The sequence below is a fragment of the Spermophilus citellus genome (genome assembly GCF_964194105.1).
Source record: "Spermophilus citellus genome assembly, chromosome: 9".
In the NCBI taxonomy this organism is placed as follows: domain Eukaryota; kingdom Metazoa; phylum Chordata; class Mammalia; order Rodentia; family Sciuridae; genus Spermophilus; species Spermophilus citellus.
In genome coordinates this window covers 119,843,598-119,985,359 of record NC_138191.1, presented here as the reverse complement: position 1 = coordinate 119,985,359, position 141,762 = coordinate 119,843,598, and the positions used below count along the sequence as shown (strand labels likewise).

Genomic DNA, 141,762 nt, shown 5'->3' with positions numbered 1-141,762 from the left:
AATTTAAAAAAGGGTCTGGGGATGTGGCTCAGTGGTAACCCCTGGGTTTGATCCCCAGTACCAAAAACAAAAGAACAAGAAAAAATTTTAAGGCCTGCTCCATTCAGCCCAGCAAAAACTAGAATTTGCCTTGGGGCGACAGGATGTAAACGGGAGCCATAAAAATCATCACGGGCACTGCTGGAGGCATAGCTCAATGATAGAGTGCCTGCCTGGCACGCGTGAGGCCTGGGGTTCCATCCCAGCACCACACATGAACACACACACACAAACCAGTTAATGAGAGCTTACTACATACTAGGCCTTGAAATGAAGTACTGTGTTATTTATCCTCACAGCAGCCCTATAGGATGGGTGCTGTCATCACCATTTTACAGATGAAAAAAACAAGCACAGAAAAGTAAAGGGACATGGTCAAGGTTTTGGAGGTAGAAAGAGGAACCATGGTTCAAACCCAGCAGCCTGGCTCTAGAGCTTCCCCACCCCGCAAACCACCCCGAAGGTACATTAGCTAGAGCCCACGGAGTGAAAGTGGGGAGAGGCTGTTTCTCTGGAGGGCGAGTGCTGTGACCAAAAAGAGGGAAGAGTAGGAGCTGGAATTGGAAGCACTCCTCACAACAGTCCTGTAAGATGGCTGATCTTGTCCTCTACAATGAAAACAAGGCTGGCGGTAGAGCCCAGATCTGCTGGCCTCTAGGACACTGCCTCTTCCTTGGGGCATTGCCTGGAGACCAGCCAGAGGGCAGAGATAGTCATGGGGGGTCAGGGATGGCTGCCAAGACTTTATCAGCTAGGCAGGGAACACAAAAGGACCAGAGGTGTTGGAAGAACAGGAAGAAGAATCTAAGGTTCTAAGGGTATGTGTGACAAAGAACAGAGCCAGATTTACCATGGTAATCCTGAGGGTCACGCTGAGAGGGGTTGGACAGCCCACAATGGAGGGCAGTCTATCTTGGAAGGCAGGGAGACTTCGGTCAGCAAAAGTGCCAAAGGAGGCTGGACTGGTGATGGCTACTGGCACCTTCCAAACCTAAGGAATGACAAAAGTATGTTCAGAAAGGACCTCTGACATTGGGCTGGGGATGTGGCTCAAGCGGTAGTGCGCTCGCCTGGCATGCGTGCGGCCCGGGTTCGATCCTCAGCACCACATACCAACAAAGATGTTGTGTCCATCGAGAACTAAAAAAATAAATATTAAAAATTCTCTCTCTCTCTCCTCTCTCACTCTCTCTTTAAAAAAAAAAAAAAGAAGAAAGGACCTCTGACAGTTGGGCAATAAAGGGGTGGAAGGCCAGGTGGGGCTGCATGGAGACCAGAGGAGGAGGCTCCCAGAAAAGGCTGAGGAGGGGGGTGGGGTTGTGGCTCAGTGGTGGAGTGTTTGCCTAGCACATGTGAGGCACTGGGTTTGATCTTCAGTATCACATAAAAATAAAGATATTGTGTCCATCTACAATTAAATGTGTGTGTGTGTTTGTGCGTGTGTGTATGTGTGTGTGTGTGTATATATATATATATATATATTTTTTTTTTTTTTTTTTAAGAAAAAGAAAAGACTGAGCAGGGGCTGAGGCCAGGACAGCAGGAAGAAAGACAGAGACTAGCCAGGAGGGGACAGTGCCTGGAATGACAGGGGCAGCCTCTGGTGATGTAGGAAACCTGGGGGCCAGGGTGATCCTGAGGGTGGTGGGAGCCACTTACAGGAATGGGAACTTGGAAGGGGGGCTTCAGATGAGGAGGTCAAGCTAGGCATGGTGGCGAATACCTGTAATCCCAGCGGCTCAGGAGGCTGAAACAGGAGGATCATGAGTTCAAAGCCAGCCTCAGCAACTTAGTGAGGCCCTAAGCAACTTAGAGAGACCCTGTCTCTAAATAAAATATGAAAAAAGGGGGCTGGGGATGTGGCTCAAGCGGTAGCGCGCTCGCCTGGCATGCGTGCAGCCCGGGTTCGATCCTCAGCACCACATACAAACAAAGATGTTGTGTCCCCCGAGAACTAAAAAATAAATATTAAAATTCTCTCTCTCTCTCTCTCTCTCTCTCTCTCTCTCTCTCTCTCTCTCTCCCTCACTCTCTCTAAAAAAATAAATAAATAAATAAAATAAAGAGTGGTCAGGGAAGGCCACTCTGTCATCAGAGAAGATGGAATTTAAAAAAAAAAAATATGAAAAAGGGCTGGGGATGTAGCTCAGTGGTTAAGTGCCCCTAGGTTCAAACCCTGCTACCAAAACAACAAAAAACACAAGAGAGGTCATAGGCATCGGACTGTGTTGATGCCTGGCACCTACTACATGCCTGTTTATACCAGACCCTTTAATTTCTCTTATAGTAGGCTCCTTGCATGCTGCTATCTAATTTGCATAGGAGGAAATTGCAGCTCAGAGAGGTTAAGAGACCTGCTGAAGATCACACAGTGGCAGAGCAGGGACTCTGCTAAAGATTGTCTAACTTCAAAGTCTGCAATCCTTCCATTACCTCTGATTCTTAGAAAAGTGGCTAACATTGCTTTCAAAGTAATTTCCAATCAGCTCCTCCGTGGGCAAGATAGGTTGCTACCCATTAGTAAGACAGGTGAGTCAACTCTGCTGGGGCCAGGGCCTCCTTGAGTTACCAAGCGAGTCTACCATGGAGCTGGGGCTAAGTCCCAGGCTTGGCAGGCCCACCAAACCAGCTCTGGGTTCTCAAACTCAAGGCAGGCACACCCGGGAGCCGGTAGTCCAGGCCCGGTTTTGCACCAGGCCCTGCTGAGGTGTCTCCTCCTCCTCCCCCCACCCCTCTGGCTGGGGCAGCTGCTTGGCTGGGCAAGTCAGCCTTAGTCCCGTACTGCTCTTCTGATCCCTGAAACTCTGCTGCCAGAGGAGCCAGAGTCACCCAGGAAGGTGTCCTCCTGTGTTGGACCCCGACAGGTAACACCTCGGTGCCGGAGCCCTGCCAGTATCCTGAGGGGCAGGCACTGCCACCTGGTATCCTGGGCACCCTCTGGCACCTTGGGACCTTGAGGGTGGGGGAGGCAAGAGCAAGTCTGGGACTGGCCTGGCCAGGCAGATGGACCAATGGGTCTGTCCCATAGGTTGAAACAGCAGGGAGGACCATGTATTTGATTTGACTCTGGAAGGAGAGGGGACTTCAGGAAAGAGGACAAAATGGGCTTGGATGCCCATGGCCCAGCCCAGCAAACCTGTGGGACAAGGGCAGACTCAGTTATGCTAAATATCTCCCTCCTTCACACTCAGACACACACCTGGTGGCTCTGGGCCACCCGAGTACACATAACACAGCTGGGTCTTGAAGACAGCACAGGAGGAAATGCAGAGTGCACACACCCACACAGCACTGTCACCCAGAAAGTCACTGAACACACCAGACAATCTAGTCAGCCATGTAGTATCACGCAGCAACGTGACACACAGACACACACATAGACCCCACAGCACACAGACTTGGCCACCACGCCAGACCACACAGCTCCACAGTGAGACACAGAGATGGAAAGGCTCATGAGCAGCAGCCAACAGCTTGGGTACAGTAGAAGTTCAGGAAAACTGTCACTACTGAGGACACAGATATGCAGAAACCCCAGGCTCCCCAGGTGGGCATCAAGCGGAGAGCATTGCTCCACTTGGACACTGACTCACTTGGGAGGGGACAGGGTGCAGGAGGTGTCAGGCACAAGCCAGGACCTGCCTCTGAGCCGCCCTCTTCACATCTCAGCCCCACCTGGAGCCCTGGCATGGAATGGGTGGGGAGGAGAGGAGAAACCACCCTGTGGGTTCAGGCCATGACCGTGACTGAGTCTTGGGCCCCTTGCCATGTCCACATGCCCCTCAGCTAGGCAAATGTTTTCCTTCCGGAGTCACAGTGGTGCCTGGGCATGAGCTGCTTTGCCAGCCTAGGCCTCTGGCCAGATCCTGGGGTGGGAGCTGCGGGAGCCATGAGGCCCAAACAGAGGGGCCCAGGGACTCTGGACAAAAGGGCAGGGCTAGCAGCAGGGGCATCCCTGGGATGATGGCCTCAGTGGGAGTGGGTGCTGCGGTTACCTCGCGGGGAGGAAGTTAGGGGTGTAGGCTGGGGAGGAGGTTGCCTCAGACAGGAAGGCCAAATGGGCCAGGGCAGGGTGGAGGTGAAGGGTGGGGGAGCAGACCCAGGTTGGGAGGTTCCCCACGCAGGGGGATAAGCAGGTGTGTATACCTGCATGTGTGTGTGTGTGTGTGTGTGTGTGTGTGTGTGTAAGCGCACACATGCATTCCTAAGTGGGCAGGTGTATTTTTACATTTAATTAGCAAACACTTATCAGTTGCCTGTTGTATGCAAAGTACTGGCTTTGAGGGGCATGGTCTATCCCTAGCTTCAAGGAACTCACAGCCTAGTTGGATGGGTGATGTGTGTGGGATGTCCATGGGATTTTGTGGATATCCAAGGTCATGTGTTCCTTTCCCGACTCATTCTTGTATAGATGAACCCGTCTGGGTGGGCCTCAGTCTCCATCTGTGTGCACATGCTGTGTGCAGGGTTAGGAATGTGTGTTGCACAGTCCTCAGGCACAGGTCTGTGTCTGTGTCTACACAAGTCCCTTCATGGGGGAATAGGTGTGTGTGTGCCTGTCATTATCAGCTGTCAATGTGCATGTGTGACTAGATATCTGTGCCCACATGGATCAGTGTGTGTGTGACCTCTGTGGTTCTCTACCTCTAGAGGTGTGTACATGTGTCTCCACACACTCCTTTGAGTGTGTCTGTTTTCATGGCCATGAACACCCTCAAGTCACCTTGACCCCACCCTTCCTGGGATTGTACATGCTGCCTGGGCATATATTTGGAGAGAAAAGGGCAATTAGTTCCAGGATGCGCTATGGATTTGGAAAGAGGTTGATCTTAACCTTGGTCTGCCCCTAGGAAGCCACGTGAGCCCAGCTGGGGTGCAGCCCCAGCCGATGCCCCAGTGGGCCACCCTCTCTCCCATGGCACATGGACCAGAGCCTGAAGCCGAGGGACTTTTGGACCTCAGCTTCCTGACAGAGGAGGAACAGAAGACTATTGCTGAAGTCCTCAAACGAGATGCCCACCTGCGCCAGCTGGAGGAGGGGCGGGTCAGGTGAGGCAGGGGCAGCCACCAGCCAGGAGGAAGGGGCCTCAGGCACTTAGAGGCTCTCATAGCCCCAACTCTGCTCCCTACCTGCATGCTGCCATCAGATGTCTAAGCCACTCTTTGTGTTGCCCTTTGGTTCCCTCTGCCCTTGGCCAGCTCAGGGACCATCACCTCTCCCAGAGTAGCTGAACCAGCCCCCTCACCAGCCTTCCTGCCTCCAGAAGTGCCTCTTCCAGCCACCCACCTTGAGCTGAAGCTCCTATCCTTAATAACCTCTTGCAAACGCCCCTGGCCCCCAGCACCTCGGGTCAAATACAATCTCCTAAGCATAGACCATGAGGCCTCTCCAATTGACCCTTGCCAGCCTCCCTCATCCCATCTTTTCCCATAAGTCCCACCCGACACAAATACACAGTATCCTCTGCAGAAGTGCAGGTGTTCCCCAGATCCTGACAACACCCTGCTTCTCCAAGTCTAAGCTATGTGGCTTCTTCAGAAGAGCACAGTGGCAGAGGAGCATGGGAGTGACAAGTGTTTGAGGAGAGATACTTCCTAGATATGTAACCGTGGGTAACTTACCTGACCCTGAGCACCAGTCTCCTCATCTGTAAAATGGGGCTATGGAGTCTTCTCTTAGAAAAAATATGCAAGTATGGTCCTCAGTAACCACTTAATGAATAACAGTTACTACCCTTCTCTACCCAGAGAACTCCAATTTGTCCTTTAAGAAGGAATTCAAGGGCTGGGGCTGGGGCTCAGTGGTAGCGCACTTGCCTGGCATGTGTGAGGCACTGGGTTTGATTTTCATCTCCACATATTAATAAACAAAATAAAGGTCTATCAACATCTAAAAAATATATATTAAAAAAAAGAAGGAATTCAAATGTCACCTCTGCTGGGAACCCCTCTGAGAGAGCTGGTCACAGAGAGGAGACTCTTCTTACATTTATCACTGCATCTACCTCACCATATTGTACTTGTCTAGTCTGGATTTGGTTTCCCCAGAGGCCTGAGCTCCTCCAGAGCAGGGGTCAAGTCTGATTTGCTATTGAGTCCCTGGTCCCTGGTAAAGAGCTGCTACAGAGTGGAAGGCAGAAAGGTTGGCTGGGTGAGGAGTGACATCCATGCCCTCTCCTATCCTCCAGCAAACTCCGGGCCTCACTGGCAGACCCTGGGCAGCTGAAGATCCTGACAGGTGACTGGTTCCAGGAAGCACGCTCCCAGCGGCACCACCATGCCCACTTCGGCTCTGACCTTGTCCGAGCCTCTATTCGCAGGAAGAAGTGCTCCAGGGGTGAGAGAGGGTCCTGCCTTCTGCAGTCCAGGCTGTATGTGGACAGAGAGGCCCCTTGGGCTCCAGTCCAGATTTCCTCTAATACTGTGTGTCTTGGGTGGGCACTGCCCCTCCATGGCCTGTGGGAGGTGGGTGGGCATTTCAGGGGGCCTCTCTGTGGGTCACAGACTTTATGAGAATGGAGCTCACAGAACTTCTCACCTGGGCCCAGGAGAACAGGTTCTGGGCAGTGATGGGGAGGCTGAGGCTGCCGGGAAAGAGACTGAAGAGGAGCCAGAACTCAGGTGAGGAGGTGTCACAGAGAGGAGAAGTGACTGGTAGTTGCTCAATCCCTTCTGAAAACCACCTCTCCTTCCTCCTAGGCTCCCCATAGAACAGGTCCCTCCAGAGAGGCTCAGTGAGACACAGGTGAGCATGGAATGACTGAGCATTATAATAGTGCACAGTGCCTGAGAGGGGAGGCAAGTGTGCTGGGGAAGAAGCCCCCAAGTCAGGAGACCTTGGACACATCCTTCCCTGCTCTGGGTCTCAGCATCTTCCTTGGTAAAATGGTATGGACCGGCTATTAACAATGGGTGGCACAGCCAGGTCCAGTGGCACACACCTGTAATCTCAGAGACAGGAGGCTGAGGCAGGAAGATTGCAAGTTTGAGGCCAGTCTTAGCAACTTATCAAGGCTCTAAGCAATTTAGTGAGACACTGTCTCAAAATTTAAAAAGGGCTGGGGACTTAGGTCAGTGGTCAAGCTTCAATGAGTTCAATCCTCAGTACCAAAAAGAAGGAAGGTAGAAGGGACAGGACTGGGTGAGTCCACAGACTCAGGTACTACTGCCCCCAACACCAGAACCTGGGAGCAGGCAGAGCCATCCGGAGGGGCAGGCCCCAGGATGTGAGGGTGGGAAGTACCGGCCTGACTGGTCCTGCAGGGAGTTGCCAACCTGAGGGCTGCCCTAAATCTGAAGCTGGGGTAGCCAGGCTGGAGTCTCTGATATTTGACCCCTGTATGACTTTTGGCTCCTTCTTATTTAGTCCCCACTGTGACCTCTGCTGCTTGCTTTCTTCAGGGACCTGAAGTCCCTTCACCGTATGCCCCCTCAAAGGCGTCAGATCATCAGGAGGCCCAGGCCCAGGGAGGTAAGTGGGAGCCTGTGTTGAGGAGAACAGAGCTTATGGGGTTCAGAGGCAGCTCGTAGTCACCCCAATTACCAGGTTCACCTTCCACCCCGGCAGTCCCCCTCTGCGCTGGGACCCCTGTGGCCTCCTGGGCGACCCCTGGGTAGCACTGGGAACAGAGTCTGCAGGTCACCGGGGCTGTGAACCAGCCCCTTCAGACCGTTTGCTCAGGGCGGGCAAGACAGGGGCTCACTCAGCAGCTGGTGCCTCACCCAGCCCCTGGCCGAGGGGGCGTGCAGGTGGACGCGGAGGAAACTGGCCTGGCGTGGAAGCCCTCGCCGCAGGCGGAGAAGGAGCCGCCGCCCCCGCCAGCTCAGGTAGGCGGGAGCGGCTCGCGGTTGTTCTCAAGACCCGGAGCGGACTCCGGGCTGGCAGTGCTCCTGCCCCGGGCAGCGAGCCGTCGGAGACCCCGCCCTGGCGAGGGAGGCGCGGGGAAGAAGGGGGCGCCCGGGTCACTTCACCCCTCTCCAGACCGAGATGGCATCCGAGATCCTGCAGAACGGGGAGGAGGATCCGGGGCGCGGCCCCTCACTCGACCGCATGCTCAGCAGCAGCTCCTCTGTGTCCAGCCTCAGCTCCTCCACGGTGAGGGGGAGGGCCTGGGGTGCCTCTCCCCCACTCATATCCCGAGCTAGCCCCTGCCTGACCCTCCCTCACCCCGGGACCTGACACGCCAGCCCGCAGGCAAGCCACCCCGAGGTGACTTTCCCCTCTTCCCTCGCTTCCCGCTCCATGCCCCCTGGGAACCCCCTGCGCTGCCCCAGCCCCGACGCGGCCCGGTCCCTGACACTCACCCCTTCCACAGCTGAGCAGCAGCCAGATGAGCCTGTCGGGGGAGGTGGAGGCGGGCGCCGTGCAGGTGCAGGTGCGCGGCTCTGTGCACTTCGCGCTGCACTTCGAACCCGGTGCCTCCGAGCTGCGCGTGCACGTGATCCAATGTCAGGGCCTGGCTGCCGCCCGGCGCGGCCGCTCGGACCCGTGAGTGACGGGCCGCCCCAGGTGGGGAATGGGGCGGCGGGGGGTACCCCGGGCAGGGCCGGCGCTCCAAGGGGCCGCTCTCACAGCTCAGCCCACCATCAACTGTCCTTGGCCTCGGTTTACTCAAATTCAAAACGGGAACGACAGTTAGGGGGAGGCATAAGGACTGAGATCATTTCTATAAATCAGCAAGAGGCCAGGCACACAAATGCTGTGTCCCAGGTGGTGGCTGGGGAAGCCGCCAAAGAAGGGTAGAGGCCCTGGAGGGCCCTTGCTTACCTCTGGCTCTCGCCTCCCTCGCCCCAGCTACGTCAAAAGCTACCTCCTCCCAGATAAACAGAGCAAGCGCAAGACGGCGGTGAAGAAGAGGAATCTGAATCCGGTCTTCAACGAGACTCTCCGGGTGAGGCTGCGACGAGGGTGCCACTAATTAACAGGGTGCCCCTTCCTGCGGGCAGGATGGCAGGGCCTGCCAGTTTCGACCTTGCGGGTCTTTCCACTCCTCCATTCTGCGAGAGGAACGGCAGGGAAACCGCCTTCCCCAGAGTGTCAGTTTGTGCTGGGCCTAGGGCTAGTCCAGACTCCCACAGTGCCCTCGGGGCTCCCCAGAGCTCCACCCTGTGTAAAGCACGGTAGATCCAGCTTAGTCAACACTCCAGCAACCCGGTGCCGATGCCGGTGCCGATGCCGGTGCCGATGCCGGGCCGCCCGCGGGGCTCCACTAAAGCGCACTCCTGTCCCCAGTACTCCATCCCGCAGGCCGAGCTCTCGGGCCGCGTCTTGAGCCTGTCGGTGTGGCACCGGGAAAGCCTGGGTCGCAACATCTTCCTGGGCGAAGTCGAAGTGCCCTTGGACACGTGGAACTGGGACTCGGAGCCTACCTGGCTCCCCCTGCAACCCCGAGTAAGCCAGGCCTGCGCGGGGAGACCCACGGCACAGAGCTCACGTTACCCCACGGTCTACCCCCCTCCTGCCCCGTCCCCTCAGCCCTGGCCTCATACAGAGCCTCCCTTCCGACAGACACCCTAACCGCCCCGGGCAGGGCAGGCGGGCCACGCCCCTTCGCAAGGGGGAGTCGGGTGTTTGCAACCCTCCAGCCCCTCGTAGAAGCCCCGCCCCTATCACCTGGCCCCGGCTAACCCCACTCTCTCAGTGTCTGGAGACGTCACTCCTTCATCTCTTTCCCCTGGCCCCACTCCCCCACACCCCCTCTGACTCTTGCAGGTGCCCCCCTCTCCCGATGACCTTCCCAGCCGCGGGCTGCTCTCCCTATCCCTCAAGTACGTCCCTGCCGGCTCTGAGGGTGAGTGACCGCCCCAGGAGAGGCCAAGCTGGACCCGCCTGGGAGGCGGGAGATCCCTGAGCCATGAGGAGGTGGCCTGAGCCGAGCCCTTCCGCAGGCGCGGGACTGCCTGAGAGCGGGGAGCTGCACTTCTGGGTGAAGGAAGCTCAGGACCTCATCCCGCTGCGCTCAGGATCCCTGGATACGTACATTCAATGGTGAGCGGCACTGCGACTTGGACTTCGCTGCTTCACTTTGGCTCCAACCTCGGATCAGCCTCTACCTTCGACCCCTGATCAGTCAGCCTCGGTTGTGATCACCGAGCAGGGGTGAAGGGGACGGCTGGAGCAAAGGCCAGGAAAGTTGAAGATGCCTGAGGAGCTGCATTTCAGGGTGACTGTTGCCTTCAGAGCTGACTGGGGAGCTAAGCCGAGGCTACTGGGGCACCTCCATGGAGAACTTGGAAGGCCTCTCTGTGGGGCTTGGTCCTGAATTGTAGTTCAGTGGTTCTCAAAATATTCTGGGGGATCTCTAGGGGCCTTCTAGGTGCTCTCCCACCTTCAGAGAGTGAAATGGAGGTAGGTTCATCAGATTCTGTATTTTTTTTCAATTGTTACAAGCAATATTTTATTTTGCAGAAAGGGCTCCAAGGCTTTGAAAATTTTCAAACTAATTTGGTGAGGGTGGTGGAGGGATCAACAGGGAGCCAGAGAAGGTCACTGAGCCAAGGAGTAGCAGAATTGCATTTCAGAGACCACTCTGGGATCCTGTGAACAGAAGTTATAAACTTAAAGGCAGGAGACCTGGTGCAAAGACGGCCCCAGGGCAGCACAGGCTTGGAGGGCAGGTCTCAAGCAGGAGCCAGGGGACATGGACATATGTGAAGGAGAATAGGTACAACTCCATGATTGGTTATCTCTAAAGAGTGTGAGGGGTTGGTGACCTGATGCCAGCCTACTTCCCCCACAGCTCAGTGCTGCCTGATGACAGCCGGGCCAGCCGACAGCGTACAAGGGTGGTTCGACGCAGCCTCAGTCCAGTATTCAACCACACCATGGTTTACGATGGCTTTGGGCCTGCTGACCTGCGCCAAGCCTGTGCTGAGCTTTCCCTCTGGGACCACGGGGCCCTGACTAATCGCCAGCTGGGGGGGACACGCCTCAGCCTAGGTACTGGTAAGTAGAGCAGGGCCCTAAGGGGAGCCAAATTGGGAAGCAGGAGCTCAATGCTTGGCCTTGGGCACTTCTCTGCTCTTTCCTGGTGACTAGGTACTTTGCATAATTTGGGACCAGGCAAGTGTTTCCTGGGACATGAGATGTCTAAGGTGACCATGCCTTTCACTCTTGCCCGGGAACATTTAGGTAGCAGCTATGGGCTCCAGGTACCCTGGATGGATTCCACACCTGAGGAGAAGCAGCTGTGGCAGACACTCCTGGAGCGGCCATGTGAATGGGTGGATGGCCTTCTACCCCTCAGAACCAACCTGGTCCCCAGGGCATAGCCCCATCAAATCTCTCTCTCTCTGGACTCCCCTCTCAGAGCCCACCCTTGGTTAGAGTCTATTAACAAAAGCCTGTTCTAAGGACAATTGGGGCTGATGTCTGCTGGTGAGTGGTGGTTACAGTAATAAGGTGTTAGCAGAAAAGATCCAGATAGATGAAAGGGGTGAGATTAAGGAATCTCAGATTCAAACACAAAGACCTCGAGGGGCTGCTCCCAGGACACCCACCATGCACCTCCAAAGTTGCCGAGACAGGAGTATGAAAGTGTTCTGTTTAATAGTCTTTGGTTGTGCTTGTGCTTGGATGCCTCCGTAGTTTGCTCCCCCCACCAGTGCTAGGTCTGGGCACTACCCTGCCCCATTTGCCTGGTCTTCTGCTCTTGCCCCTGGTCCTGCGCAGGTATGTCAGAGGCTGCTCAAGTCTTCTCTGTCCATCTGTCCATGGGTCTTTTCTGCCTCTGATGCCTTCATTCAGCCTCCCAGGGTCCAGGGGTAACTGGTGCAGATCCTGCTCGCTGTGCCAAAATGCCTCTCCAGATGCGGCATACCATCCCTCCCCTGGGGATAGCAGGCTCAATGTGGCTCAGTCAGAAGAAGGCCCCAGCTCTCTCTGGTACCCACTATCTGCCCAATGCTCCATCTGTCCCCAGGGACCCCTGGAACCCCTGTGATTCCCAGGGAGGAACTTAGGGAGGACTACAGGTAGGGATCAGGATCTGGCCAGCATAAGGCCATGTGTGTTGTTTACCCCTGGAGGCCCAGGATGTACCTGATGCCGGTATAGAGGAGGTCATCTCGAGTGGCACAGGTGAGCAGGGCACGGAGGGTGAAACTGTGGTTCAGCAGCTGTTTGTGGACAAAGACCCAAAGAAATATGGAGAGATAAAACTACAGGAAGTTATGTCCAGAGACCTAGGTACTAGATTGTTCTATCAAAATGCTAAAGTGGATCATACCCCTTTCTGGCCCTCATTTTCCCCATCATATATACAATGGAAGGAAAACACTTCCAGCCTTAAGAACAGGGAAAAGTGAGAAGAGATGGACTACTGGTTGTGGGGTCAGGGATAATCAGCATGTTCCCCTCACCATTTGGATGGTGCCTGAATCCACCTTTAGCCCCTGTAACCACTGCACCAAGCCCTGGTCCTTTGGGAGGGCATCTGTCAAGAAGTCAGGTGAGATGATGAGCCTCCTGCTAAAGACTTCCTCACACCCACCAGTAGTGTCCTCCAGCCAGGTCCACTCACCTGGGGGCTCTGAGATGAGGGCATAGGTCCTGGCCTCTGCATTCACCCGATGTAGAGTCTGGTATATCAGGGCCTGGCACTCCCGTTCCTTCTCTGCCAGGACCTCCCGAAGTCTGTGGAGGGCAGGAGAGCAGAATGGAATGGTAAGTGGGTTGAAGCTGACACAGATTCTATGTGCCCTTCCAAGGGGACTTACCTGTCAGTCTCTGCCCGCAAGAGGCCCAGCTGTACTATCAGAGGAGGCGTGCCTTGCTCTCCTTCTGTGAGTCCACTACTCCGCAAGACAGGAGATTCTTGTTGCTTCTGCTGAGACTCCCCTTCTTTACTCAATTCCCCTGAGACTTCCTTCTTCTCTACCTCTGCCAATCCAAGTGGGGTGAGCTCAAGCAGTAGAAAGTCACCCCTTTAGGACCCCCAGATCCCACGGCAGGGGAATTAAGGGAGAGCACCCAGCTCTGGATAGTGACCAAGTGAGGCCAGTCTGGGAGATGTCCATTATGCACTCCTAGACGGGTTCCTTCCCACCTCCCTGAGCCTGGTCCCTGCCAGCCTCATTATGTATTTGCCACGCCTCCAAGGGACACACCCTCGCCCGCAGGCTGGCAGGCTCCAGCCCACTCCTACCGGGGTCCAGCACCGCCAAGGCTGCCCGCACAGCGCGGCTGAGCAGTGAGTCCAGCGCGAACATCCAGTGTGGGCGGATCTGGCGCCTGCGGAGGATCTGCTTCACCTGAAGAGGGAGGGAGGGCGCAACTGAGAAGCTGAGCCTCAACTGGAGCTGAAGCTTGAGTTGGAAAGGCCTAGAAACTCTAGGCAAGGGACGTGGGAGGACTTGATGTCAAGGGATGGGCTGGGAAGCAGGGCTGGGAAGCAGGGCTGGGCAGACAGCCGCCTCCACGGAAGAGACTTATAATCCTGGAACATCAAGTCCTTTCAATTACCTAACACAGGGAGCTCACTACCTATTATTGGGCAGCCCTAACTGCAAGGAAGCCCCCTCACCGCATCTGGGAAGGCGAAGAGCGGTCCATTCAGAAGTGTAGACCCAAGGCCCTGCGCCCGCAGAAGCGCTTGCAGCGCCCGCAGCTCCTGGGCCAGCTGCCGACGATTGGGAGTATGGATGTGTGCCCCCAGGCAGCGGAGCAGATGTTCCACATGATTCCTGCTCAGTCGGGAACCCTGAGAGGGAGCAAGGGGTCGGTCCGCGGGTCCCACTCCAGCTAAAGAGTTTCTGGGGGTGAGGGAGAGGCCAGCAACAGTCCTGTCCATTCACCACCACCAGGGGTCGCTGGGGCGGGCCGCCCACCTGTTCCTGCTCCAGGCACAGATTCTCGGCGAGCGTTGGCAGCTCCTGTTCCAGCACCTCGGCCAGCATGGCTCGGCGCTTGCTCTCCTGATGTAGCAGGCTCAGCCCTGAACTCTCTTCCGGGGAAGTAGGCTCCTCGACCCCAGGCTCCTCCGGTACCCTGGGCGCAATGGAGAGCAGCTGATGGAGGGTGGACAACACCATCCAGCCTCCAGGTTTGAATCCTGGCTCTTTCACTTTTATGCCTACCTCTCAGGGACAGATAACAAGAGAAAAGCCCGGAGCTGGGGCAGGAGTAGGGGAATCACAACTTAGAACATCGGACAGGGCACAGATGGGCACCAGATACCATGCAAGTGGTCAAGGTGTCCAGGCCAAAAGCCCAAGGAGGGCATTTTCTGGAGGGAGTAGAATGACAAACCCAGGTGAAGGAAACCGGAACCCACTCTAGGATGGGGATGGTAGATTCTTACCGGAGCTGGCTGGTGTCCCCATAACTGAGACAGCGTTTTGGGGGGCTGGGTGGGTGCTGAGAGGGTGCCTGAGGCTGCGGGAATGTCTGGGACTGAGTGGTGGGGTCAGCCGAAGGAATGGGACTGGCTGCAGGGGCATCTGAAGGAGGGACAAGCTGTCAACCCTCTCACCTTCACAGCTCCCTCCAGTATGCTCACTCCCTCAACAACCACAATACCTGAGGGCCGAGGAGCATGATGGGGGGAGGCAGGGCTGCGGCTCCTCTTCCCAGGCTGCAGGAAGGGATCCCCCAGCAGTGCTTGAGCACTGGCTCGGAGATGGGGGTCTGGCTCAAATGTTCTGAGGAGGAAGGCTTGGGCCTCAGCTGACAGAGAACTGGGCATTGGCGGGTGTACCTTGTACATGCCCACCTAGCAGGAGTTAGGGAGAACAAATAAGAGTTAAGATTAAAGGTGTTCAAGGACCAGTTCCACCCAAACTCCATGGCCAGGCCCCAAGGGGGGCTCACCTGAAACATGGCAGCCTGTGGGCTCCCTAGCTCATGGAAGGGTGGGCGACCTGTGGCCATCTCAATTACAGTGCAGCCCAACGACCAGATGTCAGCTGCCTTCCCATATCCTCGTGGGCCCTGGTCAATGATTTCTGGGGCCATATACTGCAGGGTTCCTAGGATAGGAGCATGAGCACCAATGCTCATCCAAGCATTATCACAGGGATGGGGAGACTCCAGCACCCTCTGGCCACCTGCACCTACGCTGAACCTATCCTCAAAATAGTTCCCATCACCTACCTCGATCATCAAACATCTATCCTGAGTTCCATCAGCCAATCTGTTACCTACCAAAGCTTCCAGTGTTCACACAAGGCTTCATCATCTTGGACTTCATCACCCACAGGAGAGTTCCATCATGCATTCCATCCCCCCTGAACTCTACCACCTACTCTGACCCCCAACATCCACCTTGGCCTGAACTGATACCCCAGAACTCCATTTTAAGTGGCTAAACTCAATGGAATCAGTTTTCCAAACTCCAGTTCGAGATTCTATCACCTCACCACTGGCCCAATGCCTGTCCTAAATTCCATCCTCCATTAGAACTCTAACTCCAAGTCCAAGAGAAACCATGTTCCCTAGAAGGCTCCAAGAGTTCTTCTTCATCCTGACTCATCACCCCACACCCTTGTTACCTGTGAAGGTCTCAGTACAGGGTGTGATGCCCGCCAGTCGTTTGGAGGTACCAAAGTCCGAAATTTTGAGCAGACCACTGAAGGTGTTGATGAGCACATTGTCCCCCTGATTGATGTAGACATTGTGCTTAGTGCCTACCTGAACTGGGCCCTGACACAACTGGACCTTCATCCTAGGATCCCCATTTCCTGGAGATCCCAGCCTGGCCTAGGATCTATCAACCTCTTCCCACTGCCCACACCATTTATAGGCCCCCCCCCCCGGGAGATATGAACTTTTCCTCTCAGATCAAGAGATCTGAGGCTCTTCTTTCTTTAAGGAACCTCCATAACTAATTCCACCCTTTGCAAATGTTCAAACCACTTTATATCCAAACCTTCAGCCTCTGGGACCATGTTTCCCCAAACCCAATAGAACAAGTGAGCAGCCACAAGGCTGACCTTGATGTCTCGGTGCACAATCCGATTGTCATGTAGATAGCTGAGTCCCTGCAAGATCTGGCGGGTGTAGAAACTGATAGTACTCTCGTTGTCCTTCAGGGGTCCCCACACTGACCTCAGCAAGGAGGAGAGGCTGCCTGGGCAAATAAGTGGGTAACAACAATGGTTACCACCCACATCTCTCTGCTCGAGGCCCAGACTCCATCACCCAACACTACTCCATCAGTGAATTATTGGCGACACTACCCACACACACTAGGGTTCATTTCCTCCTAGGGTTCTCCACCCCTGCCTTGCTCCATTCCATAACCCACACTTCAAGTTTCACTTTCATCCCACGCAGGGTAGGTACCTCCAGGCACTTCCTCCATGAAGATTTTGAGGTAGCCGCCCTGGCTGGCTGAACCCAGATAACGCACGATGTTCTTGTGGCGCAGGCGTTTGTGAAGAGCGATTTCTTCATGCAGAGGCTGAGAGAACCTGGGGGAGGTAGAGAAGAGAGGGATGGGATAGATTTGGGCAGAGACGCTCACCCTAGAGTGCACCACCAGACCACGCCCCCAGAACCAGCCCCTCCCACAACCCCCCTCCAACATTCCCCACCCACCTGGCCCTGCCCATAGACGCGCCCCCCAAACTTAGCCCCTCTGGTACCTACTCAGCCCGGCCCCAGGCTGCAGCCCGCCCTTTCAGGGCTCATGGAGCATTCAGCGTGGACCACTAGGTAGGTGTCTGCTCGGCCTGCCCACGCCTGCCCTTGCCATTCCTTAGCTGGTCCCCACCGCCGCACACACAAGTACCTGCTGTCCCGCTCCGGGATCTCCTTGATAGCGATGCGTACCCTCGTGTGCCGATCGCGGCCTGCGTACACTACACCATAAGTGCCTTTGCCCAGCACTAACCGTTCGCCAGTCTCCGTGTATTCATAATCAAACTGCAGAGTGTGGGGTGACCGGGGTTCACTAGGGCCTGCAGCCCTTCGCCCTCCTCAAGTCCCCAGTCCCACGTCCTCACCTCCAGCACCTCCCCTACACCCGCCGCCTCCTCCGCGGGCGCCGCAGAATCTGGATTCGTTGCCAAAGACTGGATCAAGCCGCAGAACCTGAAGACAGGTAGGAATTGTCCCCTCCTCTACCGGGAGCCCCTGGGGGACATCGTCTCTTCCTTTCCCTCACTCCCTCGGGCATTCCGGTTCTACAATATCCCGACCCGACCCGAGAGGCTGAGCGCACCACTGGCAGTGCCCTACGCTGGGGAAGCACAACTGGACGTCCTGAGCCGGTGGAAGAGCACAGAGGAAGCAGCAGCGCTCGTCCCGCTTGGAGGCGCTGAGAAAGGACGGAGAGGCCTGTGAGCGCCCGCTGCCCCGGAACGCCAGAGCCAGCCCGTCGCACCAGCTCCTCACCTGACTCCGCAGATGGAGGCCACTGGGAAGGTCCAGCTAGAGGGGTTGTCCTGCAAGAAAAAAGGGAGCGTAATGGGAGATGCTGGGTCAGGAGAGGAGTCCAGAGACCGGAGAAGAGCTCCAGGAAAAGGGTACATAGCGATTAGAAAAGGGACTCAAACCCGGGTTCACCTGGGTCTCAGGCTCCAGCAGCCTTAGGGTCACTGCCCTGACAGGGTCCATAGCCTGAAACTCAAGTCTTGCCGGCAGCAGGACTTTGTTCATCTCCAGGACCAGCACCTGCAGGCAGTGGAATTGAGGAGTCCCATCAGAATGGGTTTGATTCTCTCCCAGTTCCCTCATTCCCAAAGGCCTCACCAAACACTGGTCCCCCTTGGGAAAGGCTGTCGTGAATGGCTGGCAGGACTGTAGCAAGAAGTGGAGCCAGAAGTGTGCTCGACGCAGGGGTCCTCCAGAGGGCTCTGGTGTGGGTCTGAAGTGCTGATAGAGCAGGAAAGTTTCCATCACTGACACCAGGTACCTGCAGGTACAGCCTTGTCCTCAGTTCAGGCCAGCCATCACACCAGCACCACCAGGAACAGTAAAGTGACTTGAATGTAGCCAGAACATGGACACTAGGTGCCAATGCCACTGGCCTGAAAGTGGTTGGGGTCATATTCTGGAACTCAGGCTACAGTGCCAATGGACATGGGTACAGGAGATGACAGCTCAGGAATGTAGAAGGGGTCACCTACCATATGGGGGCATTGAGCTTATACAGCTGCTCTGCAGCCAGCACCACCTGGATGGGGTCATTTGTAAGGATCTGGGCTCCCAGGTAGAAACCTACGTCCCAGTAATACTGCATCTTCTCCACACAGCCTTTGCGGGCCAGCAGGCAGCCCAGCTTCATGCCTGGGGGGAAAGGGCACAGGCTTCATTAAATGTGGGTGTAGGTGTGGGTACGGCCCAAATGTGTGCCACACCATTCACATGGGCATGTGTGCAGCTAATAACATAGGTATGGGAAAAATAGTAGGCGTGGCAAGATCTCAGGTGGGATCTCAGGTGCAGGTAAGGGGTTGGACATAAGTAAATGTGGAATTCAGTGTGTAAACACAAATATGAACATGGGAACAGTTGTGGGCTCAAGGGACTCAAGGACTCCTGAGGGTCCAGGGCAGGTTTGAGGATGCAGTTATGGGTAATGGTACCAAAAAGGTATTAACTCAGCCCTAGCTTCTGCCCTGGACTCTCTCCTGCCCTGTCCTCAGGTCTCTCTGGGCACTGCTGTGTGGATGGTGGACTTCACCTATCAGCTGCAGTTCCTCAGAGTCCTCAAAGTGCTTCCCGGCCGCAATGAGGAGCACAGCAGCATTGATGCCAGAGTGCAAGCTGGGTTCCACATCAAAGGCTTTGCGATACCTGAGGCAGGGTGGGGGGCCACAGGGCTAGTCAGATGCCCACAGCACTGTCCCTCACCCTGCAAGCTCAGTTCTCTGTCCACTCTCTTGTACCCCTTACCAGTGATAGGCCTGCTCCCGGTACCCAGCATCCTGGAAGCCAGAGCTGAAGAACATGTCCTTGTAGACACGGCCACACATGCAGTACAGATCGGGTGCCATAGAGCCCTCACACTGAACCAGTGGCAGCAGCACATTCAGAGCTTTCTCCCTGTCCCCAGGCCTGTTCCTCCTAAGGGTGGGGAAAGATGGTCTGAGATCCTGTCTGATGACCCTGATGCACTCTGTCCAGGGATCCTAAATCCTAACAGCAGGGACCCTTTCAGGAGCCTGACAACCAAGACCACCAAATGGCACTGACCCTGGTCAGCACTGACCTCTCAAGAAGTAGTGACCCCGGGTGGAAGTGATTCCTAGATATAATGGCTCTAAGGAGCAGTGACCTTGGATAGCTGTAACCAGGTTGCAGTAACTAGAACAACAAGGACCTCTTGGCTGGTCAGCAAATTCCCTGAAGACCAGTGTCCCAGCCAGCAATGATCTTTACAAGCAGAGATCCAGGCCACAGAAACCGTCATGTGGCTCTGACCCAAGCCCTGATCCACCACTCACCGGTTGAGGGCAAATGTGTAGTGGAAGCAGACATTGTGTTGCTCAGCCACATCGCAGGTGGGCAAGGCCTGTAGGGTCTCCACCAGCTCGATGATGGCTGAGTAGTCCTGTGTAAGAGAACAGTAAGCACCAGCATGAGGAGCCTCCAGCCCTTCAGGAAAACTCTGAGCAAGGATCCTGTCCCACAGCTGACATCCCACTCCGACCCTCTGAACACTGCCCTCAAGCCCAGCAGGTATGCAGATTGGACCTCAAGTGGAAAGTCCACTGTGTGCTCCATGCTTTGTGTCCCCAAACTTAACAACTGCCCTGAGAGTCAGTGATATCATTTCACAAACAAGAAAACTGAGGCTCAGAGAGGTTAGAGAGTTTGCTTAAAGCCACCAGTGAACAAGAAGCACAGACAGGAACTAAACTTGGGTTTGTCTGACAACAAATGCCCCTCAGCTGACTGACTGCCCCTCAGAACATCTCACACCTGCACATCACGGTAGGAAAGCAGCAGGTTCATGATGATGTCAGGGCTCAGCAACTCCACACTGTCCAGTCTCCGCTGCAGACGAGCCAGCTCTTGCCGCAGCTGCTGCCCACTGAACCTCTCCCGAGCCTGCCGGATATTCTGCCGAATGGTCTCCCGGAAATAGCCACTGATGTCCAGGCCAGGGGAGGGAGGGAGAAAGAATGGTGGGCCTGTCCCTCAGCCACAGCCCACTGTACCCTCACCAGCCGCTTCCTGGTGTACCCTCTGAGAAGGCCCCATTACCAGGAGTCTGTAGGAGTGGCCTCCAGCAGGCGAGCAAGCCGGCATACCAGGGGAGTGAGCAGGGCCTCGGTGCCCACCCCAACCTGAACCAACCCATCAGCCAGGCCCCTCAGAAGGCCCACATCACCACATAGCACCCGACCAGTGGCTGTCACCACGTAGGGGATCAGTGTGTAGCTACCAGCACAATCCTGGTGGGAAGGAGACAGAAATCAGTGGAGGTCAGAGGTCAGCACAGTGTTATAGAGAGAGACAGGAAGGGGTCAGAGGTCAGTACCAAGTGAGGAACGGAATAGGAGGAAAGGGGCACATTTCATGAAAGGAGGCCATAGGGAACACAGGGTCACATGGATGTCAAGGGACTTTAGGGAGGTCAGAGGTAACTGAGGAGGCCAGGAAGACCAGTGGGGGTCAGAGGTCAAAGGGTACATCAGAATGAAGAATGGTTCTTCTCACCGAATTCTTCTGGAAAACATCCTCCTGCAGGAGGCAGACAAATATTAGTATTCTAGGAAGGCCTCACCCCAACCCTGCACCTGCCCCACCAGCCATGGGCCACCTACTCTGAGGGCCTGCAGGTCAGGGAGCTCGGCCTGGGAGCAGAGGAGCACGTTGTTGGTCATGCTGAAGCTCTCACGCACACCAAGGTGGTAGAATAGGGAGGGCTGTGCCAGGGAGTTGCTCACCTCCAGGACCACCACGTCTGCGGGCACAGAGGTGCAGGCTCTAAGTCTTGAAGCCCAGCTTGGTGGGGAAGTAGCCTGGGATGCACTGCAGCTGGGCTTGCCTTGCTGAGGGACCCCAGTCAGGTCCAGTTCTGCTCTGGGCCTGTTTCCCCTTTTATGGCCTCCCTACTGCATACACAGTACTGATACCTGTGGTGCTTCTGAGGGCTCACTAGGTACGACACTCACCCCACTGCTCAGAGCCTGCAATCACTGCCCAGAGAAGGGGGCCAGGCTGTGCTCCACCTCACAGCCTGTTCCAGGCTGTGTGGGAAGCAGGAGCTGTACACAGAAGTCCCATCCCTGATCCTCAACCTAGCCTCTTGAAAGCAGTCTGCACCATTGGCCTAAGTAGACAAAGCTGTGCCTGTATGTGTATATGTGTAGCTTACTGTGTCTTTGAATGACAAGTTTGTAGGGGCCCTTCTGAGTCAACATGGATGCGATTTGTGAGTCTATCCATGACTGTGTGTCTTTGTGTCTTCAAGGTCAGGTCAGTATTTGTTTTTAGGCTGCAATTTCTCTTAATCTTTTTGGTTATTTGGGCTGCAATTTCATGGACGTCCAGGAAGCACGGTTCCCGGACTCTTGGATGAACAAATAAGGACAGGAGACCTGGCATCCGGGTAGGCGGTAGAATTGCAGCCTCTGGCCCCGCTCCAGACTGTCCCTGTCCCTCCCATTCTCTCTTCGTTGTGTTGTCTTGAAACTAAGGCCCCTCGCCCAGAATCCAATCCTGATGGGTCCCTTCGCTTTCCTTTTCTCCTCTTTACCCCGATCCTTGGAAGTAGTATTGCTACGACCTCTAAATTCCGGCCCCGCACGAGGAGCCCTAGTCGAAGCTCCCCTCCCAGGATTCGCCCTCGAGAGCTTGGCACTTAGACCTCCGGAAGCAAGTCTCCAGCCGCCCACGCGCCACAGAACCGCCACCAAGCCCCCAGCCACGCCCCAGCCTCTCAGCCCCGCCCTAGCCCCGCCCCGCTCGCTAGGCCCGGCCCCTACTAAAGGGTTCTTAAGCGCCAACCCCAACCCTGGAACAGGGGCTGGATCCCTAAATCCAATTTAGGGTCTCCAGAGCCCCTAAATTCCACAACTTCCATAGCACCGCCTCAAATCCTTTAGGTTTAGTTCACCTTATGTCCCTAGACCCCGCCCCCAACTCGGCCACGCCCTGGACTCGCCGGCTCCGCCCCTTTCCCCGCCCAATATCCTAAGCCTCGCCCGCGTCGCGCTCACCCGCGTTGTAGAAGGAGTCCATCGCTGCCGTGTCTCCCAGGGCCAAGGTCTCAAAGGGCAGGCTGCGCAGCTGTGGCGGTGGCCGTGGCCCTGGGAGCTGCGCGCAAGCCTCGCGCAGGCAACGGAGAGGCAGCGGCTCCGCCTGGGTTCCCGCCCCAAGCTCCACCCCGGGCCGCGGCTCCCGGGTCAGCACGTAGACCACGCTGAGAGGCCGGATCCGAGCGCAGCTCCGGCCTGGTGGGGTAGCTAGCGGCCGGCTCCGGCTCAGCGCTTCGGCCAGCGGGTCCTGCCAGCAACTGCCCGCTCGCTCCAAGGTCCCGGACCCGGTGCACTGCCCCGCCATGCGAGGGCGCTCAGGCGCGGCGTGCCGGGTCCTGGGAAACTGGGGCAGGACACGAGGCTGGGGCGGTGGATCCAGGGATCTCGGGATTGGGAATCCAGTCGAGATTCGAGAATCTCCTACGGGATCCGGGGATCCGGAGATCAGTCGGACGTCCTGTTCCGGAAATCTGGAGTCCAGGGAGAAATTTGAGCTCAGACTTGCAAGGTCCTGAGGATCTGAAATCCGGGATTGAGTTCCGAGAATCTGGGGTACTCGGTGATCCGCAGCTCAGAGTTGCAGGGGAAACCCGGGAATCAGGCCGGCAGTGTTTGTCACCCAGACTTCTCAGGGGACCGCCGGCCGTCACTCTGTCCTGCCCTCACATGTAGGCCGGGCCCAGCCCTTTCCCTACCAGGAAAGCTCCACCCTCGGCCCTGGGGCAGCACCGCTCCCCAGCGGCTGGGGACGCGGCCTCTCCCTTCCCTTCTCTCCCGCCAGAACCTCTGATACTGGCCGCTTCCGGAACAGCTTGAGTCCTAGTGCACGCCAACCTCTATGGACTACTCACTGCAGGCACTCATGTGTGCCCAGGCCCAGGCTAGAGAACAAGCAAGATTTGCAGGCCCTGCTGTACAGATGTCTGTTGAATTAATGGTTCTCAAGTCATGGGGGTATGCAAAACACGATGAATAGTGGGTGTCCAGAATCCAGCCCTGGAATGGGGCTTGATGTCTGAGCTCTTGTCTGAGTGCTACTTTTCCCAGGACTTCATCAGCTATGGAGGCCTATTGATCTTTGACTTCTATCCAGAAGATGACAGTGAGGCCTGAGAAGCACCTTCTACTCTAAACATTTCTCTACTCATCCTTTGAAGAGAACCCTAGAAACCTCAGCCCTTTTTCTAACAGTGTCCCACCCTCACATCCCTAAGAATCTCTTTCTAATGTGAATTAGTGACTGAGACAACAAGCTGTGTAACCTCAGTGAACCTTGAAATCAGCAACTGAGGACTTGGAGGGGAAAAATAACTTGTGTAAGATCAGTTGGCTATATAACAGAATAGGGTGCAAACCTAGGACTGTCCAACTCTTAACTATTTGCTTCTGCCACTACTTGAAATGCTGTGGCATTGGGCGAATATACTGCTCAAAAAATGCTAGCTCAGTGGCTACTGTTTCATTGGGCTGTTTCATCATGGGAAGAAAAAAATGTACCTTCTTCTTGGATTCAAAGGAGCTCTCAATGGGTGAGGCAAGGAGCAGCAGAGGGCGAGGACTTGACCCATTACAGACTGGGGTGGGAAACACAATTTACAAGGGACAAGCATGAGCAACAGAGAGGGTGAGAAAGCTATGCAGTTTCTACCACAATACCATCATTTGCAGGCCCAGAGAGCCCAGACTTGTTCAGTGGCTTCTTAAATCTCTTCCAGTCCCTCTGCTAGATGCCCCACTGTTCTTGTTTGCACACCTCCAGAGAAACCTCTTTACCTTGGGAGTTTCCCTTCCATCTTCCTGATAGGAAGGAAATCCATCATGGAGCTGAGACTTATGTTCCTGCTCTGACCTCTTTACCCAGTAACTGAAAGAATCCTGAAAGCCTGAAAAGGGTTAAAATGATTTATTTTTAAATGTGGACAGGGAAACAGAGGCGGTTGCAGTGGGGAGGTGGTTGAGGGTCCGGAAGCTGTTCGGGAGAGATAAGGGCACTGCAGGGCACCCAAGTGGAGCATCATTGGAACCCTGTGGTAGGGGTGACCCACAACTCAGCTAGAGGCCCAATTGATGCCATGCTTGTGGGCAGTGGCCTCAGACACTGTATAGTGACTGTTGAGATTGGATTGATAACAGGATTCATACCACCAGGCACCAGGGACAACCTCTGAGCAGCTGTTCCCATTTGAGTCATGGTCGGTGTCAGATGGTAAAAGGCTTCCTGCTGTGGAAGCTCAAGGAGTCCCTTCCTGCAGTCCCTTCCTGGAGGGCACTGTAGGGATCCACCCCATGCCTGGCACCCTTAGGGATATTATCCTGGGAAAGTCTCAAGCAACTGCAAGGTGGATGTTACCAACCCCATAAGACATTAGCGGAATAAGGGGCCAGGTGTTTGCCACTGTAACTCAGCTAGTCACAACGGCAGTGGGACTTGCATTTATGATTGATTCCAGAGTCACCAACTCTTCCCCCTGCCTTGTCCTCTCCAGAATCCATAGTTTCCCTCCATCCTTTGTCTCCTCTCACTCCCATTTACAGCCCAAGCATCTATACCAAGGAGAGCTGGGAGGAACTTCATGTGCCTGGGTAAGAAAGGGGGCTCCCCTGAGGCACCTCCCCATCACCACTTCCCCCTTTCAGATCTCTCCCCAACAGTCTGTTTCTCTGACAGAGAACTGCCCTAGTTCCTTTCCCAAAGCAGAGCATGTTAACACTCCAGGAGCCTCAGATGGTGCCCACAGCCCCACCCTGCCTCCTGGCCCATTCGCAGCCACCACCCCACCCACCCTCACCCCACCCCTGTTCTGGAGATTGAACTCAGGGCCTTGCACATGCTAGGCAAGGGCTCTGCCCAGAGCTATGGCCCCAGCTCCTCCCCACCCATTTTATAGGAAGCCAAGGCTCTGACACAGAAGGGACTTGCTCAAGATCACAGAGTAAGTGGTGAATTTGAAATCGCCCTCAGGTCTGTTTGCCTCCAGAGCCCTAATTCTTTCTTTCCCGTACCACCCTGTCTTAGGGTTGTCTTTTCTTGGATAAAAAAAAACTGAGATGGCGGGGTGGGGGGGGGTGGGGGGGGTGGGGGGGGGATAGCCCTAGAGACCTAGGCAATGCTCTGAAAGAAACCAGCCCCCTGCCTCCCCTTCTTCAGGGCCCCACCTTAGACTCACTCACCTGCAATGCCTTTGAGAACTTGTTCAGTGCCTGCTGGGAGTAGTCTGCCTCCCCCATAAGACAGAAAGTCACAGTGGGGAGATGGAGCCATTAAAGTCTTCCAGCTCTACCCAGGTACCTGGGAGAAAGGGGGAAGCTGGAATGAAGGAAGCTCAGATTCTCAGGTGTGGACTTGGGAGGGATGGAAGACCATACCCTTAGAGCCCTTTGACCTTGCTGGGAACTCCCCCTGAAGGGTGAGCTAGTGTAAGTTCTCATTCCCCAGCCAGAACTCAGGCTCCTAGCTCCCAAAACCTGCTTTGTAGGATGACCACAAATGAAATAAATCCACAGAACCATCCTGTCACCTTGGAAACACCTGCGGAGGCAGAGAAGACTGGCATACCAGGTACTACTCCAGCCTGGGCAAGGGGTGCTGGGGAGCAAGGGTACGTGTCTGCTGAGGTTGGGTGAATAGGAGAGGTGAGCTGATGTTTCTCTTCTCTTTGGATTGGGGCCTAGTGGATAAAAAATTTCTTCAAGGAAGCTTTTCTTGTAAATACATTGATAAACTTGATTTCCTTATTAACTTTTTCTTTTCTTTTTTTTTTTTAGTACTGGGGATTGAACCCAGAGGTGCCTAACAACTGAGCCACATCCCCAGCTCTTTTTTAAAATATATTTTATTAGAGACAAGGTCTTGCTGAGTTGCTTAAGGCCTTGCTAAATTGCTGAGGCTGGTTTTGAACTTGCGATCCTCCTGTCTTAGCCTCCTGAGCCGCTGAGATTACAGGTGTGCCCACCATGCCAGGCTTCTTTATTAACTTTTACTGACACTCAAATGCATACCAAAACCTTGCATTCCTAGGGGAGACTGAAATGATAGAAACACTGTCCCTTCCCTCAGGAGACCCTTAGTCTATTAGGAGTCAGACTCACGATAATGTGCTTTCATTGACTATGATAAAAACCAAGATATTCAAGGCAGAGATATTGACCCCAGTCCAAACTGGACTTCTGGCCTTACCCTGATATCCACCCCTCCAATCTTCCTCCTCCAGGTCAAGCACTCCTTCGCCCTGGGAGTTTCCCTCCTAAATATTTTGTCATTGTTGTTACAGAAGTCGGGGTTGAACCCAGGGATGCTAGTGCTTTACCACAGGGCTATATCCCAAGCACTTTTTTTTCCTTTTTCTTTTTGGTACCAGGGATAGAACTCAGGAGCACTTAACCATTGAGCCACATCCCCTGCACCCCTGCATTTTTTTTAAGAGAGAGAATTTTTAATATTTATTTTTAGTTTTCGGTAGACACAACATCTTTTTTTGTATGTGGTGTTGAGGATCGAACCCAGGCCGCACGCATGCCACGCAAGCGCGCTACCGCTTGAGCCACATCCCCAGCCCATCCCCTGCTTTTTTTTTTAAAAACATATTTTAGTTGTAGATGGACACAATACCTTTATTATTGTTTGTTTGTTTATTTATTTATTTTTAAATATTTTGGTTTTTTAGTTGTAGTTGGACACAAAACCTTTCTTTTATTTTATTATGCTGAGGATCGAACCCAGCGCCCCGCACATGCTAGGCGATCGCTCTACTGCTGAGCCACAACCCCAGCCTCTTGTTTATTTTTATGTGATTCTGAGAATTGAACCCAGTGCCTCACACATGCTAGGCAAGTGCTCTACCACTGAGCCACAACCCCAGCGCACCCCCCCACCAGTCCCATTTTATATTTTATTTAGACACGGGTTCTCACCGAGTTGCTTAAGGCCTTGTTAAGTTGCTGAAGCTGACTTTGAACTCAAGATCTTCCTGCCTCAGCCTCCCAAGCTTCTGGAATTACAGGCATGCACGATCCAGCCCAGATAAAGCACTTTTAAAAATTACTATTATTTTCCATTTTGAGACAGTGTCTCACTAAGTTGTCCAGGCTGGCCTTGAGCAATCCTCCTGCCTCAGCCACCCGAGTAACTGGGATTATAGGTGTGCACCAATACACCTGACTCCTTCTCCAACTTGTTCCCTACTTCAACTCATCTTCCACGATGTAGCCCAAGACTTCTTTTTTTTCTTTTTCTTTTTTTATGGCACTGGGTATTTTTTTTTTAAAGAGAGAGTGAGAGAGGGAGAGAGAGAAAGAGAGAGAGAGAATTTTAATATTTATTTTTTAGTTATTGACGGACACAACATCTTTGTTTGTATGTGGTGCTGAGAATCGAACCCGGGCCCCACGCATGCCAGGCGAGCACGCTACCGCTTGAGCCACATCCCCAGCCGGCACTGGGTATTGAACCCAGCGGCGCTTAACCACTGAGCCATATCCCCAGCCCTTTCTATTTTTTATTTTGAGACAGGGTCTTGCTAAGAGCCTCACAAACATGAGGAAGCTGGCTTGAACTTGCAATCCTTCTGCCTTAGTCTCCCTAGTTGCTGGAATTACAGGTGTGTGCCACCATACCTGGCCAAGTCATCTTTCTAAAATACAAGTCTGACCTGGTTCTTCGGCTTAAATCTCTTACAGGGCTCCCCATTCCCCCCCCACAACTCTTCAGTCAATAATTTAATGCCTTCCCAGAGCTGGCCTTTGCAGAGGTCCTCTGTGCATGTCTGGTCACACCAAAAGACCATAGCTGACCACCCACATCTACTCTTAGCTCCCTCCCTTGGTGCCCCTAAACCCTCTGGTACTCTCCTGCTTTCATAAATTTATCTTTACCTCTACCTGGAAAGCCCTTCTGCATCTTATCTGTCTAGAAAACTTCTACACAGCCTTCAAGGTCCTTTCAAATGTCACCTCCTCTATGAAGCCCTCTCAGACTTCTTCAGGCACTGTGGGGAGCTCAACCACCACCTGTCTGTGACTTCCTCTAAGGGTATCTTGCTCCAATGGGCTTTGGCTCCCCCTAGGGGTCATGGGGGAGAAGTGCTCATTGGATCAGGTCTTCCAGCCCCTTTTCTCATTCACCAATCAGCCGCCCCCAGCAGTGTTGTGTCACAAAAGGCTGGATGGACCCTGCCCTTCCTGCCCTTCCTGCCCTTCCTGCCCTCCCTGCCTTCTGTAGGCACAGATGGTACCAGCCACTCAAGGTGGTGCCCTGGCTCAGCAGCTCTTGGTGGATACTGGGACCTGAGAAAGGGGAGATGGAGTGTGGGGGTGGGCAGGTTATTCCCCAAACTCCTCCACCCACTCCCTGGAACAAGTGGGGACTTCAGAAGCCCTCTTGCTCCTTTGGGCCTCTGAAGGGACTATAAGGAGGACTAAGGAGGGCTTGGCCACGCCTGGGGCCCACCAACACCCACACTGCCTGATTCCAAGTTCCCAGCTCCCACGAAGGCAGCCCCACCCTCCTGGCACCAGAATAGTTTCACTGGATCTCCTGCCCCAGAGAGGGACCGTGTGTTGGCTCTGAGGTCTGAGCACCCCTGAGGGAGTGGCCATAACCACTAATGGGGAGAGCCCAGGTCCTTCTCCTAATTCTCCCCACCCTCCCAGCCTCCCATCCCCATGGGCGGGCAGTCATAACTGATAGCTGCAGAGGCAACAGAAACATCCACCCTTGAGTGTGGGGATAGAGCAAAGGAAACGGGGAGGCCCTGACCCCACATACTCACCAGGTTCACCCTTGGGGTCCATCTTGCTGAGGTCCAGGCTGCCCTGAAATCCCAGAGGCAGAGTCCTGTTCATGCCCCCAAAGAAACAAGATTTGGAGCTAGAAGTTCCAATCCCCTTTTCACCTTTTACTGGTTCTGTGATGGGAGACTTAACAACTTACCCTGTCTTGAGTCTCACTTTCCTTCTCAGTAAATTGAGGACAATATCACCTACCTGGCAGATCTTAGGATGCTGCGTACCTGTCCCTTTGTTATGGCTCCTCAGCACAAACTGCAACTGCTACATCCTCACACCTGTACCCTGGCTGCCAGGTTAACCAAAGGGCCCTGCCAGCTCCCCAACACATCTCACCTTGGGGACCTGGAGCTCCTTTCTCCCCAGTACTTCCTGGGGTTCCAGGACAAAAACTTTGCTGGCTTTCAGTTCCCTGGGTTCTGCAGGGAGACACAGGGTCCGTGGGCACAGTTTGGACATGTTTCTCCCAGATCTCTCTGCAGTTCTTTTTCCACCTCCCAGATTCTAGCTGTCAGGGCACTTGCTTCTTTAGCGGGTAAGGTTTTGCACTATTTCTATATTATTTGCATAAATTAGCATGCAGAGCCCCAATGGTCAAACTCTAACCTGTCTCCTTGGGGAAGGCAGGAAATAAGAGGAGGGTTGATGGAGAAAGCACACTAAACCCCTACCTGGGAAGCTGGGGTGGTCATGGGTACTCAGGCAGGACCCTAAATAGGAGGAGAATAAGGAAAGAGAGGTCCACTGTAGGCCCATCTTGCTGAGGCCACCAGAGAAAGAATGTCAGCTTATAAGAAACCAGACTGGTGGGAAGGTATAAAGTAAGACTTCCTCCCATTGTCCCCCAGGGACACCCCACACAGGCTGATGCTACCAGAGGGCATTTCCTTTCCCAGCCCTAGAGAGAATGGGTATCATCCTTGTCTTGTCCAGCCAGAATGGAGTCCAACTTCTGATCCTGACTTCCAGGGCTCCCCAGTCATCTCTCCAGATCTCTATATTCATATGAATTTTCTCAGCTTTAAACTCTAGTTCACAGGTATGGTAGCACATGCCTGTTATCCCAGTGGCTCAGGAGGCTGAGGCAGGAGGATTTCAAGCTCAAAGCCAGCCTCAGGAACTTAGCAAGGCCTTAAGCAACTCAGTGAGATCCTGACTCTAAATAAAATACAAAAAGGGCTGAGGTGTTGCTCAGTGGTTAAGCACCCCTGGGTTAAATCCTCTGTACCAAAAAATAGTAACAATAATAAATAAATAATAAAATGAAATAAACCTCAGCTCATTCTGTGCCTTCCATCTGGAACGCTCCTTCTTCATCTTCACCTGTGAAACTCCACCTGTCTGTGAAAGTCCAGCTCTAAGGCCATCTCCACTTTCCTGGTCCTTTCTGATCCTTGTTAACACTATCAATAGAGACCACTGCTACCATCTATTGGGTACCTACTGTACTCTGATGTTACACTGAGTATGGTTTGTACATCCCTTCCAATCCTCATGTTGGAAGGCCTCAGTCCTTATTATTGGCCGTGGGTAATAAACCTGGTACAAAACAAATACTCAATAAACGTTGGTAAAATAGCTAGGGGTGCGGCTTGGTGGCAGAACATGTCCTCAGCATGCTTAAAGCCCTGGGTTCAACCCCAGCATGTATATATGTATTTATATATGTACAGATTCAAAATATTCATATGAATGAATAAAGGAGGAGGAAAACTGAGGCCCAGAGATGGAATATGACTTTTGTTTTCCCTGGCACTTATATGCCTAAAGCCACAGAGCTTTTCTCCCAGAGCTTTCTCCGCCACCAGGGAGGAGAAACCTTAGGAAAGTGACTGTAGCTTGAGTCCCTGGGCCTAAAAAAACAACTGTCAACATAGGCCAATTGAGTGCAGCCTGTGCAGGGGCCTAGAAGTGGCAGCCATGCTTTATCTGTGAGAGGTGAGGCCTGAGCTAGACGAGTACTTCAGGTGGCAGGGGAGCAGAGAGAAGGCGTGGTCACTCATTCATGCAGTAAATTTTCTGAGGGCTGGCCCTGTGCCAGGCCTAATTCTGGGGGCAGGTGGGGTCTGAGGTATAAGGAGGTATGAGGTGAAATGGAGGCCAAGTTTGCCTGACAGGATGGAAGCATGAGAGGGAGGCCCGAGACTGCAACTCCAGTCTAGGAGTCTGCCCTCCCCAAACCCTCCTTCAGATGTGTTGAGGTCTGCAGACAAGCCTATTCAGCATGGCTGTCTGTGAGTTCACCTGAGGGCTGGAGGTGTAGCTCAGTAGCAGAACACTTGTCTATGATGCTTGAGACTCTGGGTTGGATGAAACACCAAAAAAAACAAAACCAACATGGAAATGACCCAGCCAGCACTGAAGGGATCCAGGCAAATAAATTTTGACCATTTGAGGGTTGGGGTTGTAGCTCAGTGGCAGGCCACTTGCCTAACACCTGTAAGGCCCTGGGTTCAATCCTTAGCACTATAGAAAAAGAAGCAAATAAGGGCTGGGATTGTGGCTCAGTGATAGAGTGCTCGCCTAGCATGCACGAGGCACTGGATTCCATCCTTAGCACCACATAAATGTAAATTAAGGATATTGTGTCCACCTAAAACTAAAAAATAAATATTTAAACAAATAAAATAAAGGCATTCTGATCATCTACAACTACAAAAATTTTTTTAAATATGACCATTTGGACAAGTCATAGGGTGAATCTAATGTCAAGGGAAAGTCACAGAACAGCATGTGCAGCACGATCACACTGTGTTGTAAAAATGCTAAACGTGTATATACATAATGAATTCACAGAGAAAGGTCTGGAACAACTGTTAACCATAGTCATTTCTGGGGAAGGAGGGAGAGAGAGGAGTGATTCTCACTCTTTAAACTTCTATATAGTCCTTTTTTCCCTTCATAGGCATTTAGTGTTCTTGAAAGAAAAACATTCGATAAAGGAGGGCAAGGCAAAGAAATAGTCCTGTGGGGAGAAGCCAGGGTGGTCCCAACAGGAAGAACTGTATGTGCAAAGGCTTGGAGAAAAGAGGAAGCAAGGCAGGCTGGGAACAGAAGTAGATCCACATAGTTGGAGAAGGACCAAAGGCAGGGCAGGTGTCTGCAAGGATGGGGGCTTTGACGGAAGTGAAGATGGGAGGGAGAAGCCTCAGGAGGTGATGCCATGTGTGGGCAGGTGAGGCCAAAGAGCAGCTGAACTATTTATGGAACTGAGGGTCCTTTCAATCATCCAGCTGCAGCCAGAGATCCCTGGGGAGATCAAGATGGAGGGAGGGTAAGCCCACAGGCTGTGCAGCTTAAGAGGGTCAAGTGCTCTGGAGTGAAGCAAACTGAATACATGCACCTGCCCTGAGCCTTCTCCACATCCCACTGAGATGGAGACAGTTACTTGCACTTCACAGATGAGGAAACTGAGGCCCAGAGCTATGAAATGCTTGAGTTCAGCTCTCAATCCTTATTCTTCCTTTCAACTTTCTTTGGCATTGTGCATGTGAAGAAGTGAGACCCTGCTGCAAGCCTGGTTCCCATTGAGCACCCAAGACCTGGGGGGCTATGAGTCAGAGAAGACTTCTGTGCCCAAGGATGTAGGCAGGGCTTTCCAAGGAAGCCTGGGTGAGGAAGGCCACAAATGGCCACCTGAGAGTCCTGGGGGCTCTCCTCCTTGGCCCTGGGGCACAGACATAAGTTTAGGGGACAGAGACTGAAGGCACCTTCAGAAGGGAATCCTGCTCACTCTGAAGTCAGAAGAGCCTGGATTCCAACCCCAGCTCTGCCATTATCTGAGCAAACATTTATCTTTCTGAGTCTCCATACCCTTGCTGGAGAGGGGTAGGGGTAGGGGGTCAAAAGGTATAAGAGACAAAAATATCTTAAAGAAAACAGTCCTAGTCCTAGGCAGAATTCCTGTGAAGGAGAGGATGACGGCCATATCCTTCCCCATCCACACAACCCCGGACACAGGACAGGAAGCACGGCACCGGAAACAGTTCCTTTATTTGGGGGGAGAGCTCAGGCTAAGTTGGTAGGAAGAGGCGACACAGACCCCGGTACCAGGCTGAGGGGCCCAGCAGGGTCCACAGATGAGACACGAGGTGGTTGAGGGATGTTCTCAGCTGTAGGTGGCAGGCCCGGGACAGGAGGGGAGGTCAGGGATTGGGTGCTGAGCCTGCTCAGTGTCCACAGGGGCCAGAAACAGATGGCCAAAGATTTTCCCACCCCCAGTGCCCACAGAGTGGCCAAGAGGGCAGCCTCTGAGTCCTCCTTCCCCTCAGTGTGAAGACCAGGCCCAAGGGGGTCAGATTCTGAGGAGGCCACATAGAGAGACAATTAGGGGAGGTGACCCTACCTCAGTTGGGCAAAGACTCTCACCCCCCAGAGAGCAGGTGAAGCTGGAAGAGCAAACACTTTAACGCAAGCTGCAGCGACCCACCCCACAGCACACAGCACACGGAGCCATGCACGGCTCCCTTCTTAGAGGACACCACACTTTCACACAGTCTGGCTCCTGCCCACGGCCCCAGACTGGCTGAAGACTTGCCTGAGCCATCACCTACTGGTTCTCCTCCCTGCTGGCAGCATGTGGGGACAAAGACACAGTGGGGCTCAGCTGAACTGCCAAGCTTGGGGCCCAGGCTGAATCCTGGTCCCAGCTAACATTTAGCAGGGAGCCCCTATTGGAGGAGAGAAGGGGGGTGTCTCACATAGGGGACATGGGGAAGGAGTCATTATCTTTTGGGTTACCCCGTGGAGAAGACAATTCCCTGGGCAGGGAGGAGTAAGGGAAGTGCGCTGGGACTCCCCTGCTGCCAGGTACTCACAGTGTCTGGTAAGTGCTATCCTTGGCCTTGAGGAAGCGCAACACGAAGAAGGCCACGGCCTGCAAGCTCAGCACCAGCACAACACCCCCGATGAAGCTGGCACCATCAAAGCCAGAGCTGTGGGCTTCAGGGATCACAGGGCTCCCTGTGGAGTGAGACAGGGTGGAGGTCATAGCTGGCCACCATGGACGCAGGATCCCTGCTCCACCTCACAACTGGCCCAGGACACCTCAGGGCCTCAGTCCTCACTATGGAGCCTGGAACACAGGCACAGAAGTCTAGCTCAGAACCTACGGGCAGAGGGGAAGTACCTGGTATAAGGGACAGTGCTTGTTAGGACTTGGCCCTATTCCTAAGTTGCTCTGTGGCTTTCTGCCATGCACACCCTCTCTGGGCCTACTAATCCCATAGACCCACTAGGTGAGAGAGGGTGTTTAGGGCTTAGATCCCAGATGCAGATGATCCCTTTTCAGAACCACTAAGCCTCGAGCCCCTACTCAGAGAAGAAGGAGCAGGAGAAGTAGAGGTCTAGACCAACACCCTACTAGAAGATGGGCCCCCTTCTCTTCTCCTCAGATAGTAGAGCCTCAGGGCCACAGTTACCAGGCTAGATCTGGGTGACTCCCAGCTGTGCCACAAGGGATTCCATTTCAGGCCCTGGGCCAGGTGCCCAGGACAGGGTAGGGCCAGGTAGGGCAGTGTAGGGCAGGGCTGGTGGGCAAAACATACCAGGACAATGAACAGGGGCTCAGCTGGGAGCAGGGTCCACTTCCCAGAGGGTGTGTGTGGTATAAGGGGGTCCAAGAATACCAAGGGCAAAAGATGGTCCCAGCCGAAGCTCAGGGATCCCTAGAGAAGGATGCCAAGGGAAGAAGAGCAAAAAGGGAAGAGACGAGCCACACACAGTAGATCTGGGGCTTCAGTTGAGGGAACTGAGCCATCAATAATTCAGCCTCTGAGATCAGTTTCTGGCTTTAATTAACCAAGAGCCTCTTCAGCCATCCTGGCCAAGTCTGGTGACCTCCAGTCTCTGAGGGGCAGTGGAAGTCAAGGGGGGTGGTCCTTGCCTCTGCTCTGCCAGAAATCTGCTCTGGGACCCTCTGGTCCGGCAGGTTGCAGTAGGTGGTCACTTATTAGTGACTGAAGCCACATACTCTTAGTAACTGGAGCCACATACTCTCAGGTCCAAGGGTTAGGAACGAGTAGGAGCTGCCTTTTCTTTTTTAGTTGTAGATGAACATAATACCTATAACTTATTTATTTTTTTATGTGGTGCTGAGAATCAAACCCAGTGCCTCACGTGTGCTAGGCAAGTGCTCCACTGAACCACAACCCCAGCCTCGAGAGCCGCCATTTCTTGATCACCTTCAGTGCGTCAGACACTGAAGTGGGCCCTATCTATGCAGACCCATTAAATCCTAACAGCTTTGTGAGGTAGGTCTTACCCAACCCATTTTACAGATGTGGAAACTATAGATGGAGGGAAAACTGAGAGAAGGATACTACAGAGCATGTCAGCACCTGAGCCCAGCTGTCTTTCTATGCACCTCTGGTCCTCCCACTACCCCATCCCACAGGGAATACTTGCCTGTTGTGATTGTCTTCGGTTCATAGGTGGGATGGTGGTGGGCAGCTGAGGAGACAGGAAATCCATAATAAAACCACCTTCCTGTCCCCTGGCTCCCATCGAGACCCCAGTCGCTGCCAGCTGCTGGACTCCAACTCAGACTAGGCCCTTCTCCCAGGTTCAGACACCCAGTGTTCTATAAAGCCTTCGTCGCACAGTTCCCTCCACCAGATGTGCCACCTCTGCAGTTCTACCTACCAAGCTCATCTCTGATCCCACTTCCTCCAGGAAGCCTCCCACCATTCCCTTCTGAACTTCCAAAACCATGGTGTCTTATATTACAGGAAGACCTAATGCCCCCATCCCCTCGCACATCTGGACCAATTTACAGTGATAAAACAGGTCATAGAGGGGAAGAGACCTCTGGGAGCTAAAGACAGAATTGAAACTGGACCCAGGTGTTTGTGGGCATAGTTCACTCCCTGAGAGGCTGGGTTCTCCTGGGAGCAGGTTCTGGATGGGGAGACCAGCCCCCTCCCTCCAACTTTGCTAGACCAGTGGGAACTCCTTTACCTGGACAGGACTCTGAGCGGTTGTAGACAGAGCAACCCTCCTTGACCACCTCATCTTGGGCCACACAGTGTCCTTATGGGAGAAGGTGCAGGGAAGAGGTTTGAGGAGAGTGTCCAAAGCTTTGGGCTTCAGAGCTGGGGCCAATGAGCTTGGAAAGGGCCCAACTCCATACCTGGTTCCTGTAGTCGACATTGCTGCCACACGCAGCCTGAGAAATTGTGTGCTCTGTCCCCCTCCACACAACGCTCACAGAGCTCCAGTTGTTTGCAGCCCCCTTGGACAGCAGGCCAGGTATTCAGGCGGATCAAGGCTCCCCGCCCAAAGCCTTGAGCTCCTTTACCTGGGAATGGGATGGGAGTGGGAAGGGAGCAACTCTGGGAAGCCAAGTTGCAGCACTACCCCATCACCTCTAGAGCTCTCACCCCTCTGCTCACGCCTGGAGCTTCTGCAAGCACAAGGTTACACTCACCTAGCCTTCACCACATTCCCCCAGGACCCCCTCCCTTTACGTACATCTGGGGTTCCCAGGCACATTTGGAGCTATCACCTCCACATAGACCCGAAGTTCCCTAATCTACATCTGGAGTCTATATATATGCACGTGGGTCTCCACACAAAACGGGAGCCCCTTTCCTCTCCCACCTCTGGAGCCCTGAACTGGCTTTGGAAGTCCCCTCCTATCCCCAGCCAAGACTGGAAGGCAGATGGATGAGGGGAATGCGTCAAGTGCCCCAGCCTGGTTCTAGCCAGGCCCAGTCCTGCGTTACCAGCCACAGCGAGTTGAGCACACAGGAGGAGGCAGCAGTAGCCGCCGCAAAGCGCAGCCCGAAAGACACGGGGTCCCGGCGCTGCCATGGACGCGGGTGGGAAACGGGAGTCCGCGGACAGCTGGTGTGGCGCGTCCCTTCTGGACTCCGCTCGCTCGCAGGAGCTTGTGGGGAGAGAGACCCGGGCAACCGGGGCGTGGCCAGTAGGGGCGTGACCAATAGGAGTGGCCGGGTGGGGAGGGGCTCTTTGGTAGGGCGGGGCCAGATAGGGACGTGGCTGGGCTAGTCGGGTTGGGGCGGGGCTTAGACAAAAGGGGCGGAGTCCAGGACTTGGTGTAGCCGGGCGCAGAGCGCCCCCACTGGTAGTTGGGTGGAAACGGTTAAGTAGGGATTATTTTTATCCCTGCTTCATAGGTGAGGAAACCGAGGCTGAGAAAAGGTGACTTGTTTGAGGCCACAGTGGCAAAATATGGATTTGAAAGTGAAGTCACTTTGGCTCAAACCAGGCCTTTAGGGTGCAGCCTCCCAGCAGGCCCTATGGAGGCTAGGACAGGTCTCAGCTATCCCTCACCTCTGGCTGCTTGTGCCCAGCTTTGTTTTCTCTCGGCCCTCACACCATCCCCCAGGACCCTCTTCTGCCTTTCAGCCCTCCATCTTGTCTGCCTCACACCCATCACACCCTCTGGCCAAGCCACGGGTCATGCCCTTACCAGGTCTCCTGGCCCAGTACCATTCTCTTGCAGCCACTTCTCAGGTTCCTTAGGGGCACCTCTTTTTTCTCTTCTCCTCGCTCCTCCTCCTTCTCCCTCTAACCCCTTTTAAATTGATGGTGGCTCAGTTTAGTTCTGAGCCCAAATTCACACTCTTTTGGGGTCATCTTGGCCATTCCTCTGTCACCAGTCCCCATTTAAAAGCCAACAAGTCACTGGGCACTATGACTCAGCTTAAGCAAAAGTGAGGTGCTAAGTAACTCAGTGAGACCCTGTCTCCAAATAAAATATAAAACAGGGCTGGGGATGTGGCTCAGTGGTCGAGTGCCCTGAGTTTATTCCCTGGTACCAAAAAAAAAAAGAAAAGAAAAGAAAAGAAAAAGAAAAAAAAAAAAAGAAAGAAAGAAAAAAGAAAAGAAAAAGAAAAAAAAAGCCAACAAGAAGTCTCCAATTTTCACCTCCCAGGCTACTTCTGGCTCCACAGCCGCCACACCCGTAACTAATAACACATAGCCTACGATCACTGAACCCTTACTACCAGCAGAATGTACATTCTACTAAGAGCTTTCATTTGCAGCCTCCCATCTAATGTCCACAATTAACCTGTAGGCATGGGTTGTGTCACCCCCAATTTGCAAGGTGCTTAGGGACACAGACTCAGCAGACTAGTCTGTGAATCCAGCCTCCAATGAAGCTAGAAGCCACCCTCCCTCTGCCATGCCTCCTAAGGGTCCCCTGCTTCTTGGGTCCTGAATGTCTTCAGGTGTCTAATATTGTCTTGTCCCTTTTCCCCACTTAGGGAGGCCCCATCATACCTCTTCAGTCACCTGGGCTGGGAACCATGATTTGACCTTCACCTCCTCTCTCCATCCCAGCCCCCGAAATTAAAATCCTTCGTACTCCATATCTAGGTGTCCCCTGGGTCCGGTTTCCTCATCCTCCTTCTGCTGGCCTCACTGTCTTTCACCCTTCAGGCCAGTCTCCAAGCTGGCCTTCACAGTACAGGACTGTCCTGAAACCATGCATGGATCTGGCTACACCTCTTCCAATTAACAACTTTTCATCAATGCCTTGGCCTGGCCAATCCTTTGATTTCTTGCTCTAGAAGTCTCTGGCCTGTCTGCAGCACCTTTCTATGCCTCAAGGATATACCTTTATCCTAGTTCCTCTCCTGCAGTATGTGCGTGTAGAGGGTCCTTCTCCATTCCCCACCACATCTGCCTGGCAAACTAATGCTTCAAGTCACCTCTAAAAGAGTGATTCTTGGAAAAAATAAAAGTCAGGTCATACCATTCCCTTGCTTAACCCATTCTAGCGCTTCTCCCCATCTACAGGCTTTCCCCTGCTCACCTCTCTGGGCTCAAACCCTCCCTTTCCCCTGTGCTCATTCAGTGTCTGTTCATTTGGCCTCCTCAAATTCTTCTCCTCACAGACTGTGTACTTGCCATGCCCACTTCTTGAAATTTTTTCTTTCCTTCCTTCCTTCCTTCCTTCCTTCCTTCCTTCCTTCCTTCCTTCCTTGCCAGGGACACTTAACCACTGAGCTATATCCCCAGTCCTTTTTATTTATTTATTTTTTTAATTTTGAGACAAGGTCTTGCTAAGTTGCTTAGAGCCTCACTAAATTGCTGAGGCTGGCTTTGAACTTGCAATCCTCCTGCCTCAGCCTCCTGAGATACTGGGATTACAGGTGTGTGTCACCATTTCTGGCTTCCACTCTCTTCAAGTGACTCTAAACTCCCTACCTAAAAAACATCTCCTAGTTATTCTACATTACATCATCTGTTTTTTCCTTTGAAGCATGTATCAAATGCATAATTAACTACACATTTGTTTCCTGGGCAGAAACCATGTTTGTCTTTTTCCCTAGGGAACACCCTGCACGCAGAACAAGCTAAATAGATGTTTATTAGTAGCCCTACAATACCATGTTGTGACTATTTGAGTACATGTTTGTCTGAGCCATTGGCCTTTGAGACCATCAAGGGTTTTCTATTTGACATATTAAGTGTCTCTTTTTTTAAGTTTATTTATTTGGACACAATACCTTTGTTTATTTATTTATTTATTTTTATGTGGTGCTGAGGATCGAACCCAGGACCTTGCACATTCGAGATGAACGCTCTACTGCTGAGCCACAACCCCAGTCCCAAATGTCTCTTTGTAAATTGCTTATCTCTCCCCTTCTTTAAGGATCTCCTTAAAGAAGGCAGCAGGTTTTGTTTACAGCTATAACCTCTGTGTCTGGCAAATAGTAGATGTTCAGTAAATATACATTAAACATTGAAAATGCAGAAATGTGGCCAGATCATCTCTGTTTCTAGCACCCATCAAAACTCAAGCCAGGGTGATATCAGTGAATGCTGGCTGAATGAGGTCCATGCTAAGAATACATATACTGACAATGACTGGACCCCCCCCCCCATTTGGGACAAGGTCCTCAAGTGTAGAGATTATCTGTGTCTCACAAGTATATGCAAATGGGGGGGGATGGAGATATAGCTCAGTTGGTAGAGTGCTTGCCTCATATGCATAAGGCCCTGGGTTCAATCCTCAGCAACACACACACACACACACACACACACACACAAAACAAATATATGCAAACACACACACACTCTCCTCGCTTTAGACTAGCTTTAGACTCCAGACTGGTGAAGAATGAAGAGGTAAAGAAGCCTCACCTGGAAGTGAGAATTCACAGCCATCTGGTGGCCACCTGGCAAACTGCAGTATTGTCACCTTGTCTAACTTCACCCTAATCTCTCCTGGGAATGAGGGTGCCGTCTAAGCTAGCATGGGAGACACCCTGGGCTTGGTTACAGGTGAACCTGGCCTCATATACAGTTCTGTTATTTTTCTGTGTGATCAGGGGCAAGTTCCTTGGCTTCTCTGGAGATACAGTCCCTTACCTTTGCAGGGTTGTTGTAAGAAAAAATTGGGCTCTGGTCTGGCACCTGGTAGGTGGGAAGAAAATAAGGAGGAAAGATTTGCTAGGCAGTGATGGCCTCAATTGTCCTGTTAGCAAGAGCAATTCTGGTGCATGAGAGAGCGTACATTTGATAATACACAGCCTCACTTCAGTCTCTAGGGTGTCTGGGGTTTCTCAGGGTTAGAAATACCACCCATCTTGGGGCTGGGATTGTGGCTCAGTGGCAGAGTGCTTGCCTCGCATGTGTGAGGCACTGGGTTCGATCCTCAGCACTACATAAAAATAAATAAATAAAAGTATTGTGTCCATCTACAACTAAAAAACTATTTTAAAAAAAATTACCGGGGCTGGGAATGTGGCTCAGGCGGTAGCGCACTCCTCTGGCATGCCTGCGGCCCAGGTTCGATCCTAAGCACTACATACCAACAAAGATGTTGTGTCCGCCGAGAACTAAGAAATAAATATTTAAAAAAATTCTCTCTCTCTCTCTCTCTCCTCTCTCACTCTCTCTTTAAAAAAAAAAAATTACCACCCATCTTTTGTCCCTAGCTGCCATGTGAAGGACATAGTAACTATCCATATCAGGAAGTTCACGACCAACCAACTACTGCATTGGAAACAAATGTCCTCTACCTTAGGATGCTAACTCTAAGACAGAAACACCAAAACCTATAAGGCCACATCATATGTGAGCTTTGTCTTTGATGGTGGCAACACAACTGTCTGGGCACTATCTATGATCCTTTGGATTCTACAAAGAAAAATTAATCTGGGGCTGGGGATGTGGCTCAAGCGGTAGCGTGCTGGCCTGGCATGCGTGCGGCCCGGGTTCGATCCTCAGCACCACATACAAACGAAGATGTTGTGTCCGCCGAGAACTAAAAAATAAATATTAAAAAAAATTCTCTCTCTCTCTCTCTCTCTCTCTCTCTCTCTCTCTCTCTCTCTCCTCTCTCACTCTCTCTTAAAAAAAAAAAAGAAAAGAAAAATTAATCCAGTTGCTGGGGCTGTAGCTCAGTGGCAGAGCGCTTGCCTAGCCCATGTGAGGCCCTGGGTTTGATCCTTAGCACCACATAAAAATAAACAAATAAAATAAAGGCACTGTGTCCAACTACAAACATTTTTTAAGAGAAAAATTAATCCAAACGTAGATGTGGCCAGTATGGGAAGAAAAAAGATCTCAAGAAAACAGGTAGAGGAACATGAGAGCAGAATGAGGATGGCAGTGGGATCCTAAAGGCCAAGCAACGTCGGAGCTGGCAAGAGGGAGGAGAGGATCTGTGGTGACTTTGTCTGCAGTGATGGTACACATTTCACCAGAGGATCAATGAATTATGAAAACTGCCACTCAAAAGTCTCTCATATGCCCACTACTTTCTTATCAACCTCCCAGCACCCTTCACCTTTCTCTGAGACCAGAACTTTGTTGGGACCCAGCTCAGATGAGGGAGAAGATGGACATCTGAGTCTTGGGTGGCTGATGCCCTGTCCCCTCTCTCAGTCAACTCAAGCATGAATCCTGCTACTCTCACTGTTTCCCTTCACAGCAGCTCCTGTTTAGTTTAATTATCTATTCAACAAATATTTATTGAACACCTACTGTATGTTAGGCACCACTTTACAGCAGAAAAGAGGACAGAGTCACTGCTCTCTCATGGAGCTTACAGTGGAACAGGACTGAGACATAGTTACCAAGAAAGGAAGATGAATAAGTATATATTTCCTGGGTTTAGGGTTTAATAGCAGGTAGGATTAGGAAAGGGGGAGCTCTTTCTCCATGCCCTACCCCACCAGGGTGCCTAAGAAGGGAGGCTGAGAGGGACTTGCCAGGAGAACAGAGCTGCTAGGTTTTCTGCTTCCAAGTTCTTCCCGGCTCCCCATCTCCTGCTGCTTTGGGGAAGTGCTCCCCCTCCTGCTGGCTTTCCAGATCCTTCAATAAATAATTCAGGTTTTAAAATCTTGCCAGGCCTACTCTCCCCTGCTGTGAGGGCGCTATTGGACTGACATGAGTGATGTCACGCAGTTCCTTATTCCAGCCCCAACATCATGGGACCTGTCCTGGCAGCAACTTACTTGCCCAATCACTGTCAGCTCCTCTGCCCTGTTCCCCTAACCCTAGGGCCCACTTACCACAGTCACCTGGCATCTTTATTCCAGGACCCTATGACCCTCATCGGTTCACTTTGTCCCCTCAGTACCTCAGCCCTTGACAAGGTGATGGTGACCTGAAATCCCTTCACCTGGATACCCTATTTTCTCTTGCCACCACCTCTGCCACCCTGGAATCCTTAAACTCCGTCACGCTGCAAAGTCACCCAGACATTGCTATGATTGCCCTGGGGATTCTACCATCCTCTACCGTCAGCATCCCCAGGCCACCATCCCCCAAGATCCTGTCACCAGCTCATATCGTCACTTCCACCCTCCTCCCTGCTTCCTCGCGCTCCTGTCACCGTCACCTCAGGGCCCCGTCATTCTCACAGGAGGACGCCCTTTCAGCCACATCACTTGGTCTCCGTCACCTGGATTCTGTCATCTTGTTCCTGTCACCTGAGGGTCCCCCATCACCCCACAGCCTATCTAGGTCTCCTTTCTGCTCCCCACCATATTCCCTGCAGGCTCCCTGAGACTTCTCCAAGGATCTCGACCAGAGCCTCAGAAACCCCTGGCCCGCAGAGGGCGCCGCGTCAAGGACAGAGCGGGCCGATGGGGAGGGGGCGGGGCCGCGGCCACGGTCGCTTTTTATGAATGGGGGAGCGGGCGGTGCGAGGTCTTATTACTATGCCGCGCAACGCGCGCTGCGCCCCAGCGCACCGCGCCTATTGGCCTACTGGGCCGCTGACGTCACTGAACCGGTGGCCGGGGGCGGGGCGGGGCGGGGTGACTCACGCCGCTTCTCCCGCGGCCGCGGGGGCTTCTCGGGGTCCGCGCACACCTTGAGCTGCCAGGACCCAAGAGGACCCTCCCCGCGGCCCGGCCGCGCCCTGTCCTGAACGGTAAGTAGGGGGCCCTGCCACGGGCACCAGGCATCCTGGAGGGCACACCGGATGCTGGGGCACTGGGCCCGGCCGAAGGCTCCCTGCCTCTGGCTGAAAGGGTCGGAGGTCAAGGCTGGGATTCTGGGTTAGCAAATTCTGGGTCAGCAGACGGGGGCCCAAGTGCTCGAGTGCTGGAGCAGTCAGTTGGGTGACCCGGTGAAAGGTGAGCATCCCTGCAGGGACCCAAGGTTCTGGAGGTTCAGACAGTCGTCCGAGATTGGGCGGGCAGGAGACGGCTAGGGCAGAGACACAGGCGTCCGAGCTGCGGGAGGTGTCTGATTTAGGGATCCTAATATTGGGGCAGGAGGCGGAGTCAGGCCCATGATCTAGGTGTCCGGGCAGAAGGAGGAGTCTGACTCAGGGATCCAGACTTCCAGCGGGGAAGGGCTCACAGAGATCCAGGGGTTCAAGACAGAAAGAGGGGTCAGTCCCGGGATAGAAGTCTGGGAGAGCGTGCGGGGTGGGGGGCTGCGTTCCCAGGTGTTTTTACCCTAGGAATGTCGGATGGGGGCTGACCGAGCTTCACGCGCTTTCCCTGGGGGCGGAGCCTGGGTTGGCTGTGCTGAGAATCGTGAGGGGTCTGAGAGCCTCAGAAACCGAGTCATCCTCTGATGGGAGGAAGCAGAGCTTCCCTTAGACTCGAGATGATTCTCTCCCCCACCCCCGCCCGATCTTGAGCCTTTTGGTGCATCGCCTGGATTCTGTGGTTCCCCCATTCACTTATGGTAGCCTTTCATCTAGTTCTCTGATTACACACGTGGGAAAGAGGCCTGCAGGACCCAGAGGATTGGAAGGGAGGGTAAACAGATATAGGACAGGGATCCTCAGGGAATAAATAAATAAATAAATAAATACCCTTGTTTAAAGGTCTGGAGGCATTAGAGAGGAAAAAGTTATCCTTGGAAGAGCCCTAGGGCATGAATAGGGGGACAAGGCATCTGGGCTGCACCACTTATCCTGAAGGGCACCTCACTCCCTCCAGACCCCTCCTATCAGCACCAGCCCTGCCAGCATCTCACAGGGCCTTTCTCCTGCAGGTACCATGATGTGGGGTGCAGGCGGCCCGCTAGCCTGGCTCTCTGCTGGCCCAGGCAACGTCAACGTGAGCAGCGTGGGCCCTGCAGAAGGGCCCACAGGCCCAGCTGCACCACTGCCCTCACCCAAGGCCTGGGATGTGGTGCTATGCATCTCAGGCACCCTGGTGTCCTGTGAGAATGCGCTGGTGGTGGCCATCATCGTGGGCACTCCTGCCTTTCGTGCCCCCATGTTCCTGCTGGTGGGCAGCCTGGCTGTGGCAGACCTTCTGGCAGGCCTGGGCCTGGTCCTGCACTTCGCTGCTGTCTTCTGCATAGGCTCCGCAGAGATGAGTCTGGTGCTTGTTGGCGTGCTGGCAATGGCCTTTACCGCCAGCATTGGCAGCCTACTGGCCATCACTGTCGACCGCTACCTTTCCCTGTACAATGCCCTCACCTACTACTCGGAGACAACAGTGACTCGGACCTACGTGATGCTGGCCCTAGTATGGGGGGGTGCCCTGGGCCTGGGGCTGCTGCCTGTGCTGGCCTGGAACTGCCTGGATGGGCTGACCACGTGTGGCGTGGTATATCCACTCTCCAAGAACCATCTGGTAGTCCTGGCCATTGCCTTCTTCATGGTGTTTGGCATCATGCTGCAGCTCTATGCCCAGATCTGCCGCATCGTCTGCCGCCATGCCCAGCAGATCGCCCTTCAGCGGCACCTGCTGCCTGCCTCCCACTATGTGGCTACCCGCAAGGGCATCGCCACACTGGCCGTGGTGCTCGGCGCCTTTGCTGCCTGCTGGTTGCCCTTCACTGTCTACTGCCTGCTGGGTGATGCCCGCTCTCCACCCCTCTACACCTATCTCACCCTGCTCCCTGCCACCTACAACTCCATGATCAACCCCATCATCTATGCCTTCCGCAATCAGGATGTGCAGAAGGTGCTGTGGGCCATTTGCTGCTGTTGTTCCTCTTCCAAGATTCCCTTTCGATCTCGCTCCCCCAGTGATGTGTAGTTACATCCTGGTGACCCCTGCAGCCCTGATCACTACAAAATTCCAGAATGTTAGGTCCTCCAGGGCTTTGTTCCAAATCCCCAGCTCTACACCCCCAGACCCAGCTGGTTCTGGAGTTCTAGGACATTGGGTGTTTTAGGATTCTGTTCAAGATGACTGCAGGGGCCCAGCTGGCTCCATGGTTCTAGAATGTTCCAGGTGGTCAGGATTCCACTTAGAAATGTCCCACAGCCCAGCTGATTTGCAGTTACAGAATGCTGGGTGTTTTACAGTGCCATTCAAGCCCTTGATCTTTCCACTCCCCTGAACTTGTCCTTAGCCATGTCCTTTACTTTTGGATTTCTGAGCTCAAGAGTCAGAGAGGTTAGTCACTTAGTTGCCTAGATAGGAGAATATCTATCTATTTATCTATATCTATATATATATATATATATATTGAACATACAAAGAAAGTATATTATTTATTTATTTATTTATTTATAAGTTTATTTATGGGTGATAAGGGGAAAAAAGAGACCCATACCTTGAAATCTAGGCCATACCAGGGTATTCCAAATCCCCACACCCCCATTTCTGACCTCAGTTCCTGGAGGAGGGAAATGGAGAAAGAAACCACGTATTTTGTTATTATTTTTGCTTATTTTTTATCGAAGAGATCATAGAAACCAGAGCCTTCTCCCCAGGCCCGCCCCCCTCGGGTTTGCAGGAGGAACACACCAGCCTCTGGTTTTTTATTTTTTTAAAAAGCCATCACCTGAGCAACCGAGAATTCCTCTGCGCTGGGGGCCGGCTGCCCTCTGGTGGCCATTGGGGGGACTGCAGCCTGACCAGGTAGCCGGTATCAACTCCAACGCTGCTTGAGCCTGGCATCCAGCGCCCCAGTCCTGGCCTGGGGGCCAGGCCTCACCCTGAGGTGCCCTAGAGGAGGAGGGGCAAGAGCCAACACCCCCCCCTCTGCCAATCGGGGTATGGTCCCCAGTGCATTCCCTGTTCCTGTCCCCCTGACCCAACTCATTAAAAAATGATTTTGTGATAAATATGTTTGTGTGTGTGTGTGTGTGTGTGTGTAGAGTTGAGCCTAATGAGGGATAGACCAGAATGAGAGGGTCAGGTCAGGCTAGAGGGGCCTAATGGTGGGATGAAGTGTGGTTGATCCCTCCAGGATATCAGTGCCTCTCTGGTCAGCCCTGGGCATTGCCTGGCAAGGATCTTGCATACTCCTGGGGACCAGGGTGCTTAGCTCTGAAGATGCCCACATCCTACCCATATGAGCCAGTTTGAGGCTCTGATGTGAAGAATATGCACATAGCATATCTGTTTCCTTCATAATAATCACCCTTTTCTGGGTTGGGAATGTAGCTCAATGGTAGAGCTCTTGCCTAACATGCCCTAGACCAAGGGTTCAATCACCAGTACTGTCCCCCACCCCCAAAATACCCTTTCTTCTAATAGTTTGTGCTTATTGTGTGGGATAGGCACTCTGCAAAGAGTAGGTATTGCATGTTGCCTCCTATATGCTTAACAAGCATCCCCTGACATATATAGTATTGTCTTCTTACAGATGAAGAAATTGAGGTTGAGAGAGGGTTGGTGATTGACCTGAAGTCATATAGCTGGGAAATGGTTAAATCAGGATTCAAATAGGGAACATCTGTTTCCAGAATCTGTGTTCTTGTCTCCTAGGCAATGTCCTCTCACTTCCTTCTTTCCCAAGTCTAGGGTTTAGGACATTCTGGAACCTGATTTATATTCTCAGGGCCAGTGGCCTACATTTGGGAGATGTTTGGACAGGGTCTGGTCATAATGGAGCTAGAAGAAAAACTTCTTTCCTAAGTAAAGGTGAGTGGCTATACAAGTGCATTTGGGGACCCAAGTTTGGGTGTTTGGGAGAGAAGGAGGACCCCAGAAAATTGTGTTCATCAGGGAGGTAGGAGCAGATTTGGGGTGTGGCTCAAGAGGGATCTCTGGCTGTGCGTGGAGACATACATCTGTAATCCCAGAGGCTTGGGAGGCTAAGGCAGGAGAATTGTGAGTTCAAAGCCAGCCTCATCAAAAGTGAAGCACTAAGCAACTCAGTGAGAGCCTGTCTCTAAATAAAATACAAAATAGGGCTGGGGATGTGGCTCAGTGGTTGAGTACCCCTGAGTTCAATCCCTGGTACCTCCCCCAGCAAAAAAAAGAGGGATCTCTGACTACTCTAACCTGCCAGCCTCCCACCTTCTCAGGCCTTATAGCTGGACAAACCCTAGTGGTGGGGCCTGAGGAGCATTTCTGGCCTACTCCACCATCAGGGAGGCTGAGACACACAAAAAAAGAGCAGCTATTTGCTCAAACTCATCCAGCTGTGCCAGGCTAGGATACAAGTCTTTCTCCATTTCCTTGCCCATAGCTCTTTTGCCTGGTATTCAAAACTTTTCCCCAGCAGTGGCTGCAGGAGTCTAGGTGATAGACATGCCAACAGGCCCAGGCACAAAATGCAGAAGCCTGACCAGGGCCCTGGGTAGAGACCCCACACAGATATTCCACAAGCGCCTCCCCAAGTTCAAGCTTTGAGCCAAACATTTCACACACTACCACCCTGCCCTCATCAGATGAGTGCTATCACTCTCCCCACTTTTCACAAGACAGAGTTGAGAATGTAATAGCAACGGGCCTCCATTCATTGACAGACAGAGCCTAACGATTAGGAGAAGGGCACCACAGATAGCATTAAATAGAAGAGGGTTGGTTTTTTTTTTTAAGATTTTTTTTTAGTTGTAGATAGACACGATATCTTTATTTTTATTTATTTATGTATGTATGTATGTATGTGGTGCTGAGGATTGAACCCACCGCCTCACACGTGGGAGGCAAGTGCTCTGCAACTGAGCAACAACCCCTAAATAGAAGAGATTTTTTAAAAATTGTAATATTGGGAGCTGGGCATGGTGGCACATGCCTATAATCTCAGCAACTTAGAAGACTGAGGCAGGGAGGATCACAAATTTAGAAACTTGGCAACACACGCTATCTCAAAATAAAAAATAAAAAGGACTGGGGATGTAGCTCAGTGGTAAAGCATCCTGGGTCCAATCTCCATTATTAAAAAAAGAAAAAAAGGAAGGTTGATAAGTCTTAAGAGACAAGAAAAGTAGGAAGAAAGAGAATATATGAGTACTTTTTAAATGAAGGTGCCCAAAAGAAAGGCCTCTCTGAAAGGTGACAATCAATCTGTCCAAAGTCACAGTCAGTTGAGTTAGGATTTGAACCCAGTTCATTCATCTCCAAATCAATTTCTTTCATGGTTAAAAGAGTAGGTTTCAGGGGCTGGGGATGTGGCTCAAGCGGTAGCGCGCTTGCCTGGGATGCGTGCGGCCCGGGTTCGATCCTCAGCACCACATACCAACAAAGATGTTGTGTCTGCCGAGAACTAAAAAAATAAATATTAAAAAATTCTCTCTCTCTCTCTCTCTCTCTCTCTCTCTCTCTCTCCTCTCACTCTTTCTTTAAAAAAAAAAATAATAAAAAAAAAAAAATAAAAAAAAGAGTAGGTTTCAGAAACAGTGGGCCAGGAACTGGAAAGGTGGTCTGAGCCCAGGCTGGGGGAAGCTGGGGGTCTCCAGGTTATGTCCAGACCTTTAAGGGGAAATGTAGAAAAGAATCTCCTTGCTGCCTCCCGATGCTCCTGAGAAGCCCTCACCAAGGTCCACAAGGAAGGGTCAGGTGCCTATTCTAGCTGGGTGTGGCTTGGCCCTTGGTGTCCTCATTCCAGCTTCTGGCTCTAGGGCCCAAACAAATACCTACTGCTTTCTATCCTCTGTCTGGGAGGGTCTGTTCTCGGGATCCACGCCAAGGGTTTTTGTCTTGTCTGTGTCTGGGTGGTTATGTGGTGGATCTGAGGCATTTGGGGGAGACTAAGTGTGTGGTGGGCTGGCTGGGTTTCTCATCTCCCAGGATTCTGTGGACACAGTTCCAGTCTTCTCTGTACCCCCACTGCATGCCTCCTCCTAGAGGCCCCCTTGGCTGAGCCCTGCTGTGGCTGTGGAGATGATTCATACAACACACCTTCCCACAGCTCCCTCCACCCCCCAGTAATCGAGTAATCATGTGTAGGGAAGTCTTGCTTCCTCCTCAGAATGGGGCCCCTGAGGGTGAGGCTGTCGCTCAATTTCGACTGAGGGTCCCTAAGAGAAGAGGCATGTCTGTTCCCTCAAACCGAAGGCTCCTGAAAGCAACTCTCTTTGTCTCTCCTCAGATCAAGGGGCTCCAGAATTCAAGGTCATGTCTCTCCTTTAGAGCAGGCATTCCTGAGAGCTGGGCCCTGTCACAGCCGTAGGATCTCTGAGGCTCTCGGAGAGCAGGGTCACATCTTTTGCCTTGGACTAGATCCCCTGAGGCAGGACAGTGTCTTCCCCTCAGACTGAGCCTTGTCTCCTTCAGCCTCAGATTCCTGTTGTGCTCAGCTCTGAGCGGCTCAGCATAGCATGTGTGTGTGTGTGTATATGGGGGCCTTTCTGCCTCTGCCAGCTTTCTAACCCATGCCTGATCCTAACCAGATACAGAGGCCCAAGCTGCTCCTTGTATTGGGAAAAGCATGGGCTCTCTTCCTGCCAGGCTGGGCCTAGGATGGGGCCCACACATGCTCTGCTTCTCCCCTGGTCCTGTGTGTGTTGGAGGTGGGTGGGAAGTACTGAGGGCCAAACCCTCGCTGGGGCCATGACCGCCTCTCCCTGCAATAAGTGCAGAGACAGCAGCTATTAATATAAGATGAGTTCACGGGCTCACAGCTTCTGCAGGCTGGAAAACAGGCTCCCGGGGCCCGGGGGCTGTGGCAAGGCTTGTCTGTCAGATTCCCTCCTGGAGCCTGGAGACTGTGAACCCTGTATCCCCCAGCTCCTTCCATGCGGAGAACTGAGCACGTTGACACATGCACAGGAGCACAAGTAGGAGCCAGGTGTCCAGATATTCCAAGAAAACACACACACACACAAACATACAGATATTCATATGCATCTGTGCAGCAGTGCATGCATCCTTGTGCACACAGATATACCATTGCACATGTGTAGGCAGATCACAGCCACTTTATATGCACACGAGTGCATGTTGGAACACATACTTAAATGTGTGTGCATGCCTTGCACATGTGTATACAGACTTACGCTTCTACACAACTATGTGCAAACAGATTCAGACATGCTTGGGTAAGCAAACCCACTTGCATGCCTTTGTACATCCATGTATACACAGATAGAAACCTGCACGAATGTATGCAGGTGGTATGCATAGGCATGTATACATTAATGCATGCAAGACCACTTTCAAGGACTAGAATGCATGTACACACACCGTTTCACAGTGTACACACACACATGCTCCCTGCTACTGTCAGTGCTCAGCAATCATGAATCCACCTGGTTTCCAGTACCAACAGGCTGTCTTGGCCTCCCCTCCCCCAGTATTAGGACAGGCAGCTCAAGCTGCTGCCAACCCCATGCCTGCTTTCAGCTTCCTACCCACTGGGGATCCCCAGATCTCTGATTAACCCCTTTGCTAATTGGCCACCAGCCCCTTGACTTTGCTGCAGGCCTTCCCAGGAGCTGGGAAGGCTGCAAATTGGCCAAACAGGATGGGTCTGGGGACTAGGGAGTACATGGAGGGTAAGGGTGGGGGTGCTGTGAACCCAGTCCCTGACTGGAGCCAGGCAGGGCACCCTGCATTCCAAGGTTGGGGACAACACTTACATCATCCTGTGTTGAGAAGGCATTCTTGTGATTCATATGTATCGTCACATGTGAAGCCATTCTTGCATGCACATTGACACACTTGCCACTCATGTTTAGGTATGTTCCACCCCCCTCTGCACAAAAATACATGTGAACTTTTGCTCATGTACAAGCAATTCAATGATCATCTGAATCTGAGTCTGTATGTAAGTAGACAGGCAAGATTTATTTTTCTTTTTTTTTTTCAGCACTTTGGATTGAACCCAGGGCCTCACATGGTATGCAAGTGCTCTATCATGGAACTATTTCCCTTGTCCTATAAGTATGGTTTTATGTGTGCATTTAGTCACCTGTCCAATATGCAGGTTACATTTATATACGTATATCCAAACATACACAGGGGCTGGAGGTGTGTATGCTAGGGTTCAATTCCCAACACACACACACAAAAAAAGAATATTCTGCACACATACATACACAACTAGCCACACAAACACAGTCATATACAAGTTTGCAAACATACTTACATGCTACACACACATGAATATTCTCCCATATATTTGTATACATGCACAAACATTCAGCCACAGGTATAATTATATACATGGAGTCCAGACACACATGTACACATCACTCATGTGTACACACTTTGATAAGTGAGCTACCAAGTGGCCACAGGCTATGCAGAAGCCCCTTTAGTCAGAAGTCCCCTCAGTCTGCTAATGGGGGGTCCTACTTGCTAAGTGGCAGAACCCACTGGGGTTCCAAATTACTTTTTCCCAGCCTCTGTGCTAAATGTCTAAGCCTCAGACCTTCTCTGGGCTCTCTCCAAGATTTCGGGCAGCCATAGGGATCCTATCAGGACTCATAGACCAAAGAGCAGAGCCTATGGTTTTAGCTCTTGGAACTCAAGACTCCTTGGCTCTGGGCCCAAGCCCACAAGGTGCTCTGCTTTCTGGTGTATTGGAAAAAAGTTTTCTATTTCTTCATCTGCTTTCAGCTTGCTGTGTGACTTAGGGTAAATTATTGTGCCTCTCTGTGCTTCATTTACTTATCTTTAAAATAAGGCATAAAAGATTGTGTTGGTAATCCTTCCAAAACTGTCCTAAGCAATACACTGAGTCACACTTACGGATGTACTCTGCCCAGACACACATCTGGGAGCAGTGTCAGCACCCAAGATGGTGAAGGCCAGAGTGAAGGGACCACATCCATCATCAAGATTAACTCTTTGCTGAATAGGTGAGGAAGTTAAGGTCCAGGAAGGTCACAGCCAGCTGGGAGCTAGAAAAACCAGCCTCTGATTGGTTGGCTGGCAGGTCCTCTCCTCTGTAGCATATATGAGAACATGTGCACATGTGTGCTTAGTTTCTCAGGGCAGGGCAGGGTGGTGGTCTGCTGACATGGGAGGTTGTTTATGCAGACCCCTTGCTCAAATCTTACCTGCCCTTCTGTGACAAGACACAAATCACAAGACAAATTCTACCTTGAAAGATTCCTTTGGATGTTAAAGGCTATTTTTGTCCTTAAGCTTCAAGAATCCCCTCTAGACCCACTTCCCCTGGAACTAAGGGTGAGTTATCTGAAACTGCTCTTGCCCCATGATCTAAGGAGCTGGCTGCCAACCACTCAGAGCAGAACTTCAGGAAATGGTGCTAGGTTGCCCTGGCCACTAGGCGGCCAGGAGGGGGCAGTGAGCAACTGGCGGAGGAGCGAGTAGGGAGGGGTGGCTTGGAAGGACTTTGTGTGAGGTTGGCCTGCAATTATGTACGTTCCTGTAACAGTTGACTGATTTGTGTCCTTGTTTGCACAGGGTAGAGGTCTGCACACAATGTCCCTAGGCCTGGGTTGTGTGACACTCATACATGTGCCTCTGAATGTGCAAAAAATGTGCATGTGCATTTGTGTACTGGGCAGTATGTCTGTGTGAAGCCCAGCCCAAATCTAGGGTGCTAAGATGCCCAGCCAGGTGTTGGGAGGCAGCACCTCAGGCAGATGAGGGCACAGCTACTTACCCTCAAAAGTCTAGGATAGCTGGGCCCTCAGTCAAACTTGCTCAGTTTCTAAGAGCAAAAATAAACCCTCCCTTGTTATTTCACCTTTAAAACTTGTCACCAGAGTGTGTGGCAGGTAACTGAAACTTTACACATACCCTTAGCCCACTAAAGACTGTGATACTAGGATGTAGAAATTGCACAGTGAATGGGGCGTGGGCTGTCCCTGGCCAGCTGCATGACCTTAGGTAAATTACTGCCTCCGTGAACCTGTTTTACTCCTGTATAAAACAGGAGACCCCTGCTTCTAAAGATTAAAATTAAGCATATGCAAGTCTTTGGCAGGTAGTGGGTGCTCAGTAGGAGCTCATTCTTCTCAGGATTATCCCAGAGGTGAAGCGACTTGCACAGGGTCACAGCTCCCAAGTGGCAGAGCCAGAATTCAAGCTCAGGCCTCTTCTTCCCAGAACCACATTCCTTCCCTCCAATTCCCTAGCAAGGGCGGCTCCCAACACCACCATTATGTCTTCTGCCAGGGCGGGCTTCTGGCTGCCTGTCAGTCACTGGCCTCGGGCAGCCAAGTGCTGACTAAACACAGGCCTGGGCAGGAGGGTGGAGCGGAGGGGCTCTGCAGGGCGAGCCTGCTATATGCCCCCTCCCCTGCATCCCCACCTCCAGTGATGAGCTCAGAGCGGCTGGCACAGCACTTGCTGACAATTCAAAACTTCTGCCCCTCTCCTGGGACATCAGTGGGTGACTCTGTCCCTCTAGCAGCAGACATGACCTGCAGTCGCCAACTCTGCTCCCTCTCCTCTCCGGGGGGCCACCCCACTGTGTCTGCTGGGCCCGGAACTGGGTGTCTGATCATAAATTACCCCCAGGGACAGTTACCCGCAGCAGCTGTGCTCTGAACAACCGTTGCTTCCTGGGTAGGTCATTTTTTTGGGGTCAGAATATAAACCCAGCCCCCTTTTCTTCCCCAGGCAGGAGAGGGGGCGTGGAGCAGCCTAAACCTTTTATCGGATTCCATTGTAAATCGTTCTATTTAAGGTAAGTTGCATGGGTCTGAGAGGCAGACAAGATGCCGGCCAGATGTTGGGAGGCAGCATCAGCATTCAGCCTGTGCTCCTCCTCTCCTGCCTGGTAGAAGGAGATGTCAGCAGCCAGTATCTGGCACACACACCCTCCTCATGGGGAAAGAGGCCTGGGGGTCTGCACCTCTGGTCCCCCAACTTGGGTCTTTGCCCAGAAGCCTCCTGCCCTTTGAGCCCACCCAGGCTGAACCCCTCTGAGCTGTCACAGCCCGTGGCTATCAGTATTGCCCCTTCTAATCTCTTCTCCCATCACACACATACACCCACACACACACTCACACACACCCTCAAAGGTGGCTGAGTGACTACAAAGACTATCAAATTATTGAAAATATTGGTATTTAAGTATTCATGTGTATACATAATAGTTACATGGAATCTTCAAATCACTGGGATACAGGTATATATATACACATGAGCCTGGCAGGAAAGCAAATGAGACCAGGCTTGGAGCTGCGGGGATTCAAACAATTGGATATCCTTCTAGGGTCTTAGAAAAACAGGGCAGAGGAGGAAAGGGTAACTGTGGGGGTTTGACTTAACCCCACCGCTTGGATTTCCAACCAAAGAGCCCCTTCCCCATTCTCAGGGGGAAAGGGCCTGTTTGCAGAAGGCATCCCCACTATACTTGCTCATGCCCTAAAATCTCCATGTGGCAAACATACCCAAGAACCCATTGGAATATGTCCTTATAAATATATTTATATCAGAGAAAACAAGGCACTTTGGGAGCATTACAGCTTACTCTCCTACATGTACATCATTCTAGACAGAAAGTAAAAATTGGTTAGTTTCTCAAGTGAATTAACTGAATGAAGTTAATACAGTAACAGAACTGTTCCTTGCCCTCACTGAGGCACTGTGAAAGTGAATGTGGCAGGAGGCACAGAGAGGCACTTTTTGGTGGGACACCTGGTCCCAGATCAGCTGTACCCTGCCTGGCCAGCTGCACCCTGGCAGAGCTCAAAGCTTGCTGCCCCCCAGGAAGGCTGACATCTCTCCTGAGGAGAAGCACCTGGGCGTGGTGCACTGCCTCCCTCCCCAGGCCCTGAGGTCAGGTGAGGGGTTGCAGAGGGAGGCAGTCCTAGAGCAGAGCAGGGACACGGTGGGAATGCATAAGCGGGGTCACCAAAGCCACAGAGACCTCAATCTGTCCAAGCTGGCGCTGCAGAGTCGGAGGATCGGCGCCACGGGAAGAGATTTCACATTAGCCCTGACAACACCGCCTCGGCTCTGCGGTGACATTGGTCAGGGTCGTTTCTGAGGGCGCTCAAGCTTCCATTGGAGGCAAGCTGGAGCTTGGGCCAGCTGCTCTGAGCCTCCAAGGGATCAACCCCCCCCCCCCTCCCGCCGCCTGCTCCTTTGGAATGAAATCATCTCACGACCAAGGCAAAGCCACAAGTCACTTCTGACACTGCCGATTGGAAGCTGGGCCCCTGGGCCACAGGAATGGGGGCAGGTCCCCTGGGCTGGGCAGACCAGGAAGGAAGGTGGCTCCTTGGCTTTGGTACTTAAGAGCCCTCACAGGCCATTGTTCATACTCTTACCAGCCTCAGCTGTTTGGTTTAAATAATCACTAAACTTTGTATCCTACAATTATAGAATTCCAAAGACATATCTACCTGCATTGGATCCTTTATCATTTTAAAGGACTTTGGGTTTCAAGAAGCACTTTTTTTTTGGTGCACATATGCATAAGTAGAGCCCAGAGGGCCTCTCAGCTGACTGGGTCCCCAGCCCCCCGAGCTGAGGAGGCTTCGCAAGGCCGGCTGCTACAAAGCACCGAGCTTGGCTGCATAGATTTTAATGAGAGCGTCAGGCAGAGCTGTGCTGTTGCTCTCCGGGACTTGCAGATCATTACCAAACCAGCTGTAGGATGAGAACACAGCACATCGAAACCCTAGGAGGTCACTGAGCTAATGATCTAATCCTACCTTCCGCAGGCAGGGCCCCTCCCCACCTCCTCCTGCCCCCAGCCCTTTCTGCGGTGGACTCTGTCCATTCCAGAAGCCAGGCCAACACCACCCCCTTCAAGGTCAGAGCAGAATGATAGTGAGTGGCTCTGGCTCCCCCTCTTCCGGAAAGGAGGAGGATGGGGGTAATTTACTCACAGCCATTAGGCCCAAACCCTGGCCTGGCCAGGCCCCAGGACTCCTATTTGGGAGAAACACTGCCCTCCGCCTGCCTCTCCAGCCGCTGCTGGGCTGCAGCCGGGGCACCTTCAACAGCATTTCAGGGTTCTGATAAAAGGACCTTCGGCTTCCAAAGTGCAAGTAGGGGACATGGCTGGGCAGGCCCAGCCTGGTGTGCTCAGCATGGAGTTGGGTGCCAAGCCCTGTGCAGGAGATACCTTATCTGGGAAGTAGGAGGAGGGCACACTCTGGAGTAGCTGCAGCAGAAGCATATTCTGGCACTTGCAGGCTCTCCCCACATCCTAAGTTCAAGAAAGGAGGCAGAGGGAGGTATTCAGCAAGGGCAGGCAGCAGTGCCCACGATTATACTCTCCTCAAGCCGGAGGGGTTTATGAGGGCTTTGGCAATTACTACAACCATTTGCTGTGCTGGGTAGAGACAGATCCTTTTTCTCTTTGTTTCAGGCTCTGAAAGCTGGAGAAGCTGATTTCAGCATGAGAGGCCACACAATAGTTGGGGCAGAAGAGAAAAACCTTGCTGTTGGCCAGAGCTGACCAGTTTTTTCCTAAATAATAGCACCTGTGTATAAACTCTGGGAAGTGGCTGGGGGTGGGGGGATGAACATTACCATGTGCAGTAAGGGAAGACCCTGAGTCCTTCCACCCTTCAGCCCTCTTCACGGCTGCTAGGCACCCCCCCCCACACACACACCAAGGCAGGTACCTGGAGTGGCTGCCAGCCCGAGGAACTCAAATTTCTACAGCTGGTAGAACCTATGCTTAAATTGGGGAAATAAAAGGGGGAGGAGTTGCAGTAAAACTGAAAACAGCACCTGTCAAAGCTGCCTGCCCTCTTCTTTTTCTCTCTGGTTTCCCAGAAGCACAGCTCCTAGGCCATGTTGTTGGCTGATGATAGGAAGGGGTAACAAAGGGTTACAAGAGAGGCTATAAGGTCTGAGCAGCACTGACAGGGCTGGCACAGGCACTGAGCCTCCGACTGGGACCCCTGCCTATGGGGAGGTCTGGAGCAGCACAGAGCCAAGACTGCTCTGCCCAGACTCCAGCAGGTGCCCATTATTTGGTCCCAGAAAGCACAGGTGACTTGGAATCAGGATGTCTGGGCTCTTGCTCCATTACTATCCAACTGTGTGACCTTGAGCAAGTCACTTCCCTTGTCTAGGCCTCATCATCTTTAAGAGGGCAGACCCAAGGAATCCTACCATCCTTCTAGTTCTGTAGTTCCAAGTCTCTAAGCTTTGCTCCTGACAGTCAGCAGAAGCCCACCCATGTCCCTGTGTGTCAGGGCTAGTTTGGTCATAGATATTAGAGGTTAAAACTGAGCTATAGAGCCTAAAGGCACCTAAGGGCAAGGAAGGGGTATTTAAAGGACACTTTACCATCATACTTGATAAGAGGGAGTCTAGGAGGGAGGCAACAGCCTCAGCCTTCAGAGACCTTGTTTCTGGGAAAAGTGGATGAGACACTCTGTAGTGGTCTGTTACCTCCTGGAATAAAAAATATCCCAGGTCAAAAGATCACTGAATAAAAGGCAGCCCCACCCTGCTGATTAGGGCAGACAGCAGGAGTAGGCAAGAGGTGGTCTGGCTTTGGGGCACTCAGACTGCTCTGCCCTCTTAGGACACAGGAAAGGGGGACAACTGTGTCCCCACAGTCTGCTCTCAGTACTTTAGGACCAGAAGATGGTTGGAATTCAATTGGAAATGGTACTCTCCCCTAGGAGCCATTTTCAACTGAGGCCCTCATTTTAAATGAGGGCCACAGTTGAAAATGGCTCCTAGCGAAGAATACCATTTCTCATTGAAACCCAATCAAAGAAATCTGCTTCGGGGGGTTTTCCTTCCTTTCAATATGTGACAGTCACTTGAAGGAACCAGGGAACATCTCATCTTAGCTATGAAACTCAGGAGCCCATGCTCTTGACAATAGGGAGAGAAAATACATGTTGATTTGGAGGAAGCACTTGGATATATCTTTGGTTGCTTCAGGGAAGGCTTTGGCCCTTGAAATTCTTTTGTTTCTCCCCCCTCCCACAGGACTATTAGGATAGGCATCAAAAAAGGAAGGTAGGAAGGAAAGAAAAGGAGGTGGGCGGCAGGCAGAAAGAGTTAATCCGACCAGTCGTCCTCATCAAATTCAGAGGAGTCATCTTCCGAGTCACTGTACTCAACAGCAATACGACGTGACAGGATGGTGGCCACATCATTGCCCACAACATCTCGTTTCTCTTGCTCCCGCTGTTCTTCAACCCTGCGTAGCTGAAAGCCTGGTGATAGAGAGGGAGAAGGGTTAAGAAGGTGTATCCTGGATTGAGGGATGTAGCTCAGCGGTAGAACACTTGCCTAGCATGTGTGAAGCCCTGGGTTTGATTCCCAGAACTGTGGGGGAAAAAAAATCCATCTAGCCCTAAGGGGAAATGACCACTAGTGGTGGGAGAACTGTACAGAATTGAGAAAAAGAAGGATCCTCTGGGAAAGGTTGGCAGGAAGAGAAGGAAAGATGGGCTTTAAGAAATGAGGGTTCTTGGGACTGGGGATATAGCTCAGTTGGTAGAGTGCTTGCCTCACATGCACAAGGCCCTGGGTTCAATCCCCAGCACCACAAAAAAAAAAAAAAAAAAAAAAGAAATGAGGGTTCTTGCTGGGCATGGTGGCACATGCCTGTAATCCTAAAGACTCTGAAGCTGAGACAGGAGGATTGAAAATTCAAGGCCAGCCTTAGCAATTCAGCAAAGCCATAAGCAATTTAGCAAGACCCTGTCTCAAAATAAAAAATAAAAGGGCTGGGGATGTGGCTCAGTGATTAAAAGCACCCTTGGGTTCAATCTCTGGTACCAAAAAAGAAAAAAAAAAATCAGTATCCTGGTACTATAAGTGTGTCTAAAGCATGGCATTTTTCCTGGCTGCTGAGGATGATACTTTCTCACAAGGCTTGGAGTGGGACTCGGGCTGTCCAAGTCCAATGACCGTTAATGGGGCTCAGCAGCTCTGGGCTGTCTTCTCTATACTAGAAGTCCCTTGAGAATCACAAACAGAACCAACCACTCCAACCCCCTAGGGACCAGACCTGGCCACTGGCAGAGAATAAATGCTCCAGACTGGTGAGATGATGACAGAGAGAGGAGGGGGGGAGGATAAAGGAAGGGAAAGGGAGAAAATATAGAAGGGGATAAAAGGAAAGGAGATAAATGGAAATAGGGAGAAAAAGAAAAGAGGGCGGAGGGAGGGAGTATAGAAAAGGTGGAGCAATGGAAAAGCACAGGGAGTGACAGAGTGCAGCTAAAGAGGGGCTCTCTGGGACTGTGACTCTTGATATTTCCTGGGTACCTGAGGAAAAATGGGGATACTTTCTAAATGGGAAAATAATACAGGTGCGTGCATGCACACACAGCATACATTTTCTTTTTTGGTACCAGGAACTGAACCCAGGGGGGCTTAACCACTGAGCCACATTTTTTTTTATTTTGAGACAGGATCTTGTTAAGTTGCTTAGGCCCTCGATAAGTTGCTGGGATTAAAGGTGTTCACCACCTGCACAGCAAAGTATACATTTTCAAGAAGATCCAAGATGCCAAGTTAAGAATTCTTTACTTTAGACTAATGTGGAAAGAAATCTCATATTTTCAGGGTGTGAAGTCTTTTTTTCAGTCTGCTGAGATCTGAAGTTCCAACCTCTCCACAACTCAATGAAAGCCATTCTCTGGAAAAGGCACAGATCCCTTTTCCCAGCTTCAGAAAAACAAGGCTTCATGGTCCCAAACCCACCCACTGGGATTTACCTTGACGGATGGCAGAAAGCAGGTCGCTACGGGCATCACTCACAGCAGGCAAGGAGGACTTGGGCTTGGTGGCATCAGAAAGTGGCGGTGGTGGTATGGCAGGCTGGCCATCCCCACCACTGAAAGGGAGAGGTGGAGGTCCTGGAGGGGGAGGGGGAGGGGGAGGCGGAGGCGCACCGCCTACTGGTTGGGACAAGGGAGGTGGTGGCAGAGTGGGGTAGTCCACTGCAGGTGGCAGGGGAGGTGGTGGAGGGGCAGCAAAATCAGGGTGAGGTGGAAAAGATGGGGGTGAAGGTGGTGGAGGGGTCCCTGGAGACCCAAATCCTATGGGTGGTGGTGGAGGTGGAATGCCCATTGGAGGTGGAGGAGGAGGGGCAGGTGGTGGAGCAAACCCAGGTTTGGGGCCTGGTGGAGAACCCAGAGGAGGAGCTGGGGGTGGATGGCTTGGGCTAACCACGCTGGATCTTTTGGGTCCAGCCAAGCCAGATCCTCTTTGGTTGTCTGCTGGATAGCTATAAGGCCAAAGAAAAGAGACCCACCATCACTCTCAGGAAGCGAACACCCATCTAAAGGTAGGCTTGTAACTTAGGCTCCTTTTGGTTGACTCTAATATTTCATCGTGTCTCAAATAGAAAGGACTAAGAATGCACATAAGAAAGAACTGGAATGAAAATTCAAATACTACCCTCCCACTGGGCTGTGTCTCAGGCTATTAACATTCACCAGATCTGATGAAGGCAGGAAACCTATTTTGAGCTGACCAAACCTGAGTCAGGTGCACCTGATTTAGGTGCATGCATCTTCACTTGAGAGAGAATGAGCCTCCATTCGAGGATCTGAGAGACATGAAATGTGTGTGCCACCAATTCTTGATCTAGGTTTGAAAGAGGATTAAGCCTCCCCTTCTCCTGGGATCAGATTTGTGCAGTTGTAGCTACAAGGTCTCAGGCCATGTGTGAGACTGAGGGTTTTCTTTTACCACCTTTGCATCTGCCCTGCACTAATAGCTACTCCTTCGGAAAGCATCCATCTTGGAATTTTCCACAGACCTTCAAGCCTTAGCTGCATCTGACAGGGTAACCAGCAGGAAGTGATCTGGGAGGCAGGAGATTTGGGATTAGTGGTTTCAAGGGCCAAGGGAGAGGACAAGTGGGCATCAGTACTTTAAGTCTCCATTTGAGGGGGCCTCAAATATTCAGTTGCTAATTAAACAGTGTCCAGGGAGTAAAGTGCATTTTTCAAAGCTTTCATTTGTCAGACATCAGAAAGACAAAAAGTAACTGAGAAAACAGTGTAATCCAAAAAATTCTCAGGTCTCTTTTCAGCCATTATAAGCAATCTTTTCCTCTGTTCCCCTCTGCCAGGGACACTGACAAATATCAAAATGGACAGAGTCTAAGTTTTACCCCCTTTCCCTTAGCTTCATTCTTTCTGGAGAGTCTACCCAGCAGCGAAATGAACCAGAGGCAATAGGAGAGGGAAGTAACTATTTGCAAGGTTCCTAGATTGTGGGCAAAGTGTCTGATAAGTATTTTATGGCCAGCAGATTGTAACACAACATTTCAGACTGAGTTAAAGCTAAGTGAAAAAAACAAGAACAATTGGTGACTTCTATTTGTTCAGGTATAGACAGAATATTGAATAGTTAAGAACACAGTCTTGGGAATTAGAGTGGTCAATTGTGGCTCTGTCTCTTTTTGGCTGTGTGACTTTAGGGAAATTCATTGTCTGCCTCGCATTTTACTCATTTGTAACATGGGAATAAGAGTGCCTAATTCAAAAGGACTCTTGTGGGCATTAAGCAACATAAATGGTGTGTAGCACAATGCCTAGCACCTTGCAAACATCTGATAAATGATAACTACTTCTATTATACAATACAGGCTGTCTTGCCTGAACTTATTTTAGTAGTCCTGGCCCAGATTTTGAACTTTTATTTTGTTTTTGGATGTTCTTAGAGGGGAGAGGTTCCACCATTTACCTGAATTCTGCTGGTGGGGGAGGCAAGTTCTCCTCAGAGAAAGAAGGTGAAGGTGACGAGGCGGAGTCTGACTGTGGTGGTGGTGGATAGCTGCCTACATCCACATTTTCAATAGAGCCAATGCTGCCATTCTGGTACACTAAGGCGGGTGAATACCTGACAATAAACCCAATGCCAAAAACTGTCATTTAAAGAGCCTGAGTGGTATTTTCTTTAAAAAGTCCACAAAATGCATTTGATACAAAAGCTATTAGGGAGAAATAAGCAGATTTTCCTGAAATTTTATTTAAGGACTAAATATTGTACTGTTATGTATATCCCAGTCATTTCTGATGGACTGTTTGTAATAACGGGATTCAATCCAGATTACCAAAACCCTGTTGTTTCTTTCCCAGTGCCAGCTTTGTCAAACCAAAATCTTTTACATTTTCTTCTGAGTGTTAGTTGCAGCCATACCTGAATCTCAAAGCCAGTCTTGTGCAAGGAGTGAAGGCAAGTCTACAAGCCAGTGAGCTACAAACATGTGACTGGCATGCAGCCTGATTTTGAGGTCGGCAAGCCTCTAGAGTACTCAAAGGCCAAGGAGGCATTTGATTGCAAAATCAAGCCAAGGCTGAATGCAGGTTGCTGTGTGGTAGTAAATGAGATCTCTCTGCCAGGTCTCTTATCAAACAAAATGAGCTGCCGATTAAAAGTAGGGTGTTAGGGCTTGCCTCATGAAAATCTGCCTCAGAGAACCTGGCCTTGGGGGAATTTGCTCTGGGTGAACAACATCAAAACTTCAAAAACAGCATAAATACATCAAGCAATAAGTTTCCATACAAGCACAAATATACCAAGCGTCAGCTAGCAAAATCTGTTCTGCTCTGCCCACTTCCCCCTTCTTTCCACCATTGTTGGGTTCTAAAGACCTCATCAAAAACAGATCCCAGGGAGAACAGAATTGGAGGGAACTAACTGAATCAAATGATGCTCTGATGTGGAAAATCCCCAAAGCCTGGAGCTGTGTAGGCTGGGCACATCTCGATAGGTTCACCAACAAGTATGTCCAGATAGACTAGCCAGCAGCCCAACTCCAAACTCCTGGACAATGAGAAAATGAGAGGCAAACTCCTCATATTCACCACCCCCATCCCACAAAAAAAGACATACATAATAGCTGACATTATGAACATATAAGCTTCTGGCCTTAAAGTCACTGAACCTATGATAAATGCCTGTCTGAAGAGGATGGGACCACAAAACAAAATAGCCCCTTTTATTGGGAGGTGAAGGTAATGAAGACACCCTCAGGGCTGAAAGAAAGAAAGAAAGGTTCACCTTTCTTCTATCTTTATCACTCTTTAAAACAAATCTCTTAATCCAGGAAGAACAAGTGTCAGAAGTGTCAAGATTTTTAAAAGTCAAGATTTTCATGGTAGAGTTATTCCTAAAAGCAAGAACAACTTAACTCTTTCCTTTTATCAATCCTAGACACCCTGCATGGGTTGGCATGGTTCTCTGACAACCCGGATACAATGTATTTAGAGGAAAAACCAGAGCAACATTCATGCCAAACAGTCCTGGTGACTTGGCTTTGAATGTCATATAGGTCAGACAACAGGATAAGAACATCAAACCAAGTTTAAACACCATTTTTCCCTTTTAACTTCCAGTGTGATTTGGTATTGGGAAATGGGGTCAGACTGACATCTCCCATTTCTCCACAGAGATATATAGCCTCCACAGTAGCCAAGCAACCTTTCCCACACTGACTCTGAGATCTGCATTCAACTCCTTGGCTAGCTTCTCTCTAAGACTGACAAAAGCTGGCTGAAAAGTTGCTCTGGTGATGTGCACAATTTCTTTGCCTGGCCTTCCTCACTCCCTCAAAATGCTTGGCTCTTAGGTATGACCTTCAAACCATGCTCTGGAGGCAAAAGGCTCCCAAGACCACTTTTCTTCCCCTTCTAATTTTTCCTCTGAGACCCTCAGACATACTAGTGTCTGGCAGAGTAAGGGCACTAGAAGCCATGGGCCTTCTTTTCCAGACCACTCCAGTTACCTCATTTAAATTGCTGAGTCTCTTTGATTTATTTAGCAAATTTTAATCACCAAATGGATGCACTTAAAAGTAGCTGATTAATAGCAGTATTGATCAAAACAACAAAGCCAGATTTCAGGGGGTGTAAAAGGTGTCATGCCAGAGCTGTCAGACTATTGTCCCCAGATCCTTCAAAGAATGCTTCACTTACCCAGAAGGCCCCAGCTTTTCTTTGGACTCCACAAATTCTTGTCCCATCTTCATTTTCTCCCATTCTTCTTTACGTGTCTTGATTTTACGTGGGTTTACATTCCCTCGATTTGGATTATCTTTCTTTTCTTTCTATAATGAAAAGGAACAACAACAAAAAAATCTTTGGGAACTATTTTTCAAAGTTCTTCATTAAAAATTCCACCCATCTTCAAAGATGTATATTTAAGAGATGATTTATCTAGACAACAACATATGATAAGAGCAGAATTTATAGAATTACTAGGTCTGGGGTGACCTAGAGGTTGTCTAATTCAAACCACCTTCTAGGCAAAACACTTGCTCAGTCCCACATTTAAACACCTCTAGCAATGGGAAGACTACTACCTCTCTGAGTAACTCTTTCATAGGAAGTTAGTAACCAGTCATTTGTTACTTGCTCTGCCACAAAGAACAGTTAAGAGAGATGAGAAGGAATGACAGCTGCAGATATCTGGGACAGATATAAGGAAATATTTAAAAAACAAAACAAAACAAAACCACGGAAGAATTTTCCATCCTGTGAAGCTGGACTAGCCTATGGCATTCTCTTGGGCCTGCTGGCAGCCATGCTAATGGGATTGTGAGGTCAAAACTGGTAGGTCACACACATAGCACCAGGAGCCTAGAAGAAAGGGGCATATCCACAAACCAGACATATCCACTCCCCTGGTGCTAACCAAGCAGGAACGAAGGTGTTAAACTGCTCCTGTTGCAAATCAAACACTGCAGAACCTGTGCTAGTCTCTGAGAAATGAGCTGCAAAACTGGCGGGGAAGGGACTAGCCTAGCTCAAGTGTCCAGCAGAGTCAGGTGCAAATTGCAAGAGAAATAAATGGTGAACAGAAAAGTCAATTTCTAAAACTCAGCCTGAATATACTCAATTGTTAATAGCACCAGGGGGAACAAACACATTTTTGGTATGATTTATACTTTCATCTTGGTGGTGCTTGGTGTGGACACATTTTTTTTAAGAGTTTCACCTGGCATCCAAGCAAGCAGCCATTCGGAATTACTTCACATAAGACTGGCTTCCTTTTTATCCCCTCTCCACAATCGTGCCTACTGATGTGTAGAACAGAGGCCCCTTTCCCCTCACCCTATGCTTTCTCTTCTCTTTCATGATATCCTTGGTGTCCTGCAGCATCTTCTCCTTCCAAAGATCAAAGAAGTATGAAGGGTCGGTGTAGAATTTGAGTGCCTCTTTTCCATCATCCCTGGGATAGAAATGAAGACAAGTAGCTGTCAGTAGACAGATGAGCTCCCAACCAAATCCAATATTCCAAACACCTACCAGTTAGCAGTTTTTACACCAAGGAATCAAGTAGTCATTCAAATCGATTGCATATTTCCTCTCCTTACCTGCATTTCAATGCCCCTGAATGGCACCTCTCTACTTCTTAAGAACTTTCTCATTACTTTCAATTCCTGATAGAGGAATTGGCATGGTTAGGGCAAGAATAAACTACAGCAGCAGAGATTCTGATTATTTTCAATGATCTGCATGGCCACAGACAGCTCCCTGAGGACATCTGGATATGCTAGCACATCCAAAGGGATTTCTGTTACTGTTTCCTTTTTCCCCACCAATTCCCCAGGACTCTTCAGTGGCCTTCAACCCACCTGAAACCTGTACACTCATATACAGGTTTACATGTATACACAAATATAAACAAATGTATGTATGTGTGTACAGCTGTTATTTCTCTATACACAGATAACCACTGCACTGCACCTTTTTGCTTCCTTCTACAATAGTGCAGCATCCACCCTCACCCCCACCACAAGGGGGCCTCAATGAGAACAGATGGCCAGCAGTTTTAAGACTACAAGGTTTATTCACCATCTCTTAATGACTATGACAGTGCTACATAGTGAGCTATTGAATGTCAATATAAGGTGCCATCTGCCAGACTTAATGATCACTTTGGCATGGCTAAGCCCCTCACTGTCCAGAAAACACGTGCTTCAGGGTGAACATTTATTTTAACATTATTCTGAACAAAAAAAGTATTGGAAAGGCAATTTTATTTTCTACCTTCCAATCCTATCACAACACAGAGAAAATGTTTCCAAATCAAACACTAATAATTTTCATATTAAATCTTGTTCAGAGTTGGATATCCTACTGTTGTTTCTCTTAGGTCAAGTCCAGAAAAATAAGAGAAGATGCTAATTCTGATATTGTATGTTTACAAAGAAAATACCATTCCCTGAAAAATAAAATTATCTGAACAATAAAACTATCTTACCACACAAACCACCTGTATAACATTCCCCATAATGTTATCAGGTGTGTGACCCCTTTCTGTCCCATACTTCTCTGCCCACAGCCAACTAGACTACAGAATGGAGACTATTAAGTCAGAGTTCTGGCCTGCTTGTTTACTAGTCCCTTTAAAATCCAAGGGGCAAGCATAATTTCATACAGTAATAAAAAAGGGTGGATGCTTTGTACTTTCTCTGTGTGAGAAACTACCAAGTTCCCATTCCATGGTCCCTGAATCGGAATGGTATCCTTGAATTTCACAGGGAGGGACACACACACACAATGCGGGCGTGCGTGTACACACACACACACACACACACTGCTTTGCAGTGTATTCATGTCTGATAGAAAACATCTGCCTCCAGGGACGGGGGTTGTGACTCAGCGGTAGAGTGCTCAGCTAGCTCGTGTGAGGCCCTGGGTTCGATTCTCAGCACCACATAAAAATAAAATAAAGAAAACATCTGCCTCCAGCTATCTGTAATTACTTTTTACCTGTCCCAAAGATATTTAAGGATACAAGCAAGATAAATATTCACTTTCTGCCCCATTCAGAGGTTTTGTACTACCAAACCACTAGTGGAAAGGAGGTGCTTTTAAATTGTCTTTAAGGCTACCTTCTTTTTCAAGTCAAGCCACAGAAGGGTAGGTCCTTGCAGAAGAAATACAGAAAGAATGTTCAAAACAAAGTGAATGACAATAACTTGGAAGAATGCCAATAACTCCTTAAGCTTTGGAAGGACCACTCTGGGCCCAGAGCAGCCAGTTCATGAAGCTGGCTCCATGAACATACCCAAACATCTGGTAATCTAGTGGTTTCCAAATAAGTGTGGGAGCCTTTCTAGAACGTTGCCCCTGGGATCCATGCTGTAGGACCGCCTTGTAACAAAGTCCTTTTGGTTCTATAATAACTAAATTCCTTGGATGAAACCCAAGATGGACCTAGCTTACACCAAATTAAACTCTGCAGCATGCAATGTTACACCAAACTTTCAATATGTATTATATTCAGTATGAATTTCAGAAACCAAACAATAGTAAGTGACAACAGCTTTTAAGGCTCTTTAGCTTCTGTTACTCAAGCAACTCCTGTGTAGGTAGTAAGCTTTTGGTACAATCCCCTGATGTAACAACATCTTCAGATATTTTAGACAATCTAGTGTTGTTAACTATAGACCAAAAAAAGGAAAGGCTAGGCAATTGTTACCTGTAAGGGGTGAGATTGTTGAGAGGGGGCGGAGTATCACAGGTATTGTATGTTTCCAAGACAGGCACTGGGAGAGAATTTCTGTCAAAAAGCTTCTGGTCTTGAATGGTAGAGCTTCTGAAAGCCTTTCGGGTGTTGATTCCTTGGAGTGACACTGAGAGAAGATGGAAGTCGTTAGAAAATGGACGACAGGCTATTTGAACAAACATTGAGTCACACCAGTCAGAGAGGCCTCAGCTGCTGCATTTCTTGGCTGCAGCTGTCTGCAGCCAGATTTTTTTTTTTCCCTTCCTCCTCGGGGGAAGCCCCACAAGACTGTCAGCAGCCCAGCCATTTCACGACTGAACAAAATGAGGCAACATAGAGGTTTACTATGTAGCCAGATCTAGCAGACTCTCTTCTTAGGTGGAATGAATCTTCCAAGTACTTTAATGGTAGCAAAATATGAAAGGAAATTTGAGAATGAAGGAATTGGGGGAATGGGAGAAAGGAAGTATATGGGGAAGTATGTGGAGAAAGGAAGCATGTGGTAGGACTAAAAAGGTTTCTTTACACCTCCCAGGTTTATGTCATTTCAAAACATATCTCCATAGGTCTCTGATTTTTCTCCTTGCTTTTTTTATAAATCAGGAAAAGAAATTCTAAGAAACTGCTCACCAGAGCCTATAAATGCTGAGCTCAGCTTCCTTACCTTCTTCTTCTTTGGGATCCAGCTGAGTGACTTTAACTTGTAGTCGGTCAACCCTCTCAGCAAGGGTGCTTATGCGAGAGCCAAAGGTATTTGCCTGAGTAAAGAGCTCTCCAAAAATGTCCTCTGCGTATTTACCTGTAAAGACCAAAGGAACCAAGTCACTAGTGCTTAGGAATGTCATAAATGGACACAAAACCTGCCTACTAAAAATTGTATTCCCCACTCCTCCAACACATACACACATACCTATGCTTCCCCTTAGATCCAGAGATATAGTCTCCATAGTTTGGGTGGTCTGAATATGCTTTATAACTAATAGAGCCTTCTTAGCAAACTCTCTGAACGGTAATGACACTCAAAGCAGGCTGAATAAAATCAATAGGTGTAATGCAAAAATTAATCCTGAAAGACAATATGTCTACACATTTATCTGTAGCACTCATCCCCTTGCTATCTGTAAAGCAACTTGTAAAACGGTTCCAAAAAACAGATTGGGAGGGGCTGGGTTTGTGGCTCAGTGGTAGAGTGCTTGCTTAACATGTGTGAGGCACTGGGTTCGATCCCCAGAACCACATAAAAATAAAATAAAGGTACTGTGTCCATCTACAACTAAAAAATATTAAAAAAAAAAAAACAGATTGGGAATTAAGAGAACCTATAAGGTGCCCACAATTAATATGATAAATAATAAATTACTTTCTCACTGGAGCTTCAAAAGTTCGTTGAACAGCTAGGCATGGTGGCACATGCATGTAATCCTAGCAAATCAGGAAGCAGCAGCAGGAGGATCACAGGTTCAAAACCAGCCTCAGCAACTTAGCAAGACCCTAAACAACTTAGTGAGACCCTGTCTCAAAAAATAAAAAGGGTTGGGGAATGTGACTTCTAGGTTAAATCTCTAGTACAAAAAAAAAAAAAAAAAAAAAAAAAAAAAAAAAATCCATTGAACAACCAAGATGATTTGGGTTATCTCCAAGCGGCCTTGAACTTACCATCATCCTACAACAGAGACACATAAGTTCTTCTAAGGGGTGAAAAGGTTACTTTAGGTTCTATAACCTGCAACTTTCAAAGTCTCTGCTGTAGGTTAAAACACTTCAAATCTATATCTCAGGCCATGTGCAGTGGTACACACCTGTAATCCCAACAACTCAGGAGGTTGAGGCAGGAGGACTGCAAGTTTGAAGTTAGCCTCAGCAACTTAGTGAGACCCCCTCTCTCTCTCTCTCTCTCTCTCTCTCAAAAAAAAAAAAAAAAGATGATGATCGTGGTAAAGTGCCCCTGGATTAAAACTCCAATCACACACACACAAATACCCCCACACCAAACAACAACCACTACCACCAAACCACTACATCTCAGGAAACAAGTGTAAAGCTGAAGCTTTCAAACCCTCCCTGAAAAACAACATACCAGTGGACTCTTTCTACAATGTTTTGTTTTTTAGAAAAAGAAAAGAGTTCTGGGGGCTGGGGATGTGGCTCAAGCGGTAGCGCGCTCGCCTGGCATGCGTGTGGCCCGGGTTCGATCCTCAGCACCACATACAAAACAACGATGTTGTGTCCTTCAATAACTAAAAAATAAATATTGAAAAATTCTCTCTGTCTCTCTCTCTCCCTCTATCACTCTCTCTTTTTAAAAAAAAAAAAAGAAAAAGAAAAAGAAAAGAGTTCTGTATTTTCAACCCTGGAATGCAAGGAGAATTTGCAGCCAGAGAAACATTACAGCAATTTGACACTACTTCCATATTGTCATTCCAAGCCACAAGGCCACATTCTTACTAGGAATGAGAAGTAGTGCATATGAATAAATATACCATCTGAGTTTCATACTTGCAAGGTGAAGGCAGGCATAAATGACTAGGCCCAATCCAAAGATAATTTTTTTGAGAACTATTTAAAGTAGGCTGTCATGTTTAGCTTCTAAACTACAGTAATGCTTAGTCCTTATTGGGGCGGGGAGGGGGGATTAGTCTGAAAGGCAAAAACTGCACCTTTAGAGTGGAGTGCAGCTTACCTTTCCAGTATAACCTGCAAAGTAAGGATAAGATCAAATCAACAGCTTATTTCGAATTGCTAGTAAATTTAAGTCAATAAGGAGTTTCTAATGAGGGAAGGAGCAAGGCCTTGCATACTGAATAGTCCCGTGATTTTAAACACTATGAAAAGCTCCTGAGCTCAAAGGAGTCAAATTGGTTAACAAACCACATTTCTACTCTGCAAGTGGAGGATCCTATTTGATCCCTGTCCATAATATGACTATGTTCCTACACAAATGATTCTATATCATGCTCTACCAGGTAACAGAAAATTGAGTTTGGAGCTGGCTGCAGTGGCACACACCTGTAATCCCAGTGACTCAGGAGGTTGGGGCAGAAAGGATTCAAGTTAGAAGCTAGCCTAAGCAACTAATGAGGCCCTCAGCAATTTAGAGAGACCCTATCTCAAAATAAAAAATAAAAAAGGGCTAGAGATGTGGCTCAGTGATTAAGCACCTGGGTTCAATCCCCAGTACAGAAGGAAGGAAGGACAGAAAGAAGGAAGGAAACTGTGTTTGCACTAGGAACAGTGGTATGTGCCAGTAGTTCCAATGACTCAGGAAACTGATGCAGAAGGATCACAAGTTCAGGGCAAAATTCTGTTTCAAATACAATAAAAAGAACTGGGAATATAGTTTCGAGCTAAAGCACCCCTGGGTTCAATCCCTAGTACCAAAAAAAAAAAAAAAAAAGGAAAAGAAAGTGTGTTTAGAAGCTTACAAATAGAAAACCCCTAATGTAAAGAACTGGTAACATGGGATCTCTTTTTTAAGAGGAATGAGATGAGATAGGGTAAATGTTTTCCCACTGTCACATCAGTTCAGGACCTTGACAAACTCAGAACTGTATTATAGGACAAAAACGCAGACTTCAAGTTAGAAGACCTGAGTTTATGTCTCGGCTCTATTTGTACCTGTGTACTCCTTTGCAAGTCACAGTCTCTCAGCCTTACTCTCATCTATAAACTGGGGATAATAACCACATTTACTACAAGTAAATGTAGTTATTATCGTAAGGATTAAATGAGCTAAAAGTTACCATAAGGATTAAATGAGCTAAAATTCTAAGTTGTTATAAAGAGATTCTTTAGATTGCTAAGCCATGTTAGAGGACTTTTTTTTTTTAATGTTTTAGTTGTTGATGCACCTTTATTTTTTATTTATTTATATGTGGTGCTTTATTTATATGTTGTGCCTCACACAAGCTAGGAAAGTGTTCTGCCACTGAGCCACAACCCCATCCCCTAGAAAACTTTTTTTTTTTTAGTTGTAGATGAGCACAATACATTTATTTATTTTTACATGGTGCTGAGGATCGAACCCAGTGCCTCACACATGCTAGGCAAACGCTCTACCACTGAGCTACAACCCCAGCCCATGTTAGAGGACTTTTAAGAGGGTAATCATCTAAGCCAGCAATAGAGTACATGCCTGCAGACCCAACTTCTTAAGATGCTGAGGCAGCTCACAAGTTGAAGACCATCATGGGCAGTGATAGTGAAGCCTTTTTTTTTCTATTGGTGACAATGCTCATTTTATTGATTATGATGATAGTTTCAGAGGTTATAAATTTGTCAAAACTTACAAATTACACATGCTAAATACAGTGGTTATTTTGCAATTATACTTCAGTACAGCTGTTTGAAAAAGAGATGGTCAGGGTAGAGGGAACAAAAGTTAAGGGGGAAGAAAGGCATATTGCGATTTTAGACAACTTCAGAGCATGCTCCACTGAGGTGGGATCTGAAAGAGGCTTTAAAAGAAGTAACAGCAAGGCAAAGTACCCAGGACAAGGTTTTGCCTAGTGATGAGTCCAGTGTGCCTGATGCCCACTGAGAAAGGACTAGTGTAGGAGAAGAGGAAGTCAGAGAGGCCCCAAGTCACCAGGAGCCTTGCAGTGCATTTTTAGGAATTTTAATTTTATTAGAACTAAAATGGGTAATTGCTAGAGGTTGTTATGAAGAGGAGTGACACTACCTCAGTTTCAAATGAGTTTTTTCGACTACTGTGTTAAGAATAATCCTTAAACTGGGTGCAGAGGCACATGACTTTAATCCCAGTGGTTTTAGAGGTTGAGGCAGGAGGATCACAGGTTCAAAGCCAGACTCAGCAACATAACAAGGCCCCAAACAACTTAGAGAGATCCCGACTCAAAATGAAAAATAAAAAACGAGCTTTGTTTTTTTTTTTAAATAAATAAAATATCAGCTGGGCACTGTGGCACATGCCTGTAATCCCAGCAGTTCAGGAGGCAGAGGCAGGAAGATCTTGAGTGCAAATCTAGCCTCAGCAATGAGAAGGTGCTAAGCAATTCAGTGAGATACTGTCTTTAAATAAAATACCAAGGGGGCTGGGGATGTGGCTCAAGCGGTAGCGCGCTCGCCTGGCATGCGTGCGGCCCGGGTTCGAGCCTCAGCACCACATACAAACAAAGATGTTGTGTCCGCCGAGAACTAAAAAATAAATATTAAAAATTCTCTCTCTCTCTCTCTCTTTCTCTCCCCTCTCTCACTCTCTCTTTAAAAAAAAAAAATGTAAAAAAAAAAAAAATGTGCAGCTGCTCTTATTGAAGTCTGAGTGGGAGTCCTAAAGCTCCTGAATGCCACCAGTGAGAAAACCCAGTATCAGAGCATGATTCCCTAATGATCCAAGTAGGGGTTCCAGTCTCCTAAATAGCCACAATACCAATCCAAAGTGCTGAATGGCTGACTGTGCTTTTAGTTTCTAAAACATGGCAAGCTAAAATGTTAATGCAATCTCACCATACTGAAGGAAAATAAGAATTCTAAATGTGCTATCATGAAGAAATCTGTGGCTCTGGACTTTTAAAGTTCCCCCAGTCCCTTCCCAGTACAGGGGATTAAACCCAAGACACATACTAGGCAATGCTCTACCACTGAGTTACATCCCCAGGCTTTTTCATATTATTTTGAGACAGGGTCTCACTAAATTGCCCAGGTTGGCTTCTAACTCATGATCCTCCTGACTCAGCCTCCCAAGTAGCTGGGAGTACAGGCATGTGCTACTATGCCCAGAGGAATTTTTAGTTTCTTTTCATATATATGTGTGTTAGGGATCAAATTCAGGGCCTTGCACATGCCAGGCAAGGGTTCTAGCACTGAGCCACATTCCCAGCCCAGGATTTTCAGTTTTTGCTTTATCTATTCCATAACCAGAGTTTCAGTATCAGAAGAGCCAGTTCTGGCTAGCGTACAATGCATGAGGACAAAATCAGAATCTGTCTCTGAGCCCCTCTCTGCTGGATGAAATCCTAGTTATCTTTCAAAGCCCACTTTAAATGTAACCTCTTCTAAGAAGCCTTCCTTTCCCCACCTGTACTCCCACTTCTCATAGAGAGGATTCATTCCTCCCCTGTATTCTCTGTGTACCAACAGCACAGAATCGTGGGGAACATACAGACATGAATCATTCAACATTTAATGAACAACTTCTACTGGGTGCCAGGTACTGTATAAGGTCGACAGAGAAGTTCAAGGACAAACAACAGGATTTCTGCTTTCAAAGAACTTTTAATTTAGCATAAAAGACAGTTGATTTGCAATATAATGTGGCAGGTAATAATACAGACATGTAATGGGAACTCAGAGGAGCACTTATCCCAATCTGAAGGAGATTCCTGATCTGGCCTTGAAGGATCAGCTCCATGAAACCAGGCAGAAAAAGAGGCTAAGGGCTGTCCACCAACAGCACAGCATGGAAATATGAATTTAAAAGATTGTAAAATGTAAAGACTGTAAAATAGGAGACGACAAATTGTAGAAAATGGGACTAGAAAGGAAGACAGGTCTTAAAAGAGAATCTTAAATGCTAGGCCAAGGAAGTTAGATTATTCCATAGTGAAGACCAGGGGAGATAAATGGTTAAGATTTTTATTCTTAGCTGGACATGATGGCACACGCCTATAACCCAGTGACTTGGGAGGCTGAGGTAGGAGGATCTCAATCAACTTGAAGGCCAGCCTTAGCAATTTAGCAAGACCCTCTGTGGGGAAAAAAAAGAGAGAATGTAGTTCAGTTGGTAAAGCACCCCTCAGTTCATTCCCTGTATCCTCCTCAAATCAAAAGTTCAGAATTATAAAAGTAAAAAGTGAGAACTGGCTGGAAATGATGTCACATGCCTGTAATCCCAGCAGCTCAGAGGCTGAGGCAGGAGGATAGCGAGTTCAAAGCCAGCCCCAGTAACTTATCGAGGCTCTGAGCAACTTAGTGAGGCCCTGTCTTAAAATAAAATTTTAAAAAAAGGGCTGGGGATGTACTCAGTGGTTAAGCACTCCTGGGTTCAATCGTTAGTATGAAAGAAAGGAAAGAAAGAAAAAAAGGAAAGAAAGAAAGAAAGGAAAGAAAGAAAGAAAAAAAGAGAGAAAAAAGTAAAAACTGCATTTTAGGTAGATCACTCTGGCAGAAATATAAGGAACAGATAAAAGGGGGTTAAAAAGGAGGCCAAAAGTAAACTACATCGATAGTTTAGGTCAAAGTCAATGAAGGTCTGAACTAGAGCACTGTTGCCAAAGACACAGTTAAGGACTGAGCAAAGAAATTCTTAAGAAGTCTAAGTTTAAATATTGACTTTTGAGGCTGAGAGTGTAGCTCAGTGGTACAGTGAATGCTTAGCATACACAAGGCCCTGGGTTCTATCCCTAACACCAAAAAATAAGTAAATATTGATTTTGCCTCTTACTGGCTGTGTCTCTTTAAAGAAGTTACTGTACTTTTTGGAGCTTTTATTTCTTCATCTGAAAAAGGAGACTAGAACTTTCTACCCTTATAGAACTATTGAAAAGATTAAATGAGATTATATCAAGATCCTGGCAAAAGCAGGGGCTGGAGTTGTAGCTCAATGGTAGAGTGCTTGCTTAGCACATGTGAAGCACTGGGTTCAATCCTCAGGACCACATAAAAATAAATAAATAAATAAATAAACGTATTTTGTCTATCTACAACTAAAAAATATATATTAAAGGGGGCTGGGAATGTGGCTCAAGCGGTAGCGCGCTCGCCTGGCATGCGTGCGGCCCGGGTTCGATCCTCAGCACCACATACAAACAAAGATGTTGTGTCCGCTGAAAACTAAAAAATAAATATTAAAAAAAAAATTCTCTCTCTCTCTCTTTCTTCATTATAAAAAAATATATATATATTTTTTAAAAAACTGGCAAAAGTAGACAATCAAGAAATTTGAATTCCTTTCTTTCCTTCTCCTCATGATCCCCTGAAGAATTACTTATTTCCGTCTCTGCTGGTAGATATGAACTCCTAGAAGGCAGAGACCATTTCTTTTTCTTTCTTTCTTTTATTTTTATTTTTTTTAGAGAGAGAGAATTTTTTAATATTTATTTTTTAGTTTTTGGTGGACACAACATCTTTATTTTATTTTTATGTGGTACTGAGGATCGAACCCAGCGCCCCGGCACGCATGCCAGGCAGGCGCACTACCACTTGAACCACATCCCCAGCCCAGAGACCATTTCTTATCACTGTATCTTCTCAGCATCCAGCACACAAAATATATACAATACATGTTTACATGTGGGAGACCAACTTTACACGTGACTGAGTCACACTCCCCGGCTGGGTGCTGAGGCACTCAGTTACAGAAATGTGGCAGAGCTTTCCCCACCCTTCTTGGGTTCGAGGGTCAGTGTCTCGTGGGTCTTGCTACAGCCCCATGGGTGAAGCTATGCTTACCTGTTCCTCTGTAATATAACCCCTTGCCCTGTTTAGGATAGAATCTTCCATGGAAGTGCCTTGTGTGTGTCCCCTTCTCTTACTGTGCCCTTGGGTGTGGCCTACCCAGGTGTCAGTCAACCTGCTGACAGTGGACATCATGAAGATAGACTCAGCCCCCTGAAACCTGATCCCTTGCCTCATTTGAATAGCTTCTCCTCAATAAAAGGGGTCAGCGCGAGCTCTCGCTTGCTTTTTCTGTGGACCCTTAACGTCAGAGGAGTTGTCACAGCCACCCCAAAGAAAAAGGTATTTGTGTCTCTTGTGTGGTTATTTTGTGCAGCCCAGTTAGCCCAGTTTAACTGGAGTAACCCCTGAGCCTTTTAATCGCAAGAACTGAAACCCGGCATTTACTGGATGAATAAAGGGTCACTTAGAAATCTTGTTTCCTTAGGCACAAACAGAACCTTGTCCCTTAGATGGGCTTCCTCATCATAGGTGTGGTCTGATCACAAGTGGGAGGGTCTTCAATGGCATCCATCAACACTATCCTGGAAAAACACCTTAGAGGGAGCATAACTCCTGCTGAGTGCGAATAAGAAGCATCATTAGCTAGATGTTCTTTGTCCTACGGAGAACGAACTAGTATGTGATTGACTTCCACCCATTTGGCCTTCTCAGGGTGACAGAAGCAGAAATGATGCTTTTAAGAAGCAGTGAGGCTCTCTACAGCTTTCATGTGCTTCTTTGTCAGCAGCACTGCTGTTGAGCTACTGTCAATGTTCCTTTGTATAAGACAGGCACTGGCAGGGTTTCATTTCTTTGTGACACCCCATCCAGGTTTCCCTAAGCCCTGGATCAATTGAGATGGTCCCTGAGCTAGGTGAAGGCTTAGGAATCTCAGACTCCATACATCATTTGGTCACAGAGCTCTATCTTCTCAGGCTCCTATTTTAAAGGCAGGACCTATTACTATCTGGCAGAATGCAGGCTTTCTTGATATTCCTCTCCCTTCACTAAGGGCAGTGATGCGACAGGAGGGCAAGTATCTGAAATAATTCACACCAAGTTGCCTTTGCTAAGGAATATCACACTAAAATGGCATTTTGACAGAGGTGCTTATGGGACCTGGGGTGGCAGTAGACAAATGCAGAGCCAACCCAAGCATCTGCCCTTCCCATACCTCAGCTTCAAGCAAATAAAGTCAGCTTGATTCAGAATGAAACCCAAACCACGTGCATGTACCCCATGTACTCCCACCCATGGCAGTCTCATTCATTCTTACCAATTAAAAAACAAAATTGTAATTGAACTGGCTTTCCCTCAGCTCCAAAACAGAATGGGCTAACCCCCATCTTCCTCCTAGAGAAGAATGGCTCCAGCTACTATTTGTGTCACTGTGTGTTCACACAGCTTGTAAAACTCCCAAAACCCTAGAGACTGCAGAAGTAATTTGTACCCTGAACTTGGACCTGGGGGCTTGCAGCACAATTAAATGTGTACCAGGGTAGACTAGTCAGCCAGAATTTCTCTGAGTACATGTTTGCTTTACTCCTCTTTGGAAAGAAAGTGGGGGAGGGTGTTGGATAGATAAAGGCTATTGGCACATTTGAGGCTTCAACAAAGTCAGGCTACATCGAACAGCTCCTGTAATTAGAGGCACATTCCCCGACCCAAGACACTGCTCTGTGAACCTCCCACTTTACACACAGAGAATTCTGCTCTGTCATTCCATCTGCAGTTTCTGCTGCAGCTCTTCCTGCTACCCTTCCCACAGATTTCTTTTGAAGCAGGTGGAGGGGGAGGGGGAGGGAACCTAGAGGGTGGTGGTAGATGGAGAAAGGATGGGGGAAAGAATCTGTACCAAAAAAGGAGCCTCTCTTTGGGGGGGGGGGGGCGATCGAATACATTTCACATTACCTAGGGAAGGCAGATGGGGGAGAAATAGGAACATGGGAGGAGAAGGAAACTAAATAAAGAGCACCAACGACCCCTGAGGGCAAAGCACAGGCTCTCGGAGGCACTCACTCAAGCTGCCCAGCTGTCGGATGACATTTGCCAGGGTGATGTTGGTCATGCATTCCAGCTCGCTTCTAACGCTAGGCAACGTCTGACGGCACAGGTGCCTTGGCTCGATGTTTCTCGTTACTAACGGCATGGTGGACCTGCTTCAGGCAATGTTCTGAATGATGAAAAACAACCTAAAACAGAAATAACAGGAAAGTATTACTAAACCACAAATTCCAGGCACACTAGGGCTGTGTCTTTCTTTCTTTCTTTCTGTCTTGCTCTGATCTAAAAACAGCTTTTAAAGATCTTTACCCCCCACCTTTTTCTCTTTTACCCCTCCCATTTCTTTTAAGGTCTTGCTACTAGAAGACTTGCTATGTAAGTTTACCAGATAAACTTATATATTTTGAACTAGTAACTGCTGGCTGAGGTACACAGTTACAACTACTGTTTCAACCAACAAGATTACCCAGAGGCAAGGAGACATGGTCAGAAAACAGTCCTTTCAGCAAACATCGGATGGTATGGATTCTATCCTTGGGGTGTCCATAACCAAGACAGATCAGATTCTAGGCCACCAATTATATGAATCAAAAAAGAGATTCCATCATCTGATAATCTCCAGAATGAATTCAAGCTGCCAACAGTGATTCCATTGATATATATCAGGACATAGCTTCTCCAGTTCCTCTTAGGTAAATGACTGTTAATGTACAACTAAATGCTAGCTGCCAGTATCTATTAACAACAGTAAAGTTTAGTTTGTAAATTGAAAGAATGAAAGAATATCAAGGATAATTTTAAATGTTCAATATGTCAAACAGATGCTAAGCCAACTATGCTATAAGATTCTCTGATCCTTTCTCTTCTACCCAAAGCCTCCCCCCCTCTCTCCCATCCAGTTCAATATACTTGGGCCAAAGGGCTCTAGAAACAGCAGGAAGTGACTAGAGCAGACCCTGGAAACTTTTAGTTACTGTTTCTTAGCCAGTCAGCTGAGCCCCTTTCCCTAGGAAATCCCTCAGCAGGCTCATGCTGAGCTATTGTTTTAGATTACCAGATTCCTATTTTTATAAGTTTAGGAAAAGGTTTCAATTTCAACACAGTGAATATGACAACAGTCAAAGCACACTGGTCTGGAACTATTTCTCTATCTTACAAATCTAAATCAAAAGGGCCAAATGGTTTTAATGCAAGGGAAAGTCACTTCAAATGAAAAGGTAACATATGCTAGCCCCAATATTATAAACACCTCTTAAAAAAAAAAACAAAACAGAGGTTTACTTACATAAAATTTTAAAACACCAGCTCATCACCAAAAATGTTGATTGTGGATACAAAATGCTTAAACCAAACTAACCATCACAGATCCTAAAAGCAAACCAACATATTATCTGACCAAAAAAAAAAAAAAAAAAAAAAAGATCCTTTAGCCCTTCAGGCTCAAAAAAGGAGTAGAACCCTTTGGAACAGACTGCTCCTTGTTATGGACATTCTGATCTGCTACAAGTAAAAATAAAACAGGAAGCCAGCAGCTTGGGGAACAAGATTTCCTGTCACCAACAGCAACAGCCCAAGAACCAAGAGAATCAGCTGTTTACTTATGACTTTGAACCTCCCTTTAATAGTCACTGTGTGGCAGCTGTGCCTATCTTTGGGGTGCAGAGGTGTTTCCTGCATACTTGTCTACTCTCTTAGGAAATGATTTCCATTCCATTTTGCTGCTAAGTTCTTCCTTTGACTCAACAGTTTCTGATCCAAACTCCAGACATCCCAGTTTAACTCTCTTTCCCTCTTTTACTTCATGTAAACAGTATCAGTCTCAATCTGTAGTAGTAATCCTGGTGAAAAGAGAACAAGAAAGGAGGCAGGAGGTTACAAACAAAAGAACTTCACAGGGCTCTGTACAACATTCTTGGGATGCCCTCAGATTCCCAAATTTCAAACTTTCTGGAAGAACTAGGTAGGAAAGAATCAAGAATGATTCAAAACAATTATTGCAAAGCTGGATGTGGTGGCACATGCCTATAATTTCAGCCACCCAGGAGGCTGAGGCAGGAGGATAGAAAGTCAAGTACAGCCTCTGCAACTTAGCAAGACCCTGTCTCAAAATTAAAATAAAAAAATACAAAGGGCTGGGGCTGTAGCTCTGTGGTAGAGTACTTGCCTAGTATGTTCCAGGCCCTGGGTTTAATCTCTAGTGTTGAGACTGAGAAGCAAAAGGAAAAGTCACCGGGGCTCCATTCACTGTCCCAGCTTCTCAGAGGAGCTACAAAGCCAGACTACCTTGAATTTCTGCGTTGAATGTGACCATTGCCAGTGCATTCCAGACTTTCCCTCTGGATACCTCATGGAAACTGGATTCCAGAAAGCTAGGCAAATGTCATACAGGGGGTAGAGAGCAAATTCTCATACTTTGGTGCTTGAGCATTTATGTTTTTCCAAATGCCTTGGGTAAGCAGACAGAAATAGAGTTACTAACTGTCATCTGTGTAGGGTGTACCTAAAAGCAAGTTTTCAATAACAAGATGGCTTCCTTTTTATTATTTTCTTTTTGATATTGGTAACTGAATCCAAGGGCACTTTATACCACTGAGCTGTATCCCCAGACCTTTTTATTTAATTTTATTTTGAGACAGGTCTCGCTAAATTGCTGAGACTGGCCTCAAACTTGTGATCTTCCTGTCTCAGCCTCCCTAGTCACTGGGATTACAGGTGTGTGCTACGACACCTCACAAAATAGCTTCTTCTTTCCAAGAAAAGTCAGTTCCCATAACCAGCTAGAGAATATTCAAGAAATAACAAGACATCAATATCTATCAAGACAAAACAACTAGAAAAGTATACCTGCTACTGCACTGTTATTCATTTTTCTTTTGGATAATGATTGGTTGTCTTCTGCAAAAGTGCAGAATTATGCATGATAACCCAAATAGTAACTTGACCAAGAAAAAAAAATCTTATATTCCTATGAAGATTAACTTAGAAATGGCCAAAAAAGACTTAGGCTCAGCCAGGTGCAGTGGTACATGCCTATATTCCCAGTGGCTCACGAGACTGAAACAGGAGGATCACAAATTTAAAGCCAGCCTCAGCAACTTAAGGAGTCTGTGTCTCAAAAAAAAAAAAAAAAAAAAAAAAGAGCTGGGGCTGTAGTTCAGGGTTAAGAGCCCCTGGGGTTCAATCCCCAAATCCTTAGTACCAAAAAAAAAAAAAAAAAAGGACTTCTAGGCTCTTAATTCTCTCAACTTAGCTTCAAGCAGTAGAAAACTCATTTTGGGCTTTGGAGTTGACATACATGGATTAGTACCTTGACTCTGACGTTTTATTGTGTTATCTTGAATAACTTTCCTAGGGACATGGAATAATATACATACATAAAATGCCCTCTAGACACTGGGCGTGGGAGTGCATGCCTATAACTCCAGCCTCTTGGGAGGCTGAGACAGGAAAATCATGAGTTCAAAGCCAGTCTACGCAACTGTGAGGCACTAAGCAACTCAGTGAGACCCTGTCTCTTAAAAAAAAAAAAATGCCCTGTAGGTAAGCACGTTGGTTTACACCTGTAACTTGGGAGGTTCAGACAGGAGGATCACAAATTTGAGGCCAGCCTCAGCAAGTTAGAAGCAATTTAGTGAGACCCTGTCTCAAAATTAAATAAATAAAATAAGAAGGACTGGGGATGTGACTTTGGAGGCTAAGGCAGGAGGATCACAAGTTTAAGAAAAGCCTTAGCAAGACCAGCGAAACCCTAAGCAATTTAGTAAGACCTTGTCTCAAAAATAAAAGAATACTGGGGATATAACTCAGGGGTAAAGTGTCCCTGGGTTCATTCCCCAGTACCATAAATAAATAAATAAATAAATAAATAAATAAATAAAATTTTTTACCATGGACATATTATATAGTAAAATGCAATATTCACATAAAAATTAAAAATAAAACCCTAGATTCAATGAAATTTGATGGTTTTCCCCTTGAAGTTGCTCCCAGCTATGCTCCTGGGCCTCTTGAAAAACAGATACTTCTCCAGTCTTTCATAACTGGGTTACTTGTCTGAATCACAGAACAAAGAAAATGATTAGTGACTTTTCTCAGTTTTCCTTAAGATTGTACATAATAGCACCATTCTAGATACAGAGCAAACAAGTTAATATATTACATACAATAAATGGCTAATGGCATTAGGATTTAATTTTCTTATGAAACTCCAGTTGACAAAAGCTCTTCCAACATCAGTAGCATATAACTGGAAAATTTGTACAACACTGGGTATTGAGGAACAACTGAATTAAGGAAGTACAGGTCAATTTTGCATTTTAGACAAATCATTCAACAGAATTTATTTTGGGATAGGAAAAGACCAACTGGAAAACGTCATAAGCTCAGAAGGAGAGAGCAGAAAGGGGGGCCCACCATATCACAGGTAGAACATATGAATTGAGAAACCATAGGCAAGTTGCGGGGACGAGTCTAGCCTACTTGATCCCCACCTGCTGGTTTTTCCCTGTAGATATATACAGTTATATGCACAGTGATAAAATGTATGCTTCCTTATTAAAAGTGTCATGAAAAGAGTTAAATGCTAGTGCTAGTGACAGAAATAAAATATGAAAAGAACCAAGGAAGTAGTGGTTCTTAAATGAAAAAAGAAGTTACAGAGCTGTGTGTCAAGAGTGCATACCTATAATTGCACCAACTCAAGTGGCTGATGAAGAATAACCCCAAGTTCAAGACTAGCCTCAGCCATGTAGCAAGACTCTCAGCAACTTAGTGAGACCCTGTCTCAAAATAAAAAATTTTAAAAAAGGACTGGGGATACAACTCAGGGGCAAAGTGCCCCTGGGTTCAATCCCCAGGATAGGAAAAAAAAAAGAACAAACAACAACAAACAGAAGGAGGAGGAGGAGGAGGAGGACTTGTTATTGTTATGGACACATGAAAGAGTGTAATGCCCAGTCTTTATGGAATCAGTAAAGATCTTTTTCAGTCTTATTTTACTTTGGGGAAATTATATGCTATAGGGTTATTTCCTAATTTGGGGGGTTATTGTAGAGGAGAGAAATTAAATTAGACTTGCTAAGAAGATAAATAACATGGAAGTTAACTATCTAGTTACCTAGTTTCTTTTCATTAGCACTGTCCTACAGTAGAATAGGTTCTTTTTAGATAAGGTTGCAAATTCCCTCAGCCTCTGGATAACCAGCTATTAGTATCAGGCATATTGAAGGAGAAATTTCTAGAGGATAAGAAGGTATTGGGAGGTCAAACTGGATAAACTTTACATTGCCTTATAAATCAAAGATATTACAATTCTCACTCTAGGCTCAGTCTCCTCATCTGTAAAATAAAGGGACTAAATGATCTTTAAGAAGCTTCCTAGTGCTAAAATTTTTGGACTTACTTCTACCTAAGCTGCCATTATCTTCTCATTTAGCCAACCTTCACTTGTATACTGAACATAAGAGGCAAGTCAAGGGAATATAGAGGCCATTTATCTAGCTCCTTTGGAGGCCTGCACTTGTCAGTTACCAAGACCTGTAGGATCCAGAATGGCCCAAAGGATGTTCCAGACAGAGTCCTAAGTTAAGTTATTTATACCCTGGTAGGCTGGACTGGAAGGTGGCTTACTCAAGGAAGTCGAAAAGAAAAACTGACTTTTAGACCAGTTTCAGATATTTAGGACAGAAATACCAGCAATCTCCATCTTCACCTCTGGCTAGTTTCACCTTTAGGGAATAAGTCCAAAAACAAATATAAGACTTCAGAATCCATTCCTAGCCATGGCTTGGTAGTACACTGACCCATCTCAACTGTCAATGCCATGACACTGGCATGTCATACTTTTGAAAGGAAACTGGATGAGAGACTCTATCAGGTCCCCCTCAAACAGTGAGATTCTTCCCAAGTCTGTATATGGAAGTTACCATGGAATATCTACATATCACATTTGGTCAGTGTAAAGTAAAAAAGAGACTTTGACATTCGCCCAACTTTTTGAACTCTTTCAACCCTGCTCCCAACAGCATGGGTGAAGTGAGATGAGGAAGGGGTTGGGAGGCAGTAGATGGCAATAAAAGAAAGCTGCATGTGAGAGCAAGGGAGGTCATTCTGGCATTGATATTTATTACTGTTTATGATAAACAAACAATGGTGCATTGAAAACCAAGGTCATTGATAACACCTACAGAATTCTATGGTCATAACTAAAAAGCAAGTATATCTGGATAACAGCAAGAACCACTACAACAGAAATGCTTTTCATGGCAGTTCCTCTTTGAAACATATCACCAAAATGCTGATCAGCAGTAGCAGGGGAGGGGAACATGTGGGGATGTTGTATTTGTGGCAATCAGAACTTCTGCTTTCACTTCATCATTCCCCACCCCCACCCGTTTTAATGTTTTAGCGTTTAGTTAACAGCACTCCGGATGGCAGCATATGAGAAGAGGTTTACTTTAGTTTCGTCTTGCAAGCAGCAAATTTATTTATGTTAAAATATACACATTCGGGCTGGAGACGTGGCTCAGGCGGTAGCGCGCTCGCCTGGCATGCGTGCGGCCCGGGTTCGATCCTCAGCACCACATACCAACAAAGATGTTGTGTCCGCCGAGAACTAAAAAAAAATAAGTAAATATTAAAAATTTTCTCTCTCTCTCTCTCTCTCTCTCTCCCCCCTCTCTCACTCTCTCTTTGAAAAAAAAATATATATATACACATTCCATGGGACTCGAGAGTTTAAATGAAAAGTTGAATAACCATCTGACTTTAAAATGAATAAACAGCCAGGTGTGATGGAACACACCTGTAATCCCAGCTACTCAGGAGAAGGAGGAAGGAAGATCACAAGTTTGAGGTCAGCCTGGGCAACTTAGTAAGACCCTGTCTGAAAATAAAACTTAGTAGAAGAGTATTTGCCTAGCACGAGCAAGGCCCAGAGTTCAATCTCTGATACCATCACCTCTACACACACAAAACTATAGGCAACACAAAGTCTTACTGTAATCTAAGTCAGTATACTAAAATGTTTAAATATGAGTTTTCTTTAGCAGTCCTAACATGCAACAACTACAAGAAGGAATGCTTCACAGGCTTAAGCATCCACCCACTTCCTGTTGAAACACAGGTTGGGGCTGAAATGACAAATATAACCAGACTCTCTCCAGACACAAGGAAATACTGACAAATCAGTTTGGGTCACTAGAACGATGCCCAAATGAGCTAGCAGAACAGAAATGGAACTCCTGGGGTGGACAGATAAAGTATGTGACTGTGAGAACCAAGGGAAAAAGAGCTTACTTGTGATCTAAAGCCAGAAGAAATTTCCAATTTTGTAAAGGAATGACACCAGCTCTGGGCCTACATTCAATCAATCAATATAAGGAAACTTCTTGTCTTGATTTGACTTTGGAATAGTAGCCCAGGAAAACAGATTTCTAAACTCCAATATCTTACTTCTTGAGCACACTAAACATCTATCAAGGACCATTTACACCTAGTAATTCCAGAGCTTTCTATTATCTTTTGGGGGCAATTCCACCTTTTGTTCTTAACTTTATCACTCTTCAGGCTCTAGTCATACCATTGCTCTTAAGACTAAAATTGGGGGATCACTTTTACCTTCAATATTAGTTTCTTTCAGTATCAACTTTTCTGCAGAAATTTTCCCCATAAGTGACCAAAATTAGGCTCTCTTTTTAATAGGATCTATATGGTTGTCTAGAAGAAAATACATTTAAACTGTGAGTTGGAAATCCGAACTCTAGTTCTTAGTCTAATGATGGCTGGCAATTGAGGAGAAGATTTCACTTCATCCCTCTAGTTGAGTTGTAAACCACACTAAAGAAAATGCTTAAGAGATGCTATATGAAACTGAGATTTTATTTGCAAAATATTCTCAGCTCTGAAAAAACAGACTCATTTGAGTATTTCTTGTATCTTCATCTTGGCCCAGTTCCCTGAGAACTGGGAAGCTGAGGCAGGAGAATCTCAAGTTCAAGGTCAGCCTTGGCAACTTTGCAAAACTCTGTCTCAAAATTTAAAAGGCTGTGATTCAGCTCAGGGGCAGAATGCTCCTTGGTTCAATCCCAAGAAAAGGGGGAGAAGGGGAGACTGACTTCAAATTATCCAACATTTAAATGGGTTTACTTTGATTAAGTAAATATAATTATGGATAATTTCCCTCAAATATGTAGAAATCTTACTCCTAACATTTGTGAGTACCAGACTTCTTTCAGCCATAATTATCAGTTGAGCATTAAATTCACACAGGAGTTTAACATGAAAACCGATTACAATGCTCTGAAAAACAAACCTCCACATACCCCCTACCAACAAACAGCAGACCTCAACAAATCATTTCAAAGTAGTACTAGAAATATGTCAATAATTCACATAAGCTTCAGTATTCTTCATTTTCAAATGCTTTCTCTTTTTATTTATAGCCAATGACAGAAGAAAGTGATCTTTAGTTGATGGTAATTGGAATTCTGGGACAAGTAACTGGAAGAAGTCAACTTGGGCATGTACTCTAGACTCCTAGACAATCAGAGAGTCAAAGTGCAATGCCACGAGGGAATACATAGTAGGTTTTTATGAAAGGGTCTCACCCCCATTTATTTCCCTACTTAGGGATGAATAACATGGTACTAGGATATAACCTTTCTTTCCTGGCTCATGCAAGTAGAAGTAAGTATTGTACTAGTTGAGCCCCCTGTAGAAAAGGCATTGGAGTACCCACTGCTGTTCTGAATAATATAGTGGTGGGGATTAGAAATAAAGGAGGAAGGCAATAATCAGAGCTGAACTGCTCATCAGGCATGGAGTAAGTCTCACTTCATCTTGCCAACTGTCTAACCATCCATTCTAATGTCTATAATGTCTCATTTCACATTTCAAGCTTCTCTGTGCAGTAACTGCTCCCTCTCTGGGATGGAATAGCCAAAAAAGAAACTGACTTAACACAACTGAGAAAGGCCAGGGAAAAGAAGGTTGCAGAGCAACAACAGAAAAGGAAATTCAGCAAAATGTTTTGCTGACAGCTCAGAGTAATATACAAACACACCGTGTGGTCATGGAGCAAGCAGAAGCAGCAGTCCTGAGATGTGACTGTTCATATACCAACTTGAGTGAGGGGGGAGACCTAGCAATCACAACTACATCTGAGCAACAGGGAATAGAATTATGGAGCAAACTGCCATGCAATTCCATATCAACTATTCTATTCTGCCAGATGTAACAAGAATTCATTCCTGAAAAAGTGTCACACAATCATCTGTCACTAACAGCCAAGCTGCCAGCAACTGACTAAGAATCAGCAGCAAAGGGCAGCTGTACATCTACTTCCTCTCACAAGGTATAGCCACCACTCAAAACAATGGATTTATAGGGAAAGTCCTTGAGCAGAAGGAAAAATAAGTACCTATTCCTTTTTTTCTTTTTCCCATATTTTTTTAATGGTGAATTCGCTTCTATTCTACCTTCAGTTCACTAGGAGTTATGAAAGCCCTCAAAATTTAATAAGGAGAGGGGCAGAGCAGCAAGATCATGAATGTTGCTGGGCGCAGTGGCACATGCCTATAAATCCCAGCAGTTCCGGAGGCTGAGGCAGGAGGATCTCAAGTTTAAAGCCAGCCTCAGCAATGGTGAGGTGCTAAGCAACTCAGTGGGATCCTGTCTCTAAATAAAATACAAAATAGGGCTAGGGATGTGGCTCAGTGGTTGAGTGCCCCTGAGTTCAATCCATAGTATTCCCATCCCCACCAAAATAAAAAGATCATGAATGTTAAGAAACATAGGTGTAGGTTTCACTCTACCACTGCCACGTTTCAGCTTTGGGACCTTGACAAGCAGTGTAATCTCTGTTTCCTAACCTGTTAAATTATTTTAACAATTCCTAACTTGTAAGGTTATTATAAGGAAAAAAACAAAATAATGCATGTATAAAATGCTTAGCACAATGCATGGCACAGAAAAGATAACTGATATGACAGCAGGAGTAACTAGAAGTAATAGTAGTAGTGGTAATGGTAGTGTTACAATGGTAACATCTATCTGGCACTTGTACTGTTCTAAATGGGTTTTTTTGTTTTTAATTTTTTTTTTTTTTAGTTGTAGTTGGACACATGCCTTTTTAAAATTTATTTTTATGTGGTGCTGAGGATCGAACCCAGTGCCTCACATGTGCTAGACTAGCACTCTACCACTGAGCCACAACTTAACCATTATATAATATTATCTCTTAATAAGCTTCAGGTTGTATTAATGGTTAACTATTAATTATTGCACCCTTATCAATCAATGAATATTTATTAAGAAGCTACTCAAAGACACAAAGAAGTATATAAAATTTCTCCCTTAACTTCAAGAGCTTATAATTTAGTTGAGAAGACAGATAAAACCTTAGTTAAGTAATAATACAGCAAGTAAATAGCAGTTTAATTATCAAAGGAATGATGTAGTCAATGATGGCAACAGAAAGGATGAAAAGATCACTGTGAACTAGAGAGACTGAACAGATTTCCTGAAACAAAAACATGAAAATGGGCAGATTTGAAAATAAAATAGGCAGCTTTGTACATAAAGAAAAAAGAACAGGAAGTTTTCCAAGTAGAGGTAATAATGTTAAACAAAAGTCTTATGAATTCTACCACTAGTAATCACAGAAACGTCACAACTCTAATGAACTTAATACCATTGTCTGCCAATTCTATCACCTCAATCTGTTTCTACTGATTTCTCTCCCAGTAATAGGTCAAATCTTTCCTGGCATGTATTAAAACTTTTTTTTCCCCGGTCCAGTACTAGAGATTGAGACCAGAGGTGCTCTACCACTGGAGCTACATCTCTAGCCCTGTTTCTCATTTTGAGATAGGGTCTTCTAAATTGTCCAGGCTGGGCTTGAATTTGTGATCCTTCTGCCTCTGCCCCCCAAACCACTATGAACTGTGATTACAGGACTGCACTTCCGCACTTCCACACCGCCAGCTGGCCTGTCTTGTAACTTTTGATTGGACACTGGACATTATTTTATGTTTTACATTCTTGAGTGTCTAACATTGTTTGTTTGTTGTTACTGGGGATTGAACCCAGGGGCACTTAACCATTGAACAAAATCCCCAGCTCCCTCCCCTGCTTTTAAAATTCTTTTAAATTTTTAAATTTTGAGAAAGGGCTCACTAAGTTGCTGAGACTGACTTTGAACTTGTGATTCTCCTATCTCAGCCTTCCAATAGTGCTGAACTTTGTTCTGATAGTCAATTAAATGACTTTTGGTTCAGTTTGGTAGTTCTGAGTCTTGTTTTTAAGCCTAATGAGGGCAGGTCTAGAATATCCTTTACTCTTGGAATATTATAGCTCCAGTACTAACAAACGGCTCTTCTGACATCTCTATAGAGTGTCCTAAGTGGGTCATATCCACTCTACTCTAGCTGGTAGAAACTCAAAACTCATCCCTGCTCTGGGAACCAGTTAGCTGACAGCTTTCTTGGTCACTTTTTATCAGCCTTCTGGAGTTTGACCCTACTAACAGTGTGTGTGTGTGTGTGTGTGTGTGTGTGTGTGTGTGTGTGAGCGCGCGCGCTGTCAACAAAGATTCAAGGTGACCCAATGGAGATTCCCAGAGCAATTTTTCTGAATAAGTCTCTCCTCTAGAACTTTACCCCATTGGTTCCAGCCATCTTAGCCTCCCTTAAACTATAATCCCTATCTCTTCAGTACAACAAGACCACTGTGTTCTGTTTGGGATCCTCTACTCTGCTTGGTTCAGAATATGCGAATAGACAGCCAAGGGAAATCACAAGATTCATCTTTATTTCCCTTTTTCCAGGGATCACAGACCTATACTTCCTGTTTAAGCCAAGAATGATTTCCATTCTAGCTTTACCAGGCCCCCAGAATTCATTCATTCATTCATTTATATTTTAAGTTTTTTAGTTGTATTTAGGCCCAATACCTTTATTTTACTTATTATTATTATTTTTTAATGTGGTGCTAAGGATTGAACACAGAGCCTCACACATGCTAGGGAAGTGCTCTACTACCGAGCTACACCCCTAGTCCCTACCCAGAATTCTTGAAGCCAGATTAATTTTTTTTTTTAAAGAGAGAGTGAGAGAGGGGAGGGAGAGAGAGAGAGAGAGAGAGAGAGAGAGAGAGAGAGAGAGAGAGAGAGAGAGAGAGAGAGAAAATTTTTTTAATATTTATTTTTTAGTTTTCGGTGGACACAACATCTTTGTTGGTATGTGGTGCTGAGGATCGAACCCGGGCCGCACGCATGCCAGGCAAGCGCGCTACTGCTTGAGCCACATCCCCAGCCCCCGAAGTCAGATTAATTTGAATTTATCTTCAATAAATATATACCAAGTTGTACTTTTGGAAGGAATAAGAGGAAAAAGTAGACATCCTGAAATCCAACATACTGCAAATAGTAGAATATTATCATCATAAGCATGACATATCTGGACAACTTGTTTAATATTTTGAATGATCACAATTGAGAACAATGACCAAACAATTCTCTTTTCTTTTTAAAGCTAACATTCATATGGGTGCTTTCTATATTTAAATGATAAGAAGCTTGGTGAACCCAGAAGAATATTTTGTCAAGGGATAACAAGAATTCCTTGGGGCTGGGGATATAGTTCAGTTGGTAGAGTGTTTGCCTCACATGCACAGGGCCCTGGGTTCAATCCCTAGCAACACAGACACACACACACACACACACACACACACACACACACACACACGAATTCCTTGAGCCACTAGATATATGATCTTCGGCTGGTTTTCTCTTTGAGCTTCATCTATAAGATGGAAAAAATAAAACCTGCCTCATAGGATGATTCCAAGGTTAAAACAAGATAACACGTAAGCCTTCTAAAAGGAGTACCAAGCACCTAGTAAACTATTAGATACTCTCATCATTACTGACTCAAAGGAATGATGAGTTTTTTGGACTCCCTTCCTAATTGTAATAGTTTAAGTAGAACAGGCCAAATTAAACAACACTGAGCATTACACAAGGACTTTTCTAACTGCTCCTTTCCACCCCACCTTTGGTCTTAGTAGAGACCAAGTTTTATGAGGGCCTCAACTTCTCAAATAAGACTCTCCAGGAAGAGATTAATACAAGAAAAAAAATGGATGGCTTTTGCTTATATTATGCCAATATTAAGGATTACAACAGAATATCAGAGTTCTGTATCACAGTCAAGGGTCAAAGGGCTGCAGTTGTGACTCAGTTGGTGGAGTGCCTAGCATGTGTGAGGCACTGGGTTCGATCCTCAGCACCACATAAAAATAAATAAATAAAACAATGATATTGTGTCCATCTACAACCATAAATAAATAATTAAGTCAACACACAGCTGGGGTTGTGGCTCAGTGATAGAGCGCTTGCCTAACATGCATGAGACACTGGGTTCGATCCTGGGAACCACATAAAAATAAACAATAAAATAAAGGTATTGTGTCCATCTACAACTACAAAAAAAAAGTCAATACAGGGGCTTGGGTGAAGCTTGGTGGTAGAGAGTTTGACTAGTATGTGTGAAGCCTTAAATATGGGCTCCTATACCACACATACACAGAATCAATACAATATTTTAATATTAATCTCAAAGGGACCGTTATCTGGATTACAGCATATCTTTTCAAAAACACACAGTCAGGGCATGGTAGTACATGACTGTAGCGCCAGAACTCAGGAGGCTGAGGCGAGAGGACCACATGAGCCCAGGAATTTGAAACCAGCCTGGGCTACATGGCAAGACACAATCTCAAAAAAATAAAAACCCAAAAAAACCCCAAAAAAAACAAAAACACCCTTTCATCTTAAAGACCCAAGGCAAATGTCATCAATTCTAAAAAGCCTTCCTTAACTCTTCTGATCTGAAGCCATTTCTCCTTCTCCAAAAGTGCCAAAGAGGTATACTTCTTTTATGGCAATTACTACATTCTATTTTGTAACACAGCCTTTTAGGATATAAAACTCTTTTGAGTACAGGAACTGGAAAACAAAATATCTCTAAACCTAACAGAAGTGGTAGCAGTAATAGCAGCTATCTGGAGCCAAGCCTGGGATTCTTAAAACTTCTTTGCATCCTATAATGTTTGCTCAGTAAATAGTTGTTACATTCCTAAAATGTACCATTTACTTAGTCATATTTTCTTTTTTCTTTTTTTTTTTTTAAAGAGAGAGGAGAGAGAGAGAGAGAGAATTTTTAATATTTATTTTTTAGTTCTCGGCAGACACAACATCTTAGTTTGTATGTGGTGCTGAGGATCGAACCCGGGCCGCACGCATGCTAGGCGAGCGCGCTACCGCTTGAGCCACATCCCCAGCCCAAGAGTAATTTTCAAACTGTGTTTTGTTTTGATTTTTTTGACCTGGAGGGTCTTGCTAAAATTGCTCAGGCCAGCCATGAACTTGAGATCCTTCTGCCTTAGTCCCCAAGTAGCTGGAACAATAGGTTAGACCCACTGTGCCCAGCTCAGTTCTATAACTTTAGCAAAATCACACAGATTCAAAGTTTTGTATTTTCCATGACACACTGCAGGTAACTCATCACAAAACACCCAAACCAAGAATTCAGACAAATATGCCCAAATTTCTCATCTTCATACACAAGTGGCACCAGGCCCTAGACTAATATCTCCCCTCTCAAAGAAAAAGATTGCATGCTAGCACCGGAAATCTTACTGACATATTTACCATGGAACAAAAATGTTGTTAATGAGGATAACACACTGCTTTCTCCCTCTCTACACCCAATTTTAGCCAGCTGCTCAGGAGCTTCACATCTTTCACTTTAAACAACATAAACACTGGCTCATTTAAAGCGCCAGTCTCAGATAACATGTTCAGTTGCTACTGCTTTTCAAACAAACTCCCATTTTCAAACAGCTAGGCATTTGGGGTTCCATTGCTTCTGATGGGTTACTTTTATCCACAGGATCCCAGAGAATCACTTTAAGCTTCATTCTGTGTTCACTGTTCAGCTCATCAAATCTTGTCATCAGGGACTTTTTTTTAAAGCACCTAATCTTTCATCATCTTTTACAACGAATCAAAACATATTCCTATGGGTAATTCCTAAACTGTACATGTATATTTTAAAATAATAGTCTCTGACCCTTTTTCTAAAAAGCACAGTTGTTTTTCCTATTTAGCCCAAGTCAAGATAATTATATCAGAAGTTTTACCCCATCTCTTTCTGCATATAGGGAATACTGAAAAGATAAAGTCTTTTTTAATTATTAAATGTAAATAGCTCGTTAAATATAATCCAATTACTTTAATTGTAAAAAGGAAGTAATTACAATATGTACATGTATTCTTGCCTAGTAGATTTAATATCAAAATTAATCTTTTCAGCATTAATATTTTAAATTAATCCCTGACATTAGAAAAATGCATTTTTAAATATAAAAAATATATATGTATAAAGCTGTACTTTATGAATCTTTGTTGCAGTTTTACCCACAAACAATTTCAGTGGGAACAACCCACTCTCACAGAGCAAAATTATTATATACCACCTGCCCAAACTGAAATGGTATTTCTTTTTTTTTAATTGGTTGTTCAAAACATTACAAAGCTCATGACATATCATCTTTCATACATTTGATTCAAGTGAGTTATGAACTCCCATTTTTACCCCAAATACAAATTGCAGAATCACATCAGTTACACATTCACATTTTTACATAATGCCATATTAGTGATTGTTGTATTCTGCTGCCTTTCCTATCCCCTACTATCCCCCCTCCCCAGAAATGGTATTTCTTATCTGTCATAAATCATGTTAAAGGAGTCTGTCTTAAATTCTAATGCCTTGGTGGGACAAAAAGACAACAGATGAATTCTGTGGTATTTCAATCATCACAGTCTTTATTGGTAAAGACAATTCCAAGACAAAATTTGTTAGAAGAATTTGTTTGATATAGTAAGCAAATTATTATTTTCCTAATTTTTACACTATCAGCTCCTTCCCAAGCATTCTTTGGTCTCTGGCCTCTAGACCCTCAAATTTGCTTTTATCACATTTTTCCCTCAGTAGCCATCTGGTTCTTTCGTTCTTACTTGTTCTTGGTTACCAATGGTAAATATGTAGCTAAAATCTCTTTGAACTACTTTGAAAATGGGTCTTGCCATGGTCTGTGCACTGAAGAACATCTATCAGAATGGAGGGAAAGGCTTACATAGATGAGGAACTAAGATTAAGCTCTGTCCTGGGAGTGGTGATGCACAGCTCTAATCCCAGCGGCTCGGGAGGCTGAGACAAGAGGATCTTGAGTTCAAAGCCAGCCTCAGCAATTTAGTGAGGCACTAAGCAACTCAGTGAGACCCTGTCTCTAAATAAAAATACAAAATTGGGTTGGGTATGTGGTTCAATGATTAACCCTGAGTTCAATTTCCAGTACCAAAAAACAAAAACAAAACAAACAAAAAGATTAAGCTCTGTTTTTCTACCTCTTATCAAAATCTATCAGTGAGTATAATTTTGGGCTGTAGCATGCATGAGGCACTGGGTTCAATCCCCAGTGCCACAATAAAACAAACAAACAAAAAGCATTATTTTAAGATATGAATATGTATTTAGAAAAATATTACATTTATGTTATCACAGAACTTTTTTCAAACTTCAGAAATATCAAGAACTGTTTGAATATATATGTTGTAAAGGCAGCAACTAGGGCCACGTTTATACATCAATTTTCCTGCAAAGTAGGAAAGTTTCATTTAAAGCACTAGGAAGCATCATGTGTTTTCAGCAACTCAAGGATTTCAGTGAAACAGATTTTCCTGTTTGGATCTTGTATTAATGAGCCAAAGGTGCAGCTCTGCCTCACTGCTACCATTGCCTAAAACAAACTGATAAAATGATGAAGCTGACTGTGACTAAACTACCATGATTATTTAGACTACAGTCATGTTGGAACAGTATACAATAGTTCCTGACTACATAAGGCTAACTTCTACTGTCATCCAGCCTGACTTTGGGAAGTTATTTTATAGTACAAAAGAATAGTGATAAGGGTTGCTGTGGGTTCCTTCATCCCAAACACTGTATTGGACTGTGAACAGTTAGTTACCTGATATCTGATGATGACCACAGTACTCCAGAGGACAGTATCATTAAAAGTCTACAAGAAGTAATTTCACAGGTAAAAGGTACGAGAGCAGCTAAAACTAAGCCCCTTTCAAAATTTCAATGATTCAAGTTTCATCTTGATGACACTGGTATTTTTGTACAAAATATATCTTATTAGGCCAGCTCTTTAAAGTTAAAAAGGTATCTTTAAGTGCCTGCTGACCTAAAATTGCCATGTTCCATGCTTTAAAGGGATTGATTTTCTGGAGAAGGATAATGAGATGCCAAATTCTGTTCAATGGAGATCAGAATTCTATTTGGTGAACCTATTCCGCACCTGTGGAAGTAAAAGAATAAGACTTACCCCAGAGGGAGGATGGTATTTATGTGGGCTCTCTCTATGACCTCTTGGCAGCAAATGTGAAAAAGTCCTTTTTTGAAGCTAAGGGGCGGGCCCAGGACTTTCAACTACCCATTCAAGCAGGGTTACAATTCCCCTCCTCCATAATTAAGTTCTCTTTCCACTCTCCACGCATGCATGAATTGCAATGACATTGACATGGGGGCCTGACATTAGTGTTTGAAGGTCATTTAAATTCTCCTTCCTCCAAGCTGCCTTAAAAGCAATGCATCACCCATTCTACAATGCCTGAATGTAGGATTTGACTAGACAGAACTCAAAGCAGAATCACCTAAAGAATAAAAAGAAGGCTCCAAATCCAGTATCCCCATAACATCACATTTTATCTTATCACCACACTTTTGCTCAAGTCTGACGGCTCACCACAATCTCCACAAACTTCAAAGGTCTTTTAAGATCTAACTCAAGTAAAACATTTCTTGATGGGCCTTGTCCCTAAGAAGATTAGTTAACTAAATTCTTACATGCCATATTGGTTCTCTAAGGTTTAATACAATTTATCCATACCTGTACCATCAGACTGGATTAAAATCGCTGATTAGCTTACTTCCTCTCCACTAGACAGTGAGCTCTCCAAGGCTGGTGATATCAGTAATCTCTAATACTAGTGTCTACCACCACGCTAGGTACCAAGAGCACACTCAGAAAATGTTTATCAAATAAATGAAGTCACCACAGGTGGCTCTTATATGAGAGCCCTTACCAAGGTAAGGATGGGGAGGGTGTCTGAACTCTCAGCCCTTTTGGCATTGCTTCTAGAGGGAAGAGAACCCAACCTAAATAGCTCAAATTCAACCTTTGTTTTGGAATTAAGATTCTTGGCAGTTTACCAGATTATAATTTGTAAGCCCATGGAAGCAACAAGGAGTCTCATCTAGGACACGGCTCATTAAGAAGATAAAGCAAGGATATCTTGCCTGGTAAGGTGGTGCATGCCTGTAAAAATCCCAGCAACTCAGGAGGCTGAGGCAGGAGGATCACAAGTTCCAGGCAAGCCTCAGCAACTTAGCAAGATCCTGTCTCAAAAACAAAAATTAAAAAGGACTGGGGATGCTGCTCAGAGGTTGAGTACTCCTGTGTTAAAGCTGTAGTCCTGCAAGAAAGAAAGAAGGCAAGCAAGCAGGCAGGCAGGGAGGCAGGCAAGCGTGTCTTAAACAATAAATAAGGTTGGCTAAGAGAAGTTCCAGGTGGAGGGAGCAGTGAAAGCAGAAGCAAATGGTGTTCCAGGAACAGCAAATGGCTTGGTGTGGCTGAAGTGCAGGAAGTCATGAGTGATGAGCCTAATAAGGCAGACAGAAGCCAAGGCATAGAGGGCTTTGTATGCTGTGCTATAGCACTTAGTGTGTTGAAGACTATAGGGAGCTATTTAAGAATGAGGCCAGAGAGTGACAAGATCAGATTTGCATTTAGAAAGCTCTCTCTGGCATCAGTGTGGAGAATGTACTACATGACGAGGTGAAAGACTGAGGCAGTAGTCCAAGCGGAAGCACTTCTAATTGATCGATAGAATCTACATAATGGGAGAATTACAAATAAGATGACAGAAAGTGTTCTACCATTGAGTTTGAGACCAGGTTCTGTCACAAAAAGCTTTTCCCTTGAACAATTATATTACTTGATTTCTCTCAGCTTTTACATATGTGTTTATGTATAAAAACAGAACTAGAAAGAATAGACTATTATTATCAAGTGTCACCAACCTTTTATTAATGCTTTAAAATTATTTATAGACATAAGTTTAAAATAAGGTATAACAAATCATGATATACCAAATATCAGCATATCTACCATTCAGTTAAAGAATATCACTATTAGCTTTAAGACTTTCTGCATGCCATCTCTTTCCAAATCCTTCTTCTTTCCTTCTCACTCTTGAATAACCACTATCCTTGCTTTTTTTTATTATAATTTTATCATATTTGTTTCTAAACATTTAGTTTCACCTTCCTGAACTTCACACGACTCTTACCTTAATGTAGATATTCTTCTGAAACTTTTTCACTCATTTGTTCTGAAATCAATTTATACTTTCATAATTACCATTTATTCATTTTCACTGTTATATTATATCCTACTATATAAACATATCATGATTAACTTATTCAGTCTCAGATGGGCATGGAATTTTTTTTTCAGTTTGGATTTTTTAAATTACTTTATTGCCAACAGTGTTGCTATGGATACATATTTCCTGGTGCAGGTATGTACTGGAATGGAATTGCTGTGTCAGAATATGCAAACCTTCAATCATGAGATAATGCCAGGGATAGAACCCAGGGCCTTGAGCAAGTTAGGCCAGTGTTCTATGGCTAAGCTCCATCTTCAGCCTTTGCACTCCTGTTTGCAAGGTTCTGGGTGCTCTTTATATCTTCTGCAACATTTTTCATCAGACTTTTAACTTCTGCCAATCTAATGGACAGAAGACAAGTATACCACTATGGTTTTAACTTGCATTTCCATGATCACTAATGAAGCTGAGTATCCTCAAATCTTTTTGCATAAAGGAGCCACTTTTTAGTTTTCCTAAAACACTAAGATCAAGTTCCTTTCCTGAAAGGTTGGATTATGTGCAACAGGTGCATTCCAGTAATTAACCAAAAGAAGACTAGTTTCTTTCTGCACTAAGGTAAAACTGCATGACCAAATCTCAGCCATACTAATACCTAACAGAGGCAAATATGAACATTTTTATCTGAGAACTATGGGTGGGTTAGGGATTAAGGACTGAGATTGAGAAAAATCAGAGGAAGAATTATTAGGGCAATATGTGGTACATTAAAGCCATTCATTATCTGACGCTAACATTCTTTTTTAGCTTTCTCTCTGGCCACGCCTTTCCAATGCTCTCCCCACTGTTCATAATAAAAGCTCTTCACTAAAACACCTCTGTGATTTTACTCAAAAAATTTCCACTTTCAGAATTATCCACCTTTTTCTGTTTTGCTTTTCCCCCACTTCTTGAAATTTTATTAATCTTTCCTTGCCCAGTTCAATGTAATTGCTTCCATGAAGCTTTCCTAACCTTGTTCCACAGGTAGAATTAATCAAACTCACCTCCATTCTTGCTTTCTTTGTGTGTGTGTGTGTGTGTGTGTGTGTGTGTGTGTGTTGTTAGAGATTTAACCCAGGGGCGTTCTAACACTGAATTACCAGCACCTTTTTTATTCTTATTGAGAAAGGGTCTTGTTAAGTTGCTGAGGCTAGCCTGGCACTTGTGATCCTCCTGCATCAGTTTCCCAAATTGTTGGGATTGCAGGTGTGGACCACGACACCCAGTCAAGCTCCTTATTCTAACAGCATTCTATTATTTCTCTATTTTATAGCATCCACTCCATATTACAGTTGTAACAGGATAGACTGTGAGCTCTTTGAGGGAAAGACTATCTTTTAAACCTTGAGATGCTACATGGCACTTCTGTCTCCCATTGAGCCTTCATGAAATATTGGATAAATGGAAAGAAAGAGGAACAGAATCTGCTGGGGGAGGGGGAACCTCTAAACAATAGAAAGATTCTTTCTAACTCTTGCTGACTATGAAGAAAAAGAAAATCAGCGAGGGCTGGGGCTGTAGCTCAGTGGTAGAGCACCTGCCTTGAACATGTGAGGCACTGGGTTCAATCCTCAGCACCATATAAAAATGAATAAAGATATTGTGTCTATCTACAACTAAATAAATATTTTAAAAAAGAAAGAAAATCAGAGAAAAGGTAAAAAAGTAGAAAGGTAGTGGGAGCTAATAAATAATAAAATGTGGGAGCTGGGGTTGTGGCTCAGTGGTAGAGTTCTTGCCTAGCATGTGTGAGGCAATGGGTTTGATCCTTGGCACCACATAAAAAAGAATAAATAAATAAAGGTATAAAAAATGTTGTACCTGTTTAAAAAATAAATTAAAAAGTGTGACAATTAGGACTCCTTAATAAAGACCAATGTCAGGAAAACCAGGAAGTGAAAATGCAAAACATAAATTAATGTGGGGAACAACTGCAAGGGAAAGTGAAATTTACAGCTGATTCTAAAATTGCAGGCTGAATCTTGAAAGTTTTATGGAATTCAAATAGAAAATTATTTGGGCATCTTGTTTTCTCTGGGAGAAGTATAACTTCAATTTTTTTTTTTTAATAACTAAAGGCTTCCTATTTTTTTTCTTGAATCATCTTGGTAAGTTATCTTTTGCTATGAATTTGTCCACATTTATCTAGATAAGGTTTCAAATTAATTGACACAGCATTTATAACAATCCTTAAATTGACTAGCAAAAAATTATTGTTATTAAAGACAAAATGAGAAGCTGGGCAAGGTGGCGCACACCCAACAATTCTAAGAATATGTTTCTGAATAGGAGATTGTGCCTACCATTTTGCATATACTGTGTTCTTAAAAGCACAGTTATTTTTTTTTGGTTTCTCATATCAAAGAAAAATTACAAAATTCAAACCAAACAGGGTCTTATTATTATTTTTTAAAAAAATATTTATTTATGGGGCTGGGGAGGTGGCTCAAGCAGTAGCGCGCTCGCCTCGCATGCGTGCGGCCCGGGTTCGATCCTCAGCACCACATAGCAACAAAGATGTTGTGTCCACCGAGAACTAAAAAAAAATAAATATTAAAAATTCTCTCTCTCTCTCTCTCTCTCTCACTCTCTCTCCTCTCTCACTCTCTCTTAAAAAAAATTTATTTATTTTTTAGTTTTCGGTGGACACAACATCTTTGTTTGTATGTGGTGCTGAGGATCACACGCATGCCAGGCGAGCGCGCTACCGCTTGAGCCACATCCCCAGCCCAGGTGTCTTATCATTTTAATAGGGGAATTTGACTAAAGAATGGTTGATTCAAGTGACATTTGCAGTTGTCCTTGAAAAAAAGATTTGGCTCAAGCAGCAGCACACTTGCCTGGCATGCGCGGGGCGCTGGGTTCGATTCTCAGCACCATATAAAAATAAGGTAAAGATGTTGTGTCCACCAAATACTAAAAAATAAATATTAAAAAAATTCTGTCTAAAAAAAAAGAAAAAAATTAATGGGCTGGGGTTATGGCTCAGCGGCAAAGCACTCACCTAGGGAAGCCCTGGGTTCAATCCTCAACACCACTTATAAATAAATAAAGGTACTACAACTAAAAAATATTTTTTAAAAAATTAAATTGGGGGCTGGGGATGTGGCTCAAGCGGTAGCGCACTCGCCTGGCATGCGTGCGGCCCGGGTTCGATCCTCAGCACCACATACCAACAAAGATGTTGTGTTCGCCGAGAACTAAAAAATAAATATTAAAAATTCTCTCTCTCTCTCTCTCTCTTTCTCTCCTCTCTCACTCTCTCCTTAAAAAATAAATAAATAAATAAATAAATAAATAAATAAATAAATAAATAAATAAATTGGGGGGCTGGGGTTATACCTCAGTAGTAGAGCACTTGCTTAGCAAATATGAGGTACTGGGTTCAATCCTAAGCACTACATAAAAATAAGTAAATAAAATAAAGGTATTGTGTCCATCTATAACTAAAAGAATGTTAAAAAATAATAACAACAGGCTGGAGTTGTGGCTCAGTGGTAGATCGCTCGCCTCACACGTGCAGGACCTTGGGTTCGATCTTCAGCACCACATAAAAATAACCAAGTGATATTGTGTGCAACTACAACTAAGAAATAAATATTTAAAAAAAAAATAATAATAATAATAATAATTAGTTGGCCCAGGAATGTAGTTCAGTGCTTGCCATGCAAGGGTGAAACTCTTGCATGCTCCAGCTCGACAAAAATATTAAGTAAATAAAACATGGTTTCAACTTGGAATGGGAGCACCATTTGACCTCCTCAGTGTATACCCAAAGGAGTTAAAATCAGCATACTATAGCAACACAGCCACATCAATGTTTATAGCAGCTCAATTCACAATAGCTAAGCTATGGAACCAACCTAGGTGCCCTTCAACAGATGAATGGATAAAGAAAATGTGGTATATATAAATGATGAAATATCACTCCGCCATAAAGAAGAATGAAATTATGGCACTTGCCAATATATAGATAGAACTGGAGACTATCATGCTAAGTGAAATAAGCCAATCCCCCAAAACCAAAGGCCAAATGTTCTCTTTGCTATGTGGATCATATTGTGTTATGCTAACCATAATAAGGTGGGGGAGGAAAGAACAGAAGTTCATTGGATTAGAGAAAGGGGAATGAAAGGGAGAGAGGAAGGGAATAGGAAACACAGAATTAATGGGACATAACTTTCCTGTGCTTATATATGAATATACAACCAATGTAACTCTACATCATGTAGAAACACAAGAATGGGAAGTTATACTCCATGTATGTGTAATATGTCAAAAAACACTCTACTGTCATATTTACCTAAAAAGAAGAAATAAAAATTTTAAAGAACAACATGGCTTCAGGGGTCATTTTCATTCACTAAATTTTATTTTTTAAAAATCTCACATTTATTTATTGTAAGTTCAAAGCCAGCATCAGCAACTTAGCAAGGTCCCAAGCAACTCAGTGAAACCCTGTCATAAAACAAAAAAATAAAAGGACTAGGGATGTGGCTCATGGTTAAGGTCCCTGGGTTCAATCCCCACTACCCCCCCCAAAAAAAAGCTAACATTTTAGGGACTGGGGCATAACTCAGTGGTAGACCATGTGCTTAGCATATGTGAGGACTGGGTTAAACCCTCAGCACACAAAAAATAAAGAGTCCAACATTTTACATATAGCAATTTACTAAATTTAAAGGAACAAGAAATTTAAGAATTTTGAACTATAAAATACACATTTTTATTTATTTTTAAAATATTTTTGTTGGACACAATACCTTTATCTTATTTATTTTTATTTTTTTATCTTATTTTAAAGAGAGAGTGGGGGGGGAGAGAGAGAGAGAGAGAGAGAGAGAGAGAGAGAGAGAATTTTTAATATTTATTTTTTACTTCTTGGCAGACACAACATCTTTGTTTGTATGTGGTGCTGAGGATCGAACCGGGTCGCACGCATGCCAGACAAGCGTGCTACCGCTTGAGCCACATCCCCAGCCCTCTTATTTATTTTTAAATGGTGCTGAGGATCAAACCCAGTGCCTCATACTTTCGAGGCAAGTGCTCTAATACTGAGCCAAAACCCCAGTCCTAAAATACACTTTTTTAAAAATAAAAATGTAAAGCCAAGAGTGGTGCTACACATCTGTAATTTCTGCTACTTCGGAGGCTGTGGCAGGAGGATCACAAGTTTGAAACCAGCACAGACAACCTAGTGAGACACCCTGTCTCAAAATTTAAAAAAAAAAAAAAAAGGATGGGTAGGGATGAAGGGGACAGATGGGACATGGACTATTGTTACTAATAAAAACACATTTCATGGGCTGGAAAACTATCTGAGACAGGTGCAGTGGCACACACCTGTAATCCCAGCAGCTCAGGAGGTGGAGGCAGGATTATCATGAGTTCAAAGCCAGCCTCAGCAAAAAGCAAGATGCTAAGCAACTCAATGAGACCCTGTCTCTAAATAAAATACAAAATAGGGCTGGGTATGTGGCTCAGTGGTTGAGTGCCCCTGAGTTCAATCCCTGGTGCCCTCCCCTCCCAAAACAAAAAATATATATCTGATAAATAATTTGGTGTCAATGCTCTGTCCCACCCCTTCCTGCCTTAGTGGATGCCTACTTGGTTCAATAGATATTGTATGAAGAAGGAAAAACAAAGGGGTAGCTTGATATTTAAAAATCCATTGTAGATTGTACTAGAATAATTTTAAAAGCTTATTTAGAGCTTCACCAAAAAATACTAGCCCTCTTTCAGTGAAAATTAGCCTCCAATTGGAGTCAGTCCAACATTACTGCAGATAACTGCGATTAGAAGACTGCCAATGGATGCTACCTGGCCAACAGATCAATGAGACAGCACATACACCTTTTATTCTAGATTGGTATAATCCTTTGCATCCAACATTAAAACAGCCTCCAGTACCATACAAGAAGGCTATCTCCAAATACCTATGGGAAGTTGTACTTCTCTGCCAATCTGGTAGTATAGATGTCTTTACCAGCTCCTCTCCCTTTAGATATCATGTCAATAAAGATGTTTTAGTTGGCATTTTCCTTACTGTGACCAAAAGACCTGACAAAAACAACATTAGAGGAGGAAAAGTTTATTTGGTGCTCACAGTTTCAAAGGTCTCAGTCCATGGATGGGCAATTCCACTAACTTTCAGCCTAAGGTAAGGGCAGATCACAGTGAGAGGGTATAGTAGAGGAAAGCAGCTCAGGACATGACAGTCAGGAAGCAGAGAGAGATAGTTACCCTCACCAAAGACAAAATACCCACCTCCTCCAGCCACATCCTACCTTCCTACAGTTACCACCCAATTAATCCTTATCAGCGGATTCATGTACTGATTAGGTTAAAGTTATCACAACTGTGGGGAGCCATTCTGACACGTGATTGGGTGATTGGGTGACTCCCGTTAAGGGCCTGAGGCGCTCTGGCTGTGTCGGAGCTTTCCCGACCCTTTCCTGATGAGAGAGCCCATCCGTGTGGGGGTGTGCGTGACCACTGACCCCGGAGACCCAATCACTGACCCTGACCTTGGAGTGCAGCCCCCCCTCAATCTTCATTGGATGGAATTCTCCCCTGAATCTCTTGTTCCCCAAATAAAAGGCTACTCCCAGGCGGGTTCGCGCTCTCTCTCTCTCCTGCTAGCCCAGAGTAATCCTCGCTGCCCTGCTGGGCGGCTGGAGGCGGGAACCAGGGAGGTGAGCCGTCTCGGACCTAGCAATATAAATAAGGTAACTGGTTTGTGTGTTTTATTTCGATCTCTTCTAACTAACTTTATGCCTAGAACCTCATTAATGAAACCACTGCACAGGCCGCGTGGTAGACACAACTCAATCATTTCACCTCTTAACTTTCTAGCAGTGTCTCACACATGAGCTTTTGAGGGACACCTAATATCTAAACCATAGAGTATTTATGGTTTTAAATTGGCAATTGTTTTGCTATTTCCTCCTCCTCCTCCTTTTTTAATAGTACTAGGGCTTGAACATAGGGTCTTGCAAGGCAAAAACTCTACAAATAAGTTATATCCCCAGCCCTTCTTACATTTTATTCTGAGACAGTCTCGCTAAGTTGCCCAGGCTGGCTTTGAGCTTGTGATTCTCCTGCTTCAGCCTCCCAAGAACTAGGATTACAGGCATGAATCACTGCACATAGTTAAATGCAAGTATTTTTAAAAACAGGACAGTGTTATAGAAATTCCTGTTGGTATTTTTCAGACTTGGCAGAAACTGAGGTACTTCCAAGTGATCTAGAAGGGAAAACAAAAATTACCAAACTCTAGAGAAGAAAATATAAAAATGCATCAGATGAAAGCCTGAATTCTATATGGTAGGGAGGAAAAAAAAGCATTTGTATTATAAAAACAAAAATCCATCGTAAACAAAATTCAATTATAACAAAATAATCATCATGTCCTATCACATTTATTAAAACCAAACTTTGCCATTTATCCTGGTTAACATCAATAGTCCCAGAATGATTTTTTTTTTTGGGGGGGGAGGTAGTATTGGGAACTAAACTCAGGGGTGCTTTACCACTGAGCTATCTCCCCAGCCCTTTTTATTTTTATTTTTATTGAGACAGGGTCTTGCTAAATAACTGAGGCTAGTCCTGAGCTTGTGATCCTTGTATCTCAGCCTCCTGAGTAACTGGGATTACAGGTGTGTACCACTGTGCCCAGACAAAATTATTACTAAGAGTATTCCCTTTTACTCTGTGTGTGTGTGTGTGTATATATATTAGTTGTAGATGGACATAATACCTTTATTTTATTTTTATGTGGTGCTGAAGATTGAACCCAGTGCCTCATACATGCCAGGGAAGTGCTTGCTCTATCACTGAACCCCAGCCCTTCTTTTTACTCTTAAAAGGGAATGGTTTCAGCCGGGTATAGTGGCACATACCTGTAATCCCAGCAGCTCGGGAAGCTGAGGCAGGAGGATCACTAGTTCAAAGCCAGCCCCAGCAACTTAGTGAGGTCCTATCTCAAAATAAAATATAAAAAGGGTTGGGGATGTGACTCGGTGAGTAAGCGCCCCTGGGCTTAAAGGTTCAGCCGTTAAGTGTCCCTGGGTTCAATCCCCAGTATAAAAAAAAAAAAAAAAAAAAAAAAAGAATGAATTCTGGAACCACTGTCCTGGGTTCAAATCTCAGCCCTACTATATATACTCTTTAGCTGTGTGACCTTGGGAAAATTCTGATGGTGTTGTTTTGCTTTTCATTTTCAAATAATTTCAAACTTTAAGAAAATCAATAACAGGGCTGGGGATGTGGCTCAAGCAGTAGCACGCTCGCCTGGCATGCGTGCGGCCCGGGTTCGATCCTCAGCAACACATACAAACAAAGATGTTGTGTCCACCGATAACTAAAAAAATAAATATTAAAATTCTCTCTCTCTCTCCCTCTCTCTCTCTCTCTTAAAAAAAAAAAAAAAAACATACTTAAAAAAAAAAGAAAATCAATAACAGTACAAAGAACTCCCATACACCCTTCATCTAGGTTCACCAATTACTAATATCTTGCCACATTTACTTTCTCTCTATGAACATTCATACAAACATGTTTTTACTAATTTTTTATCCCTTGGATAACAGGTTGCAGATATCATGCCTCTTTCTCTAAATACCAGTGAGTTATTTTCTTTAAAAAAAAAAAAAAAAACCTCATAATACTATTATCTAAATCCATGTCTAAAATCTACCAGTTATAGGGCTGGGCATGTACCTCAAAGGCAGAGCACTTGCCTAGCATGTGCAAGGCCCTGGGTCCAATGCCCAGCGACACAATAAATAAATGAAATAAATCCTACCAGTTAGTTCAATAATACCTTTTTTTTGGGGGGAGGAGTACAGTACTGGAGATTTAAACACAGGAGCCTCTACCACTGAGTTATAACCCCCCATCCTTTTTGATAGGTTCTCACTAAGTTACAAGGCTAGGCTCAAAGTTACTATCCTCCTGTCTCAGCCTTCCAAGTCATTGGGATTAAAGATATGTGCATCATGCCCAGCTTCCAATAATGTTCTTTTTTTTTTTTTTTTAAAGAGAGAGTGAGAGAGGGGGAGAGAGAGAGAGAGAATTTTTTAATATTTATGTTTTTTTTTTTAGTTTTCGGTGGACACAACATCTTTGTTTGTATGTGGTGCTGAGGATCGAACCCGGGCCGCACGCATGCCAGGAGAGCGCGCTACCGCTTGAGCCACATCCCCAGCCCCCAATAATGTTCTTTATGGCAATTTTTTCCTCAATTCAGGATCTTGGGCAGGTCTGAATCACTTTATACATCAGCTTCCCCATCTGTAAAATGGAGATTAGTAACAGTACCTACTTCATGGGATTAGTGGGAGAAATTAAGGAGTAAATATAATAGAGAACTGAGAATAGTTGCTGATATTTAGGGCAGGTGTTCTGCTTTTAGAGAATGACAGATTCTATACAAGGTAGAACTGTCAGATAATAAAAAATAACTCTTTAGACACTACTTTTTGAAGTCACTTAAGAAAATCTGTAAAATATATTGTGGATGGCAACTGTTTCTTAAAGTATATATCAGCCAGATGCAGTGGCACATACCTGTAATCCCAGTGACTCAGGAAGCTGAGGCAGGAGAATCGCAAGTTCAAAACCAGCCTTAGCAACTTAGTGACACCCTAAGTAATTTAACAAGATCCTGTCTCAAAATAAAAAATAAAAAGGGCTAGGGATGTAGCTCAGTGGTTAAGCGCCACTGAGTTCAATTCCTGGTACAAAAAAAAAAAAAAAAATACTAATAATACCAGCACCACAAAAACAAATATAATAAATATAACTTAACCTTTCCTTGGTTCCTTGGTGACTCAGTGGTGCTCGGTGAGGCACAGTGGCACATACCTCAAGCATACCTGAAATCCCAGCACACCTGAAATCCCAGCTATTCAAGAGGCTGAGGTAGGAGATCATAAATTCAAGGCCAGCCAAGGCAATTTAGTAAAACTCTGTCACCAAAAAAAAATTTTTTTAAAGGTTGAGGATGTAGCTCAATGGTTAGAGCACTTGCCTACTGTTCAAAGCCCTAGATTTCAATCCCCAGGACAGCATTAAAAAACAAACAAAAACCATGATGCTGACAGAGGCTCTTAGAATGTGAGTGAGGACTGTATGCTCTGCAGTAAAACAGCTGCAAAGTTCTATATAAATTCACAATTCCTGAATCTATTCCTGTTGTCATGCTTCTGATCATTAAAATGTATCAGTGTATCTATCTATATTATGTTCATAATGTTTATGGTCATACAAGGCTTCTAGTTAAAAAATAAAAAAGACTTTCATATCATCTCATTAATTCAATAAATACAATAAATATCTATTATGTAATTTGATTAATCAGTCTATTTGAATCTCATAAGTAGTCTGTGAGGGTAAAAGAAACACATCACCACTCCTAATTTTTTATTCCATACTGGTGATTGAACCTAGGGCCTTGAGCATCTAGGAAAATGTTCTACCAACAAGCTACCTCTCTACTACCCCTAATTTTAACTACCTCATCAGAGAAAAATTAAGGCCCAAAGAGGTCAAATGACTTATTCTGGAGTCAACAGACAACACAATAGGCCTTTATATACCTGGTTCCTCTGTGCTTCAATATCCACAGATAAGTGAGGTCCTAGGGTGATGTTACTTTTGAGGTAAAGTGAAGAAGCTTTCTGAAAGCTCTATATTACTCATAAACACTTTCAGCTTACTTTTAGATGCAAGGAATTGCGGTTCTGGTTGGCTAAAACTGCCAGATGTCTGACTTTAGGATGCTCTTCCTCTGCACTGTCTCAAATATATTTCAAAACTTCTTCGAATTTTATAGGCTATACATTATTAATATAGACTCCACACATTTGAAACGACATAAATTCAGATCTGAGCTAAAGTTTACCTCTCTACTCTAGTAAAGACTTAGAAAATGGTGCAAATAAGATTTCAGAGAGAAATGTTTAATGAGCTGTTTTTAAGCATTTCAAGAGTCTAATTTACATAAATTAAAGTTCAATTGCACATCATTCTCAGCTATTCATTAAACCAGGTACAAGGACCTCTACCTAACAAAATAACCTGGTAACACTATTAGCCTAGTTTCAGTTACTCTATGAACTCAAAATAACAGCTGCATCTAAAAAAAAACAACACAACATTCTCACTATGTTTTCCCCCAATTAGCTCAAATTAATGAGGTTTGTTAGTATCTCCAAAAATGACCCACAAAACCCGTCTTTCCCTGATGGCCTTGAGTAGAAGCTGAAATATAGCAACACCACCTGACTTGAAACTAGGTAAAGAAAGAGAAAATGTCAATAGCATAGATATAAGAGCCAGAGGGCTAGGGTTCTATAGCAAATTATGGCTCTAAATTTGTGTGACCTTAGTTAAATCACTGGACAAAATGAAGGAGCCAGTAAGATGGTCTCTCTATATAATACCCAACTCAAGGATCCAGAGTTCTTTGAGGAAAGGGCAGGAAATGTAAAAGATGGGTATGAAACATCATACCAAAAATCAAAGAACACTTGTAAAGACAATTGCAGTATGCCAAAAGGAATCAAGAAACAACTTGAAGAGCCTCTCACTGATCTAAGATAGGACAAACTGAACTTCCATAAGAATAATTACAATTAGGGGCTGAGGATATAGCTCAATTGGTAGAGTGCTTGCCTTGCATGCACAAGGCCCTGAGTTCGATCCCCAGCACCAAAAAAAAAAAAAAAAAAAAAAAAAAAAGACTACAATTAAAACACATCAAATATATTAAAACCCAAAAGTTCATAATGTTTCTTTAACAATTCAAAACAACTCACTGGTTCCCTTTGAGCATATCAGAAAACCAACTCATCATTTTGAAAACTAATAAATAAACAAATAAAAGGAATGAATTAATTATTCATCCTGTCTTTCCTATACATATTAAACCTCAGGGTAACCAAAAAGTTGATAAGGAAAGATTGTTCTTTTATAAAGTATTCCAGCTGAAAAGTGGGGAAGAAAGATATAACTGAAATAAAATAATTTTGCAGATATTTAATGAAATCTTAGATCTAGGTAATCATTACACATGACCACTTACAACACAAAAAGAGACACCTGAACTTTATAAATCTACTTAAGAAAAAATACAGGACCACTTATTAAGTATTACTGTCATAACAGGAACCTCATTCAGGTCAATCCTTTAGAGGTACATTGTCCAACATGTAGCTACTATACACACATAGCTACTAAGCACTTAAAACACAGCTAATCCAAACTGTGATATGCTATAAATACAAAACATCGAACTTTAAAGAACTGGTATAAAAAAGAACTGAAAATATCTCATTAAATTTTTTTTTCCCCCACACTGGGAATTGAACTCAGGGCCACCTTATCACTGAGCTACATCCCCAGCCCTTTTCATTTTGAGTAGGGTCTCACTAAGTTGCTGAAGCTGGCCTCCACTTATAATTCTCCTGCCTCAGCCTCCCAGGTAGCTGGGATTATAAGCATATGCCATGCTGTCCAGCTCACTAATTTTTTTTTTAATATTTATTTTTTAGTTCTTGGCGGACACAACATCTTTGTTTGTATGTGTTGCTGAGGATCGAACCCGGGCCGCACGCATGCCAGGCGAGCGTTCTACCGCTTGAGCCACACCCCCAGCCCCACTAAATTTTTTTTTTTCAGGTGCTGAGGATTGAACCCAGGGCCTTATGCATGCTAGACAAACACTGTGCCACTGAACTACATCCCCAGCCCAATAATTTTTCATAATTACATATTAAGTGACAAGTTTTCAATTACTAGGTTAAATAAATTATGAAATAACGTTTGTTATTTGTCACTTAGCAAGAATGAGGCACTGGGTTCGATCCTTAGCACCACATTAAGTAAAATAAAGACATTGTGTCCACCTATAACTAAAAGATAAATATTAAAAAAAAAAGAAAACACATTTTCTGTTTCCTCTTGTCTTTTTAGTGTTCCAACTAGAAAATCTAAGTTTCATTTAAAGCTTTAATATTTCTTAGACAACACTGCTCTAGATCTAAACAATTTACAGAGAATATAATGGATACAGGATCATAATGAATCACAGAAGTTCAATTAGCAAAGTCTAGTATGGGAAAACTATAGAACAACTTAGTTTCTTTAACAGTAACAACATGGGCTGGGGATGTGGCTCAAGCGGTAGCGCGCTCGCCTGGCATGCATGCGGCCGGGGTTCCATCCTCAACACCACATACAAAAACAAAGATGTTCTGTCTGCCGAAAACTAAAAAATAAATATTAAAAAATTCTAAAAAAAAAAAAAAAAAAACAGTAGCAACAGCAACAAAAATACAAGGGAAAAAGAGAATTGAGGCAATCTATGGATTAAAAGAGACTTAGAAACCATAGAAACCAAATCAATGCACAGGCCTTGTTTGAAACCTGATTCAAATAAACCAAAAGTTTAGAGAAAGGGTGGCATGGATGAAGGAAAAGAAGCCAACACAATTTTAGAAGTGTGAATATTAACTGGATATGCGCTGATATACTATGGTTATGTTTTTTTAAAAAAGAGTATCTGTTGCTAGGTGCAGTGGCACATGCCTATAATCCTAGCTATTCAGAGACTAAGGCAGGAAGATTGCAAGTTTGAGCAAGGGCAACTAAGTGAGACCCTGTCTCAAAATAAAATTTTAAAAGGGTTGAGGGTGTAGCTCAGTTGTGCAGCATTTGCCCAGTATCCATGAAGTTTCAGCAACTTGGCAATATTCTGTCTCAAAATAAAAAAAGGCTAAAGAAGTGACTCAGTGACTATGTGCCCTTGGGTTCAATCCCCAGTACCAAACAACAGCATCAACAACACAATCACAACAAAAAAATCCCAGCTAGCTGGAAACATTGGCATGTGCATTTAATCCTTGCTACTCAGGAAGCTGAGACAGAATAATCAAAGGAGCCTAGAAGTTCAAATTCAGACTGGACAACATAACCAGACCCTTTCTCAAAAAAAAAAAAAAAATAGACTGGGTGCAGTAATACATGCCTGTAATCCATTGACTCAGGAGACCGAAGCAGGAAATTGCAAGTTTGAGGCCAGCTTTGGCAATTTAGTAAGACCCTGTCTCAAAATAAAAAATAAAAAGGGGGCTGGGGTTGTGGCTCAGCGGTAGACTGCGTGTGCAAGGTGCTGGGTTTGAGCCTCAGCACCACATTATAAATAAATAAATAAAGAGGTATTGTGTCCAACTACAACTAAAAAAAAAAAATTTATAATAAAAAAATAAAAAGGGGGGCTGGGGATGTGGCTCAAGCGGTAGCGCACTCGCCTGGCATGCGTGCGGCCCGGGTTCAATCCTCAGCACCACATACAAATAAAGATGTTGTGTCTGCCGCAAACTGAAAAATAAATATTAAAAAAATTTAAAAAAAAAAAGAAATTATTAAAAAATAAAAATAAAAAGGGTTTGAGATTTGGCTCAGTGGTACAGCACTCCTGTACAGTACCCAGTATTGGAAAAACTAAATAAATAAATTCATTCACTAATTAGCTAATATCACACTTATCTGAAAAAACACTTTCCTCCTAAGATCATGAACAAGACTAGATATCCTCTCTTACTACTTTTGTTCAAAACTGTATGAGAGGGCCTAGCTAGGGTAATAGGCAAGGAAAAGAAAGGTAGACAGGTACAATAGTACACATCTGTAATTCCAGTTATATGGGAGGCTGAGGCAAAAGGATCACAAGTTTGCAGCCAGCCTGGGTAATTTAGCAAGACCCTGTCTTAAAATAAAATGAAAAGGGCAAGGATGTAGTTCAGCATTTGCCTAGCTTAGGTGAGGTCCTTGGTTCAATCCCCAGCATTGCAAAGGAAGAAAAGGAAGGAAGCAAGGAAAACTTATATGGTCATGGACTAAAAACAAAAACAGAGTTATGACACCTCAAACATAAGCAACCCAAGAAAAAAATAAATTAGACTTCATCAAAATTTTAAACTTTCGTGCTTTAAAGATCACGATCAAGAAAATGAAAGACAAACCACAGGGACACAGGTATAATCAGTGGAAAAGCACTTGCCTAGAATGCCACAAGGCTTTGGATTTGAGCCCAAGCACCACCCCCACCACCCCCACACACACACATACACACTCACAAAACTGCAGGGCATGGTGATACATGCTTGTAATCCTAGCTTCTTAGGAGGCTGAAGCAGGAAGACTGAAAATTCAAGGTCAGCCTGGGAAACATTAGGGAGACCCTGTCTCAAAAGAGGGGGCTGGGAGGATGGAACCCATTACCCCACTCATTAAAGTGCTTGCTTAACGTGTGGGGTAATGGGTTCCATCCTCAGCATCATAGAAAAATAAAATAAAGGGGCTGGGACTGTGGCTTAGTGGTAGAGCACTTACCTAGCATGCATGAGGCACTGGATTCAATCTTCAGCACCACATAAAAAATAACTAAATAAAGTTATTGTGTCCATCTACAACTAAAAATATTTTTAAAAAATAAAATAAAGGGGGCTGGAGGTGTGGCTCAAGCAGTAGCGCGCTCGCCTGGCATGCGTGCGGCCCGGGTTCAATCCTCAGCACCACATACCAACAAAGATATTGTGTCCTCCGAGAACTAAAAAATAAATATTAAAAAAATAAAAATAAATAAAATAAAATAAAGAAGGGCTGAGTTTGTGGCTCAGTGGTAGAGCACTCATCTAACGCGTGCAGGGTGCTAGGCTTGATCCTCAGCACCACATAAAAATAAAGATATTGTGTCCACCTCAACTAAAAAATATCTATTTTTAAAAGGTGGGGGGCTGGGACTGCAGTTCTGTGGTATAGTGCTTGCCTAGCATGTCTGAGGCCCTAGTCAATGGGGTGGGGGTGGGGTGGGGTAAAAGAATACTTCTTATAGGTCCTACAAAGGTTTGAAACATCTGGCTCCTAACTACCTCTCTCTCTAATCACATACCAGGCCACCACAGTTCATTAATAGTCACAGTGGGCTTCCATTTTCTCAGAATGAGGTAAGGATTTTCCTGATTTGGCACCTTCACTTTTATGGTTCCTTTTGTCTAGAACTCTCCTTTCCAACTCTTCATTTGGCTAGTTCATTTTCATTCAGTTTCAGTTTGTTGCCCTCTCAGAGAAAGTTCCTCCATTACTCTCTATGACAGCCTGCTTTATTCTCTTCCTAACACATCAAAATCTTTTAACATCTTATTTATGTGCTTATTGTCTATCAAGCCTTCCTAAATTGCATGAGAGCAAGAACCTTGTTTCTCATGATTACTGAGTTGTATCTCTAGTACCTGGCACACAGGAAGCACTCAATAAATCAGTAATCCAATACTGGACATCACTCTATTGTTAAATGTTCAATATAATAAAAGGCTTAGAGAGAACTTGAAGTTTGCAAGGCTTCTGATAGTATATACATATACCTAAGGTGAGAAGAGACATGGCAGAATAAGAATCAAATGGGCAGGGGGGTGAAAAAATAAACCCACAACTTCCAAAGGCTACATCAGCAAATAGATTTATTTTTTCCTCCAGAGAGAACATTCATTTAGAAACAGAAATAAAAAGTTGTGATATAGTCCCTTTCCTAGATAAAGTATATAAACAAACAGCCTCCAAGGATTATGACTGAACTATCACAATTAACATTTTCAGGAATTATCTAGAAAGAAAACCACCTAGGTGAAATCTTCTCAGTTTGCAGATAACTACAGTGACAGGCAGAAATATGAAGGTGCAAGATTTTGTGTCCAGAAATGAAAAACAGCTTCCATGTAGATAAAAATAAGGTAATGCAGTAATGAAAAAGTAGTCCAAACTATAATTATCAGAAGATGAGCTCTAAAGTTACCTGTTGCAACATAGGGAAGGAGTTTCAGAATTCCTGGACTGTATCCTGAATATAGCTACAAAAAGGGCAACAAAATGCTAGCTGTTATTATGAAAGTTTGAGAAACACAGAACACATTATCCTATCCTTGTACAAATCAAAGTGTGTCTGTACTTAGAATACAATGTGCAGTTGTGGTCACCTTAATACAAAAAAGCTAAAACAGAGAAGGACTAGAAAGATATCTGAAAAAAACAAAGGACAGAGGGGCTTCTGTATGATAACAGATATTTTTTTAAACAGAGATATAGCTATGAAGGTCACTTTAACATGAAGCAAAGAGTGTGTAAATAGCAGAAACCTATACATTAAATCCAAAGAAAAAAGGGGTTTAGGCAAGTGATAGAGCACTTGCCTGGCAAATAGCACACATTCACCAAACACCAGAAGGTTCTACCAGAAGGAAAAAACGATGAAAAGGATGGAAAGAGGGCTGGGGATGTGGCTCAAGCGGTAGCGCGCTCGCCTCGCATGCATGCGGCCCAGGTTCGATCCTCAGCACCACATACCAACAAAGATGTTGTGTCCGCCGAGAACTAAAAAATAAATATTAAAAAAAAAAAAATTCTCTTCTCTCTCTCTCTCTCTCTCTCTCCTCTCTCACTCTCTCTTAAAAAAATAAAAAATTTAAAAAAAAATTCTCTCTCTCTCTCTCTCCCCTCTCACTCTCTCTTTAAAAAAAAAAAAAAGGATGGAAAGAGACCTCAAGGGAGGAGGAAAGAAGAAAGGAAGGAAAAAAATATGTATGTGTACATATATGTATGTGTATATGTATGTATGTGTACATACATGTATGTGTATGTGTATATCTATACACATACACACATACACATACACATATATATTTTTTCCTCTTCCTAAGTCCAGGTTTTAGACAAGATTTTTAAAATTCTAGCCGCAGTTGGTTTAGCTGTGTGACAATGGGCCAGTTATTTTAATTTTTGAGCCTTTCTTTTCTATAAACAACTAATTTGAATGACTGCTGTGAGAATAGAGATAAGCACACTGCCTGGCAAATAGCACACACTCACCAAACACAAGCTATTGCTTTTATTAGACCAATAAAAAGGGCCCAGCATGGTAGCACTGGCCTGTAATCCCAAAAACCCAGGAGGCTGAGGCAGGAGGAGCACAAATCCAAAGGCCAGCCTGGACAACTTAATAAGACCTTGTCTCAAAATAAAACATAAAAAGGCCTGGGGATGTAGCTCATTAATAGAGCACCACTGGTTTTAACTCCTAGTACAGCAAAAAATAAAAATAAAAAGTAACTTTACTATTACCCAATCCAATAGATAAAAGTAATAAAGACCATTATTCAGGTCAAGAGTATACAATATAAACACAAAGTAACTCAAAGACAATATAGATAAATTCATAGGTAACACTTCCATAAGAAACTCCCACTGGGCCCAGTGGCATGCCTGTAATCCCATCGGTATGGGAGGCTGAGGCAAGAGGACTGTGAGTTCAAAGCCAGTCTCAGCAACTTAGTGAGGAACTTAGCCACTCAGTGAGACCCTGTCTCTAAATAAAACATAAATAAGGGCTGGGGATATGGCTCAGTGGTTAAGTACTCCTGGGTTCAATCCTCAGTAAAACAAATGAAAAAACAAACTCCCAAGAGAAGGGCTGAGGACGTAGCTCAATGGCAGAGCACTTGCTTGGCATGCTCAAGGCCTTGGGTTAGATCACCAGCAAAGGAATAGAAGGTAAGTAATGGAAGGGAGGAAGAAAGGGAAGGGGAAGAAAAGAGAAATACCTAAAAGAAATCATGAATTTTAGGCAACAAAATCCTAACTTTTGAAGTTAATATTTTCATGCCTTCCCAACAAAAGAAGGCTATAAGTAGAATTCTGCCTTTTAACCAAAATGGTGCTAAAGATAAAGAAGGGAGTTCCTGGCTATCCCAAAGTCAAAGCCAAACTCAGAACAAAGGCTTGGAAGGCCAAGAAAGCATTACTGAAAGGCATCCATAGCCAAAAAAAAACAAAAAAACCTTCATGTCACCCACTTCTGGGGCTCAAGTCACTGTGCTTCAGGAGGCAGCCCAAATATCTTTGGAAGAGTGACCCTCAAACAAACAAGCTTGACCACTATGCCATCATGAATTCCCCTAACCACTTAGTCTGACATGAAGACAGAAGACAAAAACATATGTGTTCACTGTGGACTTCAAGGCCAAAAAGCACCAGATCAAACAGGCTTTAAAGAAACTGTATGACATTAAGTTGGCCAAGGTTAACACCTCAGTCAGGCCTGATGGAGAGAAGAAGGCATATGTTCAACTGGCTCCTGACTGCAATGCTTTGGGTGTTATCAACAAAACTGGGATCATCTGAGCCATGTTGTGGCTCAGTGGTAGAGCACTTGCCTAGCATAGTGAGGCACTAGGTTCTTTGTTCCCTGGCACCACATAAAAAATACAACAAAATAAATAAAAACACAAAACAAAACTGGGATTATCTAAACTGAATCCAGCTGTATAACTGTAAATAAACATTTTTTTCACCATTTAAAAAATGGGGCATACACAGTGGCACACATCTGTAATCATAGCAGCTTCGGAGGCTGAGGTGGGAAGATCACAAGTTCAAAACTAGGCTCAGAAGCTTAGCAAGGCCCTCTAAGCAACATAGCAAGACCCTATTTCAAAATAAAAAACAAAAAGGGTTGGGGATATCGCTCAAAGGTAGAATGCCTCTGGATTCAATCCCTGGTACCCCCAAAAAAGGTGGGGCTGAAGATGTAGCTCAGTGGTACACACTTGCCTAGCATGCAAGGTCCTGGGTTCAATCCCCAGTACCACCAAAACAAAAATTTAAAAATAAGCCAGGCACAGTGGCACACACCTGTAATCTCAACAATTTAGGAGGGTGAGACAGGAGGATCATAAATTCAAGGCCAGCCTTAGGAACTTAACAAGACCTATCTCAACAATTAAAAAATAAAATAAAAGTGCAGGAGGCTAGGGATGTAACCCAGTGGTACAGTGTCCCTAGGTTCAATCCACAGAAAAGAAAAGGAAAAGACATAGAATCTGGACTAGATAATGTATCTGACCAAATATGCCCACCCACCCACCCTCTTTCTCTCTCTCTCCCTTTTTGCTATTCTGGCAGTTGAACCCAGGGTCTCACACTTCTGTTAGGCAAGCACTCTACCACTGAGTTATATCCCCAGACCTTTTTATTTTATTTAGAGAAAGGGTCTCCCTAAGTTTTCCAGACTAGCCTTGAACTTGCAACCCTTCTGCCTCAGTCTCACAAATAGCTGAGATTAAAGGTACGTACCACCATACTCAGTTACCATTTTTAAATTTAAAATAACAATTATGGGGCTGGGGATGTGGCTCAAGCAGTAGCACGCTCGCCTGGCTTGCGTGCGGCCCGGGTTCAATCCTCAGCACCACGTACAAAGATGTTGTGTCCGCCGAAAACTAAAAAATAAATATTAAAAATTCTCTCTCTCTCTCTCTCTTTAAAAAAAAAAAAATAACAATTATGGAGCATCATTGAACACTGAACTAATTAACAATATCATTTAATCCTCCCAATAACTCCTCTGAGATATACTCTGTATTTGACAGTAAAATGAGATACCCAATTTTCAGATGAGAAAACCAAAGCTAAAAGAGTTGCATCATTTATCCAAGGCTTCAGAGGTAGTGTAAGGGAGACTATAGGTAAACCCAGATGGAGAATGACTCTAGAACCTATACTTGTTTTTTCTTTTCTGGTGATACTGGGGATTGAATTCAGAGATGCTCTACTACTAAGCTACATCTCCTGTCCTTTTTATTTATTTTGAGACAGGGCCTTACTAAATTGCCCAGGCTGGCTTCAAACTTCAAACAGCTTCCAGAGTTGCTAGGATTACAAGGGGATGCCACCATGCCCAGCCAGAATCTATACTCTGAATTTTTTTTTTTAAGTACTAGGGAATGAATGCAGGAGTATTTTAGCACTGTGCTACACCCCCAGCCCTTTTAATTTCCCAGTTGCTAAGATTATAGGTAAGCACCACCACACATAGTCAGATTCTATACTCTTTAAACAGAGCAATACTGCCTTTGTTGAGAAATGTTGGTTGATGGGTATGTAACAATGGGGGAGGTGATATAGTAAGCATTCCAAATGTTGCCTGATGCATCCAAGTCAGCCAAAGTTACAGGCAGCTAGACAGTCCAAGCATGAACATGGAAATAACAAGAACTGATAAAAAAGGATATAATAAAGTTAATGTAAAAAGAGAAACCTAAAAATCCTTATACTGTGGTCTCACCTGCGATAAACAAAGTTCAGAGAAAGAAAAAAATGCATCAAAAATATTAATTAGGGGCTGGGGATGTGGCTCAAGCGGTAGCGCGCTCGCCTGGCATGCGTGCGGCCAGGATTCGATCCTCAGCACCACATACAAACAAAGATGTTGTGTCCGCCAATAATTAAAAAAAATAAATATTTTTTAAAAAAAGAATTTTTTTAAGAGAGAGAGAGAGAATTTTTTAATATTTATTTTTTAGTTTTCGGCGGACACATCTTCGTTTGTATGTGGTGCTGAGGATAAAACCCGGGCCGCACGCATGCCAGGCGAGCACGCTACCGCTTGAGCCACATCCCCAGCCCCCCTAAAAAAAAAATTCTTTAAAAAATATTAATTAGTACAGAGCACGGTGGTGCACGCTGTGATCCCAGCAATTCAGAAGGCTGAGGCAGGAGGAAGGCAAATGTGAGGCCAGCCTGGGCAATTTAGTGAGACCCTCAGCAACTCAGCAAGACCCCATCTCAAAATAGAAAATAAAAAGGGCTGGGGAAGTAGGTCAGTGGTAGAGCACCCTCAGGATTTAATCCCCAGAACCAAAAAAAAAAAAAAAAAAAAGGTAACTGGTAGGATGTAAAGGTGATTCTTTTTTCTCTGCTTGGTATTATCTGAATTGAGCAATTTTTTTTTCTTTTACAAATAGCACCCTTTATTTTCCATAATTGGAAAAAGGCAGAAACAAAAATAAATTTAAGGAAAGTTTCACTCTTTATTCACTTCTGCTTGTGTAATTTGTTGCAATGAGCATGTATTACTTTTGTAATTTCAATTAGATTCTTAAATAAATATTAGAGATGGGAAATAAATTACAAGCAAATACCAAAGTTAAAAATGGATGTGGAGGGCTGGGGATGTGGCTCAAGCGGTAGCGCGCTCGCCTGGCATGCGTGCGGCCCGGGTTCGATCCTCAGCACCACATACCAACAAAGATGTTGTGTCCGCCGAGAATTAAAAAATAAATATTAAAAAAAATTCTCTCTCTCTCTCTCTCCCCCCTCACTCTCCCCTCACTCTCTCTTTAAAAAAAAAAAAAAAATGGATGTGGAGGGCTGGGGATATAGCTCAGTGGTAGAGCACTTGCCTAGCAAATATGAAGCACTGGGTTTGATCCTTAGCATCACATAAAAAATAAATAACGATTGGGCTGGGGATGTGGCTCAAGCGGTAGTGCGCTCGCCTGGCATGCGTGCGACCCGGGTTCGATCCTCAGCACCACATACCAACAAAGATGTTGTATCCGCCGAGAACTAATAAATATTTAAAATTCTCTCTCTCTCTCTCTCTCTCTCTCTCTCTCTCCCCTCTCTCACTCTCTCTTAAAAAAATTAAATAAATAAATAAATAAATAAAGGTATAGTGTCCATCTACAATTAATAAAGTGGAGTTGGGCACAGTGATGCACACTTGTAATCCCAGCACTTGTGACGCTGAGGCAGGAGAATCACAAGTTCAAGGCCAGCCTCAACAATTTAGAGAGGCCCTAAAGACTTAGTAGTGAGACCCTGTCTCAAAATAATAAAAAATGTTTAAAAAAAAAAAAAGGACTGAGCTGGGTGCAGTGGTGCACGCCTGTAATCCTAGTGGCTCAGGAGGTTGACGCAGGAGGATCAAGAGTTCACAGCCAGCCTCAGCAAAAGTGAGGCACTAAGAACTCAATGAGACCTGTCTCTAAATAAAATACAAAATAGGGCTGGGGATGTAGCTCAGTGGTTGAGTGCCCCTGAGTTCAATTCCTAGTACCCTCTCCTAAAAAAGGGCTGAGGATGTGGCTCAGTGGTCAGACACCCCTAGGTTCAATCCCTGGTAGGGTGATGGATACTGGGGTGGGGATTGTAGTAGCTCAGTGGTAGAGCACTTGCCTAGTACATGTGAGGCCCTGGGTTCAATTCCCTGTACTGCAAAAAAAAAAAAAAGACTTCAATTTATACGGATTCACACATTAACATGGCTGAATCTCAGGAACTTTTTGCTGAACAGAAAAAGTCAGGGGCTGGGGATATAGCTCAGCTGGTAGAGTGCTTGCCTCGAATGCACAAAGCCCTGGGTTTGATACTTGGCACCACACACACACACAAAAAAGATCCAAAAGAGTTACATACTGTATGATTCAAAAATAGGTGAAATTGAGGGCCACACCTAGTGATGAATGAATGCCTGTAATTCTAGTGATTCAGCAGCTGACACAAGAGGACTGTAAGTTCTAAGCCAGACTCAGTAATTTAGTAAGGCCCCTAAGCAACTTAGTGAGACCCTGTCTCAAAATAGAAAGGGCTGGGGAATGTAGCTTAGTGGTTAAGCGTCCTTGGGTTCAATACCTGGTACCAAAGTCTCGGGGTGAGGGGGAACAGGTGAAATTAAGCCAAGTGTGGTAGCATTTATATGCAGTCCACAAAGAAAAACAAGAATAGGCAAATTAATATGTGGGAATCAAAATCAAGAGTGGCGGTTACTAGGACTGGGGTTGTGGCTCAGCAGTAGAGCACTCACCTTGCACGTGCGAGACCCTGGGTTCTATCCTCAGCACCACATAAAAATAAATAAGTGAAATAAGGGAAGTGTGTCCAACTACAACTAAAAAATAAATATTAAAAAAAAAAAAAGAGTGGTGGTTACCTATTAAAAAAAAAAGCAGGGGGGCTGGGGTTGTGGCTCAGTGGTAGCGTGCTCGCCTAGCACACATGGGACACTGGGTTCGATCCTCAGCACCACATAAAAATTAGGTAAAGATTGTGTGTCCAACTACAATTAAAAAATAAATATTTAAAAAAAAAAAAAGCAGGACTGACTGGAAAGGCGAATGAGGGAACTTTGGAGAGTTATAAAAATCCTCTCACTTGTGGGTTGGGATTGTGGTTCAGTGTCAGAGTGCTTGCCTCACATGTATGAGGCACTGGATTTGATCCTCAGCACCACATAAAATAAATAAATAAATAAAGGTGTTGTGTCCATCTACAACTAAAAAAATATTTTTTAAAAAAATGCTCTTATTGGAGGCTGGGGATGTGGCTCAAGCGGTAGCGCACTCGCCTGGCATGCATGCGGCCCGGGTTCGATCCTCAGCACCACATACAAACAAAGATGTTGTGTCCGCCGAAAACTAAAAAAAAAATAAATATTAAAATTCTCTCTCTCTCTCTCTCTCTCTCTCTCTCTAAAAAAAAAAAAATGCTCTTATTACTAGGCATGGTAACATATACCTGTAATCCCAGCCATTTGAGAGGCAGAGGCAGAAGGATCACAAGTTCAAGGTCAGCCTCAACAACTTCTTGAGTCTCAATAAAAAATTAAAAAAGGACTGGGGATGTAGTTCAGTGGCAAAATGCCCCTGGGTTCAATCCACAGTGTAAAAACAAAAAAGAAAGAAATTATATCCCCATCTCCCTCCTTCCCTCCCTCTCTCTCCCTTCCTTTCTCTCTCTGGCACCAAGGATAGAATCCACTAAGTCACATCCTCACCCCTTTTTTATTTTTTATTTTGAAACATGGTCTTGCTAAGTTGCTGAGGCTGGCTTTAAAATTGCAATCCCCCTGCCTCAGCCTGGAGGCATGCACCACCACACCTGGCACAATCTCTCTCAACTGGGCAGTTAGCTACACATCTGCCAAACACCTAATTATACACTTGCATTTTTGTGCATTTCACTGTATGTAACTTTAGTGTTTTTAAAAATCTCATTATAACAAAAGTTTCTATCTAAAATCTGCCACTTGTCAATTGAATGACTTTGTGGTAATCTCTCAAAATCAATTTATTTTATAAACTATAGCTACTAACATAATTTATCTCAAGTGCTGGGGACTGATTGTAATAGTATATATTAAAGTGGGAGCACTGTGCTTTGCAAAATATCACCCATTGAATAATGGAACTTTAAAAGTGAAGAGAGAAGCAAAATTTGTCTTCCATCTCTCATAAATCCAGATGCCTCTGATATCAGGATTACATAGTTCCCAATTGTGAAGGGAAGAGAATATCTATGAACATGGCCCAAGACCTTCTACACACTTAATTTCAAGACCTGAAATGAGAGAAGGTTTTATAACTGAGTACTTGCTAGAACAAAGAGTTTCAATTCTAAATACTTAAAATAATTACTCCTGTTACTTGGCTATGCTGATTACAAAATTTAAATTTCACAAGTCATATTATACATGTGTGTAATAAGCATGTATGCGCACATGTTACAAAATTTAAATTTCACAAGTCATATTATACATGTGTGTAATAAGCATGTATGCGCACTATGTATTCAAATTGGAACAAAATGATCACACTACTCTTTCCCAAAAGGGTTTCTATTTTCTAAAAATAAGAAACTTAAGGGCTGGGGATGTGGCTCAAGCGGTAGCGCGCTCACCTGGCATGCGTGCGGCCCGGGTTCGATCCTCAGCACCACATACCAACAAAGATGTTGTGTCCGCTGAAAACTAAAAAATAAATATTAAAAAAATTCTCTCTCTCTATCTCTCTCTCTCTCACTCTTTAAAAAAAAAATCCTTAAAAAAAAAAAAGAAAGAAACTTAATTTTGCTCAACTGAAATTAATCTTACAACTAAGAGAATGTATCTCAGGGGTTGGGGATTTAGCTCAGTGGCAGAGCGCTTGCCTCGTATGTGCAAGGCCCTGAGTTCAGTCCTCAGCCCTGGGGGGGAAAAAAAGAATGTATCTCAGATTCTTCCATATTTTACCAGGAAAGAAAAACAGATCTTGAAAGGAAATACCACAAGCAAAGTTTAATACCCTCTCCTATCAATCTCAAAACTGTTTATTCGTTTGGAAATCATAATGAACAGCAAATTTTTCTAAGATACTTCTGTATCTGAACATTATTTTCTCTGCAAGCATTCAGTGATTCTTAGTTCTATTCTTCTCTCTTCTAATTCAATTCTGTTTGGTTTCTAAGTTAAGAAATGTATTTCTGGGGCTGGGGATGTGGCTCAAGCGGTAGCGCGCTCGCCTGGCATGCATGCGGCCCGGGTTCGATCCTCAGCACCACATACAAACAAAGATGTTGTGTCCACCGAGAACTAAAATAAAAAAAATAAATAAACAAATAAATTCTCTCTTTCTCTCTCTCTCTCTCTCTCCCCCTCTCCTCTCTCTTTAAAAAAAAAAAAAAAGAAATGTATTTCATTTGCATAAATGGTAACTATTCTGAGATACTATTCATAACTATACATTTGAATTCTCTAGAATACCATTCATAACTTCAAATGGAACAGGAAAATAACATTCATTCAACTTCACCTTAATGGTGACTAAGACATGAATGACTATATTATGCTGTAGAGAGTTGGCCAAAAGAAAGTGAAGTTCGCAAATGTCATTAATATCTTGTCATTAATTTACGAATGTCCAAAAGACCATCACCTTGACCAATCTACCTGACACAAAAAAACGCTGAACTAAAAAAGCATGTCAATTAGTAAAACATGGTTTTTAGAATTACAAAGTATCTATTCAGGGACATTAAAAGACATATCTTATTTATAAAGTCAAAAATTAGCAAAGACGAATTGTGATAAATCTTGGCAAGTTCTTTTTAAAAAGCAATACTGGTTATTCTTTAAGTGTTAAACTTTTAAGCCATGAATTTTTCTGAGAAAGAGTATTTCATACAAAGTAATCTTTTTTTTCAAGGGGGGAAGCGGAGAGGGGGCACTGGGGATTGAAGTGAGCTATATCCCAGAAGTAAGCTATATCCCAGCTCTTTTTATTTTTTATTCTGAGATAATTACTTGTGATCCTCCTGCCTCAGCCTCCCATGTTGTGGGGTCACAGGCATGTGCCACTACACCTGGCACAAGGTAATAATAATACTCTTATTTTTATAATAATTTTATATTATTTATTTATTTTTACATGGTGCTAAGGATCAAATCCAGTGCTTCACACATGCTATGCAAGCGCTCTCCAACTGAGCCACAAACTCAGCCCACAAGGTAGTAATATTCTAATAGTTCTTTTTTTTTTCTAATAGTTCTTTATGTCATCTAATCTTAATCAGTGACAGAAATTGAATTTGAATTTACATAGATCTGCATAAATAATTTAGCTATCTATACTGTTCTAATATATTTCAAATGAATAAAATTTGAACAGAATGAAAATAATGGGACTATTTTAAATTTGTCACTTTCTGATTTCCTTCATTTTCGTTTCTTATCCAGAGTTAGTGACAAGAGACTATATAACCAGACAGAAGGAATATAGAAGAACACATGTTTGAAGACATCCATACTCATTTCTGTTACTCTATCACCTTTACCCCTGTTAATACAGTGGTTCTAAAAAGGAAGCAATATTGTCCCCCAGGGTTCATAAAATATCTGGAGACAATTTTGAATGTCACAATTAGGGGAGTGAGTGCTACTGGCATCTAGCAGATAGACACTAAGATCCTGGTTATATATTTCTGTGTGATCATGAAAAGAAATAAAGATAAGCCAATTCAATGAAGCAGAAAAAAAACGAGGTCATAATTTAAGCATTATTAGCATCTACTAAGTCTGCATCCCATGTTGTGCATTGGCCATACAAAAACAGAACAATAGCTGGAATCGAGGGTGCACACCTGTAATCCCAGAGGCTCAGGAGACTGAGACAGGAGGATCGCTAATACAAACACAACAACCTCAGCAACAGTGAGGTGCACTAAACAACTCAGTGAGACCCTATCTCTAAATACAAAATAGGGCTGGGAATGTGTGGCTCATTGGTCGAGTGCACCTGATTTTAATCCCTGGTACTGCTCCCCCCTCAAAAAAAAAAAAAAAAAAAAGAACCATTATACTCCTGCCCTTAAGGAGCTTTGTCAGGTACAGGAGTTTCACAATTTGTCTGATATCAGATTTGACTGTCTGATAAATGCTTTAACAAAGAAGACATAAACGGGAGCCATTCAACTTTTCCTAGGGAAGGGAACAGGGAACAGTCCTCTACACCAGCTCTAAGGATGAGTAGAAAGCATCTTACTTCATAGGTTACTTTTCTCTTCCCAAACAAGGAACCAACCATTTCTTTACTCAACATACAGCTACGGAGTGTCAATTTTATGTTCCATGTATTATGCTGTGTTAGAGATCCAGGCAAATTACAACTTTCCATTACTTCCTTTGGCATCACTGGTGTCTAGCAGTCTATCTCCTATACCCAAATCCCCAAGAACTCTGCATTTCTACCTATTCCCAATTTAGCTGTTGTTGTCCTTAGTCAAACCTAGTAAGGCCAACAACCAAGAAGGAAACAAAACTTTCAGTTACCTGTTGAAATAGACTGCATCCAATCCTGCCTAGTCACAAAATGAGGGTGGTAATGCTGGCAAAGAAGCCAACAGTGAATTGACTATGGGTACTGCCAACCATTTGACGTGTAGATATTTTGGAAAGCTATTTTAGCTTACAAAAAAATCTGGGTCCTCTTCTACCCTATGTAACTCATGTCAGGAACAATAGCAAATTAATCAAAAAATATGTGAGGGGCTAAGGTTATGGCTTAGGGGTACAGCACTTGTCTAGCATGTGTGTAAGGCCTTAGGTTTGATCCCCAACACCACATGGGGATGGCGGGGGGATTTATTGAGTGCTTATGATTTGTTATGTCAATGATTCTCAACCCTAGCTATGTATTGCCAGGGCTCCCATGGGAGATAAGGACATTTTTTATTTTATCTATTTATTTACTTATTTTTAGATACTAGGGATTGAACCCAGAGGCACTTTAGCACTGAACTACCTTCTAAGCCCTTTTTATTCCTTTTATTTTAAGACAGGTTACTTAGGGCCTTGTTAAATTGCTGAAGCTAGCCTCGAACTTGTGATCCCCAATTCAGCCTCTGGAGCCACTGAGATTACAGGCATGCACACCCGGCAGATATGCACATTTTAAAGAAAATTTCTGATAGAAGACAAGTTTGAAGCCCTGGCCTTTAGGCATTACAGAATACCAAAGAAAAACAAGAAATAGTATCTTTCTTCAAAATTTACCCATACTCACAACAGAGTAACTTATAATAAAATGTTAGTCCACTAATTTGTAATTCTTTTGCAATATTATCAGTGCTTATGAAATAGAAGAAACTGGGTAGTCTGGATAAGAATTGTTCCTATTCCCTAGTGTAATCATACACCTACTCCACCTGCAATTCCTGATACACTGTTCCACACACTTTCTCTCTCGCAGACAGTAAAGTTTACCATTCTCAGGAATTAAGGAGACACCCCAAGTAAGAGGATGAATTGAGGTCCTCAAACCAAGAGGCGGTGTGATTTCTTCAAATCCATTTTGTCATAGGGCTGCCACTGCTTCTTCCCCGCCTCCCCCATACTGGGGATTGAACCCAAGGGCACTTTACCACTGAGTTACATTCCCAATCCTTTTTATTTTTTGAGATAGGGTCTTGCTAAGTTGCTTAGGCCTTGCTAAATAGCCAAGACTGTCCTAGAACTTGCAATCCTCCTACCTCAGCCTCCCAAGTCACTGGAATTATAGGCATGCACCACAATCCAGCTCATAGGGTTTCTTCTAAGCAGAAGAAATAAATCTTCATCCTCCAACAATACCAATCAACCTCATTTTACAGTAGAAGTGTCTGAGAAAAGGTAAGAGTATCTTAAGTCTGAAAAATATACTCATGGAGGCCCTTGACCACTTAAAGAAACAACCAAATTCATATGGTTAGTAAATGAATGTCTCATACAGCACACACTTAAAATAAGATAATAAGGCTGGAAATATAGCTCAGTTGGTAGAGTGCTTGCCTCACATGTACAAGGCCCTGGGTTCAATACCCAGCACCACAAAATAAATAAATAAATAAATGAAATAAAATAAGATGGTAATTTTTTTTGCTAAATTAAATATATTAGTAAACTCCTTAGCAAGATGTGCATATTATGGGAGCTTCATAAATTAAAAATAAAGAAAAAAATTGACCTAAATTCCATCTAGTAGTGATTACCTCAAACTAAAGGACCCCCTTGAAAGGAAAAAAAAAAATCAGCTTTAAAATTCTGCCAACAGGGCTAGGGATGTGGCTCAAGCGGTAGCGCGCTCGCCTGGCATGTGCGCCGCCCGGGTTCGATCCTCAGCACCACATACAAACAAAGATGTTGTGTCCTCCCAAAACTGAAAAATAAATATTAAAAATTCTTTAAAAAAAAAAAAAAAATTCTGCCAACAGGGGCTTGGGCTGTAGATCAGTGTCAGAGTGCTTGTCCAGCACGTGTGAGGCACTGAGTTCAATCCTCAGCACCACATAAAAATAAACAAATAAAATAAAGACATTTTGTCCATCTACAACTACCAAAAAACAATTCTGTTTTTTTTTTTTTAATTCTGCAAACATAGCCAATTCTGCTGGTACACACTATATTTACGGCTACCCAAAAGGCTGAGGCAGGAGGACTGCAAATTTGAGAGCAATTTAGCAAGACCCTGTCTAAAAGAAAGAAAAGGGGCCAAGGATGTAGCATGTAGCTTAGTGGCAAAGCACCTTCTTAGCAAGTGCATCCCTAATACCACAAAAAAGAAAAAAAAATCTGTAAACATAAATCTACAGATCCTCACCTGATTAATTTTTATCTGAATCATACAGAAAAAGGTAAAATTCTCTTTAATTTTTATACAAAAAAGTATGAGCAAAGACCCTAAAATTACTGTTTATAAAGAGGTAGAGGGCTGGGGATGTGGCTCAAGTGGTAGCGTGCTCACCTGGCATGCGTGCGGCCCGGGTTCGATCCTCAGCACCACATACAAACAAAGATGTTGTGTCCGCCAAAAACTAAAAAATAAATATTAAAAAAATTCTCTTCTCTTCTCTCTCTCTCTCTCTTAAAAAAAAAAAAAAAGAGGTAGAGATGGCTGGGGATGTAGCTCAGTGATAATATGCACAAGACTCTCAGTTCCATCCCTAGCACCACACAAAAAAAGAGGTACAGGGTGTCATTTTAGCATCTCAACTCTTTAGTGAGAGCACTAAAGGTATATTTTAAGGCTAGATCAGTGGTAAAGAACTTGCTTGGCCTATGTGAGGCCCTGGGTTTGATCCCCAGCATCATTAAAAAAAAAAAAAAAAAAAAAAAAAGGAGCTGGGGATATAGCTCAGTTGGTAGAGTCTTGCCTCATGTGCATAAGGCCCTGGGTTCAATCCCCAGCACCACCAAAAAAAAAAAAAGGATAAATGCTAATAGTTACGGGAAAATGCACATCAGATAGATTTTAATTAAAGTCACAATTGTACATGACAGAAACAAAAAAAAATCTATGTAATACTATTTTTGAGACCCATGACTTTGAAATTAACATGGTTATACAATATTTTTCCTTTAATTGTTTCCATCATCATATAAGCTTTACCTATGGAAGTAATCAATCCCTTCACTTTGATTCCGAAATTCAAAAAGTGTGAAAAAAGACTTTTTTATTATTCATGTGGTGACAAAACATGACAGGAGCCTATTTATAGTATGCATTTATCCCAGTTAGACTTAGCATTTAAACATTTTACTCCTAAAATAGTAATGTGTTTGAGTATAAGGTGCTGCTCTAGAGCTCTCTGGGGTGTTACATAACATACAGTATATATTCCACATTTGTTTACTAAAATCTCCAAAACTTCTAAATTCAGAAACACATCTGGTCCTAAGATTTTTTTTTTCTCCTCATGGGCTTTGAATAACATACCATGGACTAGTATACCAATTAAGACAAAATCATCTTATATAAAAAATATAACTAATACTGAGAATGAGGGGCTGGTGATGTGGCTCAAGTGGTAGCGCGCTCGCCTGGCATGCGTGCGGCCCGGGTTCAATCCTCAGCACCACATACAAACAAAGATGTTGTGTCCACCGAAAAAACTAAAAAATAAATAAAATTCTCTCCCTCTCTCTAAATAAATAAATAAATAAATAAATAAATAAATAAATAAATAAATAAAAATAAAAAATAAAAAAAATAATACTGAGAATGAATATAGATCTTGACATGCACCAAACCTAATGTCTTAACAACTATTAAACACAATCCTGGAAAAGAAAGCATTAAAAATTTTTCTTTTTTCTTTTTTTGTACCAGGGATTGAACCCAGGGGCACTTAACCACATTACCAGCTCTTTTTTACATTTTATTTAGAGACAGAGTCTCACTGAGTTGCTTAGTGTCTCACCAAGCTACTGAGACTGGCTTTGAATTCACAATCCTCCTGCCTCCCAAGGTACTGGGATTAGAGGTGTGTACCACCTCACCCAGATAAAAAGACTTTAAAAAATTGTCAAAAAACAATCACGTCGGCTGGGGTTGTACCTCAGAGTGGTAGAGTGCTTGCCTAGTACTTGTGAGGCAAGCACCACATATAAACAAATAAATAAAGGTATTTTGTCTGTCTACAACTAAAAATATTAAAAACAAACAAACATGTGGGGCTGGGATATAGCTCAGTTGGTACAGTGCCTGCCTCATATGTACAAGGCCCTGGGTTCAATTCCCAGCACCACAAAAAATAAACAAACACACACGCTATTTTCAGGTGATGGTGATATTTGCATCTTCTGAAATCTACATCAATTCCTCTTAGGTTGAAATCCACTGATTTAAATCACAGTTAAGGGCTGGGGATGTGGCTCAAGCGGTAGCGCGCTCGCCTGGCGTGCGTGCGGCCCGGGTTCAATCCTCAGCACCACATACAAACAAAGATGTTGTGTCTGCCAAGAACTAAAAAATAAATATTAAAAATTATTAAAAAAAAAATAAATCACAGTTAAAACAGAGCTAAAGATTAGCCGGACGCGGTGGTACACCCCTGTAATCCCAGCAGCCCAGGAGGCTGAGGCAGAAGGATCGTTCAAAGCCAGCCTCAGCAAAAGAGAAGTGCTAAGCAACTCAGTGATACCCTACCTCTAAATAAAATACAAAAAAATAGGGCTGGGGATGTAACTCAGTGGCCGAGTGCCCCTGAGTTCAATACCCAGTACCCACCCCCCAAAAAAATAGAGCTAAAGATTGAAAATTTTAATTATGTTGAGAAAATGAATCTTCAGTGATAAATAACTTTCTCAGTAAAATGTTCTGATTTCTCAAAAATTTATATCAGAGGTATGGGGTTGTAGCTCAGTGGCAGAGTGCTTGCCTAGCACTCACCAAGCCCTGGGTTCAATCCCCAGTACCACAAAACGAAAAAAATTATATCAGAGTCTAAGATTTAAAATTATTTCCCTGTGGAAGATAATTTATAAATGTCCAACAAATTACAATGGACTTTTTCTGTGAAAGCAGAGCCTCGAACATGAATAGAGGTAAATCTTTGAACAGGAAGAAGAGTTTCATAGTTCTTTCCTTCCTTCCTCCTTAAGTTGCTGCTTTTCTGGTTTTAGAATTTCAAACAAAGAAAATACATATTGGCTCCACTACTAAGAAACGCCCTTTTCTTAGCAACTTCCTCCTCCAACATTCTTCCACCATTGACATCTCAGAACAATACCCACAGCAGAACCTACCCTTTTGATTAATCCAAAATTCTGATGTTTAGAAAAATTAAGAGCTGCAATTTACGGTACCCAACTACTGCCTACCAAGTCCACAGTCTTCTCTCTCATCTAGAAGTCAGATAATAGAAAGAAGAAAGAAACATTAAGATTCATCAGGGCGGGCTGGGGATATAGCTCAGTTGCTAGAGTGTTTGCCTTGCAGGCACAAAGCCCTGGATTCAAACCCCCACCCCCGCACCAAAAAAAAAAAAAAAAAGATTCATCAGGGCTAGGCTGTTGTGCTTTCACCCCACAGAATCCAATGAAATTTGACCTAATAAATGGCAAGGAAACGTGGCCTTCTTAGGGAGGAGAAAAAGACACTGGGCTGGCACCACCCTGAATCAAAACTTAAGTCTGTATACTTTCTTCTGCAGGATACCCAATCAGAATTCAAACTGAGCCCCTGAAGTTCTGACACACTTCAAAGTGACTTTTAAAATTTGGAATTTTACAATTTAGACTTTTCCAACTCACATACTCAACAAAGGGGATGGATTTACAATTAACCAACAAGAGATCAAGACCCTGCCTGTCTCTCCATGCCAGAAGTCAAATTAAATGTCTGGGACCAGAACTCTCCCTATGTTTGTGACAATGCAAACATTATCTTTTAAGTAGGCAGTGACTTACCCCTTACCCAGTGATTGCCAGAGGAAACACAAACTACACATTACCAGAAGCCCTGGGCAAGTCACTCGGGTTCTCTGAAACTTAATTTCCTTATGTGCAAACTCTCAAGGGAAGTTGTAAAAATTAAATAACAATATATGCCTAACCAAGGTTTGGCATACAGTAGGAGTACCATAAATGTTCTTCTCCTCTTCCTTCTCCTGCCTTCTGGGCCAAAATTCCAATCTTGGCTTCAAGAAGCTCCAAGGACTTTTTCCTCATCTCTGATTCTATATTCAGGTGTATAAACCTTCCCCATCTCATAGGATCTAGGACTGCTGGAGGACCCAGAGAACCCAATCCCACCGCGTCCCACCCCGTCCCATCCCATCCCATCCCATCCCATCCCGGTCTGGGTAGGGCACCCACCACCTTCGAAAACAGCCCCTATAGCCAACTCTCCTCCTTAGTCTGCGGACCATTCTGTGCGGGGCACACGCGCGCGCCTATACACTATGCCCTACCCACCGCTCCCCAACTTCACAGGCCAGGAGCCTTAAGGAGCACCTCAATTGCTGCATGGTCCTGAGACAGACACTGAGGCTCATCCTGGGGAAGAACTTCCCCGAAGAGCTGGGACCCAACTCAGGTACTCCTGCCGACAGTCTTCGTTTTACAAATGGGGATACTAAGGCCTGAAGAAGGAAGTGACTTGTCCAAGATCACAAAGCGAGTTGGGGACAGAGCCATGTCAGCTCGGGACACTTTCACAGCCTCACGGACTCGCAGGCCCCTTCACGAAACCGCTGGGGACTCCAGGTCACCCCCTCCCTTAGGGGGTAGGGTGGACTAAGACGCCACCCGCCGCCGACTGCTCGCTGGCCTCTGCCAGTCGGCGGCAGGAGGTGCGACACCCATTCCCCCTGGACTCTGCACGGTTCGGGAGGGGCGGCCCAGCTGCGGCCGGCGCCTCACAGCGGGGCCCGCCCAAAGGGACTTGTTGCTCACCTGGCCTCGCGCAGTCCCCCTCAGAGACAGGAAAAGCCGGCCAGCCGCCCTATCTCAACACGGGATTTGCTCCCGCCGACCGCCTAGCGGGCTGCCACACAGCCGGACCCCCCTCAACGCGCAACGCCCCCAGCCGCGCTCGCCCGGCCCGTGTCCGCCATTACGCGATCCCCCGCCCTGGGACGCAGCCACACCCCGCCAACGGCTCTGATTGGTTCTCCGCTCGACCCGCCCTGGACTTCCAGTCATCCCATTGGCCTGAATAGAATGCCAGTTAAATACCTACGCAAAAGACGTACTCAAAGCTACCGTCCCGAGAGCTCCACCCGAGCAACTTCCGCAATAGGAGTAAACAGCGGGAGGCAAACCAAGTGAAGTGGGGGTAGACATTTAGGTAAATCGACTCCTAAATTCAGAGTAGAAAAATCTCACCAAAGAAAGGGTAAAATCTCGCTTAAAGTGTGTTGAAAGACGAATTCTTCTTATTGGAGTCCAAAGAACCAGTATTTTGGGGGATAGGAAGGGGCCAAGCCTGTAAACTTTTCTGTGGACACCCCTCAAGTTGCAAATAGTTATATCCCTTCACTTTGGGTCTCTGGCAGGGCCGAAAGTAAGGTGTGAAAAGTGAGTCACTGGCTTTAAGAGCCCGCCCCTAAGGGATCCCAGTGTGTGTGTGTTGCGGGAGAGGGTCCTGGAACTGGGAGCTAGTTGAACCGCCAACTCGCTCTGCAATCTCAGACAACTCCCTGAGCTTCTCTGGGTCTCAGTTTGTCCTTCTGCAAAGTAGGCGCAGTAAACTCAGCATATCCTCCTCACCTCCTGAAGGTGATTATTCATGCCTGAGTGGGCACATGCAAGCCTTATTGATTATAAAAGACTGCAGCCGGATAACAATATAACAAATTAATAAGTTAGCAAAGATGTCCATTTAGTTCCCTAGAGCAACTCTATACAGCATATATTGTCCTCGACTTGCAGGGGAGAAAATGGAGCCTATGATAGCAGATTTACTCAGGTTCACCCAAGGAATTGGAAACAATCCTAGGACTCAAACTTGTGTATCATTTAGCTTTCATCCCTGTATTTTTCCTTCCCAGGCAAGGTGTTACCTGAAAAAGACTTGCCCCCCCTCTTGGCTTTAGTACGTCAGGGATGGTCTTAAGGGTGCCAGATTTGCCCCTGCCCCTGGTTACCATAGACTTAATCATAGGCCACTCCCAAGCTAAGCGACAAAGCTGTTCTGGGATCCTAGGAATCAGGAGGTCGGGGATGACATCTGATCAGCAACCTAGGCAGAATCACAAATGAGGACATGGACAGTGGGGTAGCCTCATGGCAAAACTTAAATCCAGGTCTCTCTGCTCTCAGAACAGAGCTCTATTCACCACAGGATTGTTTTCCCAGCAGGACTGTCTTGGCTGTGATTCCCTAGTACTTTTCCCTCCCTAGAGGCCAAGAAGGGAATAGGAGGGGGAGCAGCTTAAGACTTAAGAAGGGCAGAGACCCAACAAGTGGGTGATGCCAACAGGGTCCCAGTGCTGACTGGGTTGGTATCTTCCAGGTTCAAATTGGTACCGTGGTCTGATAGTCAATGACTGTTTAAATCTGGCTGCAGCGGTTGGGTGCAGGAGGTAACTGCAGAAGGCAGTAGTGACTTTGGGGTCAAATCCTAGCTCCACCACTTCCTAGCTCTCTTAGCCTTACCTACCTAGTCTCTAAAATGGGATGATAAGGCAGTTGTGAGGATTCAATGAGTTAATTGTGGCGCTACTGAGTCATGTGTTTAAAATGCCTGGTAGCTACTTATTCATTCACGAATTCATTCATTCAATAAAAAATTATTGAGCACCTAGCAGGTATAGAACAGCCTGCCAATGGCTCAGCTATAATGGTAAGCAAAATAGTCAGACCCTCTGGGAGCTTAGACTCTGGTAAGGAACAAAGTAGCTAAACAAATGAATGGACAAACACAGTTAGAAAGTGATAAGGAACAAGAAGGCAAAGTACAATCTGATTCTGAGAGGGAATGTCAGGAAATGGGAGGGGTCAAAGGAGACTTCCCTAAGTGGATGCTGTCAGTGGTGAATTGATGGATGTGGTTCACCCATTCATGAATGAGAGGGTGAGAGAAAAGGGGCAAGTCAAGAGGAAGGGTATGAAGTCAAGGAGGGTAGTGGGAGTGGGGTTGGAGGGCAGAGCACATGATCTGAGGGCCACAATAGAGAGGGTCATTGTTAAACCAGACCCTAGTTTTGGTTTTGAAGGTGGAATTGTTCTCCAAGGTTCTCTACACTTTTCTGATAGTCCCTAAAAGAAGCTGGCTTTACTGGGTGGTAAGTACCTATAATCCCAGCTACTCAGGGGCTGAGGTAGGAGGATTGCAAATTCAAGGCCAGCCTGGGCAATTTAGAGAAACTCTATTTCAAAATTAAAAAAAAGAGAGAGAGAGGGGCTGAGCATGGTAACACACGCTTATAATCTCAGCAACTCAGGAGGCTGAGACTGAGACAGGAGGATCACAAGTTCAAAACCAGACTCAGCAATTTAGCTAGACCCTAAGCAACTTAGCAAGACCCTGTCTCTGTTAAAAATGTATATATAGAGAGGGTGGGGTTGTGGCTCAGTGGTAGAGCATTTGCCTAGCATTTGTGAGGCACTGGGTTCAATTCTCAGCACCACATAAAAATGAATAAAATAAAGGTCCATCAACAACTAAAAAATATTAAAAAAAAAAAAAAAAAAAAATATATATATATATATATATATATATATATATATATATATATGATATATGGCTGGGGATGTGGCTAAGTGGTTAAAGTATCCCTGGGTTTAATCCCTGGTTCAAAAAGAAAAAAAAAAAAAATAGGCCATGATGTATTGAGTTTAATTCAGGGATGGGGGCAGAGGGAGGATGCAGGCTTCCAGAACCAGGGATTTGCAAGGCCCTGGGTTCAATCCCCATCCCCAGTATTTTAGAAGAGATCCCAGGCTTCAAAAAAGGCCCTCCGGGCTGGGGATGTAGCTCAAGCGGTAGCGCGCTTGTCTGGCCTGCATAAGGCCCAGTTTGGTTCGATCCTCAGCACCACATACCAACAAAGATGTTGTGTCCGCCGAGAACTAAAAAAAAATAAATATTAAAAATTCTCTCTCTCTCTCTCTCTCTCTCTCTCTCTCTCTCTCTCTCTCTCTCTCTCCTCTCTCACTCTCTCTTTAAAAAAAAAAAAAAGAAGGCCCTCCTAGGTTTGAATCTTGACTGTACCACCTTACCTTAAATACAGTGACTTTGATCTGTCACCAAACCTAATTGTCCTTCAGCCATATTTATTATTATACTTTTAGGAGGGATAATTATAGAGGGTCATAAGGTAGCAGTAAGGATTTATTTTATTTTTTTTAAGAGAGAGTGAGGGGGGGAGACAGAGAGAGAGAGAGAGAATTTTTAATATTTATTTTTTAGTTCTCGGTGGACACAACATCTTTGTTGGTATGTGGTGCTGAGGATCGAACCTGGGCCGCACGCATGCCAGGCGAGCGCGCTACCGCTTGAGCCACATCCCCAGCCCATGGATTTAAAGGGAACTATAATAAAGTGGCAGATAGAAGGCACTCTATAAATGGTCCTGGGGGCGGGGGGTTGTGACTCAGTGGTAGAGTGCTTGCCTAGCATGTGTGAGGCATTGGGTTCAATTCTCAGCACCACATATAAATAAATTATAGAATAAAGGTCCACGGACAACCAAAAAATATTTATAAATAAATAAATTGTCGGGGCTGGGAATGTGGCTCAGGCAGTAGCGCGCTCCTCTGGCATGCGTGCGGCCCGGTTCGATCCTCAGCACCACATACCAACAAAGATGTTGTGTCCGCCGAGAACTAAAAAAAAAATATTAAGAATTCTCTCTCTCTCCTCTCTCACTCTCTCTTTAAAAAAATAAAAATAAAAATAAATAAATAAATAAATAAATTGTCCTTGGTCTTCCCAGCATGGAGGGAGGTAGCAGAGCCAGCAGCTGGTTTGGAATAGAGCTGATGCAGACAACCATGTATTGTGCAAGTTATTATCTAACCTTAATTGTCATAAGAGACTTGAAGTCAGACAAACCTGAGTTTAAATAACTGTTTTACCACTTTCTAGCTGTGTGACTTTAAGCAGGTGACTTCACCTCTCTGAGCCTCTGTTTCCTTATCCGTTAAATGTGAATCATAATTCTTTCTACTTCCCAGAGTTTTGAAGATTAAATGGGGGTATAGCTCAGTGGTAGAACGCTTGCCTAACATACATAGAGTCCTAGGTTCAACCCCCAAAACTGGAGGGAAAAAAAAGATATTTCAAGTATGAGTCACTTAGCACAATGATTGGTATATGGTAAGCAACTGTTGAATGTTAGCTCCAATAATAATTACTATTATTATTTATATCAGCAGTTTCCACCTGCTTGAGAAATTAATATTCTGAGCTGGGCCTGGTGGTACCTTCCTGTAATCCTAGTAACTCAGGAGGCTGAGGCAGGAGAATCACAAGTTTGAGGCCAGCCTCAGCAATTTAGTGAGACCCTGACTCAAAATAAAAAATAAAAGGAGGGGGGGTGCGCTGGAGATGTAGCTCAGTGATAAAGTGCCCCTGGATTCAATCCCCTCCCCAGTACCAAAAGAAAAGAAAAAGAAATTGTAGGGAAGAATGAAGGAACTTTGGATTGTGCAGACGGGAGTGAGGGGAAGGGTGGGGCAGTGGGGATGGGAAGGCCGGTGGAATGAGACAGACATTATTATCCTATATACGTGTATGACTACACTACTGGTGTGACTCAGCACCATGTACAGCCAGAGGAATGAGAAATTATGCTCCACTTGTGTACAATGTGTCAAATGCATTCTACTGTCATGTGTAACTAATTAGAACAAATAAAAAAAGAAAAATTAATATTCTGGGGCTTTGCTTACGGGTTGTCCAACAACAGAAGCCTTACTATTTCTTTTTAGGAGATGAAGATAGGTTGCTTTTTAAGGTGAGTGCTATACCTATCACTAGTACTGAACACCAACATTTAGTGAGCATTTACTATATGCCACGCATATGCTAATCACTTTAAATGCATTAATCCTCATAGTGGTCCTGTAAATTAGGTCCTATTGTCATTCTTATTTTACAAATGAGGACAAGGTAGCACAGAGAGGTTAAGGGCCCAAGGATACCCAATGGAAAGTAACAAGGCTGGAATTCAAACCCAGACGTGGAATTTGAGAATTCCAGATGGATAAGCCCTACCTCTTCTACCCCAGGAGTAAAAGATATCACCTGGAGCCAGTGCTGAAGTTACTCACTGCCTGTAGCAAGTCCCCAGATTGCAAAAGACAAGTCCTGTTCCTTTCCTACCAATTAAAAAAAAAAAAAAAAAAAAACTCCTTAATGGTGGCCAAGTCACACCCTCTCTCCGAGACTCAGTTTCCTTCTCTTTATCTATGAAATAGAGATGGTGATAAAGCTCTGCCTACAAGGCTGTCATGAGGAGCAAAGGCCACATGAGTTCCTGTGTTGTTGCCGTGGGCTTGGGAGCCCTTTGGGAAAGGAGCCTAAGTCAGTAACAGGCCAGAGGCAAACAAACTCAGGTTCAAGTCCCAGGTCTGCCTTTTAAGCCGTCTGATCTTGGACAAGTTATATAACCGGGCCGAACCTCAGCCTTCTCATCTCTAAAATGGAGTGGATGGATACTATGGATCTGTGGAGCTGGAGAGGAAACACAAGGACAATGAGAGAAAGCATGAGAAGCCAGGAGCTGGGCCTGGTACAGAGCCTGCAGAATGAGGAGTAAAGCAGAAGACCAAGAAGAGTCACCCCTCTGCATCCCCCACCCCTGTCCCAGGGGAAGTGGTAAACAGCACTGTGCTCAGAGCCCAGAATGGTCTCCAGGCCACTTCCCTCCCTCTGGCACCCTCAGCTCTTGCTGGGTCCACAGCCTGCCCACCTCCTCTTTTTCTCCCTCTTCCTCTCTCCCCTTCCCCCTTCCTCTCATCAAACAAGTTCTTCTCCACTGAGCAATCCCAGGGGGCCCGGAACCTCAGTTCCAGCCCAGCTCTCAGGCTTTCCCCGCCTCCACATCCTTAATCCGCAGCCTTTGCGTTTGCCATTCCTTCCACCTGGAATGCTCTCCCCTCCCGGAGCGCCTTTGATGGGGAAGGGGGGTGCAGGAGGGGAAGGATCTGGAATGATGCTCCCCCACCTCCTCACTCCCCTCCCCTGCATCCCCCACGCTGCATGCCTGACCTCCCCCTCCCAGCGTGGGGGGATGAGACAGCGCTGGGAGGGGGAGGGAGGGGAGACTCGGGAAGGGCCCTCTGTGGGGTTTTTCACCTGCTCAGAAGAGGCAGACGGAAATGAAAGCTCTGGAAAAAAATGCCTGCTGCTCTGCTGAGGCCCCAGTTCCATGAAGCCTCCCTGCCTTCCCACCATGCCATCTCCTCCTCCTCCTCCCCTTCCTCCTGCAGGCAGGTGCCACAGTCAAGGAACATGGGTGGGCGGCAGGGCCAGAGAGACCTGGGTTCAAATCCCATTCCTGCCACTTTCCCAGCAAGTGACCTTAGCAAGCTGCTTGGCCTGCTTACGCCTCATTTCTTTGGAAAAGGGGACAACAATGATCCTTGCCTGTCAGGCAGCTGTGAGGACTAAGTGAGATGGCAGATCAAAGTGCCTGGCACCACTGAAGTACTAAGCAATAGAGATAATAACAATGACAGCAAACACCCTGAGCCCCTGTGTGGCTGACACAGTTCTCAGCACCTTGCATAGATTAACCTATTTAATTCCGGGTAAGGTGGAGATGATTACATTTTGCCGATGAAGAAACTGAGGCACAGAGAGGTTATATAACTTCCCTAAGCTCACAAAGCCTATAAGGGATAGAACCTCCTCTGTGCTCTTACCCACCACACTAAGGCACACTCAGTGACAGTAGTTATGATGATGACAATGATTTGTTTTTATCTATACTGACTCTATGCCCTCAGTAAGTACATGTTATTCTCTTTGCTCTCACCTTCAAAATCCTGCCTGCCACTGGGGGTGTAGTTTGGTATTGGAACAAGCACTTAGCTTGCACAAGGCCCTGGGTTGAATCCTCAGCACCACCACCCTGCAAAATAAAAGCCAAAACCCTGTCTGAATATTACCTACTTTTCCAGTCTTTTCATGTAATAAGCATTTTTTTGTGGGGGGGGGGACAGTTAGAGGGTATCCCATATTGAACCCAGGGACACTGTTCCACTGATCTACATCCCCAGCCCTTTTATTTTGAAATAGGGTTGTTCAGCCTCACTAAATTGCTGAGGCTGGCCTCAAACTTGCAGTCCTCCAGCCTCAGCCTCCTGAATCACTGGAATTACAAGCATATGCCACAACACCTGGTTCATAAGCATACATTGCTGCCTGCTCTGCCTAGGTTTATGCAGGGCACTAAGAACCCAGGGATCAACCATCCAGCCTCTGCTCTGAAGTGACTCCCAGTCAAGTGAGAGACAAAACATACATAAAAATTGTAATAAAAGACATCGGGCACAGTGGCGCATGCCTGTAATCCCAGTGGCTCAGGAGGCTGAGGCAGGAAGATAGTGAGTTCAAAGCCAGCCTCAGCAATGGCGAGGTGCTAAGCAACTCTGTGAGACCCTGTCTCTAAATAAAATACAAAAACAGGGCTGGGGATGTGGCTCCGTGGTTGAGTGCCCCTGAGTTGAATCCCTGGTACAAAATAAATAAATAATAAAAGAGGGAGGGCTGGGGATATAGCTCAGTTGGTACAGTGTTTGTCTTGCATGCACAAGGCCCTTGGGTTCAATCCCCAGCACCTCAGGGGGAAAAAAAAGAGAGAGAGAGAGAGAGAGAGAGAAGGAATTTGGGGGCTAGGATTGTGGCTCAGTGGTACAGTGCTCACCTAGCATGTGTGAGGCCCTGGGTTTGATCCTCAGCACCACATAAAAATAAAATAAAGATATTGTGTCCACCTATAACTAAAAAATAAATATTAAAAGAAAATAAAGGTTATTGTGTCCACCTTACAAATAAAACAAAATATAAAAAAAATAATAAGAGGGAATGGGTTGGAGTTGTGGCTCAGCGGTAGAGCACTTGCCTAGCATGTGTGAGGCCCTGGGTTCAATTCTCAGCAGCACAGCATATACATAAATGAATAAAATAAAGGTCCATCAACATCTAAAAAATTTTTTAAAAATAAATAAAAGAGGGAGACATGGATCACAGTAGAACTATGAATTTACAGAGGCAGAGAATTTACCTCAACTGGAAGACTGGGGTGGATGTACAGAGAAGGGGTCATTTGGACAGGGTTTTGAAGGGCAGGTACAAGTTCCCCATACAGCAGAACAGAATATGATATGTAGGGCAGACCCTACAAAGGGGATTGACGTGTCTGGGGGCAGTCCTGTACTAGGCACTACAGGTATAGAAGGTGTAGAAGTAGAAAAATATGAACTGGGCCCTCAGGGAGTTTACAGAGGTAGAGGGGAAATGGAGAGCAATAAGTAAAACAAAAATATGA

General features: G+C 45.5%; 6 protein-coding genes across 15 annotated transcripts; 2 read left to right on the top strand and 4 right to left on the bottom strand.

Annotated features, from left to right (window-relative positions):
* The first annotated feature begins 4,948 nt into the window (after positions 1–4,948).
* Positions 4,949–11,328, top strand: SYTL1 (synaptotagmin like 1). The gene is made up of 14 exons (XM_081308022.1): positions 4,949–5,088; positions 6,228–6,376; positions 6,588–6,660; positions 6,739–6,784; positions 7,441–7,510; positions 7,766–7,866; positions 8,021–8,134; positions 8,355–8,527; positions 8,834–8,930; positions 9,272–9,430; positions 9,752–9,830; positions 9,928–10,027; positions 10,779–10,984; positions 11,171–11,328. Exons 1-14 carry the CDS (start codon positions 4,955–4,957, stop codon positions 11,308–11,310), a joined length of 1,641 nt encoding a protein of 546 aa, XP_081164148.1. The 5' UTR covers positions 4,949–4,954; the 3' UTR covers positions 11,311–11,328.
* A 114-nt stretch (positions 11,329–11,442) lies between these two features.
* On the bottom strand, positions 11,443–22,864 carry MAP3K6 (mitogen-activated protein kinase kinase kinase 6). 7 transcript variants are annotated; one of them, XM_081308015.1, is made up of 29 exons: positions 22,153–22,864; positions 20,755–20,894; positions 20,648–20,671; positions 20,192–20,382; positions 19,907–20,075; positions 19,429–19,535; positions 18,878–19,048; positions 18,666–18,778; positions 18,204–18,268; positions 17,732–17,854; positions 17,546–17,653; positions 17,375–17,424; positions 17,202–17,297; positions 16,984–17,071; positions 16,770–16,903; positions 16,322–16,449; positions 15,970–16,106; positions 15,529–15,634; positions 14,849–15,006; positions 14,558–14,750; positions 14,340–14,478; positions 13,867–14,026; positions 13,563–13,739; positions 13,185–13,290; positions 12,757–12,919; positions 12,561–12,673; positions 12,400–12,473; positions 12,080–12,156; positions 11,443–11,868 (listed from the first exon to the last, which is right to left on the bottom strand). In XM_081308015.1, exons 1-29 carry the CDS (start codon positions 22,493–22,495, stop codon positions 11,778–11,780), a joined length of 3,744 nt encoding a protein of 1,247 aa, XP_081164141.1. In that variant the 5' UTR covers positions 22,496–22,864; the 3' UTR covers positions 11,443–11,777. The 7 variants fall into 7 exon arrangements, with proteins under 7 accessions (XP_081164141.1, XP_081164140.1, XP_081164139.1 ...); XM_081308014.1 differs by having other exon boundaries at positions 17,732–17,894; positions 18,109–18,268; positions 22,153–22,862; XM_081308013.1 differs by having other exon boundaries at positions 17,546–17,894; positions 18,109–18,268; positions 22,153–22,863.
* Positions 22,865–23,722: 858 nt separating this feature from the next.
* FCN3 (ficolin 3) lies at positions 23,723–29,031 on the bottom strand (the record flags this gene model as incomplete). Its single annotated transcript, XM_081308167.1, is given in 9 exon segments — positions 23,723–24,239; positions 24,243–24,393; positions 24,395–24,504; positions 25,363–25,406; positions 25,558–25,603; positions 25,607–25,642; positions 25,646–25,702; positions 28,400–28,473; positions 28,959–29,031. Coding segments are annotated over 9 exon segments (786 nt in total). The 3' UTR covers positions 23,723–24,044.
* A 3,926-nt stretch (positions 29,032–32,957) lies between these two features.
* CD164L2 (CD164 molecule like 2) lies at positions 32,958–36,963 on the bottom strand. Of its 3 annotated transcripts, none has more exons than XM_081307822.1 (6): positions 36,699–36,963; positions 36,104–36,271; positions 35,932–36,003; positions 35,376–35,424; positions 33,792–33,932; positions 32,958–33,644 (listed from the first exon to the last, which is right to left on the bottom strand). In XM_081307822.1, exons 1-6 carry the CDS (start codon positions 36,784–36,786, stop codon positions 33,524–33,526), a joined length of 639 nt encoding a protein of 212 aa, XP_081163948.1. In that variant the 5' UTR covers positions 36,787–36,963; the 3' UTR covers positions 32,958–33,523. The 3 variants fall into 3 exon arrangements, with proteins under 3 accessions (XP_081163948.1, XP_081163949.1, XP_081163950.1); XM_081307823.1 differs by having other exon boundaries at positions 32,958–33,539; XM_081307824.1 differs by lacking the exon at positions 32,958–33,644 and having other exon boundaries at positions 33,666–33,932.
* Positions 36,964–43,230: 6,267 nt separating this feature from the next.
* GPR3 (G protein-coupled receptor 3) lies at positions 43,231–45,484 on the top strand. Its single transcript, XM_081305515.1, has 2 exons — positions 43,231–43,336; positions 44,416–45,484. The coding sequence occupies exon 2, from the start codon at positions 44,421–44,423 to the stop codon at positions 45,411–45,413; it is 993 nt and encodes a 330-aa protein (XP_081161641.1). The 5' UTR covers positions 43,231–43,336; positions 44,416–44,420; the 3' UTR covers positions 45,414–45,484.
* Positions 45,485–54,528: 9,044 nt separating this feature from the next.
* Positions 54,529–133,399, bottom strand: WASF2 (WASP family member 2). 2 transcript variants are annotated; one of them, XM_081308024.1, is made up of 10 exons: positions 133,214–133,399; positions 128,781–128,850; positions 78,303–78,475; positions 68,554–68,688; positions 67,863–68,016; positions 65,486–65,603; positions 64,349–64,479; positions 62,115–62,270; positions 60,134–60,645; positions 54,529–58,621 (listed from the first exon to the last, which is right to left on the bottom strand). In XM_081308024.1, exons 3-10 carry the CDS (start codon positions 78,430–78,432, stop codon positions 58,464–58,466), a joined length of 1,494 nt encoding a protein of 497 aa, XP_081164150.1. In that variant the 5' UTR covers positions 78,433–78,475; positions 128,781–128,850; positions 133,214–133,399; the 3' UTR covers positions 54,529–58,463. The 2 variants fall into 2 exon arrangements, with proteins under 2 accessions (XP_081164150.1, XP_081164149.1); XM_081308023.1 differs by lacking the exon at positions 128,781–128,850.
* Positions 133,400–141,762: the final 8,363 nt, after the last annotated feature.

Coding starts and splice junctions, on each gene's coding strand:
- MAP3K6 (XM_081308013.1), bottom strand. CDS start 22,495: ATGGCGGGGCAGTGCACCGGGTCCGGGACCTTGGAGCGAGCGGGCAGT. Junction 19,536..19,906: donor TTTCCTACCGTGATGTGCAG/GTGTGAGATGTT, acceptor TCTCTTACACAG/GACTACTCAGCCATCATCGA. Junction 17,895..18,108: donor AAGCTCAATGCCCCCATATG/GTAGGTGACCCC, acceptor CTGTACCTGCAG/GTACCTGGTGTCAGTGATGG.
- SYTL1 (XM_081308022.1), top strand. CDS start 4,955: ATGGCACATGGACCAGAGCCTGAAGCCGAGGGACTTTTGGACCTCAGC. Junction 6,661..6,738: donor GAAGAGGAGCCAGAACTCAG/GTGAGGAGGTGT, acceptor CCTTCCTCCTAG/GCTCCCCATAGAACAGGTCC. Junction 8,528..8,833: donor CGGCGCGGCCGCTCGGACCC/GTGAGTGACGGG, acceptor CCCTCGCCCCAG/CTACGTCAAAAGCTACCTCC.
- WASF2 (XM_081308024.1), bottom strand. CDS start 78,432: ATGCCGTTAGTAACGAGAAACATCGAGCCAAGGCACCTGTGCCGTCAG. Junction 65,604..67,862: donor AACAATCTCACCCCTTACAG/GTAACAATTGCC, acceptor TTTCTATCCCAG/GGATGATGGAAAAGAGGCAC. Junction 60,646..62,114: donor CCCCCACCAGCAGAATTCAG/GTAAATGGTGGA, acceptor TTGGCCTTATAG/CTATCCAGCAGACAACCAAA.
- CD164L2 (XM_081307822.1), bottom strand. CDS start 36,786: ATGGCAGCGCCGGGACCCCGTGTCTTTCGGGCTGCGCTTTGCGGCGGC. Junction 36,004..36,103: donor ATGTCGACTACAGGAACCAG/GTATGGAGTTGG, acceptor TTCTCCCATAAG/GACACTGTGTGGCCCAAGAT. Junction 33,933..35,375: donor AAGACAATCACAACAGGCAA/GTATTCCCTGTG, acceptor CTCCACAGGGAG/CCCTGTGATCCCTGAAGCCC.
- GPR3 (XM_081305515.1), top strand. CDS start 44,421: ATGATGTGGGGTGCAGGCGGCCCGCTAGCCTGGCTCTCTGCTGGCCCA.